This window comes from Sphaerodactylus townsendi, linkage group LG13, assembly GCF_021028975.2.
Source record: "Sphaerodactylus townsendi isolate TG3544 linkage group LG13, MPM_Stown_v2.3, whole genome shotgun sequence".
Taxonomy (NCBI): Eukaryota; Metazoa; Chordata; class Lepidosauria; order Squamata; family Sphaerodactylidae; genus Sphaerodactylus; species Sphaerodactylus townsendi.
Window position 1 is genome coordinate 31,811,032 of NC_059437.1, and position 121,201 is coordinate 31,932,232.

General features: G+C 44.9%; 2 protein-coding genes across 9 annotated transcripts; one reads left to right on the plus strand and one right to left on the minus strand.

Moving 5' to 3' along the window:
* The first annotated feature begins 1,194 nt into the window (after positions 1-1,194).
* Positions 1,195-37,466, plus strand: TEX11 (testis expressed 11). The gene is made up of 29 exons (XM_048514160.1): positions 1,195-1,207; positions 1,563-1,684; positions 2,515-2,599; positions 3,290-3,369; positions 4,419-4,499; positions 4,592-4,711; positions 6,231-6,311; positions 6,465-6,550; positions 7,638-7,695; positions 7,823-7,918; positions 9,870-9,951; positions 10,437-10,515; positions 11,111-11,262; positions 11,742-11,827; positions 12,645-12,782; positions 13,553-13,655; positions 18,110-18,222; positions 20,042-20,127; positions 20,725-20,778; positions 21,175-21,215; positions 22,276-22,362; positions 23,598-23,668; positions 26,231-26,347; positions 28,269-28,344; positions 29,719-29,868; positions 32,113-32,221; positions 36,014-36,134; positions 36,346-36,519; positions 37,103-37,466. Exons 1-29 carry the CDS (start codon positions 1,195-1,197, stop codon positions 37,172-37,174), a joined length of 2,733 nt encoding a protein of 910 aa, XP_048370117.1. The 3' UTR covers positions 37,175-37,466.
* An 802-nt stretch (positions 37,467-38,268) lies between these two features.
* Positions 38,269-117,103, minus strand: DLG3 (discs large MAGUK scaffold protein 3). 8 transcript variants are annotated; one of them, XM_048514153.1, is made up of 24 exons: positions 116,626-117,103; positions 113,160-113,291; positions 111,078-111,226; positions 108,139-108,276; positions 79,919-79,972; positions 78,959-79,009; positions 77,105-77,229; positions 76,675-76,844; positions 75,998-76,134; positions 75,628-75,772; positions 74,794-74,953; positions 71,104-71,260; positions 69,500-69,602; positions 52,007-52,121; positions 49,644-49,820; positions 49,208-49,283; positions 48,475-48,574; positions 45,764-45,805; positions 44,436-44,486; positions 44,174-44,275; positions 43,685-43,857; positions 42,363-42,472; positions 41,452-41,543; positions 38,269-40,764 (listed from the first exon to the last, which is right to left on the minus strand). In XM_048514153.1, exons 1-24 carry the CDS (start codon positions 116,639-116,641, stop codon positions 40,658-40,660), a joined length of 2,682 nt encoding a protein of 893 aa, XP_048370110.1. In that variant the 5' UTR covers positions 116,642-117,103; the 3' UTR covers positions 38,269-40,657. The 8 variants fall into 8 exon arrangements, with proteins under 8 accessions (XP_048370110.1, XP_048370111.1, XP_048370109.1 ...); XM_048514154.1 differs by lacking the exons at positions 48,475-48,574; positions 116,626-117,103 and adding exons at positions 46,749-46,794; positions 116,174-116,231; XM_048514152.1 differs by lacking the exon at positions 116,626-117,103 and adding an exon at positions 116,174-116,231.
* Positions 117,104-121,201: the final 4,098 nt, after the last annotated feature.

Sequence of the window (121,201 nt, forward strand, 5' to 3'; positions counted from 1 at the left end):
CTGTCCTCTGCAGATGAGCTGTAATTCTAGGGATTCCCAGGTCCCACCTGGAGGCTGGCATCCCTAAAAACAGCTGTACCTTTAAAAAAAATTGAGGGAGGTTGTGCTCTGCTCTACTTCGTAGTCACCTTAAACTCTAAGGAAGGTGGTGAATAGAGGACACTTTTTTCAGATTTTATTCATTTGGGATAGAGTTGCCAACCTCCATTTAGGGCCTGGATATCTTCCAGAATTTCAACTGATCTCTAGAAATCGGTTTGTCTGAAGAAAATGGCTGCTCTAGAAGGTGGTCCCTGTGGAATTCTCTCCCACCAAGGTCCCTTCACTCCCCTAACACCATTCTCCCCAGGTTCCTCTTCCCAATTTCCAGGAATTTCTCCGCCCTGAATTGGCAGTCCTAACGAGACGTTAGTTAGTTGCCTTCCCACATCATACCAAAGTCAATACAAAACAAACAGTACATGTACAATAAAATAACTTTTTATAAAAACCAAACAAGTCACAATGACCTCAAGAAGCAGTGGTGGGGGATTCATATGGAGGGAGGTACTCCTGTGATGCACAGAAGCTAAGGATGGAGCCAGATGCAAAGTGGTTGAAGAAAAGATATAGAACAGGCCTGGTTGATGTGTAGAAGAGAATGAAATGGTGAACCATTTCATTATTTTAGATTGGAATTCTGGCACTTACTCTTTGCATTGAAAACCCTCAGTGCAAATAGAATGTTAATACAGCAAGAAAGGTTTGCTTCTGTTTGCTTCCTGTTCTGGTTTTCAATTGGTAAGATTTCTTTTGACATGGGAGAGCATCAAAGTATGATACTTCACCTGCAGTCTGAATATAGCACCGTGCATTTTGGCACCTCATAGTTACCCTGCTCTCATTCATGTGTGGACTAAGCAGGAATTTGAGGGAAGGATAAATGAAGATAACTTAAAAATGAACCAGAGAGTGGAAGAGTTTTACATTTTGACCTGAACTAACTATCCCTTTTTTGTGTCTTTGGCTGCCGGCCTCTCATAACACTTGGTAATGGACGTGACATACTGCAGGGAAAGACGCAATTAGTATCTGGAGGGGAAAATAATGGAGAGACTCAAGCTTGTACAACATGTGTGAAATTTAATGATTGAACATCCTTATTTTTAAAAGGCTTCATTCAGAATCAGAAGAATGGAGGGTGAAAGTCATTTAATGGAAATCAAAGGTAATCAACAGTTTGGATCCCGTGCCTTAGGCAAAAGAAATGTCCTGCACATTGAATTTTGAAGGCTGAGTCTGCCACCTCTCTGATTTGGTGTGCTTTCTAGTTCTTTTCAACAAGGACTATGCAGGAGATGTCTCCAGTGAATTACACTGACCTCTTGTGTCTGTAAGAATATGGATTACTTAGTGACAGCATAATTTGTAGTATTTCTCCCACAGTGATATTTGCAGTGCTTTCTTTCACTCACAAAAGGGAACAAACTGCCTTTAGCCTGTGGAATTGTGCTGTTTATTTTGCTGCTGGAATAAAGCACTACCTATCATTTAAGTTGTTTTGTTATTTTTTGCCCTTTCAGAACTTATTCAAGAACTGATGAAAAAAGAAACTCAATGTAATGTCTCAGAAGTCATTGAGAAACTATTCAGTGAGGTAAAAAAGGTGACTCAAGAAAGTGGGAACGAGAGTCAGAAGGCCCAGGTAAAAATTAGGAAGGGAGATTGCTGTTTAAGTATAAGAGGCATCAAAATGGCACAAAAAAGCCTCAGTGAGAAAGACTGACTAGCATAGACTGGTATTCATGGTTATGAGGATTAAGATGATCTGCCAGATAAGTATAATAAAGAGTGGTCATTAACCCACATAGGTAGTACTGTGTCCCATTATACTAATAGCTGGAATTACTGAGAACAGTTCACAAAGAGCTCAGCAGTCAGTATAGCAAATGAAGTGAGGAAAAGAAAAGAGCAGATTCCCACCGCTCACACTCATAATCCTGACCTGCGGTCAAGCAGGGCCAGCAGCTGCTGCATTTGCCTGCTCCATCTGAGGCTTAGGCAGCCAGATTCTGGCCATGGTTCTGCCCCTTGCTTGGCTTCAGCAGGAGGGTTTGATGGGGCCCTCAGTGGAAGGTGGCAATGATTCAGGGCTGCAGAACCACGATGACTACCCTGTGCCTGTAATGGAATGGACTATATCTCAAGAAAGCATCCTATAAAATAAACCTGTTTATTTTTAAGGTGCCACTGAAAGCAACAATAATCCACAGTGGCAATTCAGAGGAAGAGCCATATAAGTCTATTCTGGTTTTATACCATCCGGAATCATCATTCCAAAACCTTACATGGATATTGTAATACAGCTGCAACCATATGATGTTTAACAAGATCCCACTTCACATCTTTCCCTCTCAAAAACTGTCTGATGCTGAAACTAAATAAGCATATTTTTACAGCTCATTACTGGTATGCTTTTCCTATTTAAATGTTAAATGAATTTTTAGGATCGTCTGTGTTTTTCTTTTTTGGTAGATCGAAGAAAGTGTTGTCAACTTATGGAACTGGACTGTGATGAGGAAAGTGGGCCCCACTATCACTGATCTGCAAAGAATCAAGTGTATGTTTGATTTCTGTACCATAAACAAGGATGTTACATACCAAAAAAGCACATTGTTTTTGTTTTGGCATTTGTGTAAGTCTTCATGGATGTGCACACCTCTCTACAAATGAGCAGATGTGATGTCTATACTTTTTAACCAGGACTTGTTCTTTGTGGTGTAATTGTTTCTTGTTTATTTAAAATCCTTACATCCTTTCCTCTTGAAAAAGTCAGTGGTCCAGTACAGCTTATAAAGTATACTTAAAAATTAAAAACCCATATGTATCATTCATCATCCTACCAACAGAAACGGCTCAACATTTCACTGTACTCTACAGCAAATTCAACAAAAAGCTTTGCAGTGTTTTTTTTTCTAAATCAAGAGGAAAGATATAAAGGATAATTTTCTTGTAATGTCAGTACTGCAGGGGAAAGGTGGAATCTTATAAAAGTTAGGGATCTCAGGCAGTCTCTTGACTCTAGCATCTTGCCAAGTAAAAATACATTGCAAATAAGATGAATATAATAGTGCATTGTTTCATAAGAGCAGCATATGCCAGCTATAGATAAGTGTGTTGATATCTTTCTTGTTCATGATAGTGAAAACTGAGTGTTTATACCACTACCAAGGTGTTTGTTCTTATGATCTGCACTTAGGCTGAAGTTGGAGTTAAGCAGCCAACATTAATGTATGTTATCTTCTTGTAGTGCGCCACATTGCTTGCAAACTGATGATGTTTTGTGAAGTAAGCAATCCACCTGAAGAGATGATGCGGAGGCAGATTTTGGTAATTGCAAGTCCACTGTGCACATGTTCTTTTTGTAGCTGGGTTCTGTTTTCAAAAATGCTAAGTAGTAGTTCCAGTGGCATAGTGCCAACAGGGCGGGGGGTGCGCGATGCACTGGGGGGGGCTTGCCGGTGCGGGGGCATGGCGGGGCACAGGGTGCACTCGTGCCCCAGGTGCAGTTCCCCCTCACTCTGGCCCTGAGTAGTTCTAAACTCACGATAATGGTTTTCCTTTTTTCAGTGGTAGATTTCAGTTCATGCCAACTATCCAGGAGCAGATTCAAGGACGGCTTGATTTTGTTCTGCACAGAGAAAAATATTTCAAGTGTCTTTTTAACTGGCAAGGAAAAAATAATTTATCTAATTGACCAAATTCAGCTTCAAAGGCTGCCAAGGTTTAATAGCTGTAATAATAAACATCTAGAACAGGAATTCCCAACCTTTTCGAGCTTGCCGTTACCTTAGGAATTCTGACAAAGACACAACTACAAAATGGCTGCCACAGGAAGTGAGCCAATTACAAAATGGTGCCACTTAGGGTTTTTGGGTCTTTTGCTATGTGGGAGACATCCAGCTGATCTCTCTCAACACCTGCTCAGTTAGGGGAAGGGAAATAATGCAAAAATTCTAGGTGAACCTGGAAGTGATATCAAATAATTCTAGGATTCAGCAAAAAATGTATATAGTTTTTGTATTCACACAATTTACATTCAGTCATGCAGTAAAGAACTGTGGAGCAAAAGCCCCACTCCCTCTCAAAAACACTTGGCAGTCACTAGGAAAAGTGTTGGCAAGTGCCCTGATGCCTACAGTACCCAATGGGAACCCCAATCTGGAATAATTTGTCAGGTTATATGGAATTTGTTTCAATTCAGATATTTAGAGCTGTTCTAAAATGTATAGTTTGCAATCTTAGATTATGATTCAGACCAGTTGTTGTAAAGACCGCTTGACTTTGCTATTCTGTTGTTTGTATTTACTATTTAGTAGGATTTCACTGCACCAATGTCCATGTTATTTTTAACCCCACATATTTCTTTTATGTTCCAGATGGTCATGAAGACAGGAAAAGGGTGGGTGGATGCAGGAAAACCTACTCTAGCTAATGAATTTCTGGAAATTGCCATGAATGTAAGTGTAAAGTCTTGTTGAAAGTAGGAATTCCAGTAAATAATGTGAGTGATACTGCTGTTTGTTAGAATAACATATTCCTTGTTTTGTAGAATCTGGAGAAGCTTTATGCCCAGTTAACAAAGAAAAGCAGGAGTGAAGCAGATATCCTTACACACAAAGCTGATGTCGAAAAGGATGTATTCAAAGTTCTCTCTTATCAGGCTGAATCTGTATGTTAATAGTATGTTAGTATGTAGTATAATAATATACAGTGCACCACTGATTTTCTGTCATTATGCATTTGCTAGTTCACAACATTGCAACACTTTTCATTCACTGAATTTGGCTGTGGGATTTGCCCCAGTTCAATGCTGTTAGAAAGCATTTTACCCCTGCTTCCCTCCACACGATATCTTGATGTTCCTGTGCATTGTCCAAGTTTTCCTCAACTTTTCCACCCTTTTTCTCAAGCCTGCATTGCTCTGTTGTTTTAGCAAAGTCCACAGCAAAACTGGGCTGGTAACTGTGAGGGCAGGAAAGCCTGAATTTTCCCAACCTACACAGCAATCCATCCTGCACACACAGCACTCAGGCCTACTGCTAGATAATCTGATGGCATCTGTGGCTGGGAGTGCCTTCTACCAGTTTTGATTTGTTCGCTGGCTGCAGCCTTCCATGGGCAGAAAAGATCTGGCTGCTGTCGTGTATGTCCTGTTTACAACTGGATTGGATTCCTGTAAAGTGCTTTACGTACGTGCGGCTGCTCTTGTAAAGTGTAATGAAACTTCAACTGGAACAGAATGCTGCATTGAGGATGTTGACTGGAGTGGGTCATAGGGACCATATTAGTCCAATCTTGGCCATTGACACTGGCTGCTGATTTGCTTTTGGGCACAATTCAAGGTTCTGGTGTTGCGTGTTGACCTTCAAAGCCCAATGGGGTTTGGGATCAACATACCTAAAGGATTGCCTACTCTCTTTTGAACCTCCACTACAATAATGGAGGCCCTGCTTAAGGCGCCTCTGCCTTCTGAGATTGGCCGGGGAGATTAATCTGTTCCCTTCTGTTGCTGTCTTCTGCCAGTGGGTAAACACCTTTTTGTTTCTTTCAGTATTCCCATATTGATCCCTCCCATGTAACTAATTTTTTGGTTGTGTTTATGTGTTTTGAATGTTTTAACTCTGTTTTCAATTGTTCTAAAAGTTTGGGGGGTTGATTTTGGTGGATTTAAAATGTGGTTTTATTATGTATGTTTTAAATTGTTAGCAGCCTTGGTGGCCTTTGTAAGGGCAGAAAGGTAGCAAACAAATTTTGTAAATAAATACAGTTTCCTCTGTCCCAGTCACCATGGCAGCCCCATGCCACCAAGGTGCTTTTTAAGAGGGTTTTTTATGGAACAGCAATTGGCATTTCAGTGTATTGGTATATCAGTATGTGTGTTACCAATTTTTAAAAAAGTCTCCCAAAAAAGCTCCCCGTGTGGTGTGTGCAGAGAATGGCTGGCATGATGGGGGCTGGGACATAGGAATGTGGGGAAAGCTGTCATTTGGAAGGCTTGTTTCCACTGTTCTGCATCAGCTGCTGCAGCAGCATTAAGGGCTTCCCTAGGAAAACATTGCCCTGTGGAAAAGGCTCTCATTTTTTACCTCCTTTTAACCCAAAGCTAGTTTCCTGGAATTTATCAGTGGCAATGTGAAAGTGCCCTGTGTGGCCAAATAGGAGCTCACTGGCATTTTCTGTTTTCTTAGGCAGTGACTGAAGGAGATTTTCAGAAAGCAGTCATGTGTGTGCAGCGCTGCAAAGACATCCTCATGAGGCTGCCAAAAGAGGTTACTGACTGAGAGATTGCCCTGTTAATGGTGAACTGAAGTGCACTTTGCACTGTTCCTTTGCAGTGAAAATTATGGGTAGTACTACCTTTCTGTATCTGTTCCTAATGTTTTTAATATAGCAAAATAGAAATTATTATTTTTTTATTGTAGAGCTGTTATCTTTCTCTTCTGTGCTATAACTTTGGTGTGGAATTTTATGAACTGAAGAAACATGAGCAGAGCTCCTTTTGGCTCAGGTAATGTCCTGGGAAAAAGCAATTGTAGAGAGAATGCACAATTCTGTCAGATATGCAAGATACTGAGAGCAAAAACATGCACTGGTCTGAACTGAGTGATATAGCACCATCTAGTGGCTTAAGGTTTTCTCTTGCTTTAAGGACTAGTGTGAATTTGGAATGGGGGAAACAACTACAATGAGTATTAATGGAGCAAAGAAGCAACAAGAGGAAATGTTTAGTGGACGTTTCCCTGGCTGCTACTTTCTCATTCTGAATCACTATCTCCTAAAACTGCTTAAAGATGTTATGATTTTATTATATATATATGCATACAGTGCTGAGGGCCAAACTAGACATGATGGCACGCTAGTGTTTGCTATGGGAATCACTGCCATTTTAGAGTGATTTTAAAGTCCTGGGATGGATCAGGCCCATAGCATGGCTGGCTCAAGTGCTCCTGTTCCCCTTGCCTTGCCAAGTGTAGTAAGCTATATTTATGCAAATAGTTCATCACATATTTCTTTCTGAGACAAGGAGGGGCAGATTATCTTATCTTATTCCAAAATGTTCCTGTGCTGCATGCTTAAGCAGCATTAGTCACTTACCTGGAAGCAAATCTTCTAATAGAAGCTCCATCTTGCCTGTTGAAAAGGCAGGCTGGGATGCGTACTCATTAATAAGTAGAAAGCCAACTTCCGGTTTCAAATGTGGGTGTTTACACATTAACTGATGTGCCCTAGAATATCAGTTCATGTGGGAACATTGTGGGGGGCTTCTGGGATGGTACAAATGGCAGAGTGGGGCTCATACAGTCATGATCAGGGAGGAGAGAATGAGTGGTCAGTGCTTCTCTGAGTAATTATTAAATTAAACCTCATTCCCTTCACAGTCTTCACATGGCTTATCCATGGCATAATTTGTTTGTTATGGGATGCTGCATGTAAACAACTGTCACAGCAAATTCACCTGATACAGTTATTCCTATGCAGCATGATATCCTTTATGAATACAACTTGAGGCTAGTTAGGCCTACCTTACGTAACTGGCTCTTGTCCTCTGGCCTATGACTGATCAGCCAGTCTTCTGCTGGTTTCCCCTCTTGCAGCCAGAGCTATGAAATTGGAAAGATGAATAAGAACTATTCACCTGGACAGGAAATGCAGGTAAGGGAAGGAGGTGTTGTAAATCCTTTCTAACTTTACTGAGGATTCCCTTTCCCTCCAGAGTAAGAACCTTGGTCCATTCATATAAGCCTTTTAACTTTAAATATTAATGTCTTTTAATTTGTAGGCTAAAGTGCTGCGGTTACTAGCAACTGTATATTTGGAATGGGACTATAAAGAGTATCAAGACAAAGCTATCAGGGCTATCACCATGGCTAATGAGGTGATGTAATTTATAACTTTTTGCAGGGCATAATTTAACTATTTCTTTTTGCTGTAATTAAATAGGCTAGATGAATTCCTGCTAAGGCTGTTGCAGTTAGTGGAGTTAAATTGAGAACAGCATCTCTTCCAAAGCCTTTGTCAGTGATTGACTTAAATCATTAGGCATGTCATTCTGAAAGAATTTTGTTCCATTGTTATCTAAAGGCTCAGGCCGCAGATACAGTCTTAACATCTTTATCTCACTCAAAAGCCTTTAAAAATTAATATTTAGCCAAGGTAGAGTACTGTGTAACTTGAAAACTGTAATGCTGGATTTTAAAAAATGTTGTTAGATAAGTGTGCCATTTTTGTTTAAAAACATTCATTTTCATTGTATAACATTTATTATTGCATTACATTTTTTAAATATTGTTTTCCAGTGGTTTCAGTGAGAAATACATACGGTTTAGATGCAACTTTCCATTCAATTGTGAAGAAATATTCAGGGGGTGTGTCATCAAGGCATCCTCCCTGCTAAATTTCAAACAGAGAAAGTATCAACTTTATGTGTAATTTAAATTCTGACATGCAGGCTTCGGCATCTTTCAGAAGACAAGAATATTATAGAGAGCACAGTTGGCATTTGTTACCCAAGAAAGCACAAATCCACAGAAGAAGAGAAGAAGAGTTTGGATTTATATTCCACTTTTCTTGACTGTAAGGAGTCTCAAAGCGGCTTACAAACTTCTTCTCTTCCTCTCCCTACAACAGACACCTTGTGAAGTAGGTGGGGCTGAGAGAGTTTGGAGAGAACTAGCCCAAGGTCACCTAGCAGGTTTCATGTGGAAGAGTGGGGATTCAAACCCTGTTCTCCAGATTAGAGTCCACTACTCTTGACCACTACCTGTTGACCCACAATCTGGCAGATGTAGTTATACATGGGACAGTTCTTCAATGGCTGACTTCAGTTCTTTAAGACTGGGAACAAAAGGTCTTGATACGATACCCATTAGTGTCATAAACAGGCCCTTACCAAGCAGAGTCCAGAGCTGGGTCAGTAGTTTTAATTGTATATTTTATCTCTTGTTAACTGTCCTGAGCCTGCCTTCAGTCAGAAAGGGCAGGGTGGAAATCAAATCAAATCAATAAATAATAGCAATAAATAATAGCAAGAATCCACTGCTCTTAACCACTATACTAGGCTGGCTGTAAATGGCTAACTAATGGTAATACAGCTTGCCTATTTTAAAACAGCTACATTGACTGTCAGTTTCTTTCCAAGTTAAATTCAAGGTACTGGTCAAGGCCCTCATGGATTTGACCTACATATATTTCCCTGTGTTCCTATATGCCCACTATTGGCTTTTGGTTGCTGCATTTTAGTTATGCCTTCTCTCGCCCCACCCCCACTTAAGGTTGCCTCCTTGGCATTTCTTTTCTAGAGTGGCTCCCATTTTGTGGAATGGACTGATTGAGGAGGTGTGATAGATGCCTGTCATTGGAAGATTTTAGGAAGAGCTGTATAGCTGTTTTATTTAGTGGGATTTAAGCTAAAATAATTTTCATGGGCAAGAGGTTTTATCAGCTTTTACTGCGTTTTGTATGCTTTCATTTTGGAATTGTAAGCTGCCTTGAGTCATAAGAGAAAGACAGGGTATAAATATCAGTTTGGATTTATGGTCCTCCTGTATCCCTTCATCTTTCTCTCATTAGTGACCCCAGGCATATTTATTTATTGAAGGGATGCAAACCTTGGGTAACTGTCTCATTTAGGACTTTGCTATGAATGTTTAAATTACAATTATAAGACATTTTGGGATTCATATTATGGTAGGCACTGGTGACAGGTTGCTGACATTCCTTCAGATTTATGAATAGGTTGAGCTATGACAGCAGCCAGTTAAAAATAACCCGAATCCAACAAAAATAGTTAGGCTGTCAAAATAATGTCTTGATTTCTTGATTTACAGGAGAATTTACATCCAGCCGGGTTTTTCTTGAAAATTAAAATCCTTCTGAAAGGTTGTGCATCAGATGAAGATGTTGGTTCAGGTACCATATTTGATTTGAACTAGTCTCAGATTCCATATGAGCAAGGCTGATGCTTCTTGATGGACTGAGGTGGACTTTGAGATGATACTGAAGGTGAATTTTATGAAGCTGAATGTTCCCAAGCATTAATGGGATGAAAGAAGGGAGGGATTTCTCTTGGCTCAAAGTGAAAGACTCGCACAGCTGCCCTTGCACTATTTTGCAATTAATCCTCCTTACAAAGAAATGGAGGGGCTGACTGACTGGAAGACTGCACAAACTCAAGGGAAATTGACAGCAAAGCCTTTGCTGACACTGAGAGACATTTCTGTCCATCCCTCTGAACCAGCTCAGCCTAGCTTTATCACCATGATGTTTCTTGCTTTGTTTCATGGAAATCAAATATTAATTGTTCATTGTATATTTTTGTGCATGGAAAAATATTTGGAATTTATCTTTTTTTTACCCCAGTGACTCAATTAACTTTGCTGGTTCCTCCTGTCTAGCTGTTACTGAATTTCTGCACCATAAATTTTCTCTGGATATCTTTCTGGACACAGCAAAGCTTCTTCTGGAGCATGAGAGGTACAGAGATCTCAGATGGCAGATTCTCTCTAGCAAGAATAGCCAAGGAGGACAAAGACTATCCATACTGATGGGGCTTCTCCTGCCTTTCAGTGATCCCCACTTGTCTCCTGTTGTGAACAGTGATGATCTTCCTGATCGGTGGAGGAGACACTGGGCAAAGAATGAAGTTGTGGGACATGTTAGGGGGTAGAAACCAGTCTATAAGACAACAGGTACTAGAGTTTAGGCTAAATGGGGGTAATAAGGAGTAATAATTAAATAATAAGTAATTGTTTAATGCTAAACACCTAGATACGAAGAATAAAATTTGGGAAGATGGACAGAGATTTGTGGTTTTGTTTATTCAAAATGATAGAGAGATCTTTCAGAAGTGTTTGAACTTTGGTTAGGGTTTTGCTGGTAATTTAAAGGGAACTACTTCCATGAAGATTTGGGTATTGTGAAGCTCTTGATATCATATCAGAAGGGACTGGAGTTCTTTCTGAGTAGGTAGATTCTTTGTCACTGAGAACGTAAGCTGTGCTCAGTTCATGTTCCTTTTGAAGTCAACATTTATGTCCAGCTTCTTTTATTGTGGTCTTTATGTACATAGGGAGGCCATTGGTTTTGATTTTCTGAAGTCAGTCACTCAGCTGTTTGAAGCATCCCCAGATGTTGGCAAAGTCATTCTCCTTCACATTCAGCTCCTGTTACAGAGAATGAAGGAACCTCTTGCCAAGAAAATGATAGAAGACCTCATTGCGGGTTGGTGCCATTTTCTCTAGATGCTGTCTGGCAGTCACAGAAATAAAATTTTAATATGGGGAATGGCTCATTCTGACTAAAGATGGTGTGTATACGTTGCAGTCCACATCTGTCTGAATTTTATGGTCACAATTGCACTCGTTTGTCAGCACAATGACCTTATGATGGGGTCACTCTCCTTAGGACATGTCGACTAACTCTATAAACTGAAACATCCTCATTTGGAAGTAAATTTTCATGAATTTAGCGGGATATTACAGCTTTCAGATCAAGTAATGATAATATTTGTGGAGACCAGCTCTAGAAATGCATAAGTGGAAATTTTAGCTTTAATTCTATAGCTTGAGGGTTTGTGATAGTATGTACTTAGTTCGAGGCATTGGTCCTAATGGAGATTCTACTTGTGGGCTTGTCTATTTGTCTCAAAATAGTAATTTCATATTTAAAAATGGATAAAATGTTGAATTTTATATCCTCAGGTCACAGTACAGGAAAACAGCTGCCCCCTGGAATATTGAACCATTTGCACCATGTTCTATGGGACAGAGCTGCCAGGAACTATGAGGTTTGGGGTCCTGTAGGGATGTTACTATTGATATAAGTTTAAGCCTTCCCAAGCTTTCTACTGATTGAGGGTACAGAGATAGGTTTAGGAGACATGGTGCTAGACTGACATTCAGTCAAATATAAAACAGCCCAATCTCTTCATTCTCTCTCCTTTCATTATTCTCATATCCATACATCAGTGTTTGTCAAGGGCTGTCTGTAGTTTCCCATAGAAGAGTATAACACATTCAGAAAGGATTGCCATGATACTACTAGAAACATCAACATGTTTCAAAGTGTCAAGGAAACATCTTCAAGTTGTGACCTGGCAACTCTGTTTTCTGAATATGCAATGTATCCTTCAGTTTTGCTTCTGACAAACAGTGCTCTAGCCTATGAAAGCTCATGCTGGAATGAAACACAGTCGATAGAGTTTTTTAAGTTGACTCTTGTTTTCCTGTAGCAGATATCATGGTTACTTCCCTGGTATTTCTACCAATCACCCTTTACTATTTTCCTCATTTATGGAGATGATTTCAAAGCACCTAGTATTTGCAAGTCTTCAGCCACTCTGGCTCACAATGCTCTTTGAGAGTTCCTGTGATTTCTGAGGACTTAACTTCCTTCTAGAATATGGTTATATCTGATATCTTCACTTACAGTTAAAAACCCAAAGCAAATGTTTGAGTTAATATAGATGAGAAACTACTGTGGGATTTTTCATTTGGGCCGGAAAGGAAGTTGCTTCTTTTCCTGACTCCGTACTTATTCATAACATATAAAGAGTTTGAATTATTCAAAATTCAATAAGGTAAGATATGCTGTTTATTTTGTAGGTGAAAAGGTACTCTGATGCTCTTTCATGGTACAAGTACTCCCTCAGTTTCTATTCCTCCAGACAGATAGATCAGAACTTAGCAAAGCTGCAGAGGAATATGGCTGCTTGCTACCTTCACCTGGAACAGCTTGAAAAGGTATTTTGACTGAAATTCTTCTATTCAACTTCAAGCATCTTTGTTATATACGTTGGAATTTGTGAGGATATTTTGTGAATTTGCTTCTTTTTAGGTTGTTTTTGGAAAGAAGTTTTCTTTTAATATTTTCTCTTTACTAATTTAACATTAAAGTTGTGTTGCACCAGTAGCAGGAGAACCAAGTGATGTTTTAGAGCAGGGGTCTGCAACCTGTGGCTCTCCAGATGTTCATAGACTACAATTCCTATCAACCCCTGCCAGCATGGCCAAGTGGCAGGGCTGATGGGAATTGTAGTCCATGAACATCTGGAGAGCCGCAGGTTGCAGACCCCTGTTTTAGAGTGAGGGGATTCATCAGTGAATACCACACCTTCCCTTATTGTGTGTGGATGGTAAGCTGCAATATTAATTATTCAAAAATAGGGTTTGTGCTGGAATATAATCTTGCATTGGTAGGTAGATTTACTGATCAACCTTGTCACTCAACACCTCAAGTAACTTTATATCCAAGCAAATAATGGAGCCAGTTCTGCTATGCTTGTCTAAGAAAATGGTGGCGTAATTTTGTGACACATTTGCTGATGAAAACATCCTGATGTTAGAGATAAAACAACTTACAAGGTTTGGATGATGGTGTATCAGTGTAATGTGGGTAATCATTGAATGAAGCAAATATATCAGTGTATTTTTGCTCTGTGTGTAACTGCCATTTTCTGATGAATTATTGTGTTAATTTTCTCATTTATTGTGCTAATTTTCTCATTCTGTAGGCTCATGAGTCAGTGATGGAGGCAGAGAGGTGTGACCCAAACAGCATTTTCACTCAGTTCTATGTGTATAAACTAGCAGTCTTAGAGAAGAAGTCACAGAAAGGTAAAAGCCAACTGTGGTTTGCATTTTTTTGATCTGATTTTGTTATCTCTAAACTAGTTGCCAGAATCAGAAGGTAAAAAGACAACAGCACATTGATTCATCTTCGTGGCTTGTGTGCAGTTCCACGTGGGACTGTGCAGGGGCAGGCCACCTGCAGAGATGAGGATTCTAAAGCTTTCTGGAAGGTTCAAAGCACTAGGAGCTCTCCCTCTCCCTTCTGTCTCATGTTTCTCTGCCCAAATGGTCATGGGACGGAGGCAGGGAGAGTACTCCTCCCTCAGTTCAGTCTTCACTGCTGCGGAGAAAGGATATGTTCTGAAGCTTTCTTCACCTCAGGATAGTAAAGAACACCAGACAAAAATGGCTGTATCTGCTCTGTCTGGGGGAAGAACACAATGCCACAGCTTATAATTCTTGCCACTTGTTCATCCCTAAATTCATCCCTAAGGCCCAGCATGAAAGGACTGCCATATTTAAGGCTGTACTGCAGCAGAAAGCCTATCAAACATCAAATCCAAGGTGGCATTGGAGACTTTATTTGAAAAAATGAAAAGAAAAATGAAATACATTGTTCCAGTTTTTCTCCAGCACCATCTGTCACCGCAGCATTGAAAAATCTCAATTTCCTTGACATCAGGACTCATGATCTTTTTGGTGCTGAGCATCATTGGGCCTTTCCCCACTTTTCCCTCGGCCGCCGTTGCTGCGCGCAATTCCCAGCGCACGGCATCCCTGGCGCACGCCCGGGTGTCCCCACGACCCCGCGCTCTGCGTGGGGTCATCAAAAGGCGCCCTTTGCAAGAGTGCCAGGGATGCCTTGCGCTGAGGGGGTGTGGCAGCGGTGGCGACAGGGCGGCTGCGCTGTCGCCACCCCTCTCGTGGGGAGTGCCGGGGGACCCTGCGCTACTCTCCTCAAGTAGCGCGGGGCTTAAGGTAAGTGGGGAAAGGCCCATTGTCAAGAATTGCAGCCAAGCAGTTTCCCTATGCACAGTCTGCAACACTGAGACCATGAGTCACCTCATTTCTATGAAGATGAGGTCTTTGAAGTGTCCTCGCCTCCTGCATAGTCAGTACAGCAGTCCCAGAATGTACCTGCCTAGCATGCTTTTATCATGGTGACAGCCCCAGGGTCCGTGGTATCCATATCCTCCCATGCACTTGCCCCAGTGGAGCTGATGGAATCAACAGCCTGCTTACCCGTTTACCTATTTCTAGTGATGCCTCCGACTGTCAGCTCTTAGAAGCATATGGCACAATTGCTGTCAACCAGAGGTGTAGGGGGGCAAAATGGCACCCAGGGCAAAATGGCGCACAGCCCCAACCCCACGACTCCCCTCGTGGTGCCCTGCCCCCCCATACCTTAGTTCCTGTCTCCTGCCCCTTAGTTCCTCTCTCCTGCAGCCTGGTGGGAACTTCACTTTCCAAGAGCAAGGTCTCCTGGGAAGTGTAGTTCCCACCAGGGTGCAGGAGAGAGGAACTAAGGGGAGAGAGAGCACTCCTAGTGTTTCAACTCTTCCAGAAAGCTTTAAAATCTAAAAGTGACAGGTAAGTACAACCAGTGACGTAGGTGTAGATTTTTATGGGGTGGGTTCGAGGGCGGGGCCATACCTCTCCAAGCCCTGTCCCCGGTCTCAGTGCTTATAAAAGCAGCTCTCCAAGGCCAGGGATGGCAGACTCCCCTGCCCCGCCCCCCGACTGGGCTCCCAGCCAGCAGCCAGCAGTTCCTTCTCCCCTCCAGGCAGAGGCATAGCTAGGGAAAATGGAGCCTGATGCAAAATCTGAGGTTTGGTGAAGTTTGGTTTAGGGGGTCCAAAGTTATGGACCCTCAAAGGTGTAGCCCCCATCTTCTACTAGCTCCCATTGGAAACCATGGAGGATGGGGGTACCCCCTTTGGGAGTACATAACTTTGGACCCCCTGAACCAAACCTCACCAAACCTGGGTAGTATCATCAGGAGAGTCTCCCAACAAATCCCTGAAATTGTGGTGGTGCTAGCCTAAAAACTGCGCCCCTGAAGGCCAAAAACTGAAAAAACACTAACAAATACAAAAAAACCACAAACGGGGTGGAACTTCGAACATGTAATGGGGGGGGTTGAACCCGGGAACCCCCCCCCCCTTACCTACGTCCTTGAGTACAACCTTGTTTTCTGTATGTCCTTAAACCTGGTGCAGAACCATTACTGTGCTGTGATCCTTTTTATCACTTTTTAAAACTGAATGGAGCTTGTGGAACTATAATTTTAGGAGATCCATGTTGAGGGAGATAGGCTATTTCATCCCTCCTCCACTTCATCTCCCCGCCCCCTCCCCATAGCTGTGTTTGGCCATACTGTGAACAGTGTATGGATATGCATAAGATTTTCCTGTGGAACTGAAAGTAATTGGAATGTGGTAGTTTTTAGCAGAGAAATGAACAAGGAGAAAGGGTTAATAACTTTTCTTCTACTGTTTGAGTCTCTCCCTGTACTTGTACAAAATAACATGATGAAGAGGATAATTGAAGCAGATATAATAAGCAGTTTTTGCTCTTCCAAACATTGATTTTCTATTTAGCAATCTCTTTTGTCAACAAAGATGTGATATTTTATAGGACTGATTTCTATTGTTAAAAGGGTATGCATATTTTCAAGTTAAGCAGAATCCTTCATCACGCAGAAGGAAATGCCTCCGGCTGGTGGGTTTTACGATCACTAGGAGAATGATATGCTTATCTCAGAAAGCAGGGAGTTCTCTCTACACTTAAGTTGGAGAAGTGATACAGACCTATGATCATAGCAGAGTTCACTATATCAGCACCGTACTTTAAGCACAGTTAATCTCTCTTGCCTGATTGTAGTTATTATTGTCATTATACACATGCTTAATGACTGTGATCAGTAAATGCATAACATGGGTAGTTTTCAGTTACATCACTGCTATTTGAAAGTATATTTTGAATTGGTGTGGTATATTTTTTGTTATTACATGCACCATATGGGCATTCACAAGTCATTCAAGTATGGGGCTGTTGCACTTCCTGTCTCTAAACTAGTTTTGATTAGAGAGTGTTTCTGAGAACAATGCATTTCTCCTCTCTGTCTTTCCTAGCGAACATAACCATTCCAAACCATGTGAGAACCATTAGGCGTTTCCCTTGAAGAAAATAGCAGTAATGTGGGGAGGAGAGTTGAACATCCCCTCTTCACACCACAGCCCTGATCTAAACTGGGGGTCCCCTGTGGCTGCAGTTTAAGAAATGATCCAACATGGGAGAGCTTACTTACAAGTCCTCTATTTTGTATATAGTTTGGCTCCACATCACACTATAGAAATCAAGTAACATTTACATAGCATTTAAATAGCAACGTTTTCACCAGAGCCTCTTTTAGTTAATTTCTTCCCCTATATAATTAATGCCAAAAATCCAGGAAAGGAAATAACAGCAGTTTGAGTGGAAAAAGTGGCAGTTTTTGTTTTTGCACAAAATGAGAGTCTGAACTGAACAAACTAACCCACATTGAGCCAAATCCAAATCCAAATCAATTTCCTTACGGTCAACGACCAGAAACACCAGTAGCAAAATGCACAATTCAGCAGTAATGAAACACATTGAGCCAAAATCCTACCAAGCAAAATTACACTCCTAGTAATGAGGGAAATGATATATGTAAAATAGAATAGAATATATAATAAGATGTTTTACTGTGTCAAAGATTACTGTGTCAAGGATCTCACTGTAAATGATTTTGGCTGCAGTCTTAAGACCTCTGCACTTACAAAGGACTTATTTCTGAATAAATCTGCTTAAGATTGCTCCCTTTGATATTGATTTGTTATACCACATGTGCTAAATGTAAAATATCTTACTATGACTTAGGTATTGCATGATGCCTACTCTAGTCAAGCGAGTAGCCGATCTTTGAAGAGATCAGATTAGGGGTTTAGAGTATCACTGACCATATCGGCCACCCAAGCTTTGAAGATTCCTTCCACACTGAGATATTGGTTGTAAAGAAAAAATTATTTGCACAGGAAATGGTATCCATAGGCCTCAAGAAAATCATCTGAAAGTTTCAGAAACGAGAACGGGGACTGTAGCTCAGTAGCAGAGCATCGCTTTGTGTATAACAGCTTTGAGGTTTATGTGATACATTGTTTCTTTTTCATTGTTAAATTGTGTAATCCAGTTTTATTGCAGCATTCATTGTATTATACAATCTTCATTGCATTTTTAAAAACTGTAATCTCAACAAGAAAAGCAGATAAGTTAAGTAAATAATTCATTTAAGGATCTTGGGTGCTGGGAAAAAAACTTTGTCTGGGATTGTGGAGAGCCAGGGTCATTCAGACCCTGGCTAGTAGTCTGATTTAGTGTAAGGAAGGAAGCTTTATGTAATTCATGTTACATGCACAGCAGCAGACTGTTGTTGTTGTTGTTGTTGTTGTTGTTAACTTGCTCTTCTCTTGTCTTAGCTTTTGATGCCATTGTGGTGATGGGAAAGTCAGCTGCACAACTGGATACACAATTAACAGATGGCACCATGGCTACCAACCTTCTAAGCTTAGCAGCCCAGATTGCCTTGGAGGTACCAAAACGGGTCAACGAAATGGCTTATTTTCAAATTTGGGGTATCTTCAACATATTTCTCTCTAAATTTGCCGTGGTCTGACTCATCACAGTAGCAGGTAGCTGTTAGCCCAGGTTACTCCAGAGTATACACTTTGGCTGCTTCATCATTACACTACATCATTACACTACATCATTACTGACTGATGGGGTGACATCACATCACAATGTTTACTAGGCAGATTATTTTTTCTAATGGTGTGCCATCGCTTTCACCTATCATCTATATACTTTACCCCAGTAAGCTGATTACTAATTTTGCTGACTTTGAAGCAGTGGAAGGCTGAGCCAACTTTGAGCCAGCTATCTGAAACCTGTCAGGTTTTAACTCGGGTCATGAGCTGAGCTTTGGCAGTAGTACTGCAGTTTACTACTAATTCAGACTGTCAGTTGATGGCTGTTGTTTTTTGATGCCAAGTAGTTCTTTATTAAACAAGTTGACTGACCTGATAGCATCAAGGATTCTTAACAGGGGTCTTTGTATTAGTTTGCTTAGGAAAAAGTTATAGTATGCACGTGCAAACAAAAAATATACATAATGATTGCAATCTTAACAGTTCAATCCTGTGCAGAGTTACTCCAGTATAAGCCAATTGAAATTAGTGAATTTAGACTGGAATAATTTTGTACCTTTTCTTAACAAAATTTTATCGTCATGTAAAATCTCATTAGCATTTCTTGTGCATTTCTTTAGCAATTCTTCCTTTGTGCACTGTTGTCAGAATAATATGAGGTACTATTATAATTGAGGGCATCTCTTACATATCTCATGGAAAGAGATATGAGCTGGTACACTGTAGCTGCTTAAGGACATTTGCCTTAGCCTATGCCTGTCTGTATTCTAAAGTCATTTCAATGTATTTATACACTTTATGGTAAACAAACAGAGATTGACTTTTGTGGGTTTTCCGGGCTGTTTGGCTGTGGTCTGGTAGTTTTAACTCCTAATATTTTGTCTGCATCTATGGCTGGCATCTTCAGAGGTGCGTCATGGCAAGATGTATTTCTTTCTGTGGCGTATCTTACTATGATAAGCTTCTGAAGATGCTAGCCATAGATGTGACCGAAACATTGGGAGTTAAAACTACCAGAACACAGCCATGCAGTCTGGAAAACCCACAAATTTCAGTTCATTCGGCCCTTAAAAGCTTTCAACAACACAAACACAGATTAATTAAGTAGTTATAGTTATTGCATTGTCAAAGATTTTTGCAGCCAGAATCAACTGGCTGTAGTGGGTTTTCAGGGCCACAGGGCTGTGTGGCCGTGGTCTGGTAGTTTTTGCTCCTGATGTTTTACCCCCATCTATGACTGGCATCTTTAGAGGTGCATCATAGCAAAATGTGTTTCTCACCAAGATGCCTTGCTGTGACATATCTCTGAAGATGCCAACCATAAATGTGGAGCAAACATTTCCAGACCATGGCCACACAGCCAGAAAACCCACAACAACCAGTTCTGGATACTCTTTTCGGATCCAATTTTGGTTAAATTAGAGCATACTTTAATGTTTTTAGGACCTTCTATGTTCCTCTTTAGGTTAAAAAAAGCATTCATAAATAGTGTTTTTCATTTGTGATTTACATTTTGAATAATTTTCCCGCACTGATGTGGTTTTTGCATTCTGACAGTGGGTCATATCATTGCTGGACTTCACATTACAGAGGTAGAATTATGCAATTTGAGATTCATATTATACTTAAGGTATTATTCCAATGATAAAGAGGCTACTTGAACTTTATATTTAGTACTAACTATATTTTTTGTTTCCTTCTCAGAATGATCAACAGTCTGTGGCGGTCAAAGCCTTGGAGTATTTATCTCATATCTTGCAAGACTCCCAGCAAGCACTTACTGCTTTAAAGTGAGTTACAATTTATGATTACATGAATGAAATTAATCAATTAAATAAAAAAGTTAACAAATGAGGCAAAATTATATTTACATTTCTTGCTGAAATGACTAATTTCATGTTTCTTTTAGCAACAAATAGAATTGGCTGAATGGGTTAGTCGTATGTTACCATCTAACTTGGCTCATAGTACCCGTAACTGCTTGTGATGCCAGAGTTTCATGGTTTGAACTCCAGATGGGTATTACAATTTTAAATTGTGTTTTTAACTTATGGTATATATTTTATATTGTATGTATTGTCGTTGGAAGCTGCCCTGAGCCCAACTTGGTTGGGAAAGGGCGGGAATAAACAAAATTTTAAAAAGAAACAATACATTATGATCTGTTTTTTTAAAGTTATCCTTGATTCTTTTGAATTTACATGCACCTGCCCTTCATGGTAGCTAGAATTTTGCAGATGATGTATACTACTAGAAGAGTACTCACGCACTGAAATGGTGAAGAAAGGGAGTGATAATGTACAAGGGAAAAACCAGGGGGGAATCTTGAAAAAAAAGGCTGGTACTTTGAATAACAGTATTATTTGTGTAGTTTCTTTTGCTTACAGATGTTTGATTCGGCTTGTGTTGTCCAAATTCACAGTGAAATCTAAGGAGGAGATGTAAGTGCATTACTTATAACTCTTGATATTTGTTTCGTACAAGACATATGTGCCTTGAATTGATAAGAAAAGTAGAGCTATGTATACCCAGGGTTAAGGTACATAATAACATCAATAACACTTGCTCACCTTAAAGTTTTAGCATTCTGACTCACTGCTGAGGCTTTGGACAAACATCACAGTGTCAGTATCTTCTCATCTATATGGTGGAAATTAAGTTATCTTCCTCACTTGACTGCTCTAAAGATGCAATATAATTATAAAGCATTTGTAACAACAGTTAAGCCATTTCATAATTGCCTTCCAAACATCAATTAGGAGAAAATAACAAGCCAGTTTTCCTTTTTTTATATACCATTTAGTTCAGAAACGTATTCCTTTTCCTTCATTTGTTAGTGCAAACGATATGGAAACCCTTCTGACATACTTGACTGCAGGTATGTAGCTGTATTGTCATATCTCTTTTTGATCCTAGCAAGTGTCAGCTGAAAAGGGCCACCTATTCCAATTTAGTCCCATTACAGATACTTACCTGGTTTACCTTCCAAAATCTCAAGCAAGCGATCTGTCTACATGTTTGCTCTGTCCACACTTGTAAAGCTCACGATTCTTCTTTCGTCCCGTTTATCACAATATCACTGTGCAGTAAATTAAGCTGAAAGAGGCATTTTCCACAAAGGAACAACCAAGGATAGTTTCCTCATGGCTGCTGCAACTGTCAGTATATCACAGTTGCAATAAGGCTTCCACGTGTCAGCTGCCCTGTTTCCCTAGCAGTGGCAATTCACCTTCCTCCTCCTCCTCCTCCTTTCCCCCACAAACATGGCTTTTTCAGGATTTTTTAAAAATTAGTAACTGAGAACCCTTATAGTGATGTATTATTATAACTCTATGTGAAACAGATTCTCTGAATTCCCAATTCTCATTTTTAGTCTCTAGCCCCTTTTATTGACAAGATATGACTTTCCTCCTTATAGCTTTGCAGTGAAAATGCTTGAGATTTATTTTAAAGAAATAAAAGCTGGATATTCAGATAATCTGTTACACATAGTTATAATGTTATTGTTGCAGTGTTATAATGATATATTTATATTTCAAAAGATCTCAATGGCAGAGAGAAGAAATGGCAGTTGTAGAGAAATCGTAGGCTGAACTGGGATAATCCCAACTTCTCTACCAATATAGCAGCCATTCAGGTCTACTACAACTTTTCGCCAAATGTTAGAGTGACGTAGGTTTGGGAGAAAAAAATCAGTCCTGGAAGCATAATTTTGTGTAAAAGCACCAAAAAAATTGCTTCTTAACAGTAGTGTACCTGGGGCAAATATCCTGTGTAGAAATGCCTAAAGTGACTGAGCTTCATATCAGAGTGGGAAATATGAACTCGCGTCTCCCCAATCCTGCTCCAGTGCTCTAGCCACTTTACCACACAGACTCTCTAGAGTGTTTTCGAAATGTTTATAATGCACTCGGTTTATTAGATGCTACATGTTCTAGCTCTCCAGAGGCTTGATGCACCCATCGGAGAAAAAAGTAAGACACAGGACACAAAAGTCAGTGAAGCTCACTGGTTCAGGAAAATAGGTAGGTGGCAGTGCTGGAATCACAGTTACATGATCCATTTAAGAAGAAGAAGAAGAGTTTGGATTTATATCCCCCCTTTCTCTCCTGTAGGAGACTCAAAGGGGCTTACAATTTCCTTTCCCTTTCCCCCTCACAACAAACACCCTGTGAGGTGGGTGGGGCTGAGAGAGTTCCAAAAAGCTGTGACTAGCCCAAGGTCACCCAGCTGGCATGTGTGGGAGTGCACAGGCTAATCTGAATTCCCCAGATAAGCCTCCACAACTCAAGCGGCAGAGCTGGGAATCAAACCCAGTTCCTCCAGATCAGAGTGCACATGCTCTTAGCCACTACACCATTGCGTAGTAGCCACTGCGTATAGAAACGACTGAAAGTTTCCACTTCATAGTCTGGAGTCCAAATCCTAGTGAACATACTATGTTGACAGGATTGAAATCTTTGTTAATGCCATATTAATAACAGAGCACGCTGGTTTACTTTCCTGTTCAGACTAAATGCAGTGGACTGCTTTTTGAACTAGTATGATGAACTGCATGGACTGCCTCACAAATGTCAGACTGTGCGATTAGCACACATGGAAATCACTGAATCAACATTTATTCCATATGGAGAAGAAACCCCAGCTGCATAGATTGAAAGAGATAAACAATAATTATATGGATTGCACAGACCAATGTCATTTTTTTGAAAGTTCTATTTATTTTGCACATATAAAAAACATGTAGAGAAAAACAAAAAGTCCAAATCTGGTCTCCCCACCCCCCTACAGTAATAATAATAAAAGGAAAAAGAAAACACACCCGCATATCCCTACACATATATATGGTGACTTCCAGTTACCTCACAATGGAACTGAACACTAATCTAGTTCTGAGCTTATAGTTAGTTAATAGCTGCATTTTTTTACTTTTAGCCCTTATAAAACAATTTATAATCTTCTTGCTAAAATCGCTGTAGAGCACAGACCAATATCATTGAGGGTGTGTGTCTCTGCTAGTGTTTCAAATGTTGCATCCTAGTATGAACATATGCATTGACAAAATAATCGGCTATTGAAAGGAAAGAACTTATATAACATTGAAACCTAGCTGTTTTCTTTCTGTGCTAAATGAATGTCTTATGCTGTTGGAAGTTACTATTGAGCTTTCATTGCCTGCTGGAATAGCAAGGCTTTATGTTAGTCAAAGATTGACTAGTTGGTTTTTAATTCTGGTTTTCCTTTTCACTTGCCTTTTGAGCTTGGAACTTGGCTGTCCAATGTGAGAACTGCCCAAGAACTATGAGAGATTTCTTTGTAATCTCATTCAAGGTATGTGCTTTTGCCAACATTCTTTCTGTGTGCTGTGATGAGTGTTTTTATTACAAACTCAGCTAGAGTTCTCAAAGAATCCTCTTTAGAGAGTCATTTGGCATTTCAGTAGTATGTTCAGTAGATAGTTGGTGATTTCAGTAGTATGACCTTGTCAGTCGTTTATGGTGCATTGTTATAGAACTGGGTCAGAGAAAACTATTTGTAATTAAGGGGAAGATGTTTTACAGCAGTTTGGCAAGGTTGCCATTGATACACATTTGGTACTGGTTTTATAGAACCTGAATTAACCTTTATGTCATATGGTAAAAAGGTTCTACCAGGCTTCAACTCCTACTTGACAACTTTAATCAATTCGTATCAACCAGGGTGTCCTGGAGTGATTGTAAACAAAATAAATGTTAAACCTAGATATGCCAAATAGGAGTCTGAGAGGGAAATAGAAACACTTTTGAATTAATCAGCTATCATAGTTTCTTAGTGGTTGTTGCTTCAGTGGATGTACAACAAGCAGTACAATTTACTGCCAGAAACCCCTTTTGAGTAGGGAAAAGCTTTTGGCAACATGCAGAAGTCAGGTTGTCAGGATTGGTTTCACACTGCTCAGCACTGGGTCAAACAGCTTAACTTGCTGCATAGAGTTTAGATGAGTGGGGCGAAAGCTCCCTGCTTCGAAGAGGAGCAAGCTGTTACAGCCTTCCTGGAGCTCCACTTGTATCCCAGTGGGCGCTTTCCCCTCATTTTTTTTACCTTCTGCTGGCGCCGGGGCCACTCAGGCCCAGAAGTAACGCGGGGTCCCGTGGCACACCCTACTACAGGGTCGCCGACAACGCAGCCGCCCCAACGCTACCGCTGTTGCACCCCCTCAGCGTGCGTCATTCCTGGTGCTGGAGAAAACAGCGCCTTTTGACTGCGCGGGGTCGTGGGGAAGCCAGGGCACGCACCAGAAATGACGCGCGCAGTGAGTGGTGGGGGTGCGCAGCGACGGTGGTAGAGGGAAAAGTGGGGAAAGGCCCAGTGGCGGGAGTGGGATAGAAATCTAAGCAAACAAATAGATAAGCTGTTTGAGTTTTGATTGTTTTTTTCAAAGCTTTCCATAGTCATACTGGTTGAGATAGACATTCACATTTGAATGGCACAGAGGTGACTCTTCCCTGCTTCCACTGTTACAAAGCTGAAGTAACTTTGTTGAGATCCATAGCATCACCTCAAAGCTTCACCAGGGCAACTGAGACAACTGTCTGGCTCGCAGCCCTGCTTTGAAAATGAACCCAGAAGAAGACAGTTTTCTATGAAAGCTCAATTTTTACAATATTTAATCCCAAGATAACTCTGCCACTTACCTCTGGGGCACTCACTGTCAAGGTGGTATTACCCTAGAATCTCTTTTAGAATATGGCATTCCCATGTTCCCCAAAAATGTCTTGGCAGGCATACCAGTCTCTTTGTGCTTTGGCAGAACTATGCGTATTCCATGGCATCCTGATCTACGGCTGTATCTGCTGTAACAATATGAACAATACTGATTATGTTGTAGTTCCTGGGAGAAGCCAGGAATAGGCAAGTATAACACCCACTTTATGTTTCTCCTCAGCTGGGGCCTGAACAGAATTAGAGAAAGACCAAGACTGAGAGAGTGCTGCAAATTAATTGTTAATATAAAGATTGTAGATTTTCAAAGACTGAGAGCGTTTTAATATAGTAATAGAAAATAATGCACTTTGAAACATCTGCCTTGCATGGAAAAGGTCCCAGGTTCCATTCCCACCATCTCCAGTTAAATTAATCAGGAGTAAGTGATAAGAAAGACCTATAGCTGAAACAGTTTACTCACTTGAGTAAAGGCAGTTTCATGAGCTCATGTATAAACAGAATCCTAGATGGATTCTTGCTCTGTTTCCTTCATTCCTTTGGGAGTAGGGCTATATATCAGAGGTAGAGCACTTGTTCAATTCCCAGCATTTTCAATTAAAAGCATCAAGCAGGAGGAATACAAAAGTCCTCTACCTGAGATGTTGGAGAGCAGCTGTCAGTCAGAAAAGACAGTACTAAACTTAACTGACCAATGATTTGTGCTCTTGATGGCTCTTTTCATGCTAGAACATTCTTGAAAAGAAAAGGATGCTTCTTGCATGCTTATTTCATGTACAGTAAACAAGAACAACCTGAGCTCATTTCAGTTTTACTCAGAGCATGAGCAGTTATTGGTTGTCCTCGAGAAAAGAAGAGATGGAAAGCCTTTTAGAAGCCAAATAACACAGAGAATACTGGAAAATGCACACGCATGCCCCTTTAGAACTTTGTTCACCTCAGCTCACAAAGCCCCTGTTCTGATAGGGACTTTTACAGATGCCTTTGATGGTCAGCTCCACTGGCTGCAATAGAAATAATTGAGCTTCCACAAACAACAAGAGAGAGTGGAGGGGAAGGAAAGTGATGGATTCAACGGAACAAAACATCTGAAACTCAAAGCCACAGTCTTTTAAATGAAAGCAAAAATCAAAAACACCTATTTTCTGTAATGGCCAGTATTTTCACTTCCATCAATGTTTCTGGTTGCAGTTTTCCCAGTTTTGCCCACCTGATAAAGCTGTCCTGCTTGCCCAGAGAACATGCCTTCTCATGGCTGCCGCTGTTAATCTGGACATGGGCCGAAGCAGTTTGTTGCCTACAGATCAGGTAGGGTTTGGATAAAATGAGATTCTCCCTCTGGGGCAAGAGGGCATCTTGCTTAGGTGATTTCCACACCTTCATTCAGGGAAGCAGGAACAAATTATTTCCTTGTCTTGTCTCCTGTAGTGAGAGTCACCCTTCCTCAGCTCTTTTCCTACCTTGGACAGGGGGAGCAGCGTTAGGCACAGGCTCTGGGGTCTATACTAACTTTCCTCTATTCTTCTTCTAAAAATCTACACTTCGTTACTTACTGCCGCTTTCTCGTTCATCCTTTTCTTTTGCTTCTCCTCTTGCCAGTACTCGGGCAGAGCTGGGAGTTTAGGAGAGGTAGAAAGGAGAAATTGCAGCCCACAATTGGCCTTTATAGCAGATTTTCAACTTCCCACCAAAAAACTACTATGCTGGGAAGCAACTACAGAGGCAGACATGGAAGCTCCTTTAACAGCTGCCCTAGCAGTAAATTACCTCCATTGTCAATCAAGCTCTCCAATGCTGTGCTCTACCTAGAGCAGGGGTAGGGAACCTGCGGCTCTCCAGATGTTCAGGAACTACAATTCCCATCAGCCTCTGTCAGCATGGCCAATTGGCCATGCTGGTAGGGGCTGATGGGAATTGTAGTTCCTGAACATCTGGAGAGCCGCAGGTTCCCTACCCCTGACCTAGAGGCTGGAAGCAACACACACTCAAAACGCCAAAAGAATGACCGAAGTGTGGGCTGGAACCCATCAGTACAACACTGGCAAAGGCCAGGGTAAGCTGACCAACATTGGTTCCTTCCCCTGCCCCGCTCCTGCTACGCCAGCAGCAGAGGTGCAGGGACACTGCCACAACATCCTGTGCTGTGGCCCAGTGACTGCAAAGTGGTCGTTTTGCCCCTCCTGAGGGATGACTGCCCCAGAGAGGGAGAATTCATTGGCGCAGTCTCCCTGCCACTCCCAGTGGCAGTCCCCACCCCCCAATGGGGCTGTAAATCAGTATCATCAGAACCAACCTCATTAGTAAGTCAGTCTTCCTTTTGGTTCCATTAGCCCTCTGGGTGAAGAGAAACAGATGTCCAGGGCTGCTATAAGCTCTACTCAGAAGGTATAAATAATTGAAGTTTTGCAAGCCCAATAGTTGGTTGCTCCAGTAAGCATCACTGCTCATTTAGTCAGGTCTTCAAATACTAATGTGGCCTTGGCTAAACATGCTTTGGTGGAAGAAATATGGAAGCTGTAAACTGATCAACAGTCTCTACAGTTTTCAGACAAAGTGTGCTGCAACATGTAACAGACACATAGTCAATGACCCAACCAATAGTTAGGGACATTGTTCTGGAGGGTCCGGAGCAAGACATCCTCCTGCCCCATGGGGAGAAGAACAGTTTGATACTTACTATGAATGGTCCTTCTCCTCTGAAGACAGGAGGACATCTTGGCCATCCCAGCGTCATTGGCTCTGTAGTTTTTAGTTTTCTGCTTCTCGTCCCTCAGATGTTATTTTTCTAGTTTTATACCAGTTACAGTTAGTTCTAGCCAAGTTGCTGATCTGCTATCAGAGTTACTTGAACTGAGGAAGGGTGGCTCCCACTATAGGCCATTTTAATGCTGCTCAGTTTTGTGACATTAGTAGGTTAATGCAACTTGGAGTTGATGCGATTTGATTCCATGTGGAGATTACAGTTGTCTGCATCATGCTTAGAATTAGATTTGGATTGATATTTGGGTAACTCTAGGCCAAATCTAGAAGTGCTGAGTCATCTTCTAGCTCTTCCCACCTTGCAATTCTTTCTACTCTTATGTTATTTGGTGTATTGTGACAGCATTTCAAAATCAAATAAATATGATGAGCATTGAGTACTCATAGATGGGGCTTGCTGCATATGCAGGGCATTGGGAGAATCCCCTAAAAAGCAAATACTGTAACAATGTATATTCATTTCCACAAGCAGACTGAATTGCTGAATCAGGCTCTTGAACACATCCAGTCATGCAAGGAGATCTGGACGGTGCTGAAGCTAACAGGTGAGCCAGAAGTTACCTGTCCACAGACGTGAGGAACTGGTGAGACTCCTTCTCGCTCTGCTAAGGATGGGGAAGGAGACTTCTGTGGGAATAAAGATGATGTTTGAAGTTCAGAAGAAGAAAGAATGAAAGCACACAGATAGAAGGGAGGGGTATAGAATGATTATTGTGTAGAGATCTTTGATCAAGAGCCTGATTCTAGACACAATTACTCAGAAGTACATTTCCCTCCACTGAGCTTAATCAGCAGTTTGCAAGGGGCTGCAGATATTGACTTGTTAACACGGCTTATAGTTGCTGCTTGCAACAGCTATCCTATAGGACATGGGTGGCCAATCTATGGCGTTCCAGATGTTCATGGACTACAATTGGCCATGCTGGCAGGGGCTGATGGGAATTGTAGTCAATGAACATCTGGAGCACCATAGGAGGTGGAGAAAGAGAAAAGAAAGGCAATCATGGGACAGAAAAAGACAATATCAAAAGCGTGACTCTGAGACATGTGGCAAGAAGATGCCGGCTGTGGATCTGGGGACAGCATGCCTCCGTTCTGAAATAACTCCCTTCAGGATTGCACCTGTGAGTGAGATGCTGTTGGGGATAAAATGATGCTTCAGACAAGAGACATCACAATGCCTTTAGCTAAGCCTACTGCCCTTTCAGTGAAGTCTTTGGCACTACCTGTGCCTTGGAACTTCATTGAAAATGAAAGAGTGATACTGGGATTAGCAGTCTGCTCTGGACTAAGTGAAATCAACATAATTGGAGCAGATGGCTGTACATTCTGCAGAAGGGAGAGATCCAATTTTAAAAACTTAAAACATATTTTATATTGTTAAATGTGCAGTTGCTGTCAACATTAATTGTAGCTACTGAGACAGCAGAACCAGGACTGCAGGTGTGACAGAGACAGACGAGAAAGTACACTAATGCTGGGAAAGCTTGGTAGCTTACTGCCAGCTAATAAGCTTCTGGCCTTTGGGTTTGCTCTTGCATAGCCATGTAAGGAAGATGTGCCTGCACAATGAAATGTTAAGTGTATTTCCTGTGCAGTCCAGGCTCCCAACCCTTAAATATGTATACAGACATAAACTTGCTTTTAGGCCCTTAACAATAACCAGAATCTGCTGACTTCGGTTCGGTCTTCTTATTTTGCCTTCTAGTAGGGCAAGTTATGCTGATGCAAAAATCTGTGTATTAATCCAGAGCTTCTGCACAAACTGAATTAGCAGAGTCAATCCCCTGTATGTTTCCCTTATTGCCCATATAGTATGAGGCTTGGAGCCCTTCGTTCTGGCCAATCTAGATATATCTCACAATTATATAAGCTAATTTAGTGGAACAGCCAAATTATGACTTTTTCTTTTTACACAGGTGATTTCCCCAAAGATCCCACAGACACACTGCTACTGCTTTATGAATTTGAATCCCGAGCCAAGCTGAATGATTTGTCAGTGGACAGCTTGCTAGATCAGGTTTGGGAGCTGCCAGAAGTGGAGATCAAGATACTAGAAACTATTGCATGTAAGAACCACATTTGCACTTTGTGCATCTGTGTTGCTCATAGCCCAGAGAAACTGCTACTGCCTCAAGCCCAATCACAGGTTCTGTGCAGAGGATTTTGCTGTCCTGGGGTGTTGTGGGGTTTCTGGGCTGTGTGGCCATGTTCCAGTAGCATTTTCTCCTGACGTTTCATCTGTGGCTGGCATCTTCAGAGGATCCTGAAGATGCCAGCCACAGATGCAGGCGAAACGTCAGGAGAAAATGCTACTGGAACACGGCCATACAGCCCGGAAACCCACAACATCTCAGTGATTCTGGCTGTGAAAGCCTCCGACAATATATTTTGCTGTCCTGTTTATTATTTAACTAGAGACTGCCTTATTGCAGATTAGTGGCAAAGCCCACACACTGGACACAGTGTGTAACAGACTTCCCTCTGTGATACACCTCTGAAGATGCCAGCCACAGATGCAGGCGAAACATTAGGAACAAGATTTACCAGACCACGGCCACACAGCCTGGAAAACCTATAACAACCAGCTGAATCTCGCTGTGAAAGCCTTTGACAACACACTGTTTGTGGAAGGTTTTTTTTTTAAAATGTTGATATCCAAGCAAAGGAGTCTAGTTGAGAGGATCACAGTGTCATTTGAATGCTCCAAACTCAATGAGGCAATCAAGGAGATCATTTTGAGATACTGGGCTATCATCCAGGAATTGCTGGGTTGTGAATCACCACCCTTTTTGGGATTGAGGAAAAGCAAGACTTTGGGCAAGCCAGTAGTGAAAGCAGATGTTAGAGAACCAACACAGGTGCAATCTAGTGTTTCTGGGCATCTTAGGTGTGGCAGTTGTTCAGTGTGTAAATTATGCGAGGAATGTAAACAGACTGAGGTAGCAAAGAGAGGGTTTAAAAAGAAATTGTCATATTTTTCTACCCATAATTCCTCCAATGTTACTTTTGCGGTCCATTATCCATGTAATTTATGGAACATGGGGCACACTGCAAGAAAATTGAAGATCTGTGTTTTGGAGCTCTTCTGCATCAGGAACAGCCTGGTAGAGACTCCTTTGGTGTCCCACTTTCTAGAAGAGAAGCATCTTCTGGAATCCTTGCAATTCCTGGTGTTAGGGACAGTTGCCAACTCAGGAAGTCAGATATCAATGAAATAGGCTGTTACAAAGAAAAGCCTGCTATACCTTTAAGTTGGAGTGCATCACACCAGGAGGATAAAGTCAGGTTTTGGACTTTTCATCTTTTGTTTAATTCATAGCTGTTGATCATTAAGGATAGCCTGGGACATTTAAGCAGCTGGTTGAGCTACCAGGTTCAGATTTTTGGTGATTATGGACTTCAACTGCACCTACCCCAATGGAATTAATAATATGGTGGACCCAGCTGCAGGTTGGCAAGCTGTGGGTATAAAAATTTTCTTGGGGAAAAAATGAGGGGCAAAATTCAGCTTTCCCCTACAGTATGCCCAGAACCACCACCAAGCCATACATTCCACCCCTCCTTGCCCGCCAATCTCCAGAGCAGCCACCTTCCAGCTTTGCCCAACAATGTGTCCAACTACAACCAAGCCATACAACCTACCTTCCATGCCCCCCGAGCTTATAAAAGCAAAGGCCCCAGCACGGAGCCTTCCAGTTGCTTCTGTCCTTCCCAGAGGCAGGGCAAAACAGACTGCCGGCACGGAGCCGGCAGGGGAGCGGGCCTTGGGGGGAGCCAGCAGCCAGGCTTGGGGGGGCCCTCTGGCTTCCTTGACCTCGCCCATGTCAATGATGACATGGGCAGGGCCAAGGGCGCCAGAAGACAACAAGGCAGCAGGACTTCCTGCTGCCTTGTCATCTTCCTGGTCGTGTGTGTGTGTGTGTGGGTGCAATTTTGCATCCCCCCATATGACCAGATCAGTGGTGCCTGGAGACAGAGGGTACCGCCTGTTCCTAGGCATACACCACTGCACCCCAGATCAGTGGATGGGGGGCTTGGGTATAGTTGATACAGAGGGCTTCAGCTAGAGATGCTGAGCCAGTCAACCTTTCAGAAGGAAGCGGCAGGGAATACATTCCTTTTGCATCATTTGTCTCCTTGCCTTCATGTTGGTGCGACCCTCCTTTTTTCTTCAGAGTATACATTCAGCCTCTAAGAACAATTGCTATGCCCTCATCCATTTCCTCATTGAGTATTCATCGCCTAACAGAACATGGTCAGAACTTTACACTTTAGAAGTTATGTTCATCCCTATGCTTTTGTTTCTCAAGCACTGGCCATGGAGTCACCTGCTCACTATCCTTCTGTGTGTAAAAGGGCCCTCAAGATGGTTTTGACTCTTCTCAGGAAGCAGGAGACCACCGATGTAATCATGTTCAGGTAAGTGATTGAGTTAGGAAAGGGACAAGATGCTACTGTGTCACATTAGCTTTGTAGAACGAAACCTGAATATGTGTGTAGTTGATCTTATAGGAACAGAGTACTTGTAGCAAGAGAATTTTGGCAGAGTGAAATCTGTTTTCGCTTTTGTTGGCAGAGGAGGGAAGCTAAACTGAGATACTATACTGTTTTCCAGCAAAAGATAAAAGTAGAATTGTATATTCATCCCGCACATACTGAACTGTCATTGTTCTAGAATGCTCGGGCTGGGTCCTGGTGCCTTGGAGATCAGAACTAGGTAGACACTAGGATCCAAGTTGAGCATTCAAGAACAAAGACGCTCCAGTATGTGGCAGATTAATATGCAATTCTACTTTGATCTTTTGCTGAGCAACCCCATGCAAGTTTGCTGAGCCTTCTGTTCCTATTCCAGTCTTGTCTGCTTTGCAGCATGGTTCTCTCTATTCCCCTCTTTCAAGAAACCTCTATACTCCTCAAACAATTCCCTCTATTGTTTTTCTTGATTGAAGCTTAGTTAATGTTTCTCACAGGAACTTGAATTATTTCAGCATACTCTTAACTGATCTATCTACTCTGCTTGCTCAGAAAGCATCACCCTTTAATGTACTGCTAGCCTTGAAGTTCCTTGCTCTAAGATGAGGAAAGCAATGTCTAGCATACGCTGAGGTGCACATCAGTGTTCCCAAGTGTCCTGAATCCTTATTTGTAGCCTGGTAGCTGTAAGCCAGTGCTAAGAATAAGAAACAGGAATCCTCCAGCATAGAGTAATGTGCCAAGGATTGCTCTGGAAGCAACCTCAGCAACTGTTGTAGCCACTGTTGCTAGAAAGCAGGAGGACAAAGGCAGATAATCTATTATTTCAAAATGTTTATCCCTCCTTTCTTCTTCTAAACACAGATCTAGAATAGCTTACAACAAGATTAAAAAGCAAACAGTACTCTTAAAACAATGGTTTCTCTCCCATTAAAGCTACATTAACTTCTTTCAGTAAGTTAAAAGAATGACTACCAAACCTAACTTACATTAAAGGCTGTCCTGAACATTTCAGCTTTACATGGTTTTCTAAATGACAGATGGGAGAGAGCTTTCCTTATAGGTTCCAGAAAGCTGTTCCACAGCACTGATGCAGCCATCCATGAAAAATGTGCACAATTTGAACTTTGACATAATTCTCACAGCTCTACATTATGTCCCACTGACATTTTGCTGGGATGAGCACTGCTGCCACATAGCTCATGTGGGGAAAGAAAGTCTTAAGGTATGTAGATGCCTAGGCTGGAAACAGAAAACTTTTGAACCTTACCTGTTCAGGGACAGGCATCCCTTCCGCTGCCCCATTATCATTGCCATATATATCTATCAGTGGGTTCATTCTCCTGGCTTGACCCAGCATCCATCTCAGATCTCCCTCAACATATCCATAATCAGCAAACTCTTCACCTATTACTACGGATGCCTGTTTCTAGCTTTATCTGGATTCAGCTTGCCCCACCTCTCTACTTGGAAGGTCAGCAGAAACTGCTAGAACACTGTGTTTATTGCAAGTCATTGATGATGCCATCTTAGCTTCACATTAAACATCCTACAAATTTTCTTTCTAACAACCAGATCATTTATTTGTTGGTATTGTGGACACATTGCATACCAGACTGCTGGTACCAAAGTAGCATCAACTTTCCTGCAGTTTGGTCTGGTCCAAACATCTTAAAGATCCAATTTGGAATTCTATAGTCTGTCCTGGTCTTCAAGTCTCTTTCACCACCACCAACACACATAGATGCTTTTTTTCTACAGCTAGGAATTTAGATACCCTTCCTGAGCTATTCACGTCCTGAAAGCTCTAAGTAAAGCACACTTTGAGCCATCCATACTAAGCTTCTGTATGTCTTGTCCCTCAAAATGGCATCTCTAGTGGATGCAGAAGCAACACTCACAAGATGGATCATGTCACCTTTCTGGCCTAAGATGTCATAATAAAGAAGATCCCTGCTAGGCTAGATCATGCCAGTGGTCCATCTAGCTGAGCATCCTGTTTTACACAGCAGCCACCCAACTGACCTGGAGGGCCAACAAACGGCACAGAGGCCAAGGCCTCCTATTCCCTCTAAACATGGAGATTCCCTTTACTAACCATGGCTAGCAGCCATTGATGGACCTGTCCCTTCGGCGCCAGCATTTCTTTAGGCTATCAAGACATTCTACAACAAGACATACAATGCTGGCCATTTTCAGCACTCAAACACTTTATGGAAAACATTTGAAGGGCAACAACATCAGCCTTCCTTTTTGTGTTTGTACGCAGTTAGCAACTGAACAGTGGTGGGGCTGCTGCTGAAAGTTTCAGGAGAATGCACCAACTAGTCTTCCCTCGATGTTACTTGGCTTTGAATTAGCCTATCCAGCATGTATGCAAAATTCTGGCCTGGTTTTCTTCCTCCACTGACATAGAATGGAATGTTGGAACTTGCATGAAAATTACTTGTCAACGGATGGAGTCCTGTATTGTCCGGAATGGTTCTGCTATGACTGCTGCCTATAGATTACAACAAATATATTCAACGTCCCTCAACTCTGGCACTTACTTTCTGTCCTCTTTTTGAATTTTCTTCTCCTATAGACCTTGTTCTGTAGGACTGCTAAACATTTTTTTACAAGAGGATTCTATAACAACATATCTCCTTTTCAGACAATGTCAACTACCATGTTTGCAGGTCCTTATTTGCAAAAACCAGTCTCTCAGTGAATTATATATTTGTGAAGCCTTGCAATGATAGGATGTTTTGGAGGTCATTAATTCATAGGATTGCCATAACATGGAAGCAACTTGGTGGAACTTCACACAGATAATTTTAGTGTGCTTTCATTGTTTTATTTATCAGTATTTGTGCAGTTACAGGCTCTAGCAATGTACAATAAATTTGCTTACCTGTCTACGTATGTCTCCAAGGAGCAGCAGTGGCATAGGAGGTTAAGAGCTCGTGTATCTAATCTGGAGGAACCAGGTTTGATTCCCAGCTCTGCCGCCTGAACTGTGGAGGCTTATCTGGGAAATTCAGATTAGCCTGTACACTCCCACACACGCCAGCTGGGTGACCGTGGGCTAGTCACAGCTTCTCGGAGCTCTCTCAGCCTGAGAAGCTGTTTGTTGTGAGGGGGGAAGGGCAAGGAGATTGTAAGCCCCTTTGAGTCTCCTGCAGGAGAGAAAGGGGGATATAAATCCAAACTCTTCTTCTTCTTCTTCTGCACTGGTTAGGAAGTGAGATTCAGCAGAACTGCATGGTCTGGTTTGTGGAGCAAGTGGGAGGCATCCAGGTGGAGTTACTCATCCCATCCACTGACAAGCATTATTCATAGTGAACTCTAGTTCCAGTGCCATACCATTCTTTACAGTAGGTCTCAATATCATTGTTCCTCTGCCCTTGTCCCATCCAAAACAGTGCTAGTGGCATCAGCTTCATTAATGCCACTTTGGGCACATTGCAAGTAAGGCTAAGAGTCGCCTTTCAATTCTTAGTTAAGTACAGCCATGCCCATTTTCTATAGTATCCTTTGAAGATGGAGAGTACCTCAATAAGAAGTCTGCTTTCCTGGTGGTGGAACTTTATTGTCCTGAGCTGTGGAGATAGTGAAGGGTATCAAGTTGATGACTGCACAGAAGCACACTATTCTGGTACCAAGCTGTCTGCCATGGGTCTGGCTGCTTTGCAGATTAGGAAGGGAAGCATCACTGTATTTCCCACAGACTTTTCTTTTTGTTTTGTTGTTATTCAGCAAATGCCTGCATAGCTTGGTCTGCCTTTCACTTCCAGCGGGCATGACAGAAATAGATGCATGTGTGCTGGAGGAGTCATGGAGCTACTTTGAAGATGCTCTGAGGATCCTGGGCAATACAGTAAGTTGGACAGAAAGTCTGTTGTGGAATCCTCTGGAAGTCATTTCACCATGAAGGGCATGCTTCTATCTCAGGCAGTTGGGATTCCCTGACTGTTGGGTTTTTCCTTCATGACCACCGACAGCCTACTAAATATAAGCCTTCACAAAATAATTTGACTTCAACATGCCTGAAGGTCCTGACCATTTTGTACCCTCTTGATTATTGGCAGGTGTTACAGGCCAGCTACCCACAGGTGGAGATAGTGTGGCTCATGACTAGAGCTTGGAACACAGGAATATACCAGTACAGCATTGGCAGATACAAGGAAGCTGAGCAGTGGTGTGGCTTAGGAATGCGCTTCCTGGGTCATCTGGGAACCCTGAAGAGCAGCTATGAGAGCCAGGTACAGCAGAATGTATGCAAAAAGGTTTAAGAATGTTTCAGCACACTAAGCAGTGATCTGTAAGGCAGGAGCAAACACATTGTAATAGGCACTGAGGCACTGGCAGCAATAAGTCTTTGAAAGCAAACCTATGTCTGAACAAATTGGTTTCTTACATTAGACTGGGACAAGACTTCCTGTGTATAGAGCACCCATGTCAGTCAACCGGCCCCAGTGGCCTATGAGGAAGGGTGATTTAAAGGTGCAACTAGAACGTAGGAAAGTCTTGGGCAAGGGATTCTAGGCTATCACACAATTAGTAGCTGATTATCTGCAGTAATTCTGGGATTGAGGCAATTGCATTTGCCTGAGTTCTGAAAGCATGATAATTACATACCACTCTGCTTAGAAAAGGTGTTCTGCGTTTGTGCAGTTTAGCAAGAGACAAAAAAACACATGAGAAGGGGGTTAGTTGCACCTAAAGTTCATTTCCTCTAAAGTTATCATAGGAAACAACAGAAGATAAACATGGTATGAGGCAGCTCCTGTTCAGGACCACAGAAAGCATGTTTTTCAAATGACCCTGAGTAATTTTTGCTTACAGATGACTGGCCTTTACAGTGAGGTACTGGACAAGCTAGACAGCACTAAGACATTCCTTCCAAAGGAAGAGTGACAACAGCTGTTCCATGCCCATGGTACTAAGTAAGAGTTCTGCAGGCCTTGGCAGAGAAGAGGGGAAAAACAGTGCCCAAGCACCCACACACGTTGGACACTGCAGGCAGCATGGAATGCAGAACTGGTGCTGCTACTGAAAGGGGATATTGTCTCGTGGAAGAAAATTCAATCCCACGCTTTGACTAAGAGCAGACTTGTTTTGCAGAATACTGCTTTGGAAAAGTTGTGAACACTAAGGCAGTCCAGGCCTGTATTGAAGCCTCCAGGCACCACACTTGTCTCCCCATATAAATATTTATTGGCTTGTTTAACTTTGTCCACTTCTGTACAAGAATGCAGTTTCTCAAACATATTCAGAGTCAGCTGCTCAAATGAGCTAGTGACTCTGGGGAAAAAAGTATAAGTGGGTGTTTTCACTCACATCACATGTAGCCTTGGTAACCTCAAGGTCAGGCAGCAGCTATCAGTGTGTTCTTTAAATGGGTGCCATCTATGCTAAAGCCATCTTGTCATTAGTCCTTCAGCAGTTGGCTTATGGTGTATGCTCTCTAGGCCACAAGACTCTGACAAAGGAAGAACTAACTCTGAGCAGCCATTTGTTGCAAGCACTTCATCAACTGGTAAACTACTGAACTGCTGTGAGTTTTACCATTCCGGAGAGAATTTTCAACCCCTAAACAGGTTATGAAACAATAATGCAAAGGCCACTTGGTAAACAGTTGTATTTGCCACACCTGCAGCTACTTAATTCAGCAAAACCAAGCACTGTCACAATATCTGTTATTTCAACATTACAAGTTGTACAAACCATGTGCCATCCAGAAACGTGCCAAATGTTTCAGAGGCTGCCTACCATGAATGTCTGCTCCAAACCTGTTTCCAAGGGATGATAACCAGTATCTCCTAGGAGAAGGAAATGAGTATAGATGTTTCTTGCTCCTAAGCCCAAATGTTCTGTAGTCTTGCACTTAACTTTTAACTACCACATTGGCCACTCTTCTTCCCCCCCCAGTTAGAAGTGTACTAGCCAACCTATTTCTCATTGTAACTCAACCAGAGCTTCACCTAACAAGAAACCTCTGCAGACAAGAATTCATTGGAACATTCTGTTTATTAAAAATATATGTCTCCTTGGAAGAAACACTGGTAATCCAACTAGTGTCATGGTTGATACTTTCAACTATGCCATGGAGAACATAAGCTTCTCCTCCATGTGCCTAGAAGACAAGGTGACAGGCTATTAGAAAAGAAAAGGAACTGAAACCTGGAGACTGGCCATAGAAACTGCTTCTATTGTGCGTCGGCCAACTCTGATGAGTGTGCCTTGCAGCACCAGCTGAGCAAAGAAGTAGGTGGGCAGCCCCTCATCCAAATTCTCTCCGCCAGAGGCATGTACATGACAACAGCTTCTTGTCTTTGTCCTTTGTAGTCCTGTTGGCAAGCAGCAGCTCCAGTCCTACCAAAACTCTATTTGAAACTTCTTGGAATACCAACCGATGTGGAAACAGCTTCTCGCTTACCAGAATGAATATCCGCAAGATGAAAATTTTCACTCATTATTTAACAATGAGGCCCGTGCACAAATCACACTGAATGAAAGACGCAGCTACCTACCAGCTATGGAGCAGGCAGCATCACCTGCTACAATCTGGAGGCTAGTCCTACTGACTGTATTAGGACCAGGAACACTTGGGGCTCCTCCTTTAGCAGCCACTGTGCTCATTCCATGGAAACCAGATGTACAGTTGCCTGCTTCAAGCTTGGAACAGTGGGAGTAAGACCAAGAAAGCAAAGATGATTCTCCCCCTTAGGTTGTTGTGGGGGGGAAGGGGGAAGTCATACTAAACTAGGAATGCTTGAAAACCCAGAACTGTCTCTAATCTAACTTATTTGAAGCAGCGTATCAAATAAGACTCTTGCAACTCCGCAGTTTACATATTGATAGACATAGACGAGCACATATCAAGGCTTCCCAGAAGCAACTGCCTCAGTCCATGGAAGACTAACAGTCTGTCCCTCACACCAGAGTGCCTTCTGAACTGCGCCTGCCTTTTCTTGCCTTGAAAAACCACAAGCAGAGAATGGGGAAGGGAGACGGTCTTGTGCACACTTTGCACAAAAGCAAAATTAGGAAGGTCAACCTGATATGCTTGTTGGGAAAGGACATCAAGTGATGCAAGCAGAATTTGCCATGGTTTGCTAGTAAGACACACACCCCCCCTCCAAAAAAAAAAGTCTATTTGCAGTTCCATCACGTGGTTGGGATATTGTGTTCTTCTAAGACACAGCTTCTCCTCCCATTGTCTGCTACTTCTTCCAGCTTCTAACTGAATGGAACTCAGTGTTCTTCCACCAGACAGAACAAGTCAGTGGGATGGAGTTTAGTCTTCCTACAGGGAAATGACCCCACTGCAACAAAGAACAGCCGGTGCACTTGTTCCACGTCTGTAGGTTGGATCTGGAGTCTATTTACAATGGCACAATCTTAAAAAATAAGTTAAAAAACTGGATTTTATACCCGTTCAGTTCATTATTAAAATCAAATGCTTGGAATAATGAAAAAGCCAACACACCAACACAAACTTGATTTTGGTTTAACACCAGCTTAAAAAAAAACAAAAAAGCCTCTCATGCAAACACATCAGGTGACATAAAACAATGTGCAATCAATATGTAGCATAATCCATTTGCTTTCTTCCAGCCAGATCAGCTGCTGTGTCCACCTGTGGCTCCAGGCCTCTGCTTGCTCCAGTCACAGCACTGGTTCTCTGTGCCTCCCAAATGCAGCCTTCTCCAGACTTGGCTTTGGAAAACAAATGAGCAGCACACAATACATACCTGGCACCATTATGTTTGCTCTTGTCCACAATGGTTTCCATGCCCAATGGCTGAGACACAGCAGCAGTACAATTCTTGCATCATCATAGTACCATTTAAGCACCCCCTCACATTTGAGTCCAAATATAATATATATATATATGTGTATATATATATTATATAACTACATATACAGATAAATATATGCGTCCTGTTGCCTCTCCTTCGATCACAGTGCTGGGTGATTACGATGCTCTTCGGAAAGCTGCCCCATACGCCACATTCCTCGGAAAGTCTAACGGGCAGTCTCTGTCCAAGTCAGTTGATTTGGCAGCTCTTTAGGCTAGTCCTCAGCTGCCACCTTCCATCTTGCTTCTTGATTTTACTGATCATAATTTAAAAGGAAAAAACCACACAACTCTCGAATAGGGTTTTGTCTCCATTTCTAAGGAAACAGCAGGAAGGTCCATGCAGGAATGGCAGGGTCAGTCACTTGATGAATGAGATTGGTCCATCCCAAGAAAAAGAAAGCAGGACTAGAAAACTGAATTCTCAACAATCTAAAAAAGGGAGAGGAACAGTATTCACACTCCCCTGCTTGGGGCAGAGGGCCTGGGGGAGAGGGTCTCTGATCTCACCAGGAAGTGGACTGGAGGGTGGGACTTCACAGTTTCTCAGGGGATGGGACCCAGATATAATGCCCAGATTGGTCCTCTATTATCTGTTTGATTTTGCTGTAAATCTCCTCCAGAGAATCTCCTTGTACAATGGCTGAAAGAAGCAAAAATAGCAATAAAAATAATAATTGTGTTGGAACAGTGAACAAGCCACTCACACTTCCAATTCTAGACAGCAAACAATAGCCACTGCCCGCCACAACTAACATACTAATTTCATTGTGATACCAAGTAATAAATCACTTCGAAGCAAGCATAGCTTCCTCATGCGGGGGATGCTTTGGGCTTCAGATGGCATATACATTTAAGCTTTCTTTGCTTGCACTTATTCAGCTTTGGAGGCCGCTCAGGCTATTTTAGAAGCTGCTGGCACTGATGCAAGTGAATTGTGCTGTTCTTCCACCCCGGGAGAGCCTCTCTCTCATCCCATGCTTCTTCCCACTTTGAAGTGCAGGATGTTCCAATCCTTGGCCTTCTCTAACCACCACCAGTTCTTTCCTCAATGAGCGCCTCAGCTTCTGGCCAAACTCTTCAGTGCTTTTGCACGAAGCTAATTCTGCCTCCAATAATCCAACATTCCACATGCAAATGATAGCATGAGAATCAGCCTTCCCACCTTTTCAAAGCATCCTTACTGCTTCAGCATCACCATGCTCAGCCCTGGCATATTTCCTCCTTTTTTAACCTTCCCATTGTTCCAAGTCTCCTTTAACCCCCCGCCCCTTTTCAGGCCCCATAGTGAGGTAAAAGCAAGTGGAAGTCAATGCCAGTCAGTTCGCACCTGTAAAATACTCTCCAAACTCCTGCTCCAATTTCATGGCTTTGTCAAAGACCTTGTTGGCTTGCTCATATGTCTGCCTCCGGTTCATCTCCCTGTCAGCAAAGATGAGAAGAACCTCAGTACAAATATATGCGATCTGACACAGGCCCAAGCACATTTGAGAATACAACCAATGAAGTGAAACTGGAGGGCACCTACAGCTCCATCAGCAACTCCAGTGCAGCCCAATAAAAATGGCACCGAGAAGCCTACGCTCTGCACTCATCCCCCTCTATTCAAACCCCAAAATGGGAGATCATGACCGAGGAGCCCACCACCAAGTCATGCTCTGGCTTGCTTAACAGCAGTTGTCCAACAGCCTCAGCACCAACACTAGCTGACGTGATCAGGCTGTTTGGAGTTGGGAATCTTGACTTTCATCACCTCCCAGCAGAGCAACTCAAGAGTACACATTTGCTAGATAGAGCAAGCCACTTAAAATGGGACACTAATCTATAAGAGGCTTCTTGCTGCTAGAAGAATAATTGGTTTTTATATCTTGCTTTTCTCTAAAGGAGTCTAATCAGTTTGCAATTGCCTTTCCTTTCTCTCCCCAGAACAAGCACCTTGTGAGGTAAGTAGGGCTGAGATAGTTTTGAGAGAACTGTGACTAGCCTAAAGTAACCTCAGCAGGCTTCATATGGAGAAGTGGGGAATCAAGCCCAGTACTCCAGATTAGAGTTGGCTGCTCTTAACCACTACACCATGCATGCAACATCTCCTTATCCCTAAAAAGGGAGAGGACATCTCAGTATGCAGGCATTCCCCATCTTCCATAACTCCAAGACATCTGTTCATCTTTCCTGGTCCCCACCCCTTTCGCCCAAGCAACAGTTTCTGGGGTAACCAGATCTGTGGCCTCAATCACTCACATAAGCGCTTCAATGGATTTTGGCTTGATGAAAATGGCAACTGGGTACAGTTGTGCTTGCTGCAACCTCTTGATAGCATTGCCGGACACATCAAGAATGCAGTGTTTCCCCTAGAGTGGAACAAGATACTTTTTATCACTGAATCCTTACACAGAAGTTGCCACATATTAGAATAGTTTATTGTTCATCTCCACAAGAATCCCAGGAGCAAAGTCTCAACAATCTCTATTCCGCAAGAGGGAACAGTGTCAGACTCTTCTCTTACCTCAATAGTAGGCAAAACACAAGCCTTTTCAGTTCAAAGATCAGAACATGTCTGCCCAAACCTGAAGTCAAAGAACTGTCCTATGTGCCTGAAGCTGCTTGACCATTTCTAAATCATGAAGCAGAAGCTTCAGGGGCCCCGACAGTGTCCCAGGTATCAACTATGGAAATGTAGCACCTAACCATCTTCAGCTAGTGTGTTCCTTTTTGGAAAAGCAGGATCTGGCCATGGTTGCTCAAGCTCTAATCATGTCCAGGATTATTGCAATGTGCTCTACTTGGGGCTCCCTTTGAACACTGACCAGAAACTTCAACAGGTTCGGAACACAGCGGCTAGATTACTGGTTGGCAGTATCAGGAGCACCTATCTCAGCAGTTTTGAAGAGCTTCATGAACGACCAGTTTATTTAAGAATGCAATTCAAGGTCTTGGCTCTCACCTTTAAAGTCAACATCAAGTCTGGGACAGATTACTTTAAGATTTGCCTGCTGCTACATGGTCCTGAATGGTAGTTAACATCACAGGCCCTGCTGTGTATTCCTCCTTTCAAAAGCAAAGTAAACGGCTATAAAAATGAAGGCCATTTCTGAGGAGCTGCTTTGGTTATAGAATACTGTGTCCCCAGATCTATTTGTTCTGCTGAGTTTTGTGGGCTACAGAAAGGTTATTTTTCTAGGCTTTTAATTGCTGTTGCCTCCTACTTTGTTTTTAATTCTCACTGCTACATATTTTTGTTGGAATATTTGCCGCTTTTCTATTTTTATGAAACCAGTTTTGAGATTTTTTTCAAGCTGCTGAAGTTATTGGATTATGAGATCAGGATACAATTATTTCAGATAAACAGCTTCTTTTCCATCCTCAACAATCTGATATAAGATTCTGAATGCCTTCTAGTGCCCCAACCTCACAAGAACTGGATAAGTGAACTGCCTGTTTGGGCAAGACCAATAGGAGACCTAGGACAGGAGCCAAAAGAACTATGGCAGAAATCCCGAACAGGCTGCACCCATAGTTGCAGTGCTGAAGTTACATCCAGGATATCAGATGCAGCTACTCACCCTTTCTGCTACTGCCCGCACAGACTGAATACTGGTCCCATAGAGATTGTCATTGAACTGTCCCGCCTCAATGAACTTGCTGTCTTGAATGTCTTTCTCCATCTGCTCCCGGGACCCCACAAAGTGGTAATCCTGACCATCCACCTCATTCTCGCGCCGGGACCTGGTAGTGTCTGGAAGGGGAAACAGTCCAGCTATTCATCAGCCCTTACTGCTGGTCACAGATCTAGTCTTCTGCCTTCTCCTCCCAGCCTCCTAATTTTTCAACCAATCAGTAGGTATTGCTGACCTTGACTGCATAACCTGGTATTCAGAATACACTGCAAAAATCCAGCACCACCAAACCAACTATGAGCTGCCACACCCTCCTCGTACAACCTTCAATGTTACCTTGTGCATCATCTAAAGAGTTGAAGGCCTACATCCACCACTCAGCTTAGTCCCCAAACCCCTCCATGAATCTAGGTTGGCGAGGGGGCCAGGACTTACGTGGCACACAAGAGCCAAATTTGTGAGGGAACTCTGAGATAAGATCATCGTTGACGCGATCCTTCATGGGTCCCAGAATGATCACAGGCCTTGCGTAGTGAACTGCAAAGAGAGTCACAAAACTGATAAGAGTGCCCTGGTTTGCACATGATTCTGCTCGTGCTACCTCTCCACATCCACACAGGGAGAAGCAGAGGTATTCTAGAGCTGAAATGGAGAGGTGCCCACTGCAGCACAGCAAAACCCTCACTTCCCAACTTACTTTCTTGCCGTGTCACAGGTTCATATGACAGAATTGTGTCCTCTTGTCCTTCTGAAAGAATTGGGAGGGAAGAGGGTCAGCCCACTTAGCAGGTATTCCTGAAGCATCCCTTCCCCCACTGTCATACAAGCAATGTTCCCCAACAGGCACTTCTCCAGGCACCCACCATATGTTTCAGGATAGTAGGTGGGGTCATTGTGAAGGCAAAAGCAGTAACTGCTGCCCTCACAGAACAAGGCTTTTCACCTGGACCCTTCCCACTACTGATGGGAGAAGAAGCCAGGATCCTTTGAGAAGGACCACCAAGTCAGTTGTGCAGAATAGGGAGCACCAGAGAACCCTGTTCCCTCTTGGTTCTTCTCTCATATGTGTTGTATTCTCCCTTCTCCCTGCTGGCTTCTGTGTGCCAATTATCCTTGCTTGGGCTTATTCTGGGCTTGTATATTCTATCCCTGCATCTCTTGTGCATGTGCTTTTGGCTTCACTTCTGATGGCAGACATTTTGAGTTTGGCTCTGCCTTCTGTGGCAGCCATTTTATAGTGGTGCCTGCCACTGCGTCTGAGAATTCCAAAGGTGCCCCAGGCTCAAAAATGTTGAGAACCCCTGCACCAAAGCAAGGGGTATGTAGCCCCAAACATATGTAACACTGATCAGGTTCCCAACATCTCAGCCCAGGCAACAGCAGTCATTTTTCTGTGACAGTCAACGGGAAGTGGTGCATTCTCCTTACCATGTACATTTTAGCCTGCCCAAACTTAAGGAGGGGGCATTAGCTTAGCGAGAAACCAGCTTCCTTAAGGATACTAGTCTCACAGTTACTGAAGGCAAGCTACGGGCACTCATCCCAAGCCAGAGAAAAAGGGGCACAAAGGCTCAAGCATGCCCTATATCAAGGAGGAACAGGGTAATTTTTTCCACATCAAGGCTAAGTTTCCCCAGTTACCAGAATGGATTCATAGCAACAGTTTCCTCTAATGTAGGTGAAATGTTCACAAAGTGTGACCCTGCTTAGTTTTCTGATTGTGATATTACTAGAGAATGCAGGGATTATTGGGAACACCACTGCATGATGGAACTGATCTATCTAAGTCAACTCCTCATAGCTGAAGTTTTAAACTGTGTACTGCCACAAACAGTGAAGAGGAACTTTCAACTCCACAGCTTATACCTGGAGACCCATGGCACAGCATCCACTAGTTCTAATTAACAGACTCTGAATAACTAGGCTAAAGCAAGACTTGCCCTCCCATCAGACATCTCTGGGGGAAGGGGCATCTGAGGATCCCAGGTGTTTGGACAGAAAGGCTGGGGCAAGGGGAACACTTACTGGAACTGCTTTCACTGTCGCTGGTATTTGACGTCACTCCCTCTGCAACCAAGAAAAAGACTGCAATTCAGTACAAGGTGAAAGCAGGAAAGTCACCAAATGCTGGTGACCACAAGAACCATGGGAGGAAAAAAAGTCACACAAAGGCAAGCTGGACGGACAGCTCATATATGAGCTAAGTCTGCATAGCACAGTAGATAGGGTTGCCTCAAAGAATGCAACAAGCAGCTCAGATAAAGCTAAGCACTTGTCCCCCCCTCCATGCCAAAAGACATTAACAGAAGGTAATCTCGGCCATATGTATAGATAAACCTGTTGGTTTTCCATATCTGAGCTTTTCATGCTGAGCTCTTGTCTGGGCAATGCCTCCCTCCCTCAGTAGTTTATGTCCAAGAGGTAGAAAACCACATCATCTCAGGCAAAAGCAGGGTTGACAGATAGACAATATAAGCCCTGCTCCCAGCCTGTCAGCCCCTAAGGTACCATCCTGCCGCTGGGATCTATGAAGTGGGGAGAAGGAAAAAGAGGAAAGGGAGGGAGGGGCTGGCAGAACATGCAGGTGAAGTCAAGACAAACTATAGGGCTGCCTAAGGTACCATAGGTTAGGGTATTCCCATCTCTACAGTATGGGAGAAGAGGGGCTCACAGATAATGCCAACAAGAAAAAGAACTGCCCAGTAAGGACACCCTCCTTCCCGAACTTCCTGCAAATGGATCCCAGTCTAAAGTAATGCCAGAAATCTGAGTCTTTCTGCCACATGTCTCCCACTACAATCTCTCCACTGGGGACAGATCCACACAGCCTACAGCAATGCGAAGCTGAGCTCCCTCACCCTGCAGCAGGCAGCCTAACTCTATGGAAATCAAAGTACCATGGGATAGCTGGGCTCAGACAACATGTGGGTACTTCAAGCACACCACTAGCGTCCCAGTCACACACATGCTATCAATGGAAAGTGTACATGTTCAGTGAAATTCCACTTACTCAGGTTCTTTGCGCCATAATAATCGTCACTTAACCCAGGGAAGTCCTGATTCACAGCCAGCCAGAAGGGGGAAGGGAGAAAGGAGAGAAAAGAGAGAGAAAAAGGAAGGAGTAGGGAGGAGAGACAGAGCCAGGAGAGCATTAGTGACAGGAGTGCAGAATGGCTGAGAGCTGCAATAGCAAGTGAAGTTAAAGCTCCCGGTCAACCCTTCTATAGCCCTCTAAGTCCCAAACCCTCTGAACAGAATTCTTAGCAGCTGCCCTGCTGACAGCCCCAACTTCACCCTTTTCTCAAAGCCCAAGACTCTGATTTTCCTTAGTTTCTAACACATTCTAGCCCAGGAGCTTCTGTGGGCATGTCTGAGACCTTCCTATGGCTCAAATGATCTAGTGCCTGGCTCAGGCAAATACCTATTCCAGTGCAGTCCTGGGTACAGCCAATTACAGGAGCTTTCACTTAAAGTAACGACCTTGCAACTGCCAGAATGTCCATATCAAGGACCTCCAAACCTAGTTCCCTGTTCTCCTGAAACCAAAAGACCTGAATGGTCAGGTAGTGATTGGCAACAGACACATTGACCATAGTAACTTGTACAAGACCCACAAGAAGCGCTTGCAAACAAAAGCCTAGACTTTCCGTCTCTAGCAGATCTGTTCTGCTGCAGACTCCATTGAGCCCATGGGTACTGGAGGCACAAAAAAAAGGAAAGGGATGAGCTTCAGAGATCAGTCCTGTGCTCCACTAGGAGGGGAAGTCCTGAGCTATCACTGAAGCACCCCTTTGAAGACTTGTAAGAGGACAGCAACGGCAATCCATTTCACAATATCTCTTGTCTTGAAAACCTCATGAAGTTCCACCATGTAGTCACCATGAGTTGGTTGCAACTCCATAGCACACTTTACTTTTCATGCCACCTTTTGTTCCAAGAAATAAAGCAGTGGCAAGCAAGCCTTGTACGTGGGCTGCTGTTTTTGGGACTCCCCTTGGCACCCAGGCCTTTGGCTGCTTTTTGCTGCACACAGCCAATGAGGGCATTTAGGTTTCACACCTTCTGCAGAAACTTGCGGCATGAAGACAGCCAAATGGCTGAAAACAACAGGAATTATGCACGTGTGCAATTATTTGACTATTCTGCCCAGTTTAGTCTACATCTGCAAGAAGGCAAGGCAAGAAGCAAGCTGAGGCACTGAAGGCCCCTGTTCTGGTCACAACTGTAGGCGTTCCAAAACCATCAACTGAGAGAAACGTCATACAGTGCAACAGCCTTGCACAGGTTTTGGTCTACGGCAGCGTGTTTGGAAAGTACCAGGAAATCAGGAAAAGGTGGAACATGGCACAGTCTAGCAAAGGAATAACAAGGGTGGTCTGGAAGTGTTAACTAGTACAGATGAAGCAAAGGACAGCAAGCAGTACCAGAGGTGGCCATTATCTCTGGGAGCCACAAGGGTCACCATCGTGCATACTTCCATGCTAGCCTAAATTATGACAGCCGGGGTCAGAGTACCTGTCGCATCATTTCAGTACAACCAAGCTGAATGCAACACTCACTACAAGGTAATGTTCAGATCCTTGGGGAGGCACAGGCCTCACTGTACTGCAGGATCCAACAAACCCTAGCTGGATGTGCTTGAATCGCCTGTCTTGGAAGCCGCGTGTCATTCATTGCCTTACGGCAGCCACAGGAGCCTCCCAAGCTGGCATTCGAGCAGGGCAGCCACTACTTACGTTCCTGTCCGCTGCTCTCCTGGGCCATGTTCTCTTTGCTCTTGTAAAATGGGAACTTTCGAGAGAGGCGGAAACTCTTTTTACGTTTCGTTTTGATCGACTGTGAAAAAGATGGAAGATGGAAGGAAGGGCAGAAAACAAAAACAAACAGAAACAAAAGAACAAAACAATGGAGTTTAAAGCATGCAAGAAAAATCAAAATGAAAAGACAATGATGATCAGTGTCTGGGAAGCTACCCCCTCAAATGAAATCATGGGAATTACATGTGACGGGATGCAAGAGGAAAATTAAGCACACAGAAAAATGGTTTTTAGGGATGGTGGAAAATGACTAACCAATCGGTATAGCCGCAGCAACCAAGATGTGTTTTAATGGCCTCTCCCCGCAGTCAGAAAAGTAATTTATGCTCTGCCCTTTTGCTGGCTTCCCTGTCACCCAACCTCAGCTGTTCCCAATATCGGCCACCACTACTGTGGTGCCTGGAAGGAGATGCTGCAAACAGGTTGCTCCGAGGCCAAGGGAGAAGGCAGCAAAAAAGCAAGGCTGCAGGTGCTGTTGCTTTTCCAAAGACAATGAAGTGGAGAGACCATCCAGAAAGTGTTCTAGGCAAATCCCAGGTACAAATCCCTTCACTCTCCCCTGAACCCTTATAATAACGCCTGACCTTGATCTCATCCACCTCCCCACAGCTCCTCCCATGCTGCCACCCCCTTCCCCTTGACCAGCACTTACCCTGTTGGATTCTATCATCCCTGTCCGAGCATGGAATTTCACAGTTTTCAACCGTGCCCTTTCCTTCTTTTCCACTCTGATAAATTGAGAAAAAAGATTCTATTGTCCAGGTATGGCTCTCAACCCAAATGGCTCCTTGCCCATCCCTGAATCTTCCCACCCTCGGTTCAGCCAAGCAACAGCAGGCTCTTCTTCCCAGTTCTCTGATTCTGTATTACATCTGGCATTATTTACAGCCACAGAGATCTCCTTCACGTGGAGCATGAAGAAAAGCTCATCTTGCTTAAGGAAAAAAATCACCTAAAGCAAAATTCAAACTTTCCTCCTACGTTTCTTACAGTCTCATTTCAGGCACGCCTGAAGGGGAGATCAGGTCCGTGAGCATTGCTATGGGAAAGTACTGACAAGGGCCTACACCAAAGAACAAGCAACTCACCTCTTCTTGCTGGGGATGACCCCAATCTGCTCACTTTCTCCATGAGGCGTTACTAGCCTTGCCTGCCACCACTCATCATCTGAGGCATTGATGACATGTAAGATGTCCCCATAAGAAAAACTCAGACCTTGACTGGGCAAGCAGCTGTCTCGAGTTCGGTCGTAGTCGAAGAGGGCTCTGTACAGGAGTAAAGGATATGAAGTGAGATTTACAGTGGCCTCAATCTTTTGTTTTTGAAACCTTCTCATCCATCCAGGTACTGGATGCCTTCAGATACATTAAAGGATAGGTATATCTTTTGACCACTCCAAATCTTTCATTCAATACTAGAACACGTGGCAATAGCAGAAGAACAGGTAGTAATAGGTGAACTCCAATATGGATGGAGCAAATTGTATTCGCACTCTGGGATGGACCTGCTTGTCAGTTCTGATTCTGAATTTTGGATTACAGTATGGCTTCTCAATATTACAACTTCAGGCAAACAGCCTTTAGAAACTGGATTATCTGGCAGTCAGGGAGCAAAAGGACTTTCTGGGTTGAAAGAATACCCCTGCTCCAGTAAGAAATTCTCAGCCCAATGGGTCCCCTATCACATTCCAGTAAAGAAATGTTAGAACATTTCCTGAAACAACCAAAACAATATTGCTTCCCATCCAAGAACTGCATTGTTGAATGGATCTCTACTGAAACATCATACTCAAATCAACAACTTTGCTGAGTGCAAGATGTGCATTAGAATGCACATCTCAAAATTTGTGACAAATATGTTTTATGAAGTAGCAAAGATTAACATAACCAACACACACACAGTAGTTTAACTGGGTTTGCACCTTGCCAAACCTACTTATCCTAGAGCTGAATACTCAGTCGCTATTGTATTAAGCCGCGAGTCACACATAGTATCCTCAGTCCAGTTACATCTGGCATGCTCAAATCTCTAATTTTCTTACAAGAATTCCACTGACTGCCACAAGATGGGGCACCTTCAGTCACATTCTCTGAATACAGGCACCCACATGTAGCTATCTAATGCCAAGGAAATCTCAATTGCAGATGTCAAATATATGTAAAGTTTAAAAATCATTTTCTGCTCTGCCCTAGTCATCCAGGGCAAGACCACCATCAGTGCCATAATGGGAACTGTGGGATTACCTCACAACTAAATACTATTCTGTGGCAAGCCTTGTAATTATCATTACCTGCAGTACAACAGGCCATTCCATCAGTTTCAGTTAAATTATACTCGAAACTACCCCACCCAGTAGGGCTGGGCCTCCTATTCCAAGTGCAAAAGGGTTTTCAGAGTGCCACCTCAACCACAAGAACAATCTAGTTACACAAGATAAGTTAACACACGGCAAGGGAATGTCTTCACTGCATGAGCAATCCGTTTTGAGATAATCCAACTGGAAAAGTTAGACAGGGCATCTACATATGTGTGGAAGCTTCCAAAAATATCTTCCTACAGCTGCAAGCAGTACAAGCCTATGTATTATACTGGCCAGCACTCCTCAGCCATGAAACTGGCCAGTGTTCAAAAACACTACTGTAAAAAAAGGTTAGAATACCTAAGGCATCTCAACAAACTTAAAGAAAGGCAAGACTTTCATTCATCAAACCTGTGTCAAATGACATTAAAAGATCTTCCTGAGATAATGGCTTTACTGACTTGGAAGTTGTTCTCTGGGCACACCCCTATCCCCTTGCAAGCTTATCTGAATATGATAGAAACAAGGAAGAAGAAAAGTGATAAAAGGAAAAGCCCTGCAGTTTCAGGGCTCATCTTATACCTGACTGTTCTCAATTAGCAAGCTCAAGGCAGTAATCTTACTAAGAGCTCATCCTGCTTCCAGAGAGGAGAAGCAGCTAAACACTTCACAGAAAACACTATCACATAGCAGATCCCAGGCAAAAACAGCACCTCTTTCATCTGCAAGTGCTCCCCTTTCAGAAAGAAGTCAATATTCATCCAATTCAGCTTTGCTTTCACAGGATAACTACACTGGAGACCACGCTCTGGAAATAAGGTCAGCTGGCCCAAACCTCAGTTTCCAGAAAGCAAGTTCTATGACTACTCAGGAAAAGCAAGATCTCTCCCTAAAATAACCAAATCACTGCTCAAATGCCTGGGAAGAAGCTACAAGAGATACTGCTGCCCACAGGCAATATAAGACAATCAGGTCAAAGAAAAATTAAGAAGCTTTCACCACAAGTAGAACCACAAAGACATCTTCTGATTAATTAAAGGAGACATGTAAATAACATTGAACAGCTCGTCATCCACTAGTGGCGTACTCGGGAAAACTTTCAGGAGTGCCCTTCTGTGATCATTTCTAGGAAAGGAGGGACATTTTCCTTACCGGACATAAAGAGACCGCTTTTCACTTGTTCGGAGTGAGCCAGATCCTGAGCTCATGCTGCTGTTCATCATCTGTTCTCTCAGATCATGGATCTTAGATTCAAAACGGCTGTACTCTGCAAATGACAAGGGGGATTAGATTGGGGAAGCAGCCTGCTTTCAATATCCTTTTCCACCCAGCTTCTATCCAGCTAAATACAGCAGGTGACAAGTATTTTGTATGCAAGGCAAAAGGAAGCTGCTCCTCCTTGACCAATCCACAAACATTTGCCCATTATTTGTTATCAAGGAAAATACCAACTGAGGGTTAAACCTAATGGGCAGAATACTGCAGAAGCTCAGAAAGAGCTCATATAGAAAATGTGCTCATAGGAACATAATTTACAAGACTTTCTGCAAATCTAGAGTTTCACCAGGTGCTTAGAATCTCCCAGACTGTAGATTACATACTGATCTAGTGACTGGTGTGCAGCCTTACCTTACGTAAAAAAGGGAACTAGGCAGCTAACTGGGAATTGTGGGAAGGATAACAAACACTTCTTCCAGGATCCTATGAGCTCGAGCAGGCCAATATACTCTTTATATATACCCAATTCTCAATTGCTTGCTCTTGACATTTCAAGGACAATAAGTGTGCTCTGTTTTCGTCAAAGCCTTTGTTTCAGGTTCTTTAAATTTACAGATTAACATTTTTCTCTGAACACCTATAGTCTTCTGAGTATGCAGGAACTCCAGTCCTGGATTTGCCATTTTATAAATGGTATGAGCTACCTTTTTTTTTTGCTTTACTTGTAGTAAAACAATAACAATAGTTATGAGTTATAGCATTTAGAACAATGTACAGTTCTAATGATCCCATCTCATGTTTCCCCCAAAAGACAGTAAGGTGGAGAAGGTAGAGAACAAAGTAACTTCAGTGATTAAGAGGAAGTGTAATGGTACGATGCAGGAGACCCTGGTTCAAATTTCTACTCAACTCTAAAGGCTGCTGAATGAAATTAAGCCAGTCACGCAGATGCTCAGCCTAATCTACTACACAGAGTTGTTGTGAGAACAAAATGGGAGAAATCACCCATTCCATAATAAGCTCCTCAGTGGAAGAGTCAGATAGAAAACAATGGCTGCACAGATCAAACGGCACTTGTTTCGGGCTTTTTTATTTAGGAAAAAAGGAACCAGGAGGTGGGGTAAAAAAGATTTATTAAATTATACATCCACTGAGAAAACAGCTACTTTTCTCATCTTATCCATTCTCAAGGATGACCCAATAATACTTATCGGCATCATAAGCAAAGCGGACAACAAAAAACCAGGTTCGCCACTCACTCCACAATTAACTGTGAAGTTCACGGCCATAGAATGGGGTGGCAGCCACCAGTTTAGATGGCATTTTGAAGGGCTAGATCAAGGTTGTCAAACATGCGGCCAGGGGGCTGGCTCCACCCCCTTGAGAGAGTTTATCAGGCCTGCTAGCCAGCTGAGGCAACCCCCCTTCCCCTGGACTCCTGATTGGGAGCGAGGAGAGGATTTGCCTCAGCTGGCTTGTGGGCCTTATAAGTCTTCTCAAGCTGTGGTAGCCACCCCCTCAGTGCCAATCTGGGCTGGGGAGCCTGCTGGGGGCTTGCCAGCTGAGGCAGCAACACACACACACACAGGGCCAGCCAAGTCACATTTATGTTGTATCCAGCCCTGGAAACAAATGAGCTCAAAACCCCTGGGTTAGATTATTCCCAGAGGGTCCATCTAACAAATAACTATTGAGTCCAAATGGTTCCTTTATATCCAGAAGTAGTTTGTCTCTGGATACCAATTGCTAGAGAAGGTGAAAAGAAAGGGCTGCAGCTTTAATGCCCAGCTTATGAGTTCCTTAGAAGCACTGATCAGGCCACTCTCAGAATAGAAAACTAGATCCAATCCAGCAGGACTTTGCTTATTTTTTAATCACCAATTCATATGGCACAAAACCTATATCATTAGTACTATAGTGTAGAAAATGTTAAATGTTAATGTTAAAATGTTAAAATAAATAACTTTATATAAAATAAAATATGAAGTCTGCCTCAAAGGGCAGGAGTTGGAGAAGTTCCCACAATGCATGAAGAAACAAGAGAATCTATGGAGTAAGCCTGGGGATTTGGCCATTCAGCTGGAGGCTGAAGCTGCTTCTGCTAGGTGAAATAGTCATTTATTTTGGTCCTTTGTAAAACACCCAGCACGTTACAAGTACTAGCTAACCACTAGCAACACCAGGTGCTGATTGCAGGGGAGCTCCAGTGAGGGACAGAAGAACAGTTATTAAGAGGAGGTTCCTTTGGAACACATTATTTTGACCAGACAGGATAAGTGAAAATAGCAGGTCCAACCAATACGCCTCAGCAAATGCCCATGCTGAGGGAGCTACAAATGTTCCTCAGTTCAGCACTGCTCGCCTGGTCTGCAGTAGCTGCTAGGAAGGTCGGAACTTCCACATCAGAGCAGCATTTTAGACAGGGCACTCACTTACCAGGAGGCCACATGTGGAGAATTTCATAATGGGTATCTGATACATACAAATGCATAAGAACCTTAGCTTTCAATTACAACCACTACCACCTTGGAGCTTCCTCATTTCTAAAAATGAATCTAAAGATAAACAGTGTTTGAAAAAAGCTACTACAGGGAAGGGCAGTGTCTAGTATAGGTTCTACTCCTACTCTTTCACTTTTCTTTTTCACCCTCTAGCCTCCTAGCTATTTCAACCAAATTCCTCAAAACCATAAATATATAGGTTAAAACAATGGTAATCAGATCTGTATGCCACACCAAATAAATCCAAATGGTACAGACAACCTGACTATATGGAAGAGCATCTTTCTGAGCTGCCCATGAACATTCTTGGCTTGTTGCATTCACATATAAGCTGAGAGGGTCTGTTTCTAGTTTCAAATCACCAAAGTAGCTATGAGCCTGCAGCTGGTACGCCAGAGCCCTACAGGCCAGAAAACGTAAACTTCAGAGAAGCTTAAACGTCAGGGGAAATGGCACGCTGTGTTATGTACATCACATTCTCCAAGAACTGAAAAAGCCATATTTATCCACACAGAAGAGCTCACCAGAGGCCCTGGGCCACCTCCTGCCCTTTATTTATTGCCTTGTACAAGATGTTTCTACCATCTGAAACTCCACCCATTGCCTGATGGGTATAAAGCTCCATAAGGAAGGGATGACATTTTCTATTTACTAATCTGTCTGATCAAAAATAAAAGCTCAGTGAAGCTCATGGCAAGAGAGCCCTCCATTTTCACAATTCCGCATGTAACAGAAAAAGAGAGAGAAGAAACAGAAATTATATTCCTAAGCGAGTTCACACTGAATAATTCCTTTCTTCCTTGATATTTAACCTACCAGGATCAACTGTACAATTTAGCATACATTCGCCTTATCTTAAACTTCAGGCAAGGGCAATTAAAAACACTCTAGACTGTGTTATGATACCCTTTAAAGACCAACATATTTATTGTGGAAGAAACATTCATGACCTATGAGTGCCAACTCTGCCATATGCATGACATGTAACCCTACATAGTACAGAGGGACGGGAGCATACAATTTTTTTGTACAGCAAGAGTTCTGTGATACCTATATGTACAGCCCAACCTTATAAAATGAAGAAGAGAGAGACCCATTCCCAAATACTGAAACAATTAAGACTGTAATTTGTAAAAACAATATATCTGGAAGCAGTCTCTTAGATAGGTAGATTTTTGTGTGTCCGTCTGTGCTGATTGATATCTTCCGCAAACTATAACCTATTAAATCTATGTACTTTGATTTTGTTCATTTGTATTTTTTCAGTACATACATTGAGTAGATATGTGCTGTACCTGCTAAAATAATAGTCTTAGATGTGGCTGTATATGCTTTTCTTGTCATGTGTGTTAAAGTGGTTGTGTGACCACTTTAGTTGCAAGTTCTTGACTCCATAGGAATGCTTATAGCTCAAAAGGATTTTTTCCAAGTAAACACATTTATAGTGACAGTGACAGCTCTATGGAATGTTCCCTAGGTCATCCAGAAATGCATATTCTGATTTTTGCTTGGTTACATGCATACAACTTAATCAAGGTTTCTAAACTAGAAAGCAATTTAGAAGTTGTGCTGTTTTCATAGAACAGAGGGGATAGGACTTGTTGGACGAATTCTTATAAGAAGAAACCAAAATGTTGGTGTACTAGTACACAGAATCTGCAGAGACCAATTCAAATATTTCTGGAGGACAGTACTGAAAACAGAAAATTTAAGTTTCAGGACATGATGGTCAGCATTTTCCAGGTCTCTACAAGCTGAAAAGGACCAGAATGGACCAGAAAAATAGGACTCATACTGTCACAGCACATGCATTCAAAGGCAAGAAAGCAAAGTTTTTCCCAGGAAACAAATTCTCAGCAGAATTGAAGCAGCCTGCAGAAGAACTAGTTCGATGCCTAAAACACAAGCTTCATTGGGAAAGCAGCACCAATCAGTGACCTCATAACAATTCAGCATCTTGTCTTGACATTGTTCCTTTGTGCAGAAGCAGTTTTTCAGGGGTAGAAATGCTTTCCTGCCTCTGGGAGTAACAACAAATAAGTGACACACAGAGAAGGAGATCCAAGCTCTGTGGCCAATGTCTTCTTTGGCAGCTCAGATTGTTTTATCCCTGACAAATTCTGGACTCTCACTCATTTTTTAAAAACAGATGGTTCTTCTACTGCATTCGTCCTTTCTCAGCATTTGCTTCCTCACAAGTGCGTCATTCATTCACACACAAAGTTGCTCACGTGAAGAATCCTTCTCTCTTGAGACAGGAGGACATCCTGAGTGAGTGTTTTTTCTCTCCTCGGAGGTGAGGCAGAAGGAAAGGACCCCAACCCCTTTAGAGAGAAAAGTGATTACAGAAGAATGGGGGAAAAGAATAGGAAACCAATAAAGAAGGCAGTTAGACAAATTAAGCTTAAAAGGGTAAAAATAAAGCAAACGCTGAATAGCCTATGCTAACTCTTTGTCTCCCTTTCCTAGGCAGGAAAAGTACTGGAGAAGGCTACTCCCACCAGGAACAGGAAAGGGAAGAAAAAGTTGTTCTTGCCTCCCTGCACCAAGAGGTGGGAATCACTCAAGATGTCCTCCTGCTCATAAGAGACAAAGTATTACCAACTCCTACTGTTTAATTCCAAGCCCTGACATATTTAGCATTTATTAACATTCTAGTTCCTGAACCTTCTGGTTCTATGTAAAAGCTCTGGTTTGTTGATTAATGCATGTGTCTGGTTTTCACAGCCACAAAACAACTTACATTTTAATGCACAGGGGTGAAAAGCTAGAATGCGAGAGCAAATTCCTATGCAATATTGTATTTTTTTCATCAACAGTTCTTTGAAGAATAGAAATCCAATTCATAAAGGGAAGGAACACCAAAGCACTCTGAAAATGGAAGCACAAGTCTATATACTAAGTATTTATTTAAAACATTTCACGTCACATTTTCACCTAATCAGGGTCTACAAGATGGCAAACATAAAAACATTTAAACGATTTAAAATACAGACTCTTTCTTGGGTCGCCATGTATCTAGCTTCAGATGGGAGGGGAAAACCAAAGTAGGGTTGTGGTCCACGCCTGGATTGAGTGGGTAGGTTCGTACAGGAGAAGGTGGTCCTGAAGGTGTGTTGATCCTGTGCCATACAGGGCTATAAAGGTCAATACCAGGACCCTGAATTGAGCCCAGAAGTAAATTGGAAACTGGTGCAGATGAAACAAGACTGGAGTGATATGATCCTTGTGATTTATTCTAGTCACAACATTCTGTACCATTTGTATCTTCGACAGACTTCAAGGGTAGTCCCACACAGAACACTCTGCAGTAATCTAACCTATAGTCACCATGGCATGCACCACAGTGACAAGATATTTTCTACCCAGGAAAGGCCAAAGCTGGTGAAAGGTACCCCTGGCTACTCTTGCCATTTGTCTATTCAACAGGAGGCATGGGTGAAGATGCACCCCAGAATGACAAACCTGCTCCTTTAGGGGGAGTGCAGTCCCATCCAAAACAGGAGATAACTCATTTTCTGGGTCAGATCCTCCCCCATCAAGAGCACCTTTATTTTGTTAGGATTATGTTTTGGCTATCAAAAGTGCCAACATGCCCCTGTTCAGTTTCCAAAACCTTCCTGGGACCTGTGGATACTGCAAGGTAAGTGTATCACCTGCATATGGTGACTTTTCTCACAGGGCTTTACACAGATACTGAAAACCACAGGGCACAAGAAGGAGCTTGGGAGAACTCCATAGGCCAGAGGCTAAGGGGCAGAGCAGCAGCGCCCCCCAAACTAGCACCACACTCTGAAACCTACCCTCCAGGTCAGACCAGAATCACAGAAGAACAGTAACCTTAGTCCCAAAAGTTAATCCAGAAGAATACATGATTGATAGTATCAAAAAGCACCAAGAGGTCTAGGACAACACCCCTTGTCCATTTTCCAGCACATGTCATCTACTATGGTATATGACAGCCTAAGCTTTTGTTTTAAGTCATCTTTTTTCCTAAGCTTTATCACAACAACAACCCCCCTCCCCCAACAAAAACAGTGACTTTTGGCTAAACCCTTGGGAACCAGAGGGCATCCCTGAATGGGCTGCCTGTTGTTAAAAATCATGACTTCTTCACTCAATGTTACTCCCTCCCCAACCCAACTCTAGACATAACTGAGAAACTGCAGAGGAAAGCACCAAAATAAAAAGTTACTTTTTAACAAACTAGCTTCACTTTGGATATTATCCATTGTTCTTAATAATTATTCCTGTACTATATTGTCGAAGGCTTTCACAGCTGGAATCACTGGAGTGTTGTGGGGTTTCCAGGTTGTATGACCATGTTCCAGTAGCATTTTCTCCTGACGTTTTGCCTGCATCTGTGGCTGGCATGTTCAGATGATCCTCTGAAGCTGCCAGCCACAGATGTAGGTGAAACATCAGGAGAAAATGCTACTGGAACACGGCCATACAGCCTGGAAACCCCACAACACTATTCCTGTATTGTTGTATCAGTGAGTTTCAGCATGACATCTTGTTAACCCTACATACTCACTTCATTAAGAGCTTTTTTACAGTTACTTGGTTTCTGCATCTGCACGGAATCATAAGAGCTGGAAAGGTGTATGCTACAGGCTGATCTCTCCTGACAGCTTTAGATAAAATTACCAATCTGACTCAGTTTATCAATGATTATTAGCACTAAGAAAGCAAACAGCTTGTCTAAATCAGTTTCTAAAAACAATATATTTACTCTGACACAGAAAAAAACTCAATGCACATCTTAAAGAGAAAAGAGCCTGCACACACTGCAGAGGATTCTTCAAGAAGACATGGATTAGAGCTTGGAAACATTACCACCCTTATGTTCACATCTGGTTCACATGTCATTAGGTGAATTCATCCCCATTAACTTCCTGCTGACCACACAAAGTTCTAAGTTCCAACACAGAAGCCAAGAGAACAATAATTACTGGACTCTTCAAGCATTAAAAAAAATTGACGGCTGTAGACTAGAAGTGTGACATGTGCTTTGGCCCAGAAACATGCCATCACAGCCAGGTGTCAAGTAGAGCAGTAGGTATGGTAATGCCTTTAACAGAGACTGTCTTGGCGAGACAGTCGAGTCCCTAGGAAGGTTCAGAGTAACATTTGCATTCTCAGGAAGACTTCTCACATTCTCAAACAAGGTCCCAGCAACTAAGCAAGGGAAGAAACATGTTTCCTTACTCAAGATCAGACAGGCCCCAAAAGAGCTGTCTAGTCCTCCCCTCATTTCTGTTTCAGGCTGATTATGCAGAGAACACTTACCTCAGAACTCTTCTCTGCGCAGTGGGCTTGCAAAGGGTTCTCCTCATGTTTCTGTTTACATGCGAGGAGGCAGCCCAGTGACTCCCACGCACCTGCTTGCTGAAGTCTAAACTGATTTCTCCTTTTGCTGCTTCTCTTAACTCTGCCCATTAACAGCCTCAAAGGAACACATCTCACTATTCTCTTCCCTTCCCTTTGCCTATACCCATGCTGGCGAACCTATTGCACTCCAGATGTTCATGGACTACAATTTCCATCAGCCCCTGCCGCTTGGCCAATTGACCCTGCTGGCAGGGGCTGATGGGAATTGTAGTCCATGGAGTGCCATAGGTTCACCACTACTGGCCTACACACATACTTGCTCTTTCTCTGCTGGTGCAAGACAGAGGTTTGCTTTTAAAATAAAAGCTTGCCTAAAAGTTTTTTAAATGCCCTCCCAATCATCGAGGAGGGCAGAAGCAGAGTGGGGGAGGCAGAGTGGAGCCAGAAAGAGACCCTGCTTATGTTGTTCCTTTGAGGAAATACGTCCATACAAGAAACCTTGTGGCAATGCACATGTGCCCCCTTCGTGCAACAAACACCTCGTGTGTAATTAGCCAATTACTCTGCTTACTGACACAAACAAAAAAGCCAACAAAGGGGTGGGAGAGGAGCAGGTTTAACATTATCCATAGGCAAAATTAGCCTAAGCCAAACACTTGAAATACGATAGTTCCTAGTGACTCTCCCTGCAATGCAGGTAGCCACTGTTAGTAGATCCAAGTCAGGTGTCAAGTATCAACCTTGTCAGTGCCATGCAGAATAGGGCAGCTCATGGTTCTCAAGAACAGTATCAACAGGATATAAGCAAAGGAAGAGCACACAGGCTCACTAACATATCACATCAGCTTTAGACTAGTCCTTTCAGAATTCCAGCTACATCAAGCAGCTCCCATCAAACCTCAGGGCCCCAAATTAGCTCGTTTCACTCTAGAATGACAGACAGAAGCTTAATTGCCAATTGCCTGTTCTATGTTCAAGCACTGTAACTTGGCAGGTATCTACTTTGCCCAGGCAATGCGAGAGGGTACAGTACCTCTTAGATGAAAGTCTGAGGACCTAGTGGTGGCAGAGCTAAAAAACCGGTAAGGACACAAAAGCACCAATGCAGGCTGCAGTGAGAGAGAAGGGGTTAGAGAACATTAGAATAACAGACTGAACTGCAATAAGGCAAGTCAGACCCAAAAGCCAGAATGGAATCTTTTCAAACAGGAGTCATCTACAATACAGGAATAAGGAGAGGTTGGTTAACCTCTACCCAGAAGGAACAGTTAACACCTATGACTACAGTACCTTGGTCAACATGTTGTTATTAAGATCTTCAGAGGTAAAGAAGAACAAAAAGCAGGGCCTTAAATTTTATTTGTAAGCTGCTTTGAAAACCAGTTCCTGCCAGATACAAATAACTAAAGCAGACAAAAAACCAAAGCAGCACAATAAAGGTTCATTTTGCTCAATAAACTATCCTGCTCTGTCCTCGAGCTCAACCAGTGCAAACTAAGCCTGAACTCGTATATAATTTACACCCCATTATACTTTCCCGCAGGCAACCAAATGTAGGTGCTGGGACCTCCAAAGTAATCATTAACCTTGGAGCTAAGGTAGAAAATTGGCATCTGCCCATCTCATGACAACAGGTAAGTTAATACTGAAGCTCAATCTTGACAAAAGTGCTACCTGAAACAGAAAGTCTAACCTGGGACTTAAAGGGTGATCCATTCTGATTGGGGCTGTACTCCCCTTAAAGGAACAGGTCCATAGTATGGGGGTGTTCTTGGTCCCAGGCCTATGGTTGCATAAGCAGGCAACAACTGTGGCCAGGAATACCTTATATCAGCCTTTCCTGGGCAGAAAAGATCTGGCCACTGTGTTGCATGTCCTGAATAGGTGACTGGACATAGGGCTACCCTTGAAAGGTTATTGGGATGCATTTTGCATTGGGCTACCCCTGAAAGGCGTTCAGAACATTCCATGGGTGCAGAATGCTGCAGCCAGGAGGCTGACTGGAGCATGGTGTTGGGATCACATCAACTCCATCTTGGCCCAACTACAGTGGCTCCTAAATCTGTTTCCAGGCACAATTCAATATGCTGACAATCAGTCTACCTGAAGGACCACCAACACCCTCATGAACCTACACTGTTCCCAAGCCCTGCTTCAGGTTCCTTTCCCTTCTGAGATCTGGTGGAAGGCAACCCATGTCAATGCCTTTTCAGTCAAGATAGAAAAGCCTGGAACTCCCCCCCCCCCACCCTCAAAACTAATCTGATCCACTCTGTTGCTGTCTTCCACTAAGGGGTAAAGACTGTTTTGTTTTGCCTGGTGTTCCTCCGGTCACCCTTCTTTCTTACACTATGTTTTTATATATTTTATCTTTCTGAATGACTATTTTAGTTTAATCTTAACGATGTGTGTGTGGGGTGTGTGTGTGTAGGTTTTAATAGTTTATGAAGTATTTTATAATGCTTATTTTCCCCATTAGTAGCTTTGGTGGTCCTGATGAGGACATAAAAGCAGATTGTAAATGTTGTAAATAAATAAGAACTGGGATGTTATTACTCTTGTACCATTTAGGAGGAACATTTTCCTCCAAGTTCTTCCTAGAAGACCTTCAAAGTCTCCGGTTCCCCAGCTCAGAATACTGTGAGCTCAGAATACTGTGAGAGATACTGTGAAGGTCACGGGACTATTGTTTGCACCTCTACCCCCAAATAGTGAACCTGATGCTTTTTGATACAATCGGATGCCTTTGATATAATGCCACATGGTTTTCTGCTTGAGGTAAGCCCAGCCCACACTCTCCTACAGGGTTTGTTCCTATGTAAATCCAACCAGCAAGGGAAACAGTTGCCATATTAACCGCTAATTGGTCACCAAGCTTCAGTATTAGACAGAAACACTAAACTATCTGTGCCACTAAAACATGAATGTTTCACAACAGGCAAGAATCCAGCATCCCACACTAGCCACAGGAGATTACTCAGTCAGCTCAAGATGTTGGCAAGGGACATTTTGACTGGCAAAGTTAATCCCCTCTTCCTTTCTGCAGATGCCAGCATTTCAGCGTCAGGTTGCACACAGGAGCAGGGTCACAAACACAGGTCTGACCTTGTGAACAGAGAGAGAACCATCTACAACTGGTACATCATTTCAGTGACAATGACTGAAATAATTCACTTGCTACCTTGAGCCTTTACACTGATCACTGTCTCTAAAAGCAGAACTGCTAGCCTACCAGCCTCATGTTTTATGACACCAAGTTTAGGTAAGGTTCCGGAAACAAACACACATTATTTTTGTTATTTTTATTAATTTTCTCAAATATAATTTAAAAACAAAAAACAAGATATAGGAAGAGAAAAAAGAAAATACAGTTACCTATAAACGCTCTCTCTCACTCTCTGGCCCCTTCCGCACACGCAAAATAATGTGTTTTCAAACCACTTTCACAACTGTTTGCAAGTGGATTTTGCTATTCCGCACAGCTTCAAGGAGCACTGAAAGCAGTTTGAAAGTGCATTATTCTGCTAGTGCAGAATGAGCCTCTATTAACTCTAACACATTGGATCCCAGAATTACAACACTAATATCATTCAGAGAGAATGTTACAGTTTTAAAATTTGTTACCTTCCAACCTTTAGCTCCAAAACAGCAATATGTATCTAGTAAGCAGTTACTTATATCTTGAACAATAACGAATTAATATTCTTACTATTGTTATTATTCTTACATAATTGATCACATAATTCAGTCTCATACAAGAAATACAGTGCCCATTTCTCATCTTGTTTTGACCATCTATTTACAAGATTTGATATTTGGCCATTGAAGCATATTCTCCAACTTTATCTTTCCAGAGTACTGTGTTAAGATGTATTTCAGTTTTCCAACAGGAGGCAACTATTATCCTTGCAGTTATTAATCAAATTCATATGAAGTACAAAATCCAAGAAGTGTTACACTATCCATTATGGCTACACCTTACAGATTGGTAAATCTCCAAGAAACACTAGCAATTCCATCTGCAAAATGGTCCAAAAATTATTTTACTGAACAAAAGAGGGAGGCCTTGAAAAGTTTATGGCCTCACACAGCCTCTGTATTCCCTGTCATTCCCAAGGTACTGGCTGCCTATCCAGTTAGGAGATAGCAGATTCAGACCATCCTTTGATAAGCTTAAAGCTTCAGAATTACTCACACATCAGTTTCATTTAAGTAAATCCCAACCACACAAAGAAGGGCAGATGGTCCCACAGAGGCATCAGAAGAAGCATTCTGCACAAAACAGCTAAGTTTCTATGCTCACAATGTTTGGCCTAAATAAGAGAACTATAAAAGCTCTTCTCTCTCCACAAAATGGCTTGTATTTCTACAGGAATTATGTTATTACTGCCAGATGCAGGTAGCATTTCAAACTGAAAGGACTGTTTAATTCAGTCTTGTACCAGGGGAAAAACAAAACACAGTAAGAAACTAGGAGCAGGGTTCAACAAATCCCAGGAACTAGGTTGCCATGGTGCTTAGGGATTTCATTGTGATGCCTAGTATTTTCAACAACTACTGCTTTGTGTCTGATCTTTAGTGGGAGTACAAATTTTACATCAGAATGCGCTGCTGAATTAAAACAACAAATGTACTTGAAGTTCTTGACACTGCTTGTTTATACTTTACACTTGTTTATAATTTAACTTTCACATCAGCAATGATAAAAATGAATTCATTTCTTGAACAATTTTCTCTATACTGGCTCCAATTATAAATTACAAGAAACTGGGGGCAGTTCGGTTAAGGTTAAACTTTTGCTGCTGTGAGGCTAATCAGGGTTTTACCCATATAATTTACACACTATAACATTTTATTATAGCATTAATAAAATTATGAGAACTGAACAGAGATCAGAACTAGGCTTTATGGTAGCAGTAATCAGAAAACAGAAAACCTCAAAGACTGAAAAAAAGTCTGACAAATTTCTGGGCTGGTCCTGAAATTCAAATAAAACATTGAGGCCTGCTAAAAGTTATGGTAGTGTCAGCAGCATGTTGTAATTTATTATAAAATGGCTTCCTTTTAAAGGTAAGCAAATATGGACTAGAGTTTAAACACTTCTACTATTATACTTTGTGGGACTTCTACTATTACACTATGCTGGACTGCACACTGGTATTTCTAGTCAATATTTCTGTTGTGCCCCTATGCATGAGATTATATTGCTCTCTACACCATCATTTTCTGCTCTATTTTCAGCTGTAATGCTGTCCAATGCTTGAGGGTTCCTCTTAATTTTTTTTCTAATTTGAGTGCTCACAGAAGTATAAACCACTGAAGGGAAAAAAACCCACATAACTACAGAAAAGAGATATTCAGATTTTTGATCTCACAACCTTTGAAAGATGCCAGTATACAGAACTTCATTCAGCTTGCTCTCATCCCCAAACACCACAAAGTAAAGAATAATTCCTTGAACTGCCGTCTGACCTATAAATGCTTTGCTGCTCCAGAGGCTTTTCAGTTTGGCCTTTCAATTAGGTATCCACTAGCCCAGAACTTCCATGTTTGCTGTGGAATAGCTAAAGGGGGTGCTAGATGTTTGCATACCTGGAAGCTCTGAGACGCCTGGCTTTTATCAAATATTTCTAGCACGGTTTCCTTCAGGAAAGTATCAAAAACAACACACACACTAAGTCCTGGTACCAGGGGCATTGTCATATATATACGTTACACAGTCCAAAGGGATTAAATAATGCAAAATCTATTGTGATATCAAACATTTACCCAGTAGCTGCTGATAGAGCATCAGCTCTGCTTTCTGTGAACACAACTGCCCAACCCGCAGCATGGCTCAGGTTACTTTGATAAATCTCATTCTACAAACACCTCCTAAAACAGAAGAATGCAAACCAACTTCCCTTTCTGCGCTGACTGGTAACTTCACATGGTGGCCCACACAGACACAACAAATGGCTCTGACTGGAGATTCTCCTCTGCTCAACCTCTGTACTTCCCTTATCAGGTGTGCCTGCTGCTCTTGCAGAATGTCTTCCACACCCTCAAGAAAAGTACGCTTCACTGGGGAAAAAAAGCTCTTAAGTGGCAAGACCTGTATACACTGAAACACCACTAATACATGAAACAGGGACAAGAAAAGGGCATTCTGAACCTTGACCTGTGGCAATGTCAGCGAGGTCACACAAGGCAACTCTTCTTGGCGAGTATGAATTTAAATCCCTGGAGTCTTCAATAGATAAACCAATTGTAGTCAGAATTTAGACACAGCAAAGACTAACTATTCAATACCCCCCACCCTTTGCCTGAGGATTAGTTAACTTGAGCAAAAAAGTAAAGATGGAAATGTCTTTAGGCTTGCCAGGGTGACAGAAGTGATAGGGGTATATCTGTATGCGTGTATCAAAATTTGCCTGGGTCAGCTGAGTGTGTGGGGGAGGCAACCAAGACTACTGACATTTTTCCTTCATGTAGTTTACTCTTTTTTTTTGGTGTACAAGTTTCATAATCTAAGCGGGAGACCATTTTCAGCCACCTGTTTGCCCTCCCTCCCCCCAAGTCCCCAGCCCCAAACCTGCAACTTTAAAGAACACATTCAGTTTTATGTTGCAACATACGGCTCCCTAGTTGATCCAGTCACCCTCTCAGTTTCTATCTAGCCATGTCCAGTAGCAGCTGGTTTCCACTAGTGGACATGAGGCAGCTACACAGCAGTCACCCGTGCCTCTTTGGAGCAAGCACGCCCCTACCTCTAGACCGGCAGCTCATTTCCAACTACAAGGGTTACACAACCATTTGGATCCATCCGAGAGCCGGTGGTTGCTGCTCCACCACGACCTCACAGCACCGTCCCTGACGGAAGCTTAAGCAGATGAAGGCAACACGGAGGCTCCTGCGACCCCAGTGACCCCCCCCCTCCACCGACACCTGCCCTTCTTACATACGGAAGGGTGGTTCCATATGGGCAGGCCCCAAGGCGAGGAAATCCCTCCTGCCTCACAGCCCGCGCAGAGCACCTGAACTCACCCACGCAAGGCCTGCAGGATGGCACCCCTCGCCACCAACTTCTCCAGAGGCATAAGCAAGTCTCCGCCACTGCAAGAGCAGGCGGCCCCTGACCCGCACCGCGCGTCGCCAAGAGCCCTGCTCTCACCCCAACAGGCGGCCTACCTCGCAGAGCCGCTCCCCACAGCTCCGGAGAGCGGGGGAAGGGGTCGACGACCTTTCAGGGTAGTGACTGCCCGCGGAGAGGGGACACTGCTTCCGCTCCGGATCTAACGGGGGAGGGGGTGTCTCCCCACGCTATTCCCTCGCCCTGTTACCTGCCCGCCATCCCCTCCCCTCACCTGGTGCCCGCTCGGCTCAAGCGTCGGCCCGGCGGCTCCGCCCCTCACCCATCCTGCCGGCCGGCCGGCCAACCCTCTCGCCACACAAAGCAACGGCGCCCACACGGGCGGGAAGGTCAGAGCACCGCCTCCGCAAGCGGCTCTAGCCAATCGGACTCTCTCAAAGTCTCTCCTCTACCCACTTCCACCAGTTTCTGGACTCACCTCCGCCCAATCAGAGCCCGCCCTCGTTCAACCAACTACCGCCTCTCCGAACTCGCCTTTGTCCAATCGCCATCAGGCTCCCTCAAAGAAGAGCCCGCCTTCTCGGTCGCCTCGCTCAATCAGCATCCCCGCTGCAAGGAGACCAGCTCCTCGCCACCGCCCGCGCTGCATTAGAGAGTCTTAACTCTCTCTTGCTCCGCCTCCATCCGATTGGCCACCTGTGCCTCCTTTTAGGAGCCCCGCCCCCCGTTCCAGGCTTATCCGCATTCCGTCTTCCAAGAAAGCTACTCCAAATACTTGACGCCTCTAATGGATTCCGCACAACTCATTTATAAGGAGTTGCATTCGTTATAAATGAATTTGTTTTCCCTTGGATAATGAATTCATTTATAATGATTGTAACTCCTTATAAATGTGCTGTGCAAAATGAGCCTATCCCCTGTGCATACACCCCAGACCCCCGATTACGCATTCAACTCAATCATCGCCTGTGTTTCCTCAGCTTAGATCTCGGGTTAATAATCTTTATGATCTCTGTAAATACTCTGGAGATCACACGGGCTCTATTTGCATACTTCCCCCTCCCATGAGAATAAGGCAAAGGGATGATAACACCTATTAAATCAGAGGATCTGAAGGATCTCAGATCCTCTGAAGATGCCAGCCACAGATGCAGGCGAAACGTCAGGAGAGAATGCTGCTAGAACACGGCCATACAGCCTGGAAACCACACAGCACCCCAGTGATTCCGGCCGTGAAAGCCTTCGACAATACACCTATTAAATGCCCGCAGACAGGACAAAGGGGCATCAAATTCTTTTCCTGACAGGAAGCTTAAACCTTGGACAGCGAACTACAAGCTTAAATGTAATAGGTGCATTAGAGTGAAAAGCTGCTCTTGTTTAATGGCCACCTATCAATGAACAGTAGCCCTGGGTAAGGGGAAATGTGGTAGCCCTTTTCCCTGCCTCACCCCAAGTTTGTTCAGAGATCCATTGCCATACAAAATCTTAGCAGATCCACCCAAGACAAGTAAATGCAAAAAGGTAACATTACCTTCTAAAGCACCAAGATATCAAGTGGGCTCAGATGCCAACACACACCCAAAACAAATGAATAGGATTATTGCTCCTAATTGTATTTCCTATTCAAATTTAGCATAAAAGTGCTCTACAATTCTACAAGGGTAAATATTACCCTGCCTGTGTAAGTGGCAGAGAAGCTACCTCAAACTGCCAATCACGTCCTATTGCCCTACAACAACAGGCTGCTTGCAGGCCCTGTCTTATCCAGTCATCCTACACCAGGCTTTAGCAGCCAGATTCCTCTTTATCAGTGGTGTAGCGCCAAGGGGGAGGGGGTTCGCAATGCACCGGGCACACGCCCCTGTGGGGGCATGGCCAGGGGATTCCGAGGTGGGTGCATGGCAGGGGCTTAGGGCGCACACGTGCCACGGGCGCAAATTCCCCTTGCTCCACCCCTGCTCTTTATCCCTCACTCACACAAAGTTCATACATACTACTAAAGAAGAGTGGGAATGTGTTCCAAGTAAGCAGAGGCATGCAAAGAGGATGCCTCAGAGTTCCTGACAAGAAGAATGCGGCAGGAGATGATAATAAGCAAGGATGGTCAGCATAAAAATCCTGTTTGAAAGTCAGTATCAAGCAGCCTGACTGCAGCCTTAATTTCCATGTCCACCCCATGGTGATTCAACCTGTTCTGCTTGCTCTCACTGCTGTCAAACATTTGACCTTTGCAAAGCTCCAGGGTGGAATTTGTCCTCTAAAATATGCTTATGTCAAGCTTCATCCTTCCTGTGCTGTCAAGGCTTAACTTGTAGCTACCCTTCTTCACGTCTTTCGGCCAAACTCTATTCACTTATCAAGCAAAATGGACGAGAATCTTCCCCTCAGAAGGAGGTCTCTCTCATCAAAACTCCAACAGAACTCTCTTTGCCCCAGCAACTGACAAGGAAAGACCCTAGTCCCCAAAAGGAAAAGCTCTTGTGAAAAGCACAGAAGCCTCCCGGCAAAGTTGCATACCTTCAGGCCTGTACTGAGCCACGATAGTGACCGTCTGCCCAGCCCTCTTCAGCGCTGCCGCCGCTTGCTCGTGCGTTGCATTCCGAAGGTTGACGCCATTCACCTGGGCAAACAGACCTCACCCCATCAGCCACCTTGAACAGGAAATCAGGTTCCACTCCCACCTCCCCACGGATGGCACTGACACTCATTCCCCACCATGAAAGATCATCAGTCTTTCCACAATCCTGCCATGGCCATGTCAACAGTTAATGCATCACAGTCGCAAGTCACAGTTCCTGTCATCCCAAATGCCACATTAAGTTGCATCATATACCAAAGTGTCCAAATAAACACCAGCGTCTCTCAGGAAGCAAAAGGCACACACCTGATTGCAGCATGCAGCTGCTTCTTCCTGGGAGGATCCAAATTGGCTTCCTGCATCGGTGCATTTAAGGGGCAAGAACTATGCTTCAGGGCAGACTCCCTTTACACTCAGCCGGAAGATTCAGCTTTTTTTCTGGCGACAAAGAAACAGCTTCCACCACCCTGGGCTGAACTTACACAGACCGGTTTGGTGAGCTGCTCAATGTGGGCAAAGCGGGTTAACACCTTACTGCCTACGGCATAATCTCTCCAATCTGGTCTCCTCCAAGAGTGACTGGAGGATGAAGGGGGGCAGTGACTCTGCGACCTCAGCTACAATTGTGTCTAATACCAGAGCCATTTCCAAACTGCAGGAAACCTGGAAGATTTGGCTGCAAATACATCCCTACTACGCCCCCATCAATCATCTTGGCTGCTTTCACATGGGCAGAGGAAAGTCCTTGCAGTAAACAGAAGTGTCCACTCTTCATATCCTTTTAACCTCAAGAAAATAAACCCTAATTTTCTGTGGTTTAAAAGGTGAATGTTTATTGAGTGGAGTGTTTATTGAGAAGCTTGTAGTGACTGTTGGTAGGAGCCAGACCCAAGCTCTGCTTTCAAAATGGCACAAGGCAGCTTCCTGACATGTGCCAACACCCCGCCCCCACCATTGTAGCCCTTTTAACAGTGGTATAGAGTTGGAGGAGACCCCAAGGGCCATCAAATCCAACCCCCTGCAATGAAGGAACACACAATCAAAGCACTCCTGACAGATGGCCATCAAACCTCTGTTTAAAAACCTCCAAAGAAGGAGACTCCACCACACTCTGAGGTAGTGAATTCCACTGTCGAACAGCCCTTACTTTCAGAAAGTTTTTCCTGATGTTTAGGTGGAATCTCTTTTCCTGATGTTTAGATGGAATCTTTTTTTCCTGGTATTTTTTTTCTTTTCCAACTGAGCTGGCTTGGCAGGAAAAATGAAATAGGGGGAAAGGGAGGGGTTGCTGGGCCAAGGGGAAGAACTGAAATTGCCACAATGTCTGTTCTTTTTGCACAGGTGGGATAGAGGAAAGGGAAAGAGATGGGCATAGTAGCATCAGTGAACAAAATGGGCATGGGTATGTGTCGCCCCTCCTTCCTGCTATTGCCATTTCAAGGCACGTTTTCAGGCCTCTGCACATACAGCCTTTGAAAGCAGAACAAGGCACCACATGTCCCCTGGGTGAGGAGGCAAAGAAAATATGGGTGAACGCACTCACAGAGAGAATTCGATCTCCACGTCGCAGTTCTCCACTCAGGTCAGCCGGGCCACCAGCCAGGATGAAGGAGACAAAGATGCCCTCACCATCCTCACCGCCCACAATGTTGAAGCCCAGACCTGTGGAACCTTTATGCAAAGTGATCTTCCGGGGTTCCCTGAGAAAACAGACAAAAGACGTGAAAAGATCAGCCCCACTGCAGCTGGATCAGCCTGATTTCCAGCTGAGATGAGGGAGACTCAACACACTTTCCTTACCTTTCAGTACAGGGTACACAATACACAAGGGAGCCGAGATGCTCCTTCACTGCCCTTCTACAACTATGAGTGTAAGAACAACTTCGGGGGTGGCGGGATATGGCTTTGTTAAAAATTCCCAGTATGGAAAACGAAGTGTGGAATATTGGCAGTAAACTGGGGGACTTGACACTGAAATGGGCAAAGCTGCATATTTGATGGAATACCAGATCCTATCTTTCTGTATTGATCAGATTATGCACACCCAGGTGCAATTAGAGTAAGGACCCCACAACTGAGCTGGCAAATGTGTGTTCATGACACAGACCCCCTGTATTTTAATACCCCTTGTAAGGTGTGCAATCTCCACTTCTTCTCAAAAGACTTATGCTTCAAGAAAAGTTGGACTCTGTGATTTGCAAAAATAACACAGACTTCTAAGCTGTTGTTTGTCTTGGAGAATAAATCCTGTCTATGCCAGCCACAGGGACAGCAAAGGAGCCAGACTGGGCAGAGAAGATGCTGTGTCTAGGGATAGTTTCAAAGTGCAGGGAAAATAGCTACTAGGTGGAGTCCTCTTGGAGCTGAAGGCAAGAGAAGAAAAGCCATGGCTCCCGTGTTTTGAAAACTTCCACCACTGACAGTCTGTAAGGGAATCTGCAGAAGAAACAACCTGCTCTCCTGGTCCTTTCTCAGCTCTTCCAGTGAAGAGAAAGCAACATGCAAGCAATGGGTTGAGAAAAGCCATCCACTTCTTCATTCCATTCTAAGAATGTGTTTCACAAAGACTAACCCTAACTTACACATTAGGCAGCACGCTACCCATTATTCCCGTGCCCCGAAGCAGGAAGGCTTCCAGCTCCTATCTCCAGAATTCATTAGTATCTTTTATCATCTGGCCAGTTGAATGTTAAGCATCCCAGAATGGTGGGGTTCTGAAATGGTGGGGTTCTGGCCACCCAACACCACACCACAGGTGCCCAGATCTGCTGGAAGTCTCAAACCTTACTGAGGAGGCAGCCCTGTGCTCCAGAAAGATCTAATTCATACAGGAGCTGCTAGGCCAATCTTGGGCCAGGCGCTGCTGAAAGAGCGGCATCACAGCCCCTTGAGACCAAGTGTGGGAGGCATGATACCTGATCTCCTTTTTGTTCCTGGAAGCAGGTTGCTGTCTGGGAAAGCCGGCAGCAGGCCGCCTCCTATACGATAGGGATGAGGAGACGTTGACCGTGATCATGGTGGAAGCTTCTCCCCTGTGCCCGACTGTGATGGAAAAGGCTATGCGGCTGGTATTTTATCTCAGCTTCTCTTGGCCCTCCCCCTGCCTCGCTGTGGGGCTACCAGAGCCGTCAAGGAAATGTTGAGAGGAACCAGACTCAGCACTGACAGGACTGGAGAAGACTTGCCAGGAGACCTTAACCCCTTCCTCCCCAGCAGCTCTCATGCCATGGAGAAAACCAAACAGATAGAGGTTCTGAGAGTATGCCGTTTGCCCATCCACTGGAAATGTGTTAACAGCATTTACTGTTGCAACTGAAACAAAAAGTCATGCCATTCCAGTTAATGCTAATTTATCCACATGATACTGAAGGAGACCAAGACTCAATTACCAGGCTCATACAGGATATCGGAACATGCATGCAGAACTGCTGGTGCAGTACACAAAATTGATAATAATCACGAATCAGTTTCCTGGATTTCTACTTTCTTGTGCTCAGGAGCTCTGGCCAAGTTCCCCTACCTTCAAATGAAAAACAAGCTCAACTTCCTGGCCAGATGCCCAAGTACTTTAAGGTCACAACAAGGTGCAAATGCCTCAGATCCAAGTCTTTCCTCTGGATCCCCAGTAAGTGCCACAATGCCCTCATGTGGCTACTGCCTGGCACTACCATGGTAGAAGAGAAGACACAAAAAAGGATGCTTGATGCCCTGATATTTTAGCGTTTGTCTCTCACAATCTTCCACTTCCCTCTACTCCTTTAAGTCCTTTTTCTTAACAAAGCCATTCCTAACTCCAGAATCCCTCCTGATTGCCTGGTTTTCTCATTCCCATCATCGATCCCAAGTTCTCTTCTACTCATGGTCTTATCCACCTCGTGTGAACTTTATGAAAGAGTCTTAACACCTCTGGGCTCTGTAAAGCACCTTACATATTGTTGAGCTGTGTATATGTTTAGCAATATTTCATGGTCAACATCATAGCATTTATCTAGGTATATTCCAAGCTTTTAACATTGTTACAAATTCTAATGAAATAACAATGTTAACCTGTTGCAGCAAAAACAAGGAGTCTTGCAGCATTTTCAAGACTGACAGGTTTTGTGTAGCAGAAACTGTTGTAGATGAGAATCTCCATCATGCAGATAGACATCTTCTTTGTTTCATTTTTTCGTATAGATGAAGTAGACTATAGTTCACTTCATGCACCTGATACTCCAACAACCTCAAAGTTCACGCTTCATGAAATCTGCTAGTCTTTAAGGTGCTACAAGATTCTTTTTTGTTTTCACACACCATGACAGCAACCCAGAGGCGTAGCAAGCAGGAAAAGTGCCCAGTGCACTGGTGCATCCTCTGCCCCTGCCCTTGCCACACCCCCACAGGGGCATGCACCCAGTGTGTTGTGCACCCCACACCGTCCCCTTGGAGCTATGCCTCTGCAAGCAACCTCTACAGCAGATGACACAAGACAGGCCAATGCAGAATCCCCTGGTTAAAACTAAACCTCATCCGTGAACTCAGTGGGTAGATGGGGGGCTTAGAACAGCTGATCTCTCTCCGTTTCAGCACCCTTTGTCTACAAGAGAGGAATAATAATTGTAGCCTCCTTTACAGCATTCTTGCACAAGGGATGACTGTCATAATGTACATTACAATGAATGGAAGCCAGAAGAAAGGCTAAGCAGAATCCTCAGTGGCTTGTGGGGGAGGGAAATTCAGCTCCTTTTTTCTGTTCCTCCTATCAGAACAGTAGGACATTACTCACACTGAACACATTTTTGTTTGCATAAATTTATGCAGGCCACAAAATCCAGCTCTTCTTGATGAGCCACTGGGACATACCACATTTTGATCCCCTTTCCCTCCTTGTTAATCACAGAATGCTTAAAATGCTTGGATTTTCATATTCCACAACTCACAGTTCACAAGGTCCCAAACTCACTCTTGCAATTCTCACAGCCATTCCCAGGCCCAGCCAGCAGCCTGCATCCTGGCATTGCTGGTTTAGCCAGAGAGAGGCACGAGAGCACCAGTGGATGACTCAGAGCACCAAGCTTTGGGAGAGGCAATGAGATATGGGTGAACAGCAAATGAGGCAGGTCTCTGCATCCCAAGGCCTGCAGACAAACCAGGCTAGCAGATGTGGCACATATGCCCACCAAAGGGCACCAAGAAAGTGACATGCTGGAGGCAAGACATAGATGGAGGAATGGCATTTGCCATTGATGCTCACCTGGTGAAATCTTCATCACCAATCATATGGCGTGGTACAGGTGAGTATCGGGCAGGCGTGACCTGTGGTGGTGCAGGGTAGGCTGGCTTGCTCTCCATGCCACCCATGTAGCCCAGACCAGGATTATGGCTTATATGGTTGTCAGCCAAAGCAGAAAAGGCTATAGAGACAAAAAGAATGGAAGGTGAGACGGAGTTGGTAGCCCTTCATCCTTCTCACCCCCAGTCTGCTCTCTTGCTTCCTCCACATACAGTGATACCAAGGCCAGGGGCTACCATCTGCCTCCCAACACTCCCTTGTATTCTCTTCTATAGCTATCGGAAAGTGAACAATTGTGGAGGAGCGGAGGTGATTAATGTGTGCATTAGAATTCAAAAAGAAGCAACCCCAAAGCTTCTGAGAAGTACTGCTCAATCCTAGAACATTTGAAGTAGTAAGTGCCTCTGAACATTTGGTGAGTGGTGTTTCTCACCACTGAACAACCACAATTAGCCGCTGGCACATGACTGGGCTTCCAAGTAAAAGAATGTAGCTTGGAACACCAGCATTTCATTTTTCAGAAATTAACAAATAGGAGCAGGGAAGAAGTGGAGAAATGGGGGTTATTCCAGCCCAGTCAAGGTTGTCCATTTCCCAGGAAAATACTAAAATATTTTGGTGTCAGATGGGTAATGGCAAATGGGAAGAACTGACAGGTCAGGGACTGTTCAATGTCAGGCAGGTAAAGCTGAGAACTCAAGGACTAAACAGGCGCTGCCTAGGAACTAATGAGAACTGTGGGGAGCAAAAGTCAATGCCAGCTAAGCTAGGAGCCGGCGAAAGGCAGATACATACTGCTGGCATAGTCAGGCGGAGCATACATGTCATTGAGATGAGGACTGCCCGGCTTGGCCACTTTCAGGTATACCATATCAGAGGTGTTCTTCAGTGCAGCCACTGCCTCTTCGTGCCGCACGTCCTGCAGGTTGGTGTTATTCACCTGAAGAGAATGAGGCATGGGGTAAGGTGGAGAAAAAACAGCCAAAGAGCTGGTTTAGATGCTAGAGTCATGGCACCTCTGACCACCTGACAGCTCAGACATCAATGCCATAAGGAACTCCAAAGCTGTGCCCATGTCCAGTGTCCAGCTGTGTCCCGCTAAGAGCAGGCAGCATCCACAATGCAACCCAACTTAAAACCACAGAAAAGTTAGAAATATGCTCACTGCAAGAAGCCGATCCCCAATCTGCAGCCGCCCATCCTTCTGGGCTGCTCCGCCTTCTATGATCTTGGTGATATAGATGCTGTTGTCTCCTGGGATATGCTGGTTCCCAATGCCCCCAGCAATGCTGAAGCCCAATCCTGGAGAGAAAAGGTCAATTAGTGCATTCCACCATGGCATTGCTGGTAAGAAGTTCTAGGCTAGAGGGTTTGTACGTGAAGACCCAGTTCCTGTCATGTCTCCCAAGACCAATGTGGCCTGCAAACATGCTTGGAAAAAAATTGACAGCCTCGTACCCAAGGGTGGTAATATAACCTGCTGATCTCCTTGGGAGCCGGTCATTATTACCAGTTTAAAGTCCTGTTGGGGAATTTTCTTCAAATAGCCCAAACCTACCCACAATTGCCCGGGCAACTCAACAGACTAGGGTTATAGAACCTGTGGCTGTTTTCTCATGATCAGCCTTCCTTAGTCTTCTAATAGTCTTAAGCCTGACCCTGTCACATGTCAATGTTACTCCTGACCTTTGATCCTGCTTCATCTGGGCCTCCAACCACCAGTCACAGACACAGCTTTCCCCTTTCCATCCTGTAGGCATCTGGTTATCATTTGATCTCATAATCTACCAGCCAATCAGGAAAGGAAAAATCTCAAATAAGACCTCATGTCCAGGGCATCACCTTTAGGTCCTTTCATCAAGTTGACCTCCATTATAGTCTCTGGTGGGGGTTGCCTTCGCCGCACAAGAAGTCGCACCACAGGCCCCGCCTCCTTCAATGCCTCTACAGCCTTGCTGTGCACTACCTCGGAGACATCTACCTCGTTCACCCTCAGTACACAGTCGTTCACCCTGTGTCAGATACAGAACAAGCAAATAGAAGTCTGTGAGGAAGTCTGAGCCACCTAAGATCTAAAGAAAGTTGCCCTCATGTGCCCCTCAATGGTTCTACAGAATTCTGCATCAAGGTGAGCTGGCACAACCAACAATGACCATTCAGAGGTACATCCCAGCCCCACCCACCACCTTCTCCTGCCTTTTTTCTCCATAGACATCTAGTATCTTTGCCTGGTTCCCTGGGCTCAGGACTTATGCTATGCCTTGCCACTCACCCCAACCGCCCATCCATGGCTGCTGCTCCACCTGGGATAATTTTGGTAATGAAAATGCCAGGATCATCAGGGATGTGTGGGTTATCGATGCCCCCAGCAATGCTAAATCCGAGGCCAGAGTTACCCTGGAAAGAGATGGATATGCAAAAGCTTATTATGCAGGACCAGACACAACAAAAGTCAAAATTTTGTTACAATAAAGGAACTATCTGTGTAAAGCTAGAGCCTCATTGAATCAATAATCGGGGCAGAAAAGGCTTTTTGACAAAGTTCCTCACCAGAGACTGTTGAGAAAACTCAGCAATGAAGGAATAAGAGGGGAAGTCCTCCTATAGATTAAAAACTGGTTGAGGAACAGGAAACAAAGGGTGGGTATAAATGGGAAGTTCTCACAATGGAGAGATGTAGGGAGTGGTGTCCCCCAAGGATCTGTTTTGGGACCAGTGCTCTTTAACTTATTCATAAATGACCTGGAAGTAGGGGTGGGTAGCGTGGTGGCCAAGTTTGCAGATGATACCAAATTATGTAGGGTAAAGGTGAGAACCGCCAAAGTTGATTGTGAAGAGTCTCCAAGCGAACCTTGATAAATTTAGGTGGAAAGCGGCTAAGAAATGGTAAAATGCAGTTCAATGTAGCAAAATGTAAAGTGATGCACATAGGGGCAAAAAATCCAAACTTCACATTGGCTGATGCTACAAGGGTCACGTGCTATCAGTTCCAGACCGGTGAAAGTGGGATTTGGGCATCTTGAAGTTGATAGCTCCATGGGAAAGTCAACTCAATGCATGGCAGCTGTGAAAAAAGGCAAAACTCTATGCTGAGGATAATTACCAGAAAGGAGTTGATAATAAAACTAAGCAAGGATTGTCATGCTCCTTATATAAAGCCGTGGGTGTGACGCGCACTTGGAGTATTGTAGTTCTAGTCTTCTGGTCACCAAGCATCTCTAAAAGCTGATTATTGAAGAGAGATAGAAAAAGTGCAGAGAAGGCAATGAGGATGATTGAAGTTGATTTGAGCACCTTCCTTAAGGAGGAGAGGCTAAGCAGCGCTTGGGGCTCTTTAGTTTTTTTTAGTCGGAGAGTGAGACGCCTGAGGGGGGATACGGGATTGAAGTTATAAAATTATGCATGGGGTAGAGGTATGTTGACAGAGAGGAAATTTTTCTCTCTTTCTCACAATATCTTTGAAGAACCAGGGAGCATTCATTGAAAATGCTGGGGGGAAGAATTAGGACTAATAAAAGGAAACACTTCTTCACGCAACGTGTGATTTGATGTTTGGAATATGCTGCCACAGGAGGTGGTGATGGCCACTAACCTGGATAGCTTTAAAAAGGGCTTGGACAGATTTATGGAGGAGAAGTCGATTTATGGCTCACCTCAATTCCTTTGGATCCTCCTTTGATCTCCAGATTTCGCAAATGCCTTAGCAGTGACCAGGGTGCTCTCAGGAAAGCGCTTAAGCAGCAGCAGAAGGCCATTGCTTTCACATCCTGCACGTGAGCTCCCAAAGGCACCTGGTGGGCCACTGCGAATAGCAGAGTGCTGGACTAGATGGACTCTGGTCTGATCCAGCAGGCTAGTTCTTATGTTCTTATGTTCTTAAGGCTGGATCTCCCAGCATGCTCTGGAAAGCACAGCCCCAGAAGATATCCTTGCTGCAACGATCAGGACCACAAGTTCCAGCCTCAAAAATCCCCATAATGAGCATGTGTAAATCTGTCTATGCATTTGGGAAATCCCTTTCTGTATATCCTTTGAATACATCAATGCAGAATGTTCATACCTATGTGCCAGAATGGTAAACATTTCTGCTTTCCAACAAAAGGACCTCCCAGATCACTTAACTCACCCTTTCCAAGACAATTTCCTCGTATTTGAACATCCCGTCACTGCCATTCACCTGGGGAGGCAGAAAGATGTGTTAGATAAACCAACAAATGCATAGTCTTAATTCCTCTTGTAGATCCTAGATTAGTCACCACATTTCACAATTTGTGGGACAATCAAAATGCATAGTTTCACAGATATTCCCCTGCTCCCATCCCAGGATTTACAGATCAAAGTGCTCCCACTAGACAAGTTTGAATTTTTGGCTCACAGTGGACCAGGTGCCCCTGAGTTGAGCGGGGAGGTCTGAAGCACTTTTCATCAGTTTTGGCAAACAGCGAACAATGGCATGTGCCATCCTTAAAGGACCTTGATTGCGGTTACTAGACAACAGCTAAAGTCATATCTATTCTGAATACATTCCATCTTCCCCACTCACTGCCTATTCAGCTTCAAAAGAAAAAAAAGTCCTTTATGTTAACCCCATTTGCATCTTTAGTTTGTTCTCCTTCCTAAATCAGTGACTGGAGGACCAGAATGTAAGAAGGAAATGGAGACCTGTAGGGCCAGCAGCCATAGCATGTAAAATATACTTATTCAGGGCAGTGGCATGCAAAGAATCCTGGAGAGGGATTAGCCTAACTCTGCTATCTCTGTTAACCTCTGGTGCTGATGGCAAGTGGAACAGAACTACCCACACCTGGGGGAGTTTAATCACACCCCCTTAAACAGTCTACCTGCAGATTTTGAACAGGCTCCAAATCTGCTCTAAGGAAGATATGGCAAGACACCCCACCCTACACATATACACACCACTAAAACTTTGTTTTCTCTATCTGCTATTTCATACCGCTATGACTGCAGTTCCAAAATGATTACTGTAGGATTGGGTGCAGGGAAGGGAGAGCTCCTGTCATTTGCAGCTCTGCGGAGGAAAGTAGGGACTCCTGTGGACAATGCTTATAGGGGAAGGAGTACTTACGGACAGACTTGGCTCCAGCGCGTCTGTGTTCACAATGATGGGTGAAGGGCTAGCCTGAAAAAAAGAGAAACCAGTGTCTTTCAATCATCCATCCAGTGTCTGTCTGTCTGTCTGTCTCAGTATCTAAAGCTCTTCCACTGTCCCTCCCTCCTTCCTTCTCCCCACCCACTCATAAAGCCAAAAATGGCACATCCCCTACCTTGCACACATATTGCTAGTAAACACTCAAATTTCCCCAGCTCATCTTTTGCACAAAATTGGAGAGAACTACAGGGATTCCAACCTGCTTTTCTGTATGGACCCCACTTCCAAAAGCTGGCTATATATAGGATGCAAAGAGATGCTTTACACCACATCAGACCAAAATCTGGCTAGCCCAGTAAAGTCTACTCTCGTTAGCTTCTTGATCAAGAGCAGATATTCATCTCAGACCATTTTTAAAAACCTGTCAGTGCCAAGATTTGGATCAGAGACCCTGCACATGCAAACCACGCATCCTTCCACAGAGCTACAGCTAAGACAGAAAGCCTCCTGGGGAGAATATTCTGTTATTTATTTCTGAATTTCTATCCTACCCAAATTTCTACAATTGTCCCCAATTCTACAATTACCTCCAAAGCAGTTTGCAACAAAATCCATTCAAAACATAATTTAAAAATGATTAAACATGTTAATATAACAAGAAGTATCTACAGCAGCTCTAGAAAGCACAATATGGTTCTCGAGGGCAGATGGATCAAAAAATGTGAAGAAATGCAAGGGCTTTGTTCCTGGAAGCCAGTGTGAGGTCAGTGTCTGCATGACCCTTGGATCAAATCCCCACTCTGCCATGAAACTAGTAAAGTGATGTTGGGCCGGTCACATATTCTCACCCTAAATGAGGAGAGACTAAACTGAAATTGAAATCTGTTAAAATGGAGGTTGGTGCTTGTCGGTAAGTCATCTATCCTTTAGAGAAACTGATGTGATGCAACTTTCTTTGATAGAATTAGTTAAGAATTTGGGATATCTGTTAGACTCTGCTTTGCTAGTGAATGAATACAAGCAGGAAACCTGAAGAACTTGCAGGGAGCATCTCATTTTCCTCTTCCCTGAAATAACTCATAGCTTCTTTCCTTTTCCTGTTTCCTTCTCTCCCCCACTCTCACCAGCCAACCTACCTTTGTCCGCCACTGAGTTTCCGCTTCCCCTCCTTCTCTCTCCCTGGGAAAACTGTGTGCTTCTGGCCACCAGCCTGGGCTAGGCCAGTTGCATGATGGGAAACCCTCAAGGGCTTGTGGGGAGTTCCTCCATTTCCCCATATTCCCTTCTCCAAACCAGTTCTTGCTTTCCTTCTGGCAGCCCCCATTTCCTCACTTTACCCTGCTTCCTTTTCCCACACCAACCAAACTTTCATCCGCACCCCATTTTTATATTAACTATTTATTTAATATATACCTCAACTTTCTTCACAATAGAGACCCAACATAGCTTACATCATTCTCATGTCCTCCATTTTATCCTCACAACAACCCTGTAGGAGGTGATTAGTCCAAGGTCACCCAGTGAGTTAAGACTGCAGATTCAAACATGGGTCTCCTATATTCTAGCCTGAAATTCTAACCACTACACTACATTGGCTTTTGTGGGGTGGCTGCTGTTGAACAGTAGCAAACAGCTGGGTCTGAGTGAGTAATGGAAGTCACAAGATAACAAGCTGCCCAGTGACTAGTGCGCTTGGTCCCGAATAATGCTTTTATAAAGACCAAAACAAACCTGGGAAAGGTCCTGCTGCCGCCTCCTGCCTTTTACTGACAGAAACCATGGCTTGAAGGCTGGCAATGCTGTTGTGGTTTTTCTAGCTATAGCTGCTGATAACATTCATCACTACAGGTGCTGCTTCTATTATTTTGGGGAGTTTTAACCCTCCAATAGACTTTTCATTTAGATTTCAGATTTTTCTGCAAACCTGGGTGGGATTTTTTCAGGTTTGAGGAAAAATGTCTTGCTGTGTATGGTGCCAGTCTCTCCATTTAAGCATCTACAGATTTGGCCATGCTGAGAATTAGATATACTGATGATGATGAAATATGTACTTTTTCAGCTGCAAATTGGCTGAAACTTTCCCATACTAGGAGAAAAACTGACCAAGCTGCTCTGTTGTGCATTACAAAAACATCTGGATTCAACTATTCTAATGCAGTGTACATAGGGTTGCCCTGGAAGACTACTTGAAAACTTCCAACTGACACAAAATGCAGCAGCTCATTTGTTATCCAAGGTTGGCTACCACGGGCCTATTAGTCCCATTCTGCAATCTTGCAAAATTACCAGCTTCTTCCTAGGTCCAAGATGCAAGTGCTTATTCTTAAACCTTTAACAACCTGGTACCCACATACATGGGCCCCTGCTGTGATGATATAAACCAATATGACAACTCTACTCTGCACAGCAGAATCTCCTTTTTAGTCCCACTACAAAGCAAGGTGAAATCAGCTGCTCACTGCAGGCATTTTCAGTCACTGCCTGTATCTTATGAAATAACTTTGTGAATGGGAAGAGGAAGATGCCTGCCATATTGTTGATCCTGACAGGATGCTAGACTGAATTGTTCAAGAAGGCATTTGGGGCTACAAAGAGGATTGTACTGGGGATCTGTTGTGGTACAATTGTTTCTATCAGTCTTTTGTTGTCCTGTATTTTGTGGTCTGTCTGATGATATTGCTGGATGCTGTTAGGGTTTTTATTGCTATTTTAAATAATTTTGGACTATTTATTTACCTGCACTGAACCCCAGTTTTCTGGAAGAAAAGTGGGATTTAGGTTTTTTAATTAAATAACCTACTTTGCAGGGTTGTTGTGAGGATCAAAATGAGGAAGGGATAAATATACATTACCTTGGAAAAAAGGTGGGATAAAAACATACTACATAGATTTTCATGGCTCACCTGAAACCACATGCAGCCACGTGCTCTAGCCCTAGGCTACTCTCTCTTTCTCCCCCTCCCCAAAAGGCAGTAAGCTGCCACAGTTTCCTGTTCCATTTATGAAAGGATCCTTCCACATCTTTGATAGCAAGAAAGCCCATGAAGTACACAGAGTGTAGCACCATTAAAAATGCTTGCGGAGAAACACCAGACTCATGTGTCCCTGCCCCAGACAGAGGGGCAGACACAGACAGAGGAAGGCGAGCAGAGCAAAGAAAACTAGAATGACAAAGCTCATCTTCTCTTGGTATCAACAGTAGCCAGAGTAACAAATTAAGACTGGGGAGACTCACATTTAAATGACTGGGTGCAATCTGGGGGGGGGGGGATTTTGCTTCATTAGAGAAGCTTGGCTCCTATCCTACATATCCTTGGGAGTTTTAGTTCCCATTCACATGACCCTTACCCCAACACAGGGCTATTGCTCCCGCTCCACCTGTTTCTGGGAGATGTCCAGTGCCACAACCTGAAAGAAACCACAGGGCAAAGGGAAACTGTGGCTATATTCAGAGAAGGGGGAAGGGTGCAGCCTCAAGGCGTGAACAGCAGTCACAGGAAGGTGGGAGGGTGATCAAACCTGTGAAGAAAGCAGCAAAAGTGGTTGCAAGAAGGAACATCTCTCATCTCTGGATAGCAGAGGCCTGCTGATTAATGCTGCCCTGCCCTGGATTCTATCAGCAGCTGGAAGAGACTGCCTCACAGGAACAGGTTGGTCCCTGAGGAACAAGCCATGTGCTAAATGGGCTTGTCAAATTCCTTCCCATCCAGGCCACTGCCTCCCATTCTTGTTGCTCATTCATTCTCTGCAAGAGTAGCTTGGGGCTGCACTCAGGACCCTGTGGAGTTTACCATCAGGGCCTGGTTTCCAGGTGGCTGAGCAGATTGTCCAAAGTACGGCCACAAAGGAAGTGCCCTGGGAGGAGCTTCCACAAGGACTCTTGCTAAAAAAGCTTCAAGGGTAATTTGCTGTCAGGGGTAGACACAGATTGGATCAGAGGCTCAGGAACTGTGGGTCAGCAGGAAGAAGGAAAACAGAACCATGAAGGGACAGAGCAATGCAAGATAGGGATAGAAAGAACAGCTTTGCACTTACCTGTGTAATAGTGGTTCATCGAGTAGACTTCTGGGCACTGCACATGGGCAGGCCTGCCTTCGGAGAACAGAAAACTTATTTCTGTTCTGTCGCTTTAAAAGTGCTTGCTCCCCCTTCCTTCATTCAGGTGAGAACTTACCCACCTAAACGCAGAATGTTAAAAGGGAGGGGGTGGAGTGAATCCCTCAGTTCTCCTATTGCTGTCACAGCTACAAATTTGATACAGAGAGTTGCAGTGGTTAAATCGCAGCCCATGGCAAGGTGGGGTGGGAGGGCACGTGTGCCTGCACAGAAGTCCACTCGATGAACCACCATTACACAGGTAACTGAAATGCTGTTTTTCATCTCTACGGAGTTTCTGTGCAGTCCCACATTGGGAGAATAGCAAGCTTCTTCACCTCGGTGGAGGGTGTGAGGCTGTCATTTAAACATAGCCTGCAGGACTGACCACTGCTTCTCTCTCATATGGCGAAGTGCCTTATGAAGTTAGAGGTGATCATACGTGGATCATACATGGCAAATGTCATCTATGGCCACGTTGGATGCCTAGTCAGTGGAAGTGGCTTGAGCCCAGGTGGAGTGCACACAAACCACTAATGGGCAGTCCACACCAGCAGCATCGTAGGCCTTGATTATGTCCTTTGACAAAGTCTGCATTGTCACCTTGCAACTCTTGTGTCTGCCTGTGAAGCAAAGGGGCTTTCATTTCTGCAGAACAGCTTTGTGTGGTTGATGTAGAACAGCAGAGCTCTCCTCGTGTCCAGTATGCAAAGGGATTGCTCAGGATTAGGGCATAACCCCGGCAGCATGATGTCTTGGCCCAAGTGGAACGGTATGACTTGTGGGGATGCTCTAAGCTGGGGCAAAGGACCACCTTATCACTAAGGAATGTGGTGAATGGGGGTTCCAGTGCAGAGACCTAAAATTGCTTATTTAGGTCTGCCACTCACCACGTGCCTTGGGCATGGTGGGGCCCATAATGGGCTCCCCAACTGGTTAGAGGTGGGTCTGTGCTGATGTACAAGTGAAAATGGTCCACCACAAAAGCCACCCCTTGCAGCAGATTCTCCGCGTGCTGCCACCTCCGTAGGGATCTAACCACAGATCTGGCGATTGAGAGCCATTTAGCGGGTCTATCCCTGAGGGGGTTGTGGCTGCAAACGAAGCAATTTTGGGTTGTCTGCATAAACATGGACACCATGAGGCCCAGCAATGGCTGAATGGATCAAGTGGTTTGGAACCTGTTTGTCTGGAACTCTGTACCAAAGACTCTAAGGCAGCTGCCTTAGTAGGGGAAAGGTGTGACTTCACTATATGCGAGTCTAGAGATGGCCCAATAAAGTCCACATGCTGAGATGAGATAAGTGTGGACTTTTCGTAGTTTATTATCAGACTTAGGATCTCCAGGGTAGCAATGATGAGATTGATTTGCTGTGTGTGAGAGCCTCCTTTGATTGAGATGCGAGAAATCAGTCATTGAGATAGGGGAAGACAGCACACCCCCTATCTGCAAGAAATGCCACAGCTAGGGCCATGCATTTTGTAAATGTCCTCGAGGCCATAGTAAGGCCACATGGGAGGACAGTGTATTCAAAGGATCAGCTCCGGCATCAAAACCTGAGATACCAGCAGCTATTCTTGTTGATAGTGATATGAAAGAAGACATCTTTTAGGTCAATAATAGCAAACCATGCTGAGGGACAGCAGTGGGATGATATCCAATAGGGAGAGCATGCAGAACCTACGCATCCTAAGGTGCTTGATCCAGAATGGGTTATTTTCCAACCCCTTTTTTATCAATGAGAAAGGAGTGGGAGAATGGGCTTTTCCCCCTTTTCCAACAGGGATTGGACCTCCTCCAACTGTAACAGTGGTGGCCCAGCAGAGGAAAATTCTGATCGCGTGTAGCCAGGCAATGAGACAAACTCCAAATAGTAACCAACTTTTATTATTTGGAGGACCCAGGAATCTGAAGTGGCTGCTTCCCAAATGAACATAGAATCATAGAGTTGGAAGAGACTACAAGGGCCATCAAGTCCAATCCCCTGCCATGCAGGAACACACAATCAAAGCACTCCCTGACACATGATAATCTAGCCTTTGTTTAAAAACCTCCAACATAAACTGGGAGAGCCTGTCAACAAACACGTGACCAGATAGTCATGCAGTCTGGTTTTTTTTCCCTTGGATGGAATTGGGGGACCAGTTAAGACTTTTCCCCCTTCTAATGTGGATTGAATTGTTTACTGCAATGAAAGAGTGGTAATTGGGGCAACTCTGACTCGTTAAGCGGATGTCCAGTGACTCCCTGAAGTAAAATATCTGACTGATGAGATCTAATTTTCTTCCCCCCCCCTCCCCCCTCTGTATCCTATAGAGTCCCTCCAGCCTCTTATGTAAGGATTGTCCAGTTGCTGGTCTGCGGAAGTTAGCTTTGCCCAAGTCCTGGAAGTGTTTTGTTAGGGGCAATGCTATGGGAGCCTTGTCGAAGGTGAACATGACGTCCTTGACGGGATCATTGGACTCTTGCGAAGCTTGTTGGTAGTTAAGCTAGATGCTTGGAGAAAATGCGGAGGTGAGGAGGTGGATTCCTCCAGGGTGTCCTCTGGATTCAGAGCCAATTACGAAGATGCATCATCAGATTCACCCCTAAGAAAATTATCTAGGTCAAACCTAGAGGTAGATCTTCTCCGATAGGAATAAAACCTGTGACAGTCTCAGTTCTGAGAGGCTTGATCCCGAGAGACCAAAGAGGGTGCAACTGAGTCTATGAATGATGGGGGGGAGGGGACTTGAGCAGTATGCTTCAAGAACAACAGTTTAGGTTCCAAAGATGTGCGGTGACTGCTGAACTAGAGTGCCTTGGGATTTGATCAGTCCTGACAACTGCCTCTTGGGGAAGCAATGTGACGAAACTTTGGGGATGGTTTCCATGACCAGCATGGAGGTCTTTCTGACAACTGCCAGCCCCAGATCCGGGTAGCAATGGTAGCCTTTTGGAATTGAACATGTGTATCTCAAGGAGCCTCCCAACACTGACAAAGTAGCAGAATTACAACAACAAGTACTCAATACCTCCCAATAGCACCAACAATGCAGATGCTGGAGATATGGTAAGTATCTTAACGGCAGAGGAAGTTGCAGTCAAAGCTTGCCTGCATGGAGTGGCCTAGGTAGAGCTGGATGCTCCAGTACCAGTTGTAGAGACTCATCCCTTGGCAGAGGAGGAGGAATAACTATGACATCGTCATCTGACAGCTGAATATTGTCTCTTAAGTGCCCCAACTGGGCTTCTGCCATATTAGGCTAGTCAATGGCACCAAAGTGCAACAGACCAAGGAGACCAAGGAGTCACTCTAGAAGAAGATCTGCTGTGAAAGAAAAACTGAGGGATGTACTCTGCCCCCTCCCTTTTAACATGCTACGTTTAGGGGGAACAAAGGGTGGGGGAGTGAGTGCTCTTCAAGCGACAGAACAGAAATAAGCTTCCTGTTCTCTGAAGGCAAGCAAGCACTTGCACAGTCCCAAATGTGGGACTGCTCAGAAGCTCCACAAAGATGAACTTCATGGTCACTCAGTGGTAGTGGTTAAAGTGCTGGATTGGGACTGTAGAGTTCCAAGTTTAAATCCCCACTTGGCCACAAACACACCAGGTTACCTAGGTCAGTCATTGTCTCTTAAGTTTAACCTACCTCCCAGAAATGATGTGAAGATCAAATGAAATAGAGAACACACATGCTGCTCTGAGGCACTTTAGAAGAAGGGTCAGGACATTGTTTTCTGGGTTTTTTGGTATCAGAAGTCAAGAATCAGATTTGCCCTTGGCTGGTGCCTCAGATTTTGATGCTGGCAGCTAATAAAATAAGGGGCAGGCAAGTTGTTAGGCTTAAGGTACACAGGGAGAGAGACTGCAGGTAAGTAATTTGGTGGCACAGAGGAAGGACCTAGTGACCTCTCTCAGAGGATAGCAGCTCTACTAAACAGTAGCACCAAAATGATCTTCTGGTGCTTATTTCCCAGGCCAAGATTATGTGCTTGGGGTCATCTCAGCTACATCTCAGTAAAATTTCTTTCACAGAACAGTGCCCCCCCTCCCCCGTGGCACATGGAATCTGTCTGACCCATAGGATTCCCTGTGCAAGTCTGGCAGTACTTAACAAAAACTGAAATATGTTTGCAGTCAGAAAGTTGTATCATGGGACATAAACCAATAGAGGTGAGGAATACGTCAAACCTAAGATGATGACGACTCTGCTAGAACACCAAAAGGCAGAACTTGTCAGCAAAATACCTATATTGGCTGCTATTAGCCACAATACAAAAAGAACTGAAGTTTCCCACTCAGGGCCTCACACTTTAGGAGAACAAAAGTGCATCTAAAAAAATCAACAACACTTGGTTTATCTGAAACACACCTACATTGCTGTAGATCCCTCAGAAATCAATGGGATTTTTAAAATGAGTTTATATGAATAGAGATAGGTTGCTAGCTTGAAAATAACAATCAATATATCACTGTCAAAGTGGGAAAACCTAACTGGAATTCAACAAGAGTCTGCATCAGGGTGAACATTTTTCTTAATGAGCTGGACATACAAATCTTGATCTCATCTGCAAAAATGAAACAAACGTCCATGTAGAGGCTGAATATTTTGAAACTTGACAACTTTGACAGCTACTATGCCAGACTACACAGGGAAGCCACTGAAATCCACAAACACCGGAACAATTTCAGCAAAAAGTAAGAGAGTCTGAAAATGAACAAAACCTGCCTACCAGTACTAAAAAACACCAATACTAAAACTCAGAGACATTCAAATGCACTGTAAATGAGCTCCACCCAGACACATGCAAATGCACCTCAGCTCCCTCCCCACGAGGTGGGCAAAATATACAACTTATTACACAATCACTCCACACTGTGCCACAGAGAGAAACATTTTACCATGACATACCTCCAAAGATGCCACCATAGATGCAGGTGAAACATTAGGAGCAAAAACTTCCAGACTATGGCCACACAGTCCCTAAAACCCACAATAGCCCATATTTCGGAAGACTTTGATAAACTGGAACTCTGAAACAAAACTCAGCCATGGTTTCCTGTTCTCACTGACATACAACATTCTAGGGCGGTGGTGGCGAACCTTTGGCACTCCAGATGTTATGGACTACAATTCCCATCATCCCCTGCCAATTGGCCATGCTGGCAGGGGCTGATGGAAATTGTAGTCCATAACATCTGGAGTGTTAAAGCTTTGCCACCACTATTCTAGGGCCATGGTGGCGAACCTTTGGCACTCCAGATGCTATGGACTACAATTCCCATCAGCCCCTGCCAGCATGGCCAATTGGGAATTGTAGTCCATAACATCTGGGCTGATAGGAATTATAGTCAATAACATCTGGAGTGCCAAAGGTTCGCCACCACTGTTCTAGGGTCTACAAAGAGTCTAGAATTCACTTTGCTCCCAGCCATATGACTTGCATTTCACAAAACAGAATTTAATCAATCAGAATAAATTTTGTGTTAAAGAAGAAACTAAATGTACTCTAATAAACAAAATGTATGTCATTAAGACAATGTTCCAACCACTTTTGAGAAATACCTAGAAAGAACAGTCATAAGTAGAAATGTTTATTTATTTATACCACATTTTTCTCTCCAATAAGACCCAAAACAGATTCCATTACTATTCCCTCCTCCATTTTATCCAAACTATAACCCTGAGAAGTAGGTACAATTACCCAACTAACTTCTATTGCCGAGAGGAGATTCAAAACTGGGGCTCCCTTTTTCTAAACCAACATCCCAATCACTACGCCATGTGTGGCACAGCTGAAATTTTTTCCAAGTTATTTCCATGAATAATGTAAGTAAATCGAGGGATACAATATACCTCTGTGGAGCACAGATTAGACTCCAGGCTGTGGCTTTTAAACAAAGATTCCGAAGAAGGTAACAGGGCTGGAAAAACATAGCTGCCAAAAAGAATGAAGGAACTGACCACATGCATCTGAGGAAACTGCATAAGGCCAACTCTCATCATATCCAGCATCACCCTAAAGGAGAGTCCTGAATAAAGAACAAGAAGCTGGTGTTCATGATCCAGAGCAGAGAGGCTGGATAACCAGAAGCTCTCCATGGATTTCCTGGAACATTCCTTTTCTATTATTTTTACTGAAAAAGGACCCATTTGATGACTATGGAAGGACAATGGCAGGAAAGCAGGGGGAGAGAATTCTTTTCTTCAGCAATCAGGCCATATGAGGGTGTGACAAGATTTCCCCTGGCCAAATACCAACAACTTCTATTGTAAATTAACAATAATAATAACTACTGTCATTAAAATGTTTCCCTTAGGTAGACCATCAACCAGCAAAAATGAAAAGAGAAGTGAAGGATTAAACACAACTCTGCTCTCCCGCCTCCCAACATAAAAGGCCCACCAACTGGTCAGCAGAACCCCTGTACAACTATTTACAGCAACAAGAGTCAAGAAGAAGAGGAGTTTGGATTTATATCCCACCTTTCTCTCCTGTAAGGAGACTCAAGGTGGCTCACAAGCTCCTTTCCCTTCCTCTCCTGAGGTAGGTGGGGCTGAGAGAGTTCTGAAGAACTGTGTCTAGCCCTAAGGCCACCCAGCAGGAATGTAGGATGCGGAAACACATCTGGTTCACCAGATAAGCTTCTGCCACTCAGGTGGAGGAGTGGGGAATCAAACCTGGTTCTCCAAATTAGATTCCCCCTCTCTACACCACGCTGGCTCAAGCCAAAGTAATGGTGAGAAGAATGTAAGAGCAGTTCAGCTAAGTTCTTCTATCCAACCTGCTCATATAGTGTATGGGGAGAGATCCTGTGGGGACCGACAGATAAAGGTCTGGATTGGAACCTGTGGAATTGAGCTCACAACCTCAGGCTGTATTCTTTGCTTAACAGCTTGTCTCAGATCTCTCTCTACCTTTTCTTTCTCAGAAACTTTATGAGGATAAACCTTTTTTAAAAAAAAATCTTGCTACCAAGCACATTAAAAGTACTAATAGAATTTTTAATTTTAAAAAGTGCCCAACTCTGGCTCAAATTCTGTGGTTGTATTTTTATCAGGTGTCAACAAGGCCCACCAAAGAGGGTATAGTCTTGCCTCTAACATCACAAAACCACACACATGTGGCAGAAAGAGACATGTTTAAGGTGGGCTTCTGGTGATTTCTCCATAAGCAAGACACTGACCAACTGCCAGCCAGACTGAGCATCAGGACTACAATCAAGCCCTAAAATATGGCTGAGTAGCTACAATCAGGACTTAAAATATGGCACGGTAGAAGTCCGTTTGTGTCTCTCAGCCAGGTGTAGCAGAGGGAGAGCTCTGGCAAGATGTAGTACAGCTGACCTTTAGCACTAAGGAAGTAGAACTGGGGATAGTCTAGACAGCACAATGTAAGGTGAGAGTGAAGGGGATGGGGGGGGCAGGCAGCTGACAGAAGACCCTCTAGAACAGTCAATGGCCTGAGGGAAGCTGGAATAGCACAAGGAAGGGGCAGGGGAAGAGAGAATAATAAATCCTTATGCAAAAAATAATAATATGCTCAGTCCAGGTCCATTTCTAATTATCTACGTGACAGAGACATGGAGAAAAGGAGGATCCAGAGCAGAGGTCTACAGCTGGGGGTTCTGACACCGTCCTTAAGCCCAGTGTTGAGTGGCCTGAAAAATCTTCACTGTTGCCCCACTGAAACAGTTGAAGAAGAGCTGCTGGTCGGAAGCTGCCTGGGGTCAGTACAAATCAACTTGGATATGGTCGGCACCCCTGCCTGGCTCAGGAGGTCGGAGCATCATAAAGACAGCTGGATAGTCAGCCATGCTGCCCTTCGGCCTGTCATCTTGGCTGCTGCAGAGCCACGTCCCACGCCCAAGGAGGAAGACATTTCCCCAATCAGGACCTGGCTTTCACACATGCCAGCCAGGAATCACAGCCCACCCACCGCACCCTCCCAAGTGCCACCACCTCCAGACTGCTGCTTTCTTCACTCCACCACCCCCTCTCCCCTCCCTATGCCGAGAGCTACCTCCTCCGCCTCCACCTTCCAGTGCCAGGATGCAACTCAATTTCTCCCCTGAATAGAACAGCAAGTAGCCATAGCAACCTCACCCTGCCAACCTCCCCACCTCCAGCTTCTCTGTCCCCATGCTATCGAACACGGTTCCCTCTCATCCCCACGGTAACCCTCCACAAGCAACGAGCCCACCACTAGCAGCCCACCCTAGCTCCAGGTCAGCAGCCGCCTGCTTGCTGCCCACCTGCTTCCCTCCCCACTGATCTTGGTCTTATCCCAAGAAATCCCCCTTTCTGCTCGTCCCCTTCCCCTCCTGCCTGTGTCTCTGATGTCACATTTCTTCCGTTGCCACCCACTCCTTTCGCCTCAAGGCACCTCAGAGGCCAGTCACTGTCAGGAGTCCTGAGACACCCCACCAGGCCTCCTCTGCCTCAAGTTTCAGGGCTCCCCTTTGCTCTCTCATATACTCTCCCTCGCAAGACCTTTGAAAGTGGAGCACCAGGTAGAGAAGGCAAGAAGATGCTCCCTCCTTCAACAGCAAACATCACAGATTCACACACCGCTGACACAATGCACGAACTAGCTTTCTTAAGCACTAACCACCTCCCCAATTCAGTGTTACAGCATGATTCCTGTCCCACAGACTGGGATTTCTAAAACTTGCCAACTGGCTACCAGCTGGCCAATTCCATTTTTAAATCTCCATAGCATGGTTTCAGCGGAAGGCAACTGACAGTGAATATAAGAACACAAGACGTTCTTGCTGGATCAGACAAACAGTTCAACTAGTCCAGCATGATTTCACACAGCAGCCAACCGGTTGCTCTGGAGGGCCAAACAAACAGGGCAGAAAAGCCAAGAGCATCAAGCAAGAATTTCCACATGCCTTCAACAAAGACCCTTCTCCGCCCCATCTCCTTGAAAAAGCACTAAAGTCAGATGTTCTTTTAAAAAAGCCAACTAGTGCATTTTTCCTGCCCCTCCTCCACATAGTTCACAGTGGCAGAAATGATGCTCACTTTTTCCATTTTATCATCTCAACAATACTGTCAGATAGACTAGCCTGATTCTATGACTCTACAGTGTCAATGTCATGTAGATTCTAGGCTCTGATCTCCTGGCACAAGGTGGGATTCAGGAAAGAGTCCTGTACTGCTGGAGGGGCTGAGAAGCAGAGGAAACAATATCTACCTCCGCTGGTGCGACCCCACCACAGAGTGCTTTTCCAAGCAGGAATTTGCAGCTCAAGCCCTAAGTCCTTGTGGGCCAAACTAGACTGACTGCCTTTTGAGCAACACAGGCCACTCCTGGCCTTTTCTGGTTATCACTCTGCCCAATGAACTGGACAACATTAGCACATGTCTGGTGTGGTGCACCATTCCAATCACCACACTCAGGGCTGCAATATGGGACCAGCCCCAGGGCTCAGGTCAGGGCCGCACGCAACTGCGCACACCCATCCCTCTGCCCCTTCCTTCTGAAACAGCCAGTCCTCCCTGCCAACCATCTCCACACACCCCAGGTCGGCCTGGCGATAGCTGGGGAATGGAATCTTGAGCGTTCCCTAGCAACTGCATCCCAGACCAAATAGGGCCTGAAGCTAACATGGCAGCTGCTCCTTGAGAGACCAGGGCCTGAAACAAGCTTTCCCTTTTCATTGGTATCAACTTCTATAATGTATTCTGCTTGCAGATAACCTGATATTAAACCTTGTTGCAGAAATCCACCAAGGATAAATTCCTCCCAGTGCTGCTCTAGTACAGGGAGGAGATTCTCCCGACCTGGCTGAAACTCTGGCGAAGCAGCCATGCTATGATCCAGAGCATATGGGGGCCAGGTAGTGAGGCATGATTGCGGCTGCCTCGCTTTTTCTGAGCCTTCCACCTCCGTTTGTCTCATCTGTTTGCTCAACTGCCTCAGCCCCATAGCAGAACATGCAATGGGAAAGGAAGGCCAAGAAGGTGGTGAGGAGGGACAGAAGGGTGACCAGGAGAGGGTGAGGAGGAAAACGGAGGAGGCAGCAGAAGCAGTGAGGCAAGGGGCCTGGCACATGCTCTGCACTGTGCACTAGGGACCCTGTGGGGGCTGGAGCTCTGTGTCAAAGCGCACAGCGTGCAAGGGCAGTCAGATCACAGCCTGGAAATGTCCCTCCACCGAGCAAGTGTACGCATGTGGAGAAAGGGGGCCGCAAGAGGCAAAGCTCCATCTTCCCCTGTTGCTTAATAGGGATCACCCCCCCCCCGCCCACCCTTCTGACACAGGCAATGCCAGCAACTGCCCCCAGGCTCTGCTCCCCACCGCCTGTCAGCTTCACGCAGGTGAAGGAGAGGGATCCTTGGCCCCGACTCCTTCTTTCCCTGTCCAAGGCAGAGCCGGCTGTAAAACCTTCTTGCTTGTGCTCTTGCTGTGCCTGCTCTGCCTACACGCCAGTGAGCAATTCTGCCTGCTCTGATCCAGCACATGCTCACACTTGCGCACACACATTCACATGCCCAATTCTGCATGTAGAACCTTGCCTCTCTCTCTCTCTCTCTCTCTCTCTCTCTCTCTCTCTCTCTCTCTCTCTCTCTCTCTCTCACACACACACACACACACACACACACACACACACACAGGGTTTCTGTGGCCCTTCTCTTGCTTCTGGGACACAGCTCAGTCTCTTCCCTTTAAAACAGCAAAAGCCCTCTTCGCCCTGCTCGGATGCAATTCCAGCTCTGTGAAGAGACAATGATGGCTCTCTCTCTCGCTACTGCTCTCTCCTCTTTTCCCCCTTCTTCCACGGCTGCCTCATCAGACCAAGCTGCTATATTAAACAGCAAAATCAAGAGGAGCTGTTCTCTACTCTCCCCCACCCCCAATTTTGTTACTGCCATCTTGAGAGAGATGTTTGGACAGCCTGACATCTGTCTGACAGCAGTGTGTGTGTGTGTGGGGGGGGAATAGAATCAAGCAGCCCCCATAGTGGGCCCTTCTGGCACCTTGAGCTGACGAGGGCTACAGGAAAAGGACAAGAGGGCGGAAACGAAAAGCCAGGATTCTAAACCAACAGAGAGATTCAAGAGCCACACTGAGGAGGAGGAGGAGGAGGAGGAGGACTGGGCTTCACAATCTTGGGTGGAAAGCAACCAAGACCTGGCTGGCACTGCCCAAGAGGGTCAGGGGTACATCTGCCTGGCCCATCTGCTTGCCTGTTGTGGTGCTTCTAGGCTGGTGATGAGAGGCACAAAGCCAGCCTCAAGTGGGAGGTGGCAGCCAAGAACGTGGCAGGCTCAGGCAAGGTGGAAGGACCCAGCCTCCATTTTACTGTCTTAAATGCAGGCTCCATCCATTTTCTCAGCTGGCTGAGAAGGGCTCAGCAGAGGAAGATCCTCTCTGTTTCAGCAAATGGACTGAGAAGGGAGGGCCGCCAGGCCCACCAAGATGATGGAAGACGGTGCCAGAAAAGGGGGCAGAAAACCCAGTGGGATTATATAATAACTCAAGGAACAGGGGTGAGGAGAGGGCTAGGATACCTTGCCTTTTCAACAGCTGCCATCCGGATGCCATGCTAGGCACCTTGCTAAGAGGGTATGGGGACAATACCTGGCCCATGCAGACATTTCCCAGCGACTGCCAAGGAAAAAGAGAATTCAGCCCACGTTTCCAACCAAACCGTTCCAGTGACACTGGAAGAAAAGCAGACCCCAGAGTCCTAACAAGCCATGGCATCCACCACTTCTGTCTAGCATGGCACCAATCCTGACTAGTGTGCTTTCCTGCCAAGCATGCCTCTTCTTCACATCAGCCTCCCTCCCCTCAAGGTATGGCAGCCCCACAGATTCTCAGAAGCAGCAGCACCCACCTGTTCATACCAGTCACGGTTTGAGCAGGTGCACTCGGGCCACCAGCCTGGGCTGTTCCCGTTCATCTTGGGGGTGCCAGTCTTGCCTTGGCTCTGTTTAGGGGGGGCAGCAGGAACGTTGTCACGAGACGTGGGGATCAGCTTGCCCTTGTTCCTGGCAGTGGGGGTGGCACCCCCTTGGGAGGGCAGCGTCTGCGAGCCGTATCCCCCGTAGCCGTACTGCTCGTGTTGCCATTCGCCATAGGTGGGGGGCTCCATCCTCCGAAGGGCCGCCATGCGTGTCACCTCATAGCATTCCGGGCATCGGCAGCAGTGGTGATGTTTGTGCATCTTCGAGCTCAGAGCCTACGCACAGCTCCGGAACAATGCGGGGGTCAACCCCCGTCCCCTGTGCAGGCGATGGTGAGCGAGAGCCCTATTATCTCCAAAGGCAAACGGTTACCGCATCGTGCTGCATCGCCCTGCCCCTCGGTCCCTGCCAAGCTGTAGCCACGGAAGAGGAGGGGGCTTACCGAAGAAGCGGTCTCCCCCCTCCTGTGGGCTGCTGCATGGATTTGCCAGTAAGGCAAATCCCTTCCCTGGTGTGCAGGCGTATGCGGGGGAGGCAAAGGAGGCTTCTTGCACCTACAGGGCCAGAGGAAGAGGATGCTGCTGCTTTCGGTCCCCGGTTGGGAAAGGGAGAAGACGAGAGCATCTCTCTCCAGCCTCCCTGTTCTCCATGCCTCAGCCAATCAGAGCACAAGGCAGCAGCACTGGAAATGTTAAGAAGGCCCTTAAAGGCACAGAGGCAGATTGGTACCCACCACACACACTGTCACACTAAGCACACCCCTATTCACACAAACATACCAAGAAAGATGCATGCGGAGAAAACACAGAAACCCCTAAGGCTGACCTGTCTCCCTCACTTTCTTGTTGAAATACCTGGGGTTAATAGTTCTGCCCATGTGAGCCTACTGTGCCCCAGAGGGCAACGGGATGTAGGAAAGGTTTGATCTGTCCCACCTGCTTATGCCCTCTGCAAGTGGCAGGGAATAGCTAAGGAATATAGGCTCTGAACCAACTCACTATTGCATGGGGTCCCCCCAGGAGAAAATAGTCTGTCCAGCCACGAAGCTTCACAATGTCAAGGAACAGTGATTCAGCTATGTGTGCTTTTAGAGGTCCAGGAGTGTCAGACAGTAGAATTAGTACTAAACCGTATAGTATACCAAGCTAGAAAGAGGCAGTAAGGTGTACTGATTAGTACTGGACTAGGATCGGAGAGATCCAAGTTCAAATCCCCACTCAGCCATATAACTTTCTGGGTGACTGTAAGCCAGTTAACTTCCCTCAGCCTTACCTGAAATGAGGGCAAAAGAATGCACACACACTCCCCCGAAATATTTTCAGGAAGGGTGGAATAAAAATGTGCCAGACAGAATTACCTAATCTGAAGGTTGTCTCAACAGCTACACACTCTGAAGTCTGTCACCCAAGCCCCAGGTGAGTGTGGGCAGGTCTTGATTACTCAAGGGTGACACAAACATTCTGCGCATGTTCAGATGCGCTCTCTTTTTCTTAACAACATTACATGTTATAAGGGGTGGGGTGAAGCTATGTCCTAGCATACCACCACTGAAATTAAGCCCTAGAGACTGCAAAATTAATGGAACAGGACTCTGATTTTAGAATGAAGGAATGTGGTCACCTGTACAAGGGTACCTGCCAGAGTGGGAGTGATTACAACTCCATGCCAAACATTTTGGTTTTAAAGCTCATAGCTTAGAAGGTTTTGAAAGGGCAGGAGAATAAATTGCGGAGGACAGGTAGGTCTATCACCAGCCATTCGTCACAACTGCCAAACAGAACTTCCATGTTCAGAAGTAGTATACCTCTGAATACCAGTGGCTTGGCAGCAAACAATATTGGGCAGCTGTTGCCTTCACGTGGATGGGTTTGCTGGAGAAATCTGGCTTGAAACAGAATAGTGGATGAGGCAAAGGCATCTTGGTCTCATCCAGTCAAATTATTCTTAAGTTTCTCAAATCAAACTGCAATTAGAACAAAACTTGAAAGGACAGACAGTTCTGGGATCAGGAGGTAAAGCCCTGCCCTATCAATATCCGAAAGAACCCCTCAATTCTTAGTCGGTCCTAGACAATTCCCTTTTGTGGTGACCCTCAACCCTCAGTTGCTTACTTATCTGCTATAGAAACTGAATCTGCTATAGATACTGAGAGGTGAGGGTGGAGATGGCTCAGTGGTAGAACATCTGCTTTGCATTCAGAAGGTCCAAGGTTCAATTCCCAGCATCTCCAGTTAAAAGGATGAGGAAGTAGATACTAGGAAAAGACTTCAACCTGAGACCTGGAAGAGTCACTGATAATGTGAATAGACTATATTGACCTTGATAGACCAATGGTCTGACTTGGTAGACGGCAGCTTGCTTGTGTGGGGCCTGGCTTGTACAACTATAGAGAGGCTGGGTGGTCACTATGTGAAATCTAATCTGATTCGGTCTTATCTGAGTGCACATTGTCAATGGAATCATTGAGTGAGCCCCCAAAAGGTCAAGTTCTGCCTACTGGAATTTCTATGCTTAGAACAGATTATGTTGCATACAACACCTTCCAGACAGCAAGGTATAGTGGTTAAGTACAGTGGATTTTAATCCGGAGAACCAGGCTTAATTCTACATTCCACATGAAGCCTGCTGGGTGACCCTAGGTCGGTTACAGTCCTCTCAGAACTCTTTCAGCCCCATCTATCTCACAAGGGGCCTGTGGTAGAGAGCGGAAGAGAATGTGATTGCAAACCGCTTTGCAAGGTAGGGAAAACCAGGGTATAAAAACCTACTCCTTCTCTTCTTTGTGCACATGCTGCCATCAGCCCTTTAATCATACACAAACACACACTTTCATGCCATCACATCCTCAACAACAACAAGTTCAACAATTAAAATCAGAACATCACGGCAAAAAAGAGACAGAGCTGGAAAAAATATTTCAAGTCTTTGTAACCAAAAAATCCCTTTGAAGTCACTGGTTCTCTACAGGGTCTGGTATTTCAGAAAGCCCTGACTCCCGGATTCAATGTTTAGGGTCCAGTGTAACCAGTCACTTGTTTTGTTTAATAATGCCAACTTCATGTATTTGTTTTGGATTTATAAGGGAGCCTATCCATATGAACAGGCTGCAGACTTTCCTCTGGCTACAAAATGGGGGGTCCCGGAGAGGATTCTTCAGCATAATAATAAGAGCCAAAGATCCAGTACACACATTCCACAGAAGCAGGGAGAGCAGTCAATATGGCAAAGGGTCTTCCTTCTGATCTGCCCATTTCCACTTTAACATCAGACGTGGGGCTTGAAAGTTATATTCAGGTCAAGATACTCAAACATATCCTGGAATTTGTGGATCATCCCAAGAAAAACACCTGCAGTCCCCCACTTTGCACTTTACAGAGGAAGTATGATTCAGTCATGGTTCTGCTTCTCCCCACCCTTTAACCCCTGCTGAATTATGTTGCTTTAGCCCGAAAAGACTTGATTGAATAATTTGTGTTCTTTATTTAAGAAAAGCGAAGGATGGGGGGGAGGGGGGAGTATGAGCTGCATCAAGTGCCAAGTAAAAGGACAACTCCCTTCTCAGAATACCACCCAGGGCCCCTAAAGGCTTTTCTGACGATTCCTCCTGTTCCCTAAATGGCTGAAAGGGAAAATCCAAACTTTGTATTAGAGAGGTTTTCTGTTCCAAAGTAGGGGCAAACATTGCAACCAAGGGGATGCTGGAAAAAAAAGGGAACCACCAAAGATGGAAGAAATGCAAAATGGAGCAACAGAAAGAAGGGATCAGCTGGGGGAGAGTGGGTTATAAGTCTAATAAACTAAACTCCACATTAATTCCCCCAAAGAGGGGCCCTTTTATTACCTTCCCGTATCCATCTATTCGGAATGTGACAGCTGTCACCAGAGGAGAAAAAAGAAGGGCAAATGGGGAGAGAAAGATTCATCTTCCTTTTCAGGAAACAAACGTTTATATGTTAAGAAGCCAGCCTGTGAATCTGGAAGCCTCCAGACTCTCTCGCTAACTAGAGCAGAAAGCAAAAGGATCTCTATGCTAACACCACCTTTTTCGGGTACTAAGGCTAGCACACACCAAAACTGGCAAAGCTTTTGCCAGCCAATGGCCAACAGATTTACTGATGTAAGTGTCAGCACGGACACATTTATAACAAACAGCTATCTCTGAGCATGCTCCAGAAGAAAGTGTGAGCCTTCAGGCTGGCATTGGTGTTCACCTACCCCTCCTACTGCCTTCTGTGCTTCAATCACTCAGCTTTGGAAATCCCACATCAGCCCGACCGACCCTGAATCCACCCCACTCCCACCCCCGTTCTGCTTTCAGGACTTGAGAATGGCAAGTGGCGATGTCAGCAATGCTTCTGGGGGAAGCAGCCAAGTCAAGAGTGAATTGGAAGGGAGGGGAGGGGAGGGGAGAAGGGAATGAGAGAATCAGGCTGTTCCTTTACCCACCCCCTGCTCAGTCCCCTTTAAGCAGGGGAAGCAATGCTGCGGATTTCTGAATGGCTGCTCCCCCCTCCTCCCTGCCTACTCACTTCCTAGCCAATCAGCTCGCTCACTGGAATTGCAGCAGCCAGCCCCATTGATGGTTCTTAAAGGCACCACAGCCCTAGAAACCATTTCGGGTTTTCTGTTGCTTACAAAAGGACAACTCTTTGCCCCTATGATCCAAGGATAGAAGGTTGCCTCTGCCCATTTTTGTATTTTCAGAGCTTCCCACCAGAATAGAACAAGCCAAGATGATTTGCCTGCTTGGACCAGAAGCTGCCTGAATCACAGCATAAAATATCCAATTTGCAGTGTAAGGAACAACACAGAGTCACAAATATGCCATGCAGATGCATTAAGGCAAAGATGTATGCGTCCAGGGCTCAAGAGAAGATTGCATTCACATTTTAGCCTTGATGAATCAACCAGTGCAGAAGCACAGAGGTGTGAATGGAAAGGAGCAACCTGAACTCACAGCTTGGAGAGATTTAGGCAGGTGTCAGAAGTCTATCCAGCCCTAGGCAGACAAGGAGGACAAGCTCCCTGGCTTTCATTGTCCCAGAAAGCTCCTGGAATGGGGGGGGGGGGTGGTGGTGTCTGCTCACAAAAAAGAAGAAGATAGCTCTCCTCTAAGCCAGGTACCACACAGGTGGATAGACAAATTTGGTGGACAGCCCCACTGCCCCTATTACTTTTATATACCATGGAAGACAGAGTTGAGCTAGAACTGACTTTTCCATCCTGAAAACTGATGATGTGTCTCTACCCTACCTCCCCCCCAATTTAATTTGCAGTTGCTTCTCTCCCCCTCCCCCTCCAAAATTAAGTCTCAGCTCACAATTGCTCAGGTCTTATCTCCCTTTTTGAGGGATTTTATCAAGGACTTTGAGGGAGGGGGTTTCCCTTCCTAGCTAAGGAAGTGAAGAGTGCATATCGAGGGATGCCACAGGGAGGCATGGGTTGAGGAGGCACTGGGCCAAGCCTTTCATCTGTACAAGTTTAATTATAACTCTGCAGCTGCAATCTCTCTGCTCCTCATGAAGAGCAGGAGGAGACAGAAAAGTGACAGAGAAAGAGACAGCGATGAAATTGAAGGGCTTGGAGGCTCTGTGCCAAAAATATTCAAACCCCCCTCTTCCTAACCCACAAGCCATCCTTCGTTATTAACAAAGGGAGCTCCTGATAAATGCAGCCCCCGCCCCTCCTATCCTGCCTTGAGTGATCTATGCCCATCTTGCCCTTCCTAATCCATTTTGCTGTATGCCATACCGGGTACATCCTGCATATCATGATGGTTGAATAAGAGAAGTCTGGACAGTAACGGCCACCATCTCAAAGCAACTGGTGATCTGGTTGCACAGAACAGCAAGAAAGAGACAGCCAGTACATAACAGAGAGGCAACAGACAACACACAGGCAATAAAATCCACAATCACACTCTTCCTGAATTAGAGCAGGCATTATTACCAGGCAGGGCCACAAGCCATTGCACAACTAGCTGTGTTTTTTAAGTTGCAAGTGCAGGGAAGTTTGCAAATCAGTCAGGAGATACTAGGGGAGGGGACTATGGATCAGTGATGGCGTATCTGCTTTGAATGAAGAATGTCCAGGTTCAGACCCTAGCAGTGCCCATTAAAAATATCAGGTAAAGTGAAAAACTTGTGCCTGAATTCCTGGAGAGTTACCGCCAGCCAGAATAGACAGCAGTGACTTTTGTGGTCCCAGTCTGACTTGGCATAAGGCACCTTCACGGGACTGTGTACGTCTGCACAGAACACTGCCTCAAACAGAGACTCAGAAGGAGGCCCGCTGAGGTCAGTGCAGGTTTATTCACAAGTAAATCTGCACGGAATGACATATTAATGGTGAAAAAAACATCAAACTTAAAAGAGTCATCTGACACACTTTTCTAAAAAAAACACTGCTCTGTGAGCTAGGCAGAGGCCATCAGGGGCGTACCTAGGTAAACTGGTGCCCGGGGACAAAATCTGAGTTTGGCGCCCCCCCCCCCCCCGGCCCGGCGTATGGGCGGCCACCCTCCCCCACCATGACCAAACAATGATTTTTGTACCAGCTCACAAAACACCTCCCACTCCCATCAAAACATACATGGCTCTCTCCCCACCAACTCTTTTCCTAATTTCCTAATCACAACAACCCTATGAGGTAGGTTGTTAGCCTGAGAAACAAGCCAGTGCAAGTGGGTATTAAGCATGTAAATCTCTCACAAATCACCCCCAGCAAAACATTTATCAAACAAATGTCAGCATCATCTCTCACAAAACACCTCCAGTGGAATCCACCCCCAAACACCATCACTTTCAATGGTGTTTAAACTAGGGAGCTCAGATTTTTTTTTTTAAATCTACCTTAAAGGGAGAATCTGGGGTCCCTGGTTAAAACAAAATTGAAAGTGATGCTGTTTGGGGGTGGATTCTCCCCCACCCTGAAACAGCATCACTTTTGAGGGTTGGAGATTCAGATGAAACAAATAGCAGATTCGGCTAGAATCTGGGCAAATTTGGGCACATTCGGACAAAAATTGTCCGATTATGTCCTGCCCAAATATGAGCAATGTGAATGCAAGGTATTGGGAGTTTTGGAGGGTATTTTTGGTGTTTTTTCAGCCTGCAGGGAGTGCATTTTTAAAGCTAGTGGCACCAAAATTTCAGGGCATCATTCAGAGACTGCCCTAATGATACCACCCGAGTTTGGCCATGTTTGGTTCAGGGGCAGCAAAGTTACGGATGCCCAAATGGAATGCCCCCATCCCCATTGTTTTCAATGGGAGCTAACCTGAGATGGGGGCTACCCATTTGAGGGACCATAACTTTGGTCCCCCTGAACATAACTTCACCAAACTTGGGTGGCATCATAAGAATAGTTAACAGATGATACCCTGAAAATTTGGTGTCATTAGCTTTAAAAATACATCCCTTCCAGGCACCCCAAGAAATTTGCCCAAGATTCTTTGTTTTGCAGTGACTTTGCTCCATTGTAGCTAATGAGGAATTTCTGAGGCAGGCTGCACATTTTTGAAGATAGAGGCACCAGACTTTCAAGGTGGCTCCAAGAGGCCTTGAGTAATAGCATCCAAGCTTGGTGAGCTTTGCTTCTGGAGTGGGGGGGAGGAGTTGAGAGAGTTCTGAGAGAACTCAGCCCACAGGCGTGCAGGAGCGGGGAAACAAAATAAGCCTTTTGGGGGCCCATAAAATTGAACCCCCAGAAGCAAAGGTCTCCAAACCTGGATGCTATTACCAGGAGGCCCTCCTGGAGCCACCCTGAAAGTCTGGTGCCTCTATCTTCAAAAATGTGCAGCCTGCCTACACACTCAGAAATTCCCCATTGGCTACAATGGAGCAAAGTCACTGCAAAACAAAGAATCTTGGGCAAATTTCTTGGGGTGCCTGGAAGGGGTGTATTTCTAAAGCTAGTGACACCAAATTTTCAGGGTATAATTTGTTAACTATTCTTATGATGCCACCCAAGTTTGGTGAAGTTATGTTCAGGGGGACCAAAGTTATGGCCCCTCAAATGGGTAGCCCCCATCTCAGGTTAGATCCCATTGAAAACAATGGGGATGGGGGCACCCCCTTTGGGGGTCCATAACTTTGCTTCCCCTGAACCAAACATCACCAAATTTGGGTGGTATCATCAGGATAGTCTCTGGAAGGTACCCTGAAATTTTGGTGCCGCTAGCCTTAAAAATGTGCCCCCTGCAGGCCGGAACGTGAAAAAATACTTTTAAAATTTAAAAACAAACAAACGACCCTGAAATGTTGGAGCGCCCCCACGTGACCAAATGGGGGGCGCCTGGGGACATAGGGTACCCCCTGTCCCTAGGCAGGAACGCCACTGGAGGCCATCAATAAGAGTGATACTTTAAGTCTCTGCCCATAGCATTGTGGATACTTTCCTATGAGCAGTCAACTTTACTCCAACTAAGACATGGGATAAAAGCAAGAAGTTTAGTTATGACAGCAACAACCATGCATGTTTTAAGCATTTAAAGAGTTTCACATATATTATCTTCTTATAATCCCCATCCTGCAGATGAAGATCTGAAATAGGGAGGCTTGCCTATAGCCTCCTTGTTGTTCTGTGGTGAGATTTGAAGTGGAGACTTAACTAATGCGCTGAATAGCTTATCCAACTTTTTAGTAATGGTCTTGAACTAGTTGACATGGTTCACTAACCCAAAGGCCACGCTGAACCCATGTAGAGGTTCATGTCTTAGAATATTGGTAGGGATATTCAAGTTCATTAAGGGATATCCAAGATCCCCCTTGCACAATGCACAACATTCACAACTATCTCCCCACGTACCCAGAATGACTCCTACTCCACATCCAGAAGATGCCAAAAAGCCCTTTAGGATCCCTGGCCAATCTGGCCTGGAGAAAAACTGTTTTCCATCCCCAAAGCAGTGATTGGCACTACCCTGGCCCAGTCAAAAAGGGCCACGAGAACCAAATACTGACACGCCCCTTCCTGCCTCTCTCTCATGCTCTGCCTCAGTTGACAGAATTAGCATTGCTGTCAGATGGCCATCCAGCCTTTACTTAAAAACCTCCAAAAAGGAGAGCCCATCACCTCCCGAGGAAATCAGTCCCACTGAGGAACTGTTGCTATGTGTAGACAGCCAGTTCTGTGGGAACTGGCCACATGCAATCTAGAAAAGCTGCTCTCTTCTCAGCTGGCTTTAATAGCTTGCATTTTTTGCTTCTGTTGGGAATCCCAGGCAGCAAATCTTCTCAAGTTCTCTGTGGGTTGACCTCAGCTGGACATACATGGGCTGCATGAAAGAGCACCTCCCAGGCAATTTTCAAACCTGCTTGTTCAAAAATCTCCCATCAGCAATGTGCAGCTAGTAGGTGGAAGAGAAATATTCCTGCACTACACTGGGAAAATGCCAAGATAATTAAGCCCATAGCTGCAGCCCCCATTTCACTCCAGCCTCTTATGTAGAACACTTAGCTTAACAGTAAATCCAGTCATGGGCAAGAGTAATGGCCACTAAGAGCTAATCAGCTTCACACACACACTGCTGCTTCCTCAGACACCTGGGCCTCCTGCTCCCCACTGCGTGTTACTTCACAAGAAATCAATGCAGAGCTACCGTTCACCAATCAACCAGTTATCAGGTCCAGTTAACAATCATCCGCAAGCCACTGGAGCAACTGGGCCTGAAAATACCATGTTGTCTTTGCCCCTGTACTTCCAGGTTGGGCACACAGCTCAGCTCTAACTCTTTTGCTTCCTTGCCTTTGGACAGGTAGCACCACAAGCTCCCTGGCTTAGGCTTTCCAGTGTGGTGTAGTGATTAGGAATGACGGACTCTAATCTGAAGAACTGGGTTTGATCCCCCACTCTCCCACATGAAGCCTGCTGGGTGACCTTGGGCCAGCCACAGTTCTTTCAGAACTCTCTCTACCCCACCTACCTCACAAGGTGTCTGTTGTGGGGTGGGGAAGGGAAGAGAAGGTGATTGTAAGCTGCTTTGAGACTTCTTAAGGGTAGAGAAAAGTGGGACATAAAATCCAGCTCTTCTTCTTCAGCAAGGCAGGGGCTTGGAACCACTATACTGGTTCTGTGCAAAGGGACCGTATCAGTGCTCCCTGCCCCCACCATCGTGGAGATTTTAGGTTCCACATAGTGGCAAGAGCTGTAAGCTCCAGGGATGTGAGTAGAGGTTGCGCTTATGCAAGGGGAAAAGGGAGGCCAAGACAATATATTCAGAAGCCTTATTTGCCAGGCTGTACCAACAGGTGAAGTGTCAAACTATGCCTACAATTCTCCAAGCACAAAGACAACACACAGGGAAGCCCTTCTCCACCCCCATGAAAATGGCTGCTACTCTGTCCCTTGTTTCCCTCACCTGGACCTTAGACTGTCTCAACCAGCCAGCTGATGGTACAACAAAGGTATTGGAACTGGACATATATACAGGTTTCCCAAGTCCCAAATCACAAAAATGGCCTTTCCTTCTCCACCCCCCGTACTCCAGCCTGGGCTCACAGATTGGGCCCCAGCCACAGTCTGTCTCCTGGCTCAATGCAGACAGCAGCTGGGTTGCTAGGCAGCAGCAGGAACATGTCAGGAGGGGAAACGAGCCCACGTGAATCAGCAAAGCTTTGGGGATTCACTCATTGCCTAAGAACCAATCCCTCATAACCTCCGAGCACATAACCCCACATTCCTTGGCCTGGCTGAACTGCTCTACCTTTGCTCGTGTCCCTGCTCTGAAATCAAGCTATGCAGGCAGAGTAACAACACATGTATTTCCAGCCCAGTTAGGGCAACCCAATTTTGGATTCCCCCCCCCCCTCCATCATTTAGAACAAAAATCCATCCATCAAGGTACACAAACCTTACCTCCCTAATGGACTCAAGACATGGCACTGCTGCTGAAAACTTCACACGTAACATGTGGAATCCATTGCCACAAGGGGGTGTGTGGCCTCTAGCTTAAATGGCTTTTTAAAAAAAGCATCAGACAAATCCATGGAAGGATACGTTTCTCTGTGGCCGTTAGCCATGACAGATAATTCACAAATGACCTTTTGAGCTGTCAGCAATTACTCTGTGCTGTAGCTTACCAGAGATTACCATATATTCTTGCTCATGATGAATAACTTTGCATGGGGACAGTTTAATGCATTGATGCATGGAGGAAAAAACACCACATATTGTTTGGGTGTCCACTGCAGGGGTTTGTGTGTGTGTGTGTGTGTGTGTGTGTGTGTGTGTGTGTGCGCGCGCGCGCGCCTGAGAACCAGAAAACCCTCACTCACCCTCTCTTCTCGGGTGAATCCAAAGTTCCTATGACTACCAGATGCTGGGGGAAGCAAAAGGGGATTTGTGTCTCCATCTTTCTCTGTTTGTGAGCTTTCCAGGAACATCTGGCTGGCCACAGTGGAAGGAGAGAGAGAGGGAGACGTTTGCTTTGACCCAGCATATGCTGTTCTTGCATTTATGCAAAAATGTAGTGCGAGAGTTTCTGTCTGACTGCAGAAATACTGCAGCATCCTCTCAATGGAGTATCAGAATTGTTTCAGATCTGAATCTCCACACTGCTGTGGTTTCCTTGGGACAGTCACTCTGTCTCTGTCTCAGCCAAACCTACTTGACAGGGTTGTTGTGAGAATAAAGTGGAGGAGAAGATGACAATGTAAGCCACTTTGGGGCCGCACTGGGGAGGAACGTGGGATACAATTGAAGTAATTAAATCAATAAACGGACTTCCTACGTTCAAGTTGCCAACTGCACGTTTGAGGCCAAGCCTGGTGTGTGTGTGTGTGTGTGTTGCTGGGAAAATTCATGACTGTGAAGACTGAGGTAGCCACAGGCAGTAGCTTAGAACATCTCTTGCACAAGGCTCTGAAAGGCGTGTTCAGTGTTTGTGCAGTCTCCATTCACTTCCATTAAGGTTGCAAATAAAACCAGTACTCCAGGAGATGGTGCTTATTTGTGCTGCAGAGCAACGGCATGCTCACAAACACACCCGGCACAAAAAGCCCCCTCCTTCTAACCAGCATGCCGGTCCACAGACAGATCCTACAGAGGCAGAAGCCCCACAATGTGGGAATGTCACTGCTTTGTTAGGGAAGCCAACACAAACACCCTCTGTATCACCCCAAACGAGGCATTGACTCCTTCCTTATCCTGCGACCTCAAGCCCTGCTTCCATCCCTCCTTAGCCACGAGCCTCACCTTGGGCAAAGTGCTGCAGATGCCCACCACCAGGCTGTGCACTCTGGCTGGTGGCTCAGTCCTAGTCTCGGTCACTCTCACCAGCCGTGGCGCTTGCCCCGAGTCCTGGCTCCAAGCTGCTCGCCCCTGTAGCTCTCCCTGAAACGAGACAAGATGATGAAGGCACGGGAAGAAGCCCAGAAACCATGGTGAGGGATGCAGCTTCCGCTGTGAGCAAGAAGCATGTATCATGACGAGGCTGTGGGCTATTGCTGCCCCCACATAGCACCAGCAGCTGTCATATATTGGGGAGAGCGGGGCTCTCCAAGGACACAAGCAACAGGAATGGCCACACGACTCAGCAGGCAAAAAAAAAGGATCACGCCCTTGAACTCCGAGTTAACTGAGTGGATTTCCTTCTGTTACCCCCACTCCCAACTCTCCATTACATATACAGAAGCTCCATTCAATTCATAAACATGCCCGGGGGCGGGGAGAAGGAAGGGGGGAATCTGAGCCTTGACTTGAAGCAAATATAATACAGTACTTGGCATTTATGCAATACTTTCAAGTGTTCAAACAAAGTCATACAATTACCCTATAATCCTTACAACAACTCTGTAAGGTAGGCCAATATTAGCCACATACTGCAGATAGGCAGAGACTGAGAAACAATGCCTTCTATATGACCACCTAACATTCTATGGCAAATGTGGGGGTAACACCAGGGAACTTTCTGATCTATAGATCAACTACTGCACCTTGTTAGTTCAATGCAATACAAAACAGACAGTGTGGTATGGTGGTTAAGAGCAGTGGACCAGCTTTGACTCCCTGCACCTCCACATGAGTGGTGGACTCCAACCTAGAGAACTAGATTAGATTCCCTACATGCTGCCTGCTGGGTGACCCTGGGTTAGTCATAGTTCTCTCAGAGCTCTCTCGGCCCCACCTACCTCACAAGGTGGGTGTCACCAATCTACAGGGCACAGCATTCCGGTAGGAGCTGGTTACCCACATCTACATCCAGACAGGTGAGAAAGACTTGGATCTTAAGAAATTGGAGCTGGGCTATGAACCCAGAGTTTAGCAGCAGGGGCCGAGCTGGAGTCCTGCATCAATATTAGTAAGCCAGACCTAACACAAAATAAATTCTGAGCTGCCTTGTAGAACAGTATTTCTCGCTGCTTTGAAAAAGGGGCCAGTCAGTCAATTCAGCATGGCCTGGACATCTACTAAAATTTAGTAACTAAATTGTTCTGGGTTTAAAAAAAATAACAGAGTTGCCTTTGGTGCCCTCCAGTGACCAATTTCCAAATTGCAAGCAATTCTGCCTGGAAACAGTCGACAGTTTTCAAGAGTTTTCATCCTGCTATTATCGCAGGTCAATTTTTTTCCCCAAGCAGCATAAAACCTACAAAACTGGTGCAGACAGATGAAAGCCATCTGCCCCAGCACACCACTTTCAACCCTGTCACCTGCTCTTGGCTTCTTCTCTTTATGGGGGGGTTTACTTGAACCCAAACAGAGCTGCAGAAGATTGCCGTCAGGAGCACAATCAGCATCAGACACAGGCCATGAGAGTATTAAAGCCTCCTCAAGGTGTGGCAAGGTGTGTGTCAGCGACAGAGCTGTGAAACTCACTGCCCCATGATGTCACCCTGCTGCCAGAAAGAGCTAAGCTAAGGGAAATGATGAAGACTCCATTATTTCATGGAGTTTTATGATCTGAGGCTGCAAAAAGTTAGACAGTTCTGCTTCAGGTTTTTAGAAATGCTGCAAGTGACTTTAGGACAGTTTATACCTTGAATCTTAATCAAACCTTCAAAGAAAGAATAGCCATGGTAGAAGGTAAAGGTGCTCTGCGCAAGCACTAGGTCATGACTGACCCATGGGGTGATGTCACATTACTTTTTTATTTTCATAAATTAAAATTCATAGTTACAGATAAAGTAATATGTGAAGCTTGCTGACATTATTAATGTCTGGACTTATAGCTTCTTAAAATCTGATTAAAGTTTTCAAGACTGGATGTACAACATTTTGTTCTTATGCATAAGGCCCATATTATCCCTGGTTATCTGAGTATTTGGCTTATGTAGTCCAAAAAGACATTCCAGTTTCTTCCACAGTCTGTGATAGGTCTATTATGTACCAAGGATGTCATCTTTGCTATTGCTGAATATTCTATTAGTCTATTACTCCATCCTGTAAAATAGGGGGGGGGGGTGTCTGCTTTCCATCTTGAAACAAATGCAATCCTGGCTACTGGGCTGACATCACAACACAATGTTTACAACACAGACTTCGTTTATAGGTTGTTTGCCTTCCCCAGTTATCTACACTGGAGCCCAGCAAGCTGGATCATCATTTTATCAACCTCAGAAGGATGGAGAGCTGAGTCAACCTTGGTCCGGCTACCTGAACCCAACTTCCAACAGGATCGAATTCAGATTGTGAGCAGAGATTTGACTCTAGTACTAGCTATGAACCAGTAGACAAATCTTAGCAAGTTAAACAAACAGGAAAAATGCTCATTGATCCAGCCTGAAACAAAAGCCACCAGCTCCAGAGATCCTCAACAGTTTGCCATATGAGGGCCACCCCAAATCCCCAAAACAACTTTTCGAGCTCCCCTAGATTGGGTCACTAGATGGCCTGTAGAAAATGGTCCTGGTCTCTTTAACAGAGCTGTAATGTGAAGAAATGAACAGTTGATGCTTCTCAATGAATGCAGGTAAATAAATCTCTTCTAGACAGACTACCACAAAGACCCAGCCTGGCTTATCTTTTTACTCCTGGGAAGGACATGGAATAAAATAGGCCATACTAATAGTAGCCAGTGCCAGGTTGGGGAGACAAACTAGGACCGTGTTGCATGTGCAGCTTTTCCAGATTGCAAAAGCTCCATTTCCAGCAGGGAACCCAAGGGTGTCCCTTGGAGAAGCCCATCCTCTCACCTGCAGGGCAAGCTTGTGATGGCCTTGGTCATCCAGAGAGAACTTGGCGTCTGCACTGTGCTGCTTCCAAGAAGTACAAGGTTCCAGATCCGGAGTCCCATCCTGCTTACTGGCAGAGAACAAGCTCAGCTCGTAACACTCCTGGATATCTGAAAAACAAGCCAAGAAACAGCCATGGAGGAAGAGAAAGGTTACTCTGCCAGCCTAGACAGATCCTTCACTGCCTTTATCCAAAGCAGGAGAGTTCCCTTGGCCCTCAAGCCAGAACCCAACTACACATCATAAGGACACACACACGAACACAGCAAAAGACACATAGGACCTAGAACTTGTCTCAAATGTCCTGGCAGCCAATGGTGAGACAGTGTAAGTCTGATGGCATTTGCACGTAAAGCTTCAGAGAACAGTGAGAAACAGCTAAGCCAACTGCCTGAGGAGTACCTTACTGGGATTTTTCCCCTTCTGCGCTGCTCCACATCTGTTAATTACTGTTCAAGAGAAAATCCCTGTTCTTGTAGTTCTTAGTGGCAAATGGCACTGTTTACTATTAAATTGATACTAATGACTTTCTTGCCACCTTCCTCAATTTCTTCCACTAAAAACTGATGCAAAGTCTGATTCCAACCTTTAGCTGAGGCCAGCAACCTTTTCCCCTCGAAAACTTGGTTAGGCCCAACCCCAGAATGGCACAGCCTGTGTTTGTATGTGTGTGCAGAGCTCACCCACTCACTAAGCCCTTTAGTGGGAATCAGCAAGCCAAGCCTTCCATACAGTTCACCTGGAACAAACAGGTCTGGCCGGCGAATGGCACACAGACCCTCTACTCTGAGGCTTGGGGGACAGTCTGCAGACCCACCACTGCTGTTACTGATGCACGGGAACCACTTGGCGCCCAACCAATTCAGCCAGGAAAAGCGGGGAGGAGGAGGGAGGTGGAGGCCCAGGCATTTCCTCTGTGTGCAAGGCCAGGGTCTCACATTCCTGAGCAGAAGTGGCAGCTGCGGTTGTTTCGCTCCAGCCAGACATATCCTGCCCCCTTGCATTCACATCTCTGTCTGAGCTAGACAGTGCTGCAGCCGTCGCACATCTCACTCAAGAGGTTCCATAGGAAGTTAAGCAGATTTGGGCCTGGCAGTTACTGCATGGGAGACCCCCAGATACACCATCCCAAACAATATCCCTCTCTTTCCCCAGGTGAAACCCTCTCCAGGTGATTTGTCTCAACGGACAGGCCCTTTAGGTTCAAATAAACCTGCTATACTAAATGGAGCTCCCAATTCAGTCACAGTGTTGTCAACATCCGAGTACAGAACTAGAAAATTACTAGTTCTTTTTCTCCTGGGATACTCTCAGCTCTGCCTCCCCTGTCCATTTTTTTCAGTGTAGCCAGCGCCTTGAGCCCCTCAACTGTAAATAAAACCGTGTTTGCTCCCTCCCACCGCTTTTGTTGCCCAACCTTCTATCTGTTTGTCTTCCTCACTTTGAAAATTATGGCTGCAAGCTTCTGGAGCAGCAAGAACTATTGTTCAGGGTTAAGAAATGCTGTAATGTATTCTGAACATAGAATGCTTTGCATGAGACAGTTATAGACATTCCACTGCTCTTCAGCATGCCCCAAAAGCAGCAACCCGGCTGAGGTAAAGAGACAAGGCTATGCCTAAAGGAGCAAAACTTCTGTAAATGGGGAGCATTACTGAGGGAAAGTTTTATCTGCCTAGTGTCCACAAGCGCACCATTAGTATATAAATGAAAAGCCACAGTTCATTCCTATTGTGAGGCCAGCCACTCCGCCTGGGCAGCAGATGTACCAATGAATGGGGAATCCAGGTGAAAGAACTCCATCCTACCACTCAAACACGATTGGTCTATTGCTTGTAAATAATCATCATGCTGGGAAATTGCATGCAGACTGCCCAGCCCTTGCATTGCATCCATGGTGAATCCTACCCCACTGCATTACAGGGATTAGCGGTCCTAAAGCCGTGTAACAGGTAAGAGCTTTGATGCAGACAAATGGACCCTAATCACAACACCAGATGGTTCCACCTGTTCTGACTCTCTGCAGCTGGGGGCTTCCCTTACCCAGAAGTGCCTGGAAGAGCTCACTCTGGAAAATGTGCACCACTTTCCCAATGGACGCTTGCAGAGGCTGCTCTTCTGGACACTGCAAGATACCCTGGTACCGGGCCAGGATCTCCACAGCTCGCTTGGTATCTGCCAAGACAAGGTAAGCATGAAATCAATAATGTGATCAGCCAAACTGAGTCAAACCACCCAGCAGTCCCCATCCTTGTGTTCAGCAGAACTCTGTTGTTTACCAATCAGGAGTATACTATCCCTGAACCGGGAAATTCCACTTCACTATACTGACTAATGATCATTGATTGTGGGAGCTAGATGGAGCATGTAGAAGAGTTTGGATGTATACCCCCCTTTCTCTCCTGTAGGAGACTCAAAGGGGTTTACAATCTCCTTTCCCTTCCACCCCCCCCCCCAATACACCCTGTGAGGTGGGTGGGGCTGAGAGAACTCCGAAGAGTGTTGGAGTGCACAGACTAATCTAGTTCCCCAGATAAGCCTCCACAGCTCAAGTGGCAGAGTGGGGAATCAAACCCGGTTCTCCAGATTAGAGTGTACTACCTGCTCTTAACCACTACACCAATGCTGCTCCATTAATGAACATTAATCCATCTCCATAGATGGTCCATTGGCTAACCATCCATTACTGGACTCAGTCTGAAGTACTGGCTATCACACATAAAGTCTTCCATAGCCTTGCCCTCTCTTATAGCCTCTCTCCCTGTACTCCACAACAACTTCAACCACATTAGCAGAGCTTTCTGCAGATGTCACTTGCTAATGGGCAAAATCAACAACTGCCTGTTCAAGAACTTCCTCTGCTGTGGCTCCCACTTTGTGGAATGGCCTGCCCAGAGGTGGTCAGGAAAGTTCCTGGCTCTCCTGTCTGTCTTCAAACTTTGCAGAACTGAACTACACAAGAGAAGAAGAAGAGTTTGGATTTATAACCCCCCTTTCTCTCTTATAGGAGACTCAAAGGAGCTGACAATCTCGTTGCCCTTCCCCTCTCACAACAAACACCCTGTGAAGTAGGTGGGGCTGAGAGAGCTCCGAGAAGCTGTGACTAGCCCAAGGTCACCCAGCTGGCGTGTGTGGGAGTGTACTGGCTAATCTGAATTCCCCAGATAAGCCTCCACAGCTCAGGCGGCAGAGCGGAGAATCAAACCCGGTTCCTCCAGATTAGATACACGAGCTCTTAACCTCCTACGCCACTGCTGCTCTTAAAGAGGGCTTTTCCGTGCAGATAGTAGGGTTGCACTGTACAAAAGGGTTCACAGACTTGGATAAATGTTTGGGATTGTGGCCTATACTGCTGTGTATAGCTTGTAGGATCCTATTACGTAACTTCTGTATCACTGAGGTGTCATGTGAATACTTATGCGATGCTTCAGTTCTTTCTAGCGGTTCTAGACTTCTACAATCCTAATCCATTGGCTCATGAACATCCTGTTTCATCGACTGTACTAACACAGAATGTGTAATCTGTCTTGAGACCCTGGGAGACCGACTATAAATAATGTAAATGAACAAGCAGGCCCCTCCAATGTGAATTTGTCTCAAGTATATTTTAAAGCCACCTTGCAGCCAAAGTACCCAGCATGCAGTGTGCCTTTCCCCAGTGCATGCTTTATAAAAAAGCAAAAAGAAGTAGATTTAAAGCTGAAGTTAGGAGCCGAGGAAAAATGGGTGCTTAATCCTGAATCGGCTATTTTGCCTCTCAAAAACCACTCCCCCTCCTCCCCCCTCAAATGTCTGCCCTCTCTGCAGGGAATATGGAAACTGGTTTTTTTTTCACCTGTGGAGGGAAAGCAGTTGAAGGGAACAATCTTGAATGTAAAAAGATCCAGAAAAGGAAGAGTTGTGCCTCCGCCACAACCATCCTTTCCCTCCCAGATGTAGTCTCAACTGACTGGTTTTCATTTCAGAATGTGTAACTTGGTGCAAAACTGGTTGTCAACATCACATCTAGTGATTTCAACACACTAACTGTGAATGTTGTGAAACAGTCATTTCACTTGGTCTGCCCTGAAACTGCCAATCAACGTCACGGAATGACCCTTCAATTCTAGCAGTGAAAGAATCAGAAAACAGTTGTTAACGTTCCTAATACTTGCATAGAAAAATTAACATGAAAAGTGCTTTCCACGCTCCCCACACGTTTCCTAATTTTAATGTTATACATTGCTGTCACGTCTTCCTTCCTATTTGTGTGACACCCCCCCCTTCCCCAGCCAAAACCCCCTTTCCCTCTCTCTCTTTGGAAGGACTGAAATCAGCACCATTGGCTTTGGGTCCTAACAAGGAGTTTCCGCAGGCCTCGCTTCACAGTAGCTTGGATTTTGCTGTCAACAAGATGGCTTGATCAGCAAGGCGTATCTCCTCACACCAATTTGCCAGGGCTTCCTTTTGTGAAGGAGGCAGCCCTAAAAACAAAGGATGATTGTAAAGGCCCCCAATGGAGGAGACAACCAAACAGGGAACTAGGTCCTTCCCCTGACCCCGGAGCTGCATTTCTCCCAGCAGGGGCCCAGTCCCAAAACAAGTGTCTTGTGTCTGCTCTGGTCATGGGCCTCTGAATTATAATCCAGTCTTACCAAGACCCTCACTAGGACCAAAGAAAAGAGAAGCACTTTTCAAAAACTGTCTACCTAGGCAAGAATTCTCTCCATGGCTGCTTGCCTACTGCTAGTAACCACTGTGTAGCACTTGGGGCATAATGCAGAGCATTGTGGCCTTGGACACAGGCCTTCTGTGTGGCCTGACAGTGGGATGGGTACGGGCCTGCAGTCCAACACCACACTTACAACTGGATGAAGCTGTATTTTTACTGAGGAGCCCCCTTAATCTTCAAACACAACTAATCTCATCAGTAGAAGTCCAAGATATAAGCAAGATACAAGGTCAGCCTAGCACTTGGACTGAGGCACCTTGGGGTGCAGCTGCACAGGGGGATAAGTCCCGGCAAAACAGAAAGGGTCAGAAGATGTTTGGGAGCTGTTTCCTCTGCTCAAAGCTACCTGGTGGAGCCAGGGAGGGGAAGGGGTTAATGGCGCGGCGCATCAGGGTCACTCCCGGAGCCAAGAGGCGACCCTGCACCTCCGAGCTGGCGTTGTGCCGGTTGGATTGCACGGCGCAGGGGTCCGACGGGGTGGGGTGGGGGACGGGGAAGGCCCTAGACGGGACGGGCGAAGTTACTAAAAAGGGCTGAATGATAAAACAACTGTTTTAAACTGTCCCGGCTGAATGTCCGCTTGTCGCGCAGCCTGGCCCAAACCTCCTCCTGAGGAACCAGCGAGACACACATGTCTGTGGGGGACGCCGGAAAAGAAACCGCCTGACTTCAGCGGAGGAGCGAGGCCGACCCTCGGTCCAAGTGGGGGCCGTCTGCCGCGACAAGCGAGCTGCCCCGCAGCTTGCCCCTCGAAGGTCAGCCAGCCGCCTACCTCCCCCAGACCCCCCCCCCCCTTACCTCTCCGGCTAATCATGGCCCCAGACGGGGAGGCCAGCAAGCAGCTCTGGCTGGAGAGGCCGGGCCGGCGGTGGCCGGAGGGCGGAGATGGCAGTGGGGAAGGGGCTGGACTCAGCCTCTCGGGGCGGGTGAGACTTGCGGGGCGGCTCGTCAGCCCAGACGGGAATCGACCGAAGGGACGGAAGTGCGAAGCAGCAAGTCCGCCTTCGGCTCCGCACCAGCATACGGACTAGGAGCGCGCGGCTCTTGGAAAGGAGGCGAACTTTTTATCGCGCCCTCGCAGATGGCCTTCCCAACTCTGGACTCCGGGCAACCACCTCGCTCCAGACAGAGCAAAGTTGGTCTGTTCCTCTACAGTGTTGGGGAGGGGGAAGAGAGACCCGAGAAGCCAAGCCTCCCATGGCGCTCTGGCCGGTTAGGGAAAAGGCGCCCGTGCGAGTGCAGTTGCTCTCCGGCACCCCTGCGGCATTGCAAAACGGCCGGAGGGGAGGATCTCTTCGAACAGGGCGGAGTCCGGCTGGGGAACTTGGATCCGAACTTGACTCCTGCACCGCGCCCTGCATTTGCCTTTCTCCAGGATGTGACCGTCCACAGACAGGCGGGAACTGCAAATACGGAAACTCTTTTTGAAGATGCCCCTTGACCACCTGGAACTCTCCGACTGCAGGCTCCACTCTTGGCACGTGGTTTCTTTTCCCTCCCCTTCCCCCGCCCAGTTAAAAAAAGTTAGCTGTTTGCTAGGTTTTCTCCTCTACTTTATTCCGTGAAAATGTGTGCAGTAGGAAGAGAGGACTGGCTTTGGCAAAGGGAGTCGCGTGTTTTAATAAAGTTTGGAATTGTAGCTATTAACATAAAAAAACCTAGAAATTAAAAATAACGGACGTGATAGAGCAGGTGGGAAAAATAGCTGTGCGTTAGAGGGATTTGGAAAACATTTTGCTTGTGCAATAAATACACTTTCTGGAAAGCATCTTTTTCCAGGTAACACATCCTTATTTAGATATCTCACTGCAAGGCACTTTATATCTGTCCTCTCTTTCCTCAAAACAGGTGGATGGGCTCAGCTTCAGCCAGAAAAATGGGCATAGGTGGCTACTGTGATAGTGCTGAAGTAGTGGTGGGGAAATGAGGTAGCCTCATAGAGATTTTTAGCTTTCCTAGGGAGTGGGTGCGAAGGCCTGTTTCCGTACTTGAATGGAAGAATTGCACCCTTTTGCAGTTCAGTCTGAAACCTCAGGCACCATTGCGCTGTCTTTTGCAGCTGCCCTGAAAACAAGTACAAGTTGGGGGTGGTGGAGGTCAGAGTTCTACTCCTAGAATTTGAGAATATTGAACATTTTGTTGCAAACACTGCCCATGCAGAGAACACAGATTCACTTTGTTTGGACTGTTGTTACTTTCACTCATTCCCAGCCAGGAAAGCTAAATGTAACCCCCTACAAAAGAAAGGGGTGTTATGGCATCTGCCACCTTCCAAGTTGGTTTAGAGCTGCATCCAGAGCTTCAGGAAGAAAGATGAATCCCAGAAGCCTTCAGGCCATCCCGTTCTGCTCCCTGACCACACACGCACAACTCTGTGCCATCGCATTTCCAAAAGATGTTCAGTTTCTTCTAGAATATTTTCAGAGTGAGAGTGCCCCCCCCCCCCGGGTAACCTGTTCCACTGTCAAACTACTGTTATGAATTTTCACTATCTTGCCCTTCTGTAACAAGGCAGTTGCATCTCCTCTTGCCCTCTGGGACAAGAGAAAAGAGTTTGTCATCTTCCATGGACCAGCCCTTCTGGTATCTGAAGAGCTTCAGCACCAAGCTGTAACTAGGGTGGGGAAAGCCAGGATTCAAGCTCTGGCTGCTGCTTGAAGGGGAGCACCAGGCAGCCTAGAGCCTCCCCACAATCCCTGTGCCCCCACTGGTAAACTGCACTCCACCCTGAACTACACATGAAGTTGAGGAGGCACAGTTCTAGACTGGGCTTTGCCAGGTCTAGCTTTAAACCATGGGCTCCTCCTGAAAGCCTGCAGTTTAAAGCTGGATCCCAGCAAGCAGATACCAACCTTGCACTGCAGGCTGTGCCCTGTGTAGATCCAGCCTTGTACTGCTGGCTCCGCCTCTGAGGTCCATGTGACTTTGGAGGTGGAGCTTCAGAGGCATTGCCAGCAGTATAAAAGCGGCCCCAGGCAAGGCACAGCCTGCAGTTCAAGGCTGTGCTTGGCCTGATTGGGTTCAGCATTAAGCGGCAGGCTTTGGAGCTGGAGCCTGCAGTTTAAAGCTAGACCCAACCAAGGCCAGGCTTGAACTGCACCACTCCCAATTCTACATGGGGTTGGGGGCCAGTTAGCTCAACACTTGCTCTGGGCACCATCTTCAGAAGATATGCCACTGTTCAGCACATCTCCCCTCCATCATCTTCTTTTCTCCAGGTGAGAGAGACATAGTTCCTTCAGCTTTTCCTCGGAGGATTTGTGAGTGGTTTGAGGGAAATTACAACTGATCTTTATAAAATTATTGAAGTCGTAAGGAGTGATATTTTTTCTTGGTCTCCCTCAGCTCTATAGTATAGTTCCAACAGGTCCCAAGACTGGTAAACATGAAAGGTGTCCAGAGGCAGTTTTGGGATGATTGAGAAGCCTAATCATGGCAAAACAGAGAAGCTACTGGTGGTGTGGATAGTCTGACCTAGGAACTGGGATATCTATTGCCTGCTATGGATGGGGTTGCTCTCCCTCAAAGGAGTGGGCTTGTAGCTTAGGGGTACGACTAGATCCAGGACTGCTGTTGGCTAAATGAGTGACAATAGTAGCCAGAGACACCTTTAATCAGCTTTAGGTGAAAAGACAGCTGTGGCCATTCCTGTGCAGGAAAGATGTTGCTGCACTGCAGTTGATGTAAATACCTGGATTAGATTGTGACAATGTGTTCTATGCGGGGCTGCCCTTGAACATTATCCAGAAGCTATAGCTACTACAGAATGGTGACTGCAACAGATTGTAGGACCCATAACATTTCATTTATATTCCATTTTTACTGGTTCCAGTTAGCTTGTGAGCCTGACTTAAGGTGCTTCTATTGACTATTAAAGCCTAATATCACTTGGGTAAGGGACACCTGAAGGACAAGGTAGTCCTAGATCAGTGTTGGCGAACCTTTTCGAGACCGAGTGCCCAAATTGCAACCCAAAACTCACTTATTTATCGCAAAGTGCCAACATGGCAATTTAACCTGAATACTGAGGTTTTCGTGTAGAAAAAACGGTTGGCTCCAAGACGTGCGTTACTCCGGAGTAAGATTGGTGGTAGTCGCTGTCTTTGCTTTGAAGCAACTGTGCAACTCTTCCAACGGGTGAATCACGACCCTAGGAGGGTTTACTCAGAAGCAAGCCCCATTGCCAGCAACCGAGCTTACCCCAGGTAAAGGATCACGCTTTAGTTCTTCGCATGAAAAGTTTAACAGCGCTTAACAGGGTTGCCTACACTGCTTCCACAAAACTAGATCTTAGGTTTAATGCTAATAATTGAGCCCAGTGGCCCAGGCCAACCTAGATGTGGGGGGGGACACACTCTGTTTGCGTGTGCCCACAGAGAGGGCTCTGAGTGCCACATCTGGCACCTGTGCCACAGGTTCGCCACCACTGTCCTAGATTAACGTGTCTGACCACTCTAGTAATCTTTGGAGGACCTGCTTTGGGTGCCTGTGTCATCTGAGCTAGAAGGGTAGTAACCCAAAAAGGCATCAAAAAGGCACCAAAAACTCTGGAATGCCCACTGCAGGAAGGTTTATCTATCCCCTATTGTTTTGCTTACCATTCCCTCACTAACTCTAATTAGCCCTTCTCATTGTTGTATGTTTATTTGATTTAAATATTTTATATGTATTTAAGTTTTAAGTGCTTTTTAATGTCTGAAATGCTTGCCAACTTAGAGACTTTGAAGCAGGCAGAAAAGTGACAAAAAAGTTTTCAAATACAAGCATTCTAATCTATGTCCAAAATAGGAGGTTATCTTGTCACAGGAAGTCAAAAACCCTTCTATGTGTATCCCTTTCCCAATTTGGCGGGGGCACCACGTTTTTTTTTCATGAAGTTGGTTAAATGTCTTGATTTCAGAGAACACAAAGAACATCTCCTGTCACTCATTGCTGGAGTTAGTACCAAAGAGGCAAGGCAGCAGTGGCGCAGTGGTTAAAGAGCAGGTGTACTGTAATCTGGAGGAACCGGGTTTGATTTCCCGCTCTGCCGCTTGAGCTGTGGAGGCTTATCTGGGGAATTCATATTAGCCAGTGCACTCCAACACATGCCAGTTAGGTGACCTTGGGCTAGTCACAGTTCTTCTGAGCTCTCTCAGCCCCACCAACCTCACAGGGTATTTGTTGTGAGGGGGGGAAGGGCAAGGAGATCGTCAGCCCCTTTGAGTCTCTCAGAGAGAAAGAGGGGATATAAATCCAAACTCTTCTTCTTCTTCCTTGCACTTGGTACATGTACTAAAGCCCAATGGTGGGAAGTTTTAAGCTACCAGAAAAAAACAGACAGGAATGACACTTGCATCTATTCTCTATTTGCACCTTTGATGGGTCTTCCAGG

Coding starts and splice junctions, on each gene's coding strand:
- TEX11 (XM_048514160.1), top strand. Junction 32,222..36,013: donor ACCGATGTAATCATGTTCAG/GTAAGTGATTGA, acceptor GTTGTTATTCAG/CAAATGCCTGCATAGCTTGG. Junction 36,135..36,345: donor TGAGGATCCTGGGCAATACA/GTAAGTTGGACA, acceptor GATTATTGGCAG/GTGTTACAGGCCAGCTACCC.
- DLG3 (XM_048514152.1), bottom strand. CDS start 116,216: ATGCGCCGCGCCATTAACCCCTTCCCCTCCCTGGCTCCACCAG. Junction 76,135..76,674: donor CTTGATGAAAGGACCTAAAG/GTGATGCCCTGG, acceptor TTTTCTCTCCAG/GATTGGGCTTCAGCATTGCT. Junction 52,122..69,499: donor GGCTCAGTACAGGCCTGAAG/GTATGCAACTTT, acceptor TGTCATTTGCAG/AGTACAGCCGTTTTGAATCT.